This window comes from Anas platyrhynchos, chromosome 1 (assembly GCF_047663525.1).
Source record: "Anas platyrhynchos isolate ZD024472 breed Pekin duck chromosome 1, IASCAAS_PekinDuck_T2T, whole genome shotgun sequence".
NCBI classification, from domain to species: Eukaryota; Metazoa; Chordata; class Aves; order Anseriformes; family Anatidae; genus Anas; species Anas platyrhynchos.
In genome coordinates, this window is record NC_092587.1 from 150,506,623 (window position 1) to 150,621,059 (window position 114,437).

General features: G+C 38.9%; 2 protein-coding genes across 3 annotated transcripts; one reads left to right on the top strand and one right to left on the bottom strand.

Annotated features, from left to right (window-relative positions):
• Positions 1 to 6,076: 6,076 nt before the first annotated feature.
• On the top strand, positions 6,077 to 13,307 carry METTL21C (methyltransferase 21C, AARS1 lysine). The gene is made up of 5 exons (XM_005014875.6): positions 6,077 to 6,210; positions 9,729 to 9,865; positions 10,760 to 10,902; positions 12,393 to 12,510; positions 12,771 to 13,307. Exons 2-5 carry the CDS (start codon positions 9,739 to 9,741, stop codon positions 13,163 to 13,165), a joined length of 783 nt encoding a protein of 260 aa, XP_005014932.1. The 5' UTR covers positions 6,077 to 6,210; positions 9,729 to 9,738; the 3' UTR covers positions 13,166 to 13,307.
• Positions 13,308 to 13,522: 215 nt separating this feature from the next.
• Positions 13,523 to 61,067, bottom strand: TPP2 (tripeptidyl peptidase 2). 2 transcript variants are annotated; one of them, XM_038173427.2, is made up of 30 exons: positions 60,846 to 61,067; positions 55,841 to 55,969; positions 55,262 to 55,357; positions 54,819 to 54,923; positions 54,038 to 54,162; positions 53,187 to 53,350; positions 52,044 to 52,198; positions 51,585 to 51,661; positions 50,928 to 51,055; positions 48,934 to 49,033; positions 48,079 to 48,227; positions 47,819 to 47,934; positions 46,072 to 46,240; positions 44,083 to 44,240; positions 43,612 to 43,688; positions 40,829 to 40,935; positions 39,977 to 40,131; positions 38,822 to 38,938; positions 37,488 to 37,588; positions 35,955 to 36,051; positions 35,554 to 35,691; positions 33,803 to 34,047; positions 33,530 to 33,608; positions 31,649 to 31,687; positions 26,128 to 26,276; positions 25,912 to 26,008; positions 24,854 to 24,984; positions 23,354 to 23,561; positions 15,074 to 15,193; positions 14,227 to 14,457 (listed from the first exon to the last, which is right to left on the bottom strand). In XM_038173427.2, exons 1-30 carry the CDS (start codon positions 61,005 to 61,007, stop codon positions 14,368 to 14,370), a joined length of 3,783 nt encoding a protein of 1,260 aa, XP_038029355.1. In that variant the 5' UTR covers positions 61,008 to 61,067; the 3' UTR covers positions 14,227 to 14,367. The 2 variants fall into 2 exon arrangements, with proteins under 2 accessions (XP_038029356.1, XP_038029355.1); XM_038173428.2 differs by lacking the exon at positions 31,649 to 31,687 and having other exon boundaries at positions 13,523 to 14,457; positions 60,846 to 61,066.
• Positions 61,068 to 114,437: the final 53,370 nt, after the last annotated feature.

Consider the following 114,437-nt stretch of genomic DNA (forward strand, 5'->3'; position numbering starts at 1 on the left):
GGAGTGGCTGAAATGTTCGATCCTGGGCATGGGCTGAAGGAGACACATCATTATAGACAAGTCCAGCAACACAAAGCTCAGTTCATTTGTCTGCTTTTAAAGTCCTTGTAGTTGGCAATTGTTGCAGGGAAAAACTCAGCTGAGATGGTGCAACTGCTACTCAGTCTTCAGAAGAGATTAACTACAGAATAGGTGGCAATTAAAACCGACACAAAACTATCACTCTTCCAATCAAACTTCATAACTTGTGTGTGGATTACTGCGGGGGAAGGAACTTCTTGGCTGCGCCAGGGCACAAAGGCAGGCAGCTCACATGCAGGGGCGAGCTCTGGGGCAGGGGCAGCGCAAGGATGGGACACAGGAGCACGTTGGTTTGCAGCACTGGGTGGCACCTCCTGGCATCGCTGTTGCTGTAGCCCTGGATAAGCCCATGGTCTATTCATAGAATCATTAAGGTTGGAAAAGATCTCCGAGACCATCTGGTCCAACCACCCCCCTACCACCAATGTCACCACTAAGCCATGTCCCTAAACACCACGTCCAACCTTTCCTTGAACACCCCCAGGGATGGTGACTCCACCACCTCCCTGGGCAACACGTTTCAATGCCTGACTGCTCTTTCTGAGAAGAAGTTTCTTCTAATTTCTAACCTAAACCTCCCCGGCACAACTTGAGGCCATTCCCTTGAGTCCTATTATCTGTGAGGAGAGGCTGGCCCCCAGCTCCCCACACCTTCCTTTCAGGTACCTACAGAGAGCAGTAAGGTCTCCCCTGAGCCTCCTTTTCTCTGGACCAAACACCCCCAGCTCCCTCAGCCGCTCCTCACAGGACTTGTGCTCCAGGCCCTTCGCCAGCTTTGTAGCCCTTCTCTGGACACCTCTTGATGTCCTTCTTGTAGTGAGAGGCCCAAAACTGAACACAGTACTTGAGGTGCAGTCTCACCAAAGCTGAGTACAGGGGGACGATCACCTTACTGGCCCTGCTGGCTATGCTATTCCTGATACAAGCCAGGATGCTGCTGGCCTTCTTGGCCACCTGGGCACACTGCCAGCTCGTGTTCAGATGAGCATCGACCAACACCTCTGCACAGATTTCGAGCCATGCTGTAGCCAGGTAACAGCTGCTAACAACGCGTGTGGCACCTGGCAGCTCCTTACACAACATGGCCATCCCTCCTCACGCCTCTCTCTGCACTGAAACGCTGCCATCATGCTCCACAAACAGCTTTTAAAAATGTCTGTTTTCCCCCCAGGTAGGCTCAAATACTAAGAGATCCTGATCTATTTTGGTTTTAAGTGGAATAGAGTCATGGAGTGTTTTGGGCTAGAAGGCTCCTTTTGGCGCTGCTGGTGGGGAGCAGTTTTAGACTTGCAGCAATAGTCATCCCAAAATATCTTTTCTGAATAACCTTGCAGAAGCTGCCAGGCAAATATTTCATAGCTTTAAGTATTACTGGTACTTTCCAGATAACGTAATTTGGCTTTCTCCAGGTCATTCCTATCACGTTATGCACATGCAGCATTACTGCAGGAGCAGCAGACAACAAAAGGTTTGCCAAGCCCCAAAGCTGTGCTGCTGGGACGTCTCGCCTCGCACCTCCTCTGCACACACCGATGTGATGGGACAAGCTGAGGAAATGTGCCCAGATTCAAGGGTCCCTCTGATTAAAAAAAAAAAAAAAATCAACATGAAAAACCATGCTCAAACTCTCCCTTCCCTTCAAACAGCCAGACTTTGCTTTATGTCCACAAAAGGCAACAAAGCCCAAATTGTGCTTCTGTAGACTGACACCTATTTTCTGAAGACTGCTTTGGAAGTCCTGAAGAAATCACAAGAGCCCTGGTGCCAGGAGCTCCCCCTTTAGCGAGGTAGGAAGGGCTTAGCTTTGAATTCTGATTGTTTTAGGAAGAAAGCTGATGGCTAAATATCCACATTTTCATCCTTTTAGACTTTTATAGCGCAAAGTCAACACCTTATTTCTCCTTAGGAGACAATCAGCATGGGTTTTCCCATGAAGCAGGTGCAGCCAGTACTGAATGCAGAGCCCATTTACAGCTATGGACAGTGGTTACAAAGATGCGATGACAGACGTGGGATCTTAATGGGTTTGAAAAAAAAAAGTATTAACAGTCACTCAGGATTACATCCTGCAGTTCTTGGACAAGGCTGCTGAGCTTTAAAACATATTGCATACTGCAGTGCACAGATGTTGATCAAGTCCAAGTGAAGCTGAAGGCTTCAAGCTACCTCTTTTTTTACCAAAATTCATTACATAAATGGAAAAAACAAACAAACAAACCACAAAACATCATACCAAATACACAAAAACTGTCTTACAGCTATGCCCAAGGAAATGAAGTCTTCTAATTTGTCATGGTTCAAGGCAAAAATCCCACTGACTTCAATGACAGAAATTTACCTTATGGTCACATTCTGACATTTTCACTTCAGTTTCAGTATCATCACCAGGTTGGAGGACTAACTCGGGTATAGCCCTGCTTTGACTTGCATCTGATTTTTGATTTGCATGCACAATAGTTAATGAATCAGACTTTCTATTGACCTTTAAATCTGTACAGTTGAGCTCATCCTAGCTAGGTTTATTAAAAAACATTGCATTCAGGTGGCTGCCAAGTCAACAGGGACTCTTCTGATTCTTTTTAATAAGGTCAAGTTACTCCTACTAATGGTCTGCGGAGAGCGTAATTTCTAAGTACTTAACTCCTGCTGCAAAACTAATTATTTAATCACAATTTTGCTTGAGCTACTCATTAGTTCTTTTCCTGAAACTACTTTAAATCGATTTTTGTCTTTCTTCTAAGGAAGCACCACACTTTTCACAAGTGGAAGGGAAGCAAGGAGACTCTTCAGCTGGGTCCTGTTATTCAGCCATTCAATCATGTTTTACCACAACTAAACTCTCCCTGACTTCAGAAGCTTTACCTGAAGAACAAGGACTTGCCAAATTTAACCCCCAATTAATTTAATTTTAATGTTACAACATTAAGTCAGTTCCTCCTCTGTGTATATAGTAACCAGCCCCAAAGAGATCGCATAAAGGCAGCCCTGCTGTAAAACTTCCCATTCGGTAAATTAAGACCATCACAATCCTTGCTCTATAAAAAGCTCCATGGAATTAGTTCAGGATCTCTTTCCTTGCCATAGGGAAAAAAATAGCAGATGGTACCGAATCCTCTTCTGAGCAACCAGCTGAGAAATAGCAGAGGGGGCTGGGGAGGTAAGAGAAAACCCTACAGCAGTGCTAAGAGCTCCTTGGTGAAGGGTTAAAATTCTTCCCAAGCTTTGAGGGAGTTCAGACCTGAACTGACAGTTCAGCTTCAACAACTCCATCCCCAGGGAGTGGGGATCTTCAGACAGGCGGGGCCAACAAGCAACGAGGAAGGAGGGCACCATGGCAGACCTGTGCTGAGAGCAGAGCACCCAGACACTGAGGGGCAGGGAAAGGACTGAGATCAACAAGGAGAAGCAAACTGAAATGATCACCTGCAGGCAAACAGCTCTGGGTTTTGAAAAGCTGAAAAGTGACTCTGCTGAGAGGAGCAGAAACAAGTGGCTGATTTTACACCAAACCTCGCTAACCAACCCCCGAGCGCAACTGCACTGTACCTGCATGACCTGTAGCAGTTCACTTAATGGGCCTGTGCCACAACAGGAGAGACTTACAGAAGCTGGATGAAAACCTCCAGGATGAGGAAATTAGAGGAAAATCAAACTTTGGTACTTCTGGTACCACAGCACAATGATCCCCTGAGTGGGAGCGCAATTTTAAGTAATCGTCTGGCAAGGCTTGGCCTAGCTCGCTGCTTGAAGCCTCTCGTTGTATTTTATGTGGAAATAAGATTAACCCTGATGAAATTAGTGTGCAGCATTAAATCAGATACAGAAGAAGAAAAGACAACAACTTCCTGTCCTGTTGTTTTGGACAGCATTCCATATTTTATATTCACACAGACAATAGGAGAGATTTTTAAAACTATAGATATGAGCAGGTATTTTCTCTGGGTCATAGATCCATCAGCCTGTGTTTGGTCATCCTATGAAGCAAACAAACAAACCGCAAATATACCTCATATGCAAACAGTTTCAGCACTTTTATTACGCAGTATGTAGACCGTATCATCATTTATGACCACTACCATGGGAAAAACTAGCTGAACCACAGAGGAGCAAGTTCCCAAAGCAGTTTATTCTTGAGTGCTTTATTTAGATATACAGCACATCATGTGAGGCAAAAGGTGGCGGGGTTTGTAACAGTTTATACCCAGGTGAAGCATTCAGGCAAACATCTGAGATCACACTCTTCAGACCTCTGCTGTGCTCAAGAATCAAAACATGGAGAGCTTCTGGAGACCCCACATCCACCCCTCTCTCCATGGAGGAAGCCATCCACCTCAGATAGGTGAGTAAAAGGCAGCCTGTGCCAAGCTTAGAAGATGTCTTTCCTTCAAAAATAATGAAAAGGCTGCATTTGGTTTGAGGACCCCTTCCTGCACTGCTCTGCTCTGCTGGCTGCTGTGGGTCGGGAAGGCCACTGCTACCTCTGGGTGCTGGTGACTTCGGGCTGGGGCTTCGTCCCTCGGCCGCAGGGGTGGGAGCAGCAGCCCACCAGAGATGCTAACCTGGAACCAACACCACCTTCCAGTCGGCTGCCCTTCAGCAAACAGCACCGGCCCTGTCAGCACCACGTCACAGACATTTAGCTAGCTGCTGACAGCAGCTAAGAAGCCCCTGCCATTTGGAGAATGCAAACATGCCATCCACATCCAGAAAAGCTCAGCAGATGCCTACAGCAACAAAGGTGAGGAGAATCTGCCCTAGAGCTGGGGGCCCTTTGTTATTCAGTCATTCAGGTGGCCTCCAAGGCCCTCCAGCAAATCCTCAAAGTGAGGGAGACCCTGAATTCCTACAGGGGCATAAGAATATTTTTTTTTCCATCCTTATAAAATCCCAGCAGTCCCTTTACCTTTTTGATTACTGATACACTTTGGAACGGTATTTTTATATAGCGGTCTCCAGTGCCACTAAGATCTCTTTTCTCAGTGACACCGAGTTTGAGCCTGTCCCTATGCATTATGTTGTACTTGTAGCACCACAGAAGGGGTATTGGTCACTCTGACAGCGATGTACCTGTGTTTTTCCTTCCAGTTCCTAGCTCAGGACTACTTGTTTCCATGGCTTGTCAAGTCAGAGGGCTGCATGAGATGCTCAATGAACAGACACAGCAGTTAGATAGACTCAATACCTTACAGAGTTACAGTCTAATACAGTTAATGCTCAGTCTCAGGGATCAAAAAAAAAAAAAAAAAAAAAAACAACGTTTCAAATATTAGATTTCAGAGAAAAAGAACGAGGGAGCATTGGAGTGAGCATCGAAGTGTTTCACACGCTTGGTGTGACTGCTGGAGACATCCAGTGGCTGAGGTGGGAAACGCACAGCCCCATGGAGGGAAAGGCTCATCCTGGGTCATTCCCGAGGAGAACTTTACCCAAATTTACCAGCTGTTCACACGAAGATGCAAATCCTTGCACACTGAGCTCAATTTGCTTTGCCACCCACCTCTCTTATTGCTGCTGCCCACCCTCAGTCGTTCATCCAGGGGCTGTCTTCCAACCTTGCGAGTTCCACTGCTCCTCTCAAACTTTTTTACTCCAATTCCATTTCTTCCTAATAAATCTATTCCAAGAAGAGGGGAGGGCAGAAGCGCAGCGGAGTGGTAAATGCACATAACCCTCCCATTCTTGAAGCATATAAAGGAATACACATTTGGCTTACGCAGACCACACGGGAACACAGAGCCCTTGGCAGGAGCAGCCTTACGGCCCCGTGAACTTTTCTCCGCGCTTGGGCTACCGCCAAGCAGCCACTGCTACTACTGCGCTACTTTGCCCACGTTCAGCAGCTCACTTGGGTCAGGACTGCAGATCGTAACACCAACAAGAGCAGCAGGCTGAGGTTTCGTTCCTGAGGCTGGAAAACTTCGGAGAGCAAAGTCCAGGAGCATTCACATTTCATGCTGCAACTGGAAAAGAGTTTAGCGTGAGGCAGTAGGTGTCTGGTAATGTTGCTGTAAATAGCCCACCATCTCCCCCCGCCTGCACAGGGCAATCCCTTCCAGGTGCATGCCCCTATAAAAACCTCTGGAGCGGGCATCCTCCCACAAGAAACTTCGTCGCTCTCCATCGTAGCAGGTAACTGTGCCACTGGCCCACTAACCCTGTCTGCGGCATGTTTTTTTTTTTTTCTGCTGACTAACATGGGGAACAGGGCTCACCGTATTCCTCGACTGCAGAGAGCCAGGCCAGCCAATGCGCTCAGGCACACCCCACTCCTGTAGTTTCAGCAAGACTGACACTCAGTGCTGCTTTTCAGTATTTTGATGCATTTGCCTTGCGGGCTCACGTATGGTACACGTTTATAGCGCTGATATTTATTTCCTAGCATTTACATATATATACACATACATAGCATTTATATATATATATATATACATTCATACATATATATACATGTATATATATACACACACACACACACTATATATGTTACATACACATGTGTGTGTGAGACACCATATACATCTGTTATATATATGTGTGTGACACTATATCTATATATGTTATATGTGTGTATATAGACATATATATTATTCAGTGCACGAGAACATGAGGATATTGCATGAAGGAAACCCAAAGAAACACTGATGTTTGTGCACGGCATGCTAAGCCCTTACTCACAGGGAACGCAGTGCAACTGCATTTCCCATTTGAGCAGATGGAAGTGGTTTTTGCCAAATAATTCAGACTAAAACGGACAACGCTGTATAACTTTGTGAAAGAAATAAATGTTTCAGCAAAGCGGTGTTCACAGCTGAAGTGACACAGTATTACTCAGTAACCTATCTTTTCTTCCCTTTTTTTTCCTCCATGTAGTCAGATTTAAAACTCTTTCCAAGCAATGAAGGTTAAGAGGCAGAAAGTTTATGCTTACAGGGGGTAAGCTATAACTGTAAGGTTTACATTCATTGTTCAATTCACCCTTAAGTATTTTATTACCTTGTTAATTTCATGTAACATTGATAAATAGACATAATTTTTTCAATTGTTCTCTTCCTCACGTTCTGAAGAAACCAAATGTGATTTTATAAGCCAATTTGTTCATGACAAAGTCCATTAATGAAGTCAATACTAGTTTAAATACTTCGGAAACTACAAAGCTTAGATGATTTCCCTTCAGAATCACTTTGCAAAGAAATTAGCTGTGAACAGAGAGCACCAACAGTTTCTAAGGGAATAGATTTTGCTTGGCATATTATTATTAACTTTTTTTTTTTTTTTTTTTTTTTTTTTTTTTTTGTAAGATGTATCATTTTCAATGAAATATGGATCAGAATTGTAAGAATAGTAAGAAATGTCAGTTCTAGTCACACAGCAGCAACTTGACCATCTTACGCAAAGGGCATGTAATAATGCAGACATCACCTATGTGCAATGAGCTTACTCAACACTGACTTCGTCTTCAGGTAGTTTGTCATTTGAAATAATAACACAAAGCTGTTCATCACTAAGCCCAAGACACTAACATACTTGAGTCCAGACTACACATAGTTTGTAACTAAAAAGGAAACAACAATTTTTTACTTCAGTTCATGAAATGTATCACTAATAGTTATGTCAGCGAGCTATATAATAGAATAACTTTCTATTTGCAAAAGCTACACCTATGTAAAGATGTAAATGCTGTAACATCTAGAAGTTCAGCCAAAAACCAAAGCCCATTGTGATAAGTGATGTATAAATGCAGAGTGAATAATCCTTTTCCCCCAGAACTGTCCTCTAGGAACTCAGGCTCCTTATGGACTTAAGGACCATTCCAGGCTCACCACAGTGTTAGCGTGAAATGTTCAGAAGACTGTCTTCAAGCTAGTTTTTCTCCCAGCCACGGCAGTCACCAGTTACTACAGATCCTTCTATTTTCATTTCATACTTTGCCAATTACATAAGCATTAATATATTTTCCCATAAATTTCCTATAACATTAATAACATGATCAGATTTTATTCTAGCTCCATATATATATATGAAAAGTCATTACTGAGAACAGGCAGTATACTTTTGAAAAGTAAGGCTGCATAGAAACCACTGCTGTTTTCTAAGGAGGCACATTATCAAAAGTGGGAGGAAAAAAAACAAACACATTGATGCATGCACTCAAATGCCAGGGAATGCTGTAGCTGCAGCATTATCTTCAGTCTCCTATCTGCCTATCTCCAACATATCTTGAATTATATAAAAAAAGATGTGCAGCCAGAACTTGTTGCTAGCTAGATGGAAGCCCTCTGAGGGGAGAAAAAACAATAAACACACCAAAAAACATATCTGTAGAAGTCAAATTGCTTTAAAGCATTCTGTTTTTTAAACAGTACAGATTCACTGCCATGACTTTTGAGCAAATGCATTGCTACAGGACTCAGAACATAAATCCTGTCCTTGTGAATAAACAGAGTAGCAATAAGGAATATATCAGGTAACAGAAAAAATGCAATGGTGTCAGTATCATGTGTGCAAATAAAGCACCCACACAAGTCAGCAGTCACTCTGCCCCTTAAAAAACTACCTGCAGGCACTGCTGAGCCTCTGAGACCTTGCCAAACCTCTCCCCCTTCTGGACAAGATATCCAGAGAAGCCTCCTGTGATGTGATGCAACCCAAATTACACAACCCTGTCTGCAGGACATGTGGTGGAGAAATCATGCAAGCGTGCCTTCTTGAGAATGGGCAGAGGCCAGTTGTGGATAAGAACTGAGCACCCTCCAACCATCACAATACATGGGAAGGGTGAATTTGTACAGCTTCTGGCCATAGGAAATCAAGATCCAGTTTCATTTATGTATGCGTGTGTATACCACTGATTAAAACTCACAGTAAGCAAAAATTTTCTTTGGCAGTTTTGTTTCTCCCCAGGCAGATTTAGATCCACCCCCATTCCCACTCTCTAGCTGGTATCAAGCAGCTCCTTAACGATGCTGGGTGCTGCCCACGTGCACTGGAGATGCAGAGCCACATGACACACGTGCTGTTCTCCAAAGCAGCTCACTGTGCCGATCTTCTCACTGCAATTATTTCCTGACTGCAGTTCACTGCATCTCAATTAGCTGTTCACTGCAATTCAATTAGCTGTTCTGCAGGAGAAGGCAGAGGTGAAGGCAATGAGGAGGCAAAACCAAGAGCACTGGCTGCAGCAAATCAACCAGTTTTATCACAGGAATACCGAGTCCTGAGGCATAGGAAATGACACTGATAAAAAGTTGTGGACACTGAAAGGCAGTTCACCTTTTCCAGCTGTTGCTTCAGCCTTTCTGAACACCAAGGAGCTCAGTGTGCAAGGAGCTCACTATTCAGACTGATTAGTGGTACCAATTTAGCGATATTATGATAAATTGCTGTTGTTTGTATGATAAAATGAAAACTCAGAGTTCGTTACCAGAAAGTTTACAGCATTCTCCTCCGGAACGGGGATGCCACCTCTCACCATTGTTTCCTGCCCCCTCATCGTGCCATAAAAACAAAACAGAAACAAAACAAAACAAACAAACAAAAAAACCCACAAACAAACAAACAAAAAAAAACACACCTAAACTTCTCACTTTCTTCTCCCTCATATATTATATGGAGTGCCCTCAAGCTTTTCCCTCCCCTCTCTATTTCAGCTCTTGTGCCATGATCTCTGCGCAGCAGCTACCGTTCCCAAACAAAATACAAAGAGTAATGGAGGAAGAAGCCTGTGAAGAGCAGTATGACTCTGAAAACTGCACTTGCAGCTCCACATCAACAGAATCCAACTCAGGTTTAATCCACTTTAAATACTGCTACTGCATCTCACAGTTTCATTTTCCTTAGTCTTGAAATAGTAAATGTTACCGTCACTTTTCATTTTGAAGTCTATTTTTCCACTTCCCCCCATTATCACATTAAATCTAGAAAGAAGTAATCTTTCTCATAATTAAGAGATATATTTTAAAAGGTCTCTGGATTTTATTTAGGTATCTGAGGATTATTTCTCAATTAACATCAGAGAGATGATTATAACGTGCATTAATTGGGTTGGCACTATTGAAGCTGTGGTATTGCAAAATTTCAACACTGGCTAAATTGCTTGAACATCTACCATGGATACCAGGCTGCCATTAATTAAAATCCATGCAAACCAAAGCAAACTTTTTCTCTGCAGCCGAAATTATCATCTAAGCACATCCTGCTAATAGGCTTCCAACAGCAGCACAGTCATTGAGAATGGAGCGTCCTTGTTTTTGATGAGAGCAGGTGGAGTAGTTAAGCTGAGCTCTCCTAAAAATCCACTTTAAAAGCCTCCATGCTCTAATGAGACACGCTAGCACAACTGCACTAGTGACATTTACTGAACAGTATCATATATTTCAATACATACTTAAAAAGTGTATCTCACAACCCTCCTTTTGTGGACATGTGATTAAAAAACGATACCACTAAAAAATGCTGCAATTTCTTCAATGTAAGGTGTAAAATCGAACTTGGAGATGTTTTATTTGTAAAAAGAAGCTTAGCATCCCAAATCTCTCAGTCATCCTCTTCCTCTAGCAGGCATATCTAGTTAACTGAGTGTATTAGTATAAAAAGACAGAAAGATGCAAAAATTTGGTGTTTGTATCTGCTGCATATAAACACATGCATATAAAATACAAATTTCATCTCTCTCACACAGATTCACCAGTAATTCTTAAAATACTGCAGAACTGGGTTCCTAGAGTTTCCCCCTACTTTGACAAAGAGCACTATACTTATGTAGGCCGCCAGATCGTCATCCAGGAATCCATAGAGCACTTTGGAGCAGTGGTATGGCCCGGGGTAAGTATTCGACACAGCATCCAGAAGGTTGACACGACAGAAAAGTCAGTCATGACAATGGCATACAAATCTTAAGGAAGTTTCTTTAGATGACAGTAGAGGCTTCCTTGTGCAGAACCAAGCTGTCTTCAGCAGAAAGCTCTGCGTTATGGCTAATTTAATATAGTTTGGACCAAAACAACTGTAGCATGTAAATGAAGAAATGGTAAATTGTTTAAAATGTGCACCTTTAAGTGGAAAGGAGAAAAAAAAAGAAAAACACCAACACACACACATCTATTTGTTAACTGAATGCAGATATTGAAAAAAGCATTTGCAAAGAGATGGATAGAAGTGTTCAATATTCTTCCATGTTTCCAGTCACTGCTGGGATGCAAACAATCACCATTATTGGAAGGAAAATAAAGAAAATTGTGAGAGATTAAATAGAGGAGTTTAAAACAAAACAGAACAGCCTGGAATAACTCCTTTGCAGTATAGAAAACCATGCTTGCAAAGAGGTGTGCTCCAGTCTTTGCTCTCCCTGCTCGGAAAAACAGAATTTTATGCAGACTCAGAAACGCGTCTTTAATTGGAACAGAGGGTCAACTGATGGAGACATGAAAATTAGGATTTCAGAATCTTCCAGATCAACATTTATTGAAAAAGCTCACAAAAAACGGTAGAGAATTTCAAAATAAAAAAGAAGCGTATGGTTAAGTGGAACAGTAGCTTATTTTGGTTATGTCAGAGCATCAATTCACAAATTAATCAGGTGTCAGAATGCAGATGGTAAAACTTTCCAAGAAAACCAAGAGTGGCATAAAGTGGCCTGGTGATTCATTAGTTGTCAGCATTCCCAGAGCAGGTAGTCAGCGTTGTTTTATGAAAAGCACAGTAGTTGAAACAGTAACATCACTCCAAAGAAGAGAAGCAAAAGGGCAAGTTAGTTTCTTTCGCATCTGTTTATATTATTTGTGATTAGCAAACAAATTGGCAGTTTATTTTTTTTTGACACCTGTTCAGCAATACTTCTGTTCTCCTATGCAGCAGTAAATTGTCTTTGAAATTTACAGTATCATCAAGACAAGCATTGAGTGGATAATTTTTTTAAAAAACAATTCCTTTGCAAAAAAAGTTCCAAAAATCTCTGGTGAAGCCCAAATCTATTTTGTGATAGTAAAGTGTAAGAGTATTATATAAACCATAACATGACTTTGTGCATATTGTTAAATTTCATTTGCTGCTCTGTGTACAGTTCACACCTGAACTCTACTTGTCTTGAACTGTGAGAAGAATCACAAAGTCTACAGATGTGTGCAGCAAATCACAAAACCCGGAACTAAAAAGGAACTGTTTAATTGGATTGATATAAAAAACAGGACACAACGCTTCTTTCCATATTATCTTTATGTTACAGCCTTCAGTGTTTTCCACTGTATAAAAAACAGCATAAAAAAATCAAAGTAAATGTTGTGCAGCTTAACTGATATGTGATACTGATATTTTAGGCACTGGCTTTATCTCAATATCTGGAATCAAATCAAGAACGATTCAACCTCAAAGACAAGCAAGTTCTGGAAATTGGCGCTGGAACAGGCTTAGTTTCCATTGTGGCCTGCATCTTAGGTTAGTAAATTCCTATTTCCTTTGGATTTCTTATGAAATATAACATAGATCTGCTCCTGTCGGTTTAAAGCAATGAAGCAACACTTGAAATTAGGCCTGTTTGACACTGTTTTTTTACAAATGAAAGTTATTGTCAAATACTGTTTTGTAAATAAAGTAACTACCCTAGTTAATGCTGAGGGAAGTAATACAGATAAAGTTATGTATCTGTATGCTCAACTATATACCTATGAATTAAAACAAATTAATATTTTCTTTAGGAGCTTATGTCACAGCAACTGATTTGCCTGAAGTTCTTGAAAATCTCTCATTTAATATTTCAAGTAATATACAAAATATGAATATCCACAAACCCGAAGTGCGAAAACTGGTATGGGGAGAAAGCCTCAGTGAAGACTTCCCTTCATCATCTTACCATTATGATTTCCTACTGGCAAGTGATGTTGTATACCACCATACAGCTTTGGATCCCCTGCTAGAAACAATGGTGTATTTTTGTCAGCCAGGGACAGTATTGCTATGGGCAAATAAATTCAGATTCAGTACAGACTATGAATTTTTGGAAAAACTTAGCAGTATATTTGATACAACCATCCTAGCAGAATTTCCAGAATCAAATGTCAAGCTGATTAAAGCCACAGTAAGAGAGAATTGAAGAAAAAACAGTTAGTGATTTTGATTTATTGTCAGCACCTTGCAGTTTGGATTGTGATACAGAATTATGGTGTACTCTGCATTTATGTCTGTAAAGCTCTAGTTGTATCTGAGTTTTGCATTATGAGTTACAAAAAAATGGCCAAGAGAATGATACAGTCATTTGTCTTAGGTTCACACACAATTTTGTTCAAACAGACCAATTTCACTCCATTGAAAGAACAGCATTATTAGTAGTAAGTTAGTAGGAAGGCATTAGCAGAAAGCATTGATCTTCTTGGCTGCACTGAACTTCTGCAGTTTGTATGGTGAATTTCTGTTTCAGCAAGTTTCATTTATCGGAGAAACCAATACAACGTTTAGCTTCATTATTTGTTTTTATTAATTATAAAATAATCTTTTAAAGTATCAGAGTGCACATGGTGTTTTTTGATCTTCAGTCTTGCACATTTATTCTGTTGTCTTACACTTTTAACATTATTAAACATATATGTATAGCTTTACAATACCTGATTAAGATTTAACTGTCTGGCACTTTTATACATGTATCAGCCTGTCCTGATACTCAGCTTCACGTGGATTTTTGAGTTTGCCTGAAATCACTCCAAAATGAAAATTTACAAGAGCACCTATGAATCAGCAATTCTTAGTTACATGTTGTAACAGTTTGAGAGGTTGAATTTTTCTTAAAAAACAAACAAACAAAAAACCCACAAATGTAAACTCTTGCAAACAATACAGGTAATGATGTCCCATTACTTTAGTCTAATAAATAAGTTTTTAGCTACTCTTGAAGTAGCTTTAAGGCCTTCATACAATTGGAAATGAAATTAAGATCAAACGTTAAAATTCGTTTTACTGTAAAAAATACAGAGCTTTTACAGGTTTGCAGTTAAAATTAACAGTTAAGAACCTAACGTGCATGCAGTAAGCTTTTTCAGCCTAATTCCAAATTCCAAATCCTTCGTGTTGGCAGTTCTGGCACATCCATTGCCAGCAATGGGATGCACAAAAAGGAAACTCCCTGGTGACTGGAGTTAGGTTAACAGGTATTAAGCTGTACCCAGGTGCCTTTACTGATAAATACACACAATTTAATAATCAGCATTCAGCAATGAAAACATGCGTTCCAATAGAAAGTCAAACTTATCTTTTCATATCCTGCCCATATAGAATCGCTTTAGGTTTACATTTGTCACTTTTCTAGAATACACAATAATCAGGTGGATACATGACAGGAAGCCAGTTTTCAGTGAAAGTTGCACAATGAGTCCATCCAAGTAACTTCATTAGCTAAACAAAAATAAACATGAAGAAAAAGTGAGATGGATTTATTTAAACCCTTCCAACAAAAACTCTCATTCACATCAACATCTTATTTTTGAAGTCTACAATCAGAAAGGTAAGATTGGAAACCTGGATATCTTTGAATTACTTAATGCTGAAGGGGAAAAGGAAAACCATTCCACATGATCTACAGTCTCAATTTAATGCACAAATATTTTGTAGGACAAAATTTTTAGGAGTTATTGTAATTCCTATTACTTCCTCACCTATATTCTACTAGCATTATTTGCAATTAAATAGCAGTGGTTAAAAACCAACATAATATGATTTAAATATACATTTTTGTTGTTATCTCAATTTTTTTTTTTTTATGTCCTAAAGTAAGTTCCAGAAAGTAAGTCTGCTAAAAGTGATAATTACTCACAAATGAGATATTCTAGAAGGAAAAGAAAAGGCCAAACCACAGAAACCCGAATGAAGCTAAAGTGTTAAAGTTTGGCGAGTTCTACAATTTAAAAGATAAAAGGGATTATACCTCTCTTATTAAGGGAGTATACCTCTCTTACTTTTAAATGTTTACTCATTATTAAGATGGCCCATTATTTTACTAGATAGACCTTACCTGAATGCAGTTTTTCAAGTTGTCTTTCGTTGGCTTTTCTTCTGCAAGTTTTGTTGCGAACTTGAGACCTCTGCCATACATTTTGTTTACCAATGCATGCTTATAGGCAAAAGTTAAAACCTACAATGTGAAAACAAACACAATTTAGATATTTTAATATTTGAATCCTACAAAGACTTCGCAAAAAATAGCAGATTTTGCTCAGGCAGCAGAAGTGACTTAAAGTAAAACATATGCACAAAATAGTTTGCATTTTTCTTTGCAGGAAAACAGATTATTCACAGTAGTAGTTATAAACAAAAACTTCCTAGAGACTATTCTGACTTCCTGAGCATGTCCAACTTTAGAATATCGTATACAATACAGACTTCAAATTTTTTATTCACCACATTTCTAGCTTCTTTGGACTTTCATTTGCTAGAGGAAACTGTCAGTATAAAATAATTAAAAAAATAAATTATCAAGAACCAGTCAGGTTTATCTTTGACCCACAGAAACAAAGACCCAATTGAGAGTTTTGATTCTTAGAAAATGAACTTACTTCAGAAACAAGTATGAACATATATACTGAATGATATACGTATGTATATATGTATGAGTATATATGTGTGTATATATGTATGTATACACACATATATACATACACACACACACACAGAGGTATACACATAGTTATAAACAAGCAATGAAGACAGGTAAGCATGAAAACAAGCCTCAGATTTTGGCCAACTCCTCAAAATTGATACTGTATTAAGAAGAGATTATAAGAAAGCTTCTTCTTGATAGCGCAAACTCCAAAGGGAGAGTTTACAATACCTGTCAATGGTATAACCAGCACATACAAATGAATGTGTCTACTTCAAAGTTATGTAAAATCAGGTTCTGAACACTCAAACAGGGTGTTCAGGGTGTTGCCAGCCAGTTCATACTACTTCAACAGTTACAACACTAAGAATTTGTGCTGAATTAAGCAGAGTTTCATGTATTTCCTTTGGAACACTCATAGTAAGTAGGATTTATTATTTTTTTTCCCTCAAATAGTGACAGCACTGAAGTTGGAGAATGTGGGATTGTTAGCGTTGTTAGCAAAGTTCTTATGAAATCTGGTATTAAAGTTTACTATTCATTTCCCCTCTCTTAGTATAACAGTTTTCCCTTTCCTCTCTGACTCCTCCAATGAAGTCACATTTTTCCAACAATGTATACTTAAAACATAGAATTGAGAAGCTAATAGAAACACTTAAAGGATATTAAAAAATAAGTATTTTGTATTACAATACAAAAATGTACATACTTTCCAGCAATAAGGACTCTGACATCCCTACCCTGTAAGGACTGAAGACCCTTCCTAATTTTAGCTACCAGAACACTTACACTGAATGTTAATTGCACACACAATCTTTGTGGAATCTACACTTAAAAGCTTAAAAGACTGAACTAGAAGAAATAACATGCTTAATTATCATGAAAGAAAAGGTGTGATTTTCAAGCTCTGAATTATATGCCAAGCACTTTTAACGTAACACAAGTTGCTCGTTCTTCTATCTTCAAGTACTTATTTTGTTCTGTTAAAGTATTCACTTAAGCTGCAACAGCTTTTGAATACAATACTTACTAGTTAAAGCACAGACAAATATGCAACAATGAGCTTACAGCACCATTCACATACAGATTTTCCAAATATCACTATTGGAAAAGTATTTTGCATGCTGATTCTCAATCCAATTATTTTGGATATTTTCCTAAAGCAAAACACATTAGCAAACGCTTCTGAGTAACTGCTCAGTGGGTTCATTAGCAGACTCAATTGGTCTAAACAACAAAAAAACTCCCTTCTGGAAAGATGATAGAACCACAAAACAAAAACAGAAACAAATAAATAAACCAAAATCAAGTGAAAGATGCATTGGAGCTCTCAGCAATTATAACATATTAGAGGCTAACCAAAAATAATGTCACTGCTCTATTAAGAAAGCTCTTACCTGACCCTGTAAGTTTTGAATGGCTACTGAACATCAGTGATAAAGGCAGGAGGAAAGCCACTTGACAGCATTTCTTTCGTAACAGGGCTTCCTAGAGTTTTTGTGGCAAGAAAACAAAGCATTTTACGAAACACCCTTGCTCTGGCCAAATAAAAGTTCGGGTATTTCTACATGAAAAACAAAAAAACTTCTGCTGGACCAAAAGTTTAAAACAATGCTCCAAGCCCTTTTGATAAAAGATGATAATTTCTGTCTTAGTGCTTGACAAAAAAAAAAAAAAAAAAAAAGTCAGCTGTAAGCAAGTTAAGCAAAACTATTAAAAGTTTGTTAGCACTTCAGAAGTTAAGAATAACGTAATAAATGCTTTAAAATCAGTATAGATTTACAAGCAAGAAAATATAGGTAAGAAATAATACTTCATAACTTGTGCATATATTGGTTAATGTAAACCTTATAATTAAAATATCACAAGCTTTATAGTATCGCAGTAATGGAGGTTATTATTCCTTGATATGTGTAAGCAAAATGTAAACTGGAGTGCTATTAAGATATAACATACAGCTGCTATCAGAACGTGTAACATCAGCAAATAAATTTATTATATACAAAAGCAGTTGCTATATGAATGAGTGGGAATGAACTCTCAGTATTTCATACTATTTCATAATTTCAATAAATATAAAGGCCAGCTTTCCTAGAACAAGTGACACGGGCCAGAAATTGGCCAAGAACTATAGACAAAGGGTAATAAAAAAAAAAAACACAACAATGTGCACTTCGAGAATAATGGGTTTGGGGGAATCACTGTTAAATACTACGTTCCCCAAGCTAATGGTCTGTAATAAGCATACTAAATGCCTGACCTGCAAACGTAGTTGGATACAGAGCTCCTCATTAGTTGCCTAAATTGCTGATGGTTACATAGAGAGATGTATATTTTTAGATGATAAAGTTCTGAAATGATCTCAAGACATCTGAAAGGCTGAAGCATTTTAAAGCCTGAAAATGCTCTTTAGAAACCAGTATGTTTTAAATTCATCAATACTAAACTCCTTAATAAAACCATTTCCAATACATAGGAAAAGGAAAACAGACCTATATAATCAGTTACTTCATTATTTGAACTGTTCATTAAAACATACCTACACTTACAAATAATGACCATGCTAGGTTCCACAATATAACCTATAGATAACACACCCCAACCACTTGTAAGAATGACGAAGTTGTCATGCTTATTACTAGCGATTGATTTTTTTCAGGTTCATACACATCTATGGCAATAAACTAAAGTTTCTTGGCTACCTTTGCTGACTCTCTGCTCTATCAAAAGGCTCATTACAAATAAAAGCAATATTCATAACAAAATCAACTCATTTTCTAGAGAGGGAAGGGAGTTCATGGAATCGACTATACAGCAACGAGCTTTTGACAGTGACTGAATACGATCAGTTGGAAGAGACAGCTGCACCTGACAGTAATATGAAAAACATTCCAGGCTAAAGATGTTTAAAAGGCAGGATGGAAAGGTCTGGGTATTTTATTTGTTTACTTATTTTTAAACATGACTTTTTCCTTGTCCCCAAACAGCTAATTTAAAGGTTAACAGGCATTAAATTCTATAGATGAGTCAGTTCCAGTAACAAGCAGGCAAATCCTACTAGTCTTCTGTAACAGTTTTGTTTAAAACTGGGGATTTGGGCCAACAAATTTTGAAATTATGTTCTAAGAAAAATTGCAGAATTTATATTCCAATGCTAAGAACACCTAAAGCACTATCGCTAATGTGTTACCATAATCAAATACTGGCTGAATAGAACTGCTTCAAGTTGGGTGTGTTTGAAATGCTTTTGTGCACAGAATACTTAAGTATTTTCTTTCATGTGTCACTTAAAATTAAGCTTCAGAAACAAGTCATCTAACTAGAATAGCTGAAAGTGTGAACAATATACTTACTATCAAGAGAGCACCAACTTCCCTGCATACTTGCTATAATGATGACAAGCATGACGCTTCAATGGAAAAGAGGAAATTAAAGTAACTTAAGAATGCTCTGTGGTAACACACATGCTTCAACAGCAGGAGAGAGGTGAAACCAGTAATAGCACTTGATTTACTAGATGGTGAGCAGAAACATCTGTGTGTGATGATATTCTCAGCTCACCTTTAGAAACAACACAGAAAAGATTTTCTTTCAGTTTTCAGAAATTCACTTCGCTTTGCAATTATTTTCATCTGGATGAACTTTGGCTTAAGTGAAGCTTTGAAGTAGAAGCACCATGTTTTTCTCAATGCAATATTTCTATCTAAAGCCATACAAACACCCGAATCATTGCTGCAGTAACTCTAGTGCTTCTTTTCCATTTGTTCGCACCCAGTTGTTCTGCCTTCTGAGCATCAATGACCCAAAGCCATGTTCATGTACAGTAAAGAGCTCCACATTTTCAGTTCCAACCTCATACATTAGAATAACTTGGCTGCCTTTTAAGGACTCCTTCATTTGAAGGACATTTATATGAGGCCTATAGCTGATCCTAACTCATTACTTCAAACTTTATCTGTCCTTCTTCCAAACTTCTGTTCCTCAAAAGGCAAGGCAGTCATCCAATGCTAGGCAATATAGCCAAGCCACAACACTTCATTTTATCACTCCTGCCTAAGTCTGCCCAGAGTATCGTTACAGAAAAACTATTAGTCATTTTCTTGGTTACTATTAAGATGAGTTTTGTCAAGCACGGGTCAGCTGGACTGGAGATCTTAATCAACAGAGTGGATGCTTTTGCCCTTACTCGAGCAACAATACCCGGTTATGTATTCTAACAATCTTTGCATCTGTTTTGAGCCCTCAATATTACTTTACAAAATTAAGTCCTCAACACTATTCTTAAACTCCCCTCCTCAAAGGATGCAAGCTACATGAACAGTAAGGTTCCTCTTGAATTTTCAAAACTTAAAATTTTCCTCTACCAATCTTCAAAATAAACTTATGCACTAAGCAGCTTAATTTGTTTTTAAAATAGCAAAATACTCCAGAAGTAAAGCAGAATACAGCATGCAACACTGAGCTGGAAGCTTACAGGACTGCTTCTTCTATGTAGATAAAAAGTTACAAAGGAGGAAGACCAAATGCCACTGAAGATATTTAAAGCATTCTATTGGCCTGTCTATAGGACAGAAGACACTTATATTTGTTCAAGCAGAAGGCTGAGAAAGTTTTAAGTACAACCCCACTTTTGAAACTTGTCAGTCATGATAAAAATAAATGAACACTGACAAGCCAGCTTGAACATCAGATGCAGTTTGGCAGAAGTGGGTAGAATGGAGGAACTATGAAGTGTTGAATTCGTTTTGTATTGCTATTCGTATTGCTATTCTCAGAGTTTAGAATGAAATATAAGAAGAATATAATTGCGCTTTTCCCCCTGTGCTTTTTTGCATCAGGCCGTACCATAATAAATTCTGTAGTCTTGGAGATTAATAGTGATCCTTAACAAAGCATAATTGGATACTCATCATGTGTGGTCATTTCAAAAAACATTAACGTAAGTAACACTCCTTCACTGGCTGGAAACCACAGTGCTAACAGCTGAAACATCTGGTTTGAACTGTGTAACTGCTAACTACAGCTAGATCTCAAGAAAACTACCAGATGAATATGACACCTGTTAGAAATGGAAATGAAAGAATATGATCAGCAGCAAGCATAAAAATTCTGTAATAAAATAAAGAAAAAACCCAAACTTTTCTTTACAAAAATAGCTCCCCTGACTCCAGCCTTGGTCCTTTTATCCTGATCTGTTAGTAGCGAAAATTATTACAGCGCACTATTATTTCCTTTTAAACCAAGGTTCTCAATCCCACTAAGACCAAAGTAGTTTCACACTATTTTCACTCCTCGTATCTTTCAGTTTCCAGAAAGAGAAAATATAAAAGTAAAAACGTGAAGAATTAAGTCTCAGTTCCAATAATCACGTGAACAGTTTACTAAGGAGCAGCATATATTTCTTTCCCTTAAGACTTCTGCTTATTTTATTTGTAGCTACTGCTCGGGTTAGAATCACTGAACATTACCATTGGAGAGATGAGAGGACATATCCATCATGTGGTCTTTTGAAAGACTGATAGCAAAACTATCACTGCATAATTACCGACCAACACTCAGGCTTACAGATCACAGAAAGCATGAAGAAAAGCACCGCAGAAACTAACAAGCTATGCAAATGTATTGGGTTTTCATAGCAAGGGCTTGATAGCAGGGGGCTGCAGGGCTGGTCAACCTAGAACAGGTTGCCCCAGATCACATCTGATCAAGTTTTGAATACCTCAAAGGACAGACTTCAACACCCACATGGGAAACTCATGCTAGCACTGGATCACCTTCACAGTAGAAAGCTTTTTCTTATGCTTGAGTAGAAACTCACGTGTCTTTTTTTCTGCCCACTGCCTCCCATCTTGTCACTGAGATCACTGTGAAGAGCCTGGCTGCCCCAGCACCACGTGTCTCTTCACACTGAAAAGATCTACTTAAGGCTCCGCTTCTCTAGGCTGAACAGTCTCAACCTCTCCTCATACAACAGATGCTCCAGTCCCCTAATCATTTTGTGGCCCTCGTAATACTACTCACACTAGTAATCACAACTGGCAATACAGGGCAATTTGTTCAGCAGTGGGAGACCACAGAAGACAAACTGTATGTACATGGGCCAGATGGGTAGGGTAAGTGAGGCTATGTATGGGTCCAACACAGTCAGGCTGCAGAAGAGCATGGGTCGACGTACCTCCTGTGTCACTAGGAGTAGCGTGATAGACTCATTTTCTCCATGTTCAGAAGCCACCAGGTTCAAAATACCCTGAGCACTCTAGAAGATTTCTGCACTAAAAGCATCCCCAATGAGTTTAGATTTCAATTTGACTGGTAATACCAAGAGGGAAGCAAACAAACACACTGCATAACATGACAAAAGTAATTTACATATGAAATGCTACTACAAGATTAAAAAAAAAGTTGGCCATTTAGTTCTAATTTAACCATAGAGAAGAATTCATTTTCAGAGCAAAACCTGAACATGCACTTAGACATGGATCCAAGAGAGGTTCAAATCCCTAACCTGTCCAATTCAAGCCAGAATTACTCACTCCACAACAAAACACTTTTCTTGATCAGCTTCCGACAGGATGACTATACTGACAGTTTTCCACTGAAAATATCCCCATCATGTTTACAACCAAAAGATGAAAGTAGGACAGGCTTCACTACACTGGAAAGCAATATTGCATTTAAAGACAGGCAGCAGGAAAATCATGTCACACAAAACATGATTAAAGCATAAAATCTGCTACCACGGGATACTGTAATTGGTTAAAGATTAGAAGATGAATGCTTAGAAGATGTATGTGTGCAAGAATATATACACTAAAAGAAGTGAGGGTAGATACCATCAACCTTCATGTTCAGGCCTCCAGCTCAAGCACAAGTTCTTAACTAAGAAGAGTCTTTACTATTGAGAAAATTAATTTTTTTCTTTTGTAACTATCTGAAGTGCTTTGGCAATTTAACTGAAATATAAATAAATACATTGGTCAATTCATCTTCCACTAACAGCCATACGTAGAGTTACACACAACTAGTTAAATAATACAGAATAGTTCAACCATTAAACACACAAAATCAACTCAGTAAACTAAGAACTGTACAACCATAATGCCACTATAATGCCTCAAGGGATTTTTCTTCTGGAATAGTTGTCTTGAATGAAGCAGACATAACTCTCAGTATAAGGAACCTTGAAATACCAGGGAATTTTGTGTTAATCAATTTGAGAGTAATCATTTCCAAGGGTTTCTTCTTTTACTTCTTTTACCTCTATAGACATTACTGACAGTAAAGCACAAAACTTCTCTTGTCCATAGTGTGGAGGGCTACAGAACGTAGGACTGAACAGAGTAGGAATGCTGTACACTTGTGTACAGCTGGAACAGCTCAGAGGTACTGCCTGAAAAGTACCGAAAGAAGCAATTCAATAAAACAAGCACCTTTTTCATGGAAATCTGATACTGTTCTATACCCTTCCCTTAACCTCTACATTAATATGCAGATAGCTATCTCTTACTGCGGTTCTGATCTGCTTCACAAAACCTCTGTGGAAAAAGGTCATTAAAGAAGCACAACTTATGGTGACAGCATGAAAAAGTAAAAGAAGAATGTATGAGGCTCTGCTCACAAAGGTGGTGCATAATTCTGGGAGAGATCATCTAAATATACAACATGCAAAAGAAAAAGTCTGCTCTGCTCTCTTACCTTGCTGTCAAAAAGATCAGTCCATTTTGTTGTTTCCCAGAACGTCTCTGTCAAGGCTTCTGAGCAGCTCTCGTGATCTTCATCTTTGCCTTCAGCATCACTGGATGCAGCCCCATCTTGGGCCTGCAGATGAAGAAGCTGGTCAGCCAGTGCACTTCCTTTCCGACAAAGTGCATCCACTAAAGTACTTTTCTGTTTTTCCATTTCACTAGAAAAAAAACAGCAATAAAAAAAAGTATTAAGGACTTTTCACAGATACATCATTACGAACGGAATCAGTACTGACTTTAGCTGTAATCAGCAGTTAGCATACACAAAATGAAAATAAGCACATAGACCATTTAAAAAATAAAGCTATTTACTAAAATAAAAATAATTTAAGAAAAGAGAGATACTCTGCCTTACACAAGCTCAATTGTTCTCCCAACCCAACATCTTTGGTGTTTTAAGGCAAGGGTAACTTGGGATTTGAAAACTGAGTAAGCCAGAATCTAGAAATACAGCTTTACAGTTCTTGGCATTATAAACGGAGTCAAATCCAGCACTAACATAAGCAGATACAATTCTGCTGACTTCAAAGGAATTGCATGCATTTAAAGCACCACTGCATTTGGTGTTCAATTTCAGAAGTTAGATTCAACCACATGATCTAATGGGTCAACCTCCCGAGAAATGTTTAGAATGAAATGTATTATGGCATAACTTTGTTTTTATATCAGCAGCTCTAGGATTATATGCAAATATTCAGGAAAGTTAGAACAGACAGGCTCATTTTACAACTGAAATCTGTATTTTATCTAAAATAACAAACAAATGTGCACCTCCTCTTTTAAGGGATTTATCTTCAAATCTGTTGCTTTTGTATTTGTGACTAAAACAACACCTCAACATGCACTACAAAATCCACCAGTTATTCTCCACACTACAGTGTCACGTTCCAATTACTGTCTTCCTAAGGATGTATACTGGTAATTCAGAGGAACATATGTGAAACTAAACTAAAAATTCTCAAAAATATTCATAAGCACAAGTGTGGTCACCATGCCTTTCACAAATTAAATCTTTGGCAAGTGGTTATTTCTAAAACTGCTGTCAATTTTGCCCTCTAATCCATAGCCGAAAGATCACCAGGTATTATGAAAAGGCAGGTAGCATTCCAAACACCCAGCTTCATAGCAAGTTCCTAGTGTTCCCTCTGATTTGAGATTTAGCTTTATACAAACTCAACACCCCATTTTTTGGTCTTTACATCCTGAAAGCACCTTTGTTTATTTAACATTTCAAAGCAGAAATTTGCAGGCTTCAGTGTTCCTGCACTCCTGAAATATAATAAAGAATGAAAACTTCTTGCAAGCAAGCTTTAAACTACCTGTGCCTTTAAAAAACAACCCATAAGTCATTTAGTAATATTACAGTCATTCCAATTCTTACTTAATGGCAGAGACAAGGTACACAGATTAGAAAAATAGGATGCAAGAAAATTATTTACTGGGTAGGTACTTTTTTATAGTAGTTGCATCAGGTCTGGGATCAGTCTTCATGGCAAAATAAACTGCTAACGCCGTCTGATCAATATGAGAGATGACAGTATTTGCAGCTTCAACAATTTCATCAAGTCTTTTCATACGTTCCTAAATGAAGAATAAAAAGGTATTTAGCAATATGAAATCGCACTACTTGATTGTTGATTTTATTACCAGTAGGATAATTGCAAAGGCACACAGAACAGCATGAAGTGATTCAATATGAACTTTCACTCATTTTTTCCAACTTTTCATGCAGAAATTCCTGACAAGAAGTCTGCATTATCAAGATTTCACACATATGTACCGCATTTGTTACTGAAAATAGATTGTAAAATACACAGTACATATATGCAAAATGCAGATTTTACAGGAAGAAAAACCCCTTCCAGTACAAATTAATCTTCTTAATAAATAATGGCAGCAGTTGTTCGTTTCAGAAAGAAATGCAAAATCAGAATCAAATAAACAGAAATAAATCTGACTAAAAACTAGTGACAGATGAAGCCATTTATCTTCAAGATGAACAAAAAAAACATATGTAGACTTCTGTTTAATAGTTCGTGGTTCTCATTTTTGGCAACAATGACATATGATGAACTTAACTGTGTTATTTCAGAGGGTTACTGTCCCCAGTTGTCTGGGCAATTCTACAGGAAATTACCAATTCAGTGAAGGAGCACAATGGGAAGTGTGCTTGTCTCAGGTACCACTGTTCAGAACAATACTCTCGTAGCCTGAAGCAGTAAAGAAGCTGCTTTCTCATGTTTATGTTTTTCATATGTTTAACTGAATAAGGAGCAAATGATAAGCAAACATACTTTACGAAGGCTTTCATTCTACTGCGGGGTTAAGGAATTCACATTAGGGAGGTGGCTTATTATATTATTGCCAGTCTAATTAGAAATTTCTGCTTTATTATACTAAGTACAGCTACAGCAGTCACTTCAAGACCAAATGCGTGGGAAGAAAGATTCAGTTATTTAGGCAAAACAGATGCAGTGAGACAAACAAAGTTTTGAAATGTTAAACAACCTTTTCAGAATCCAGCTGATGAAGTCTTGCAACATATAGTGGAAGATGATTAGGGAAGGCTTCTTTCAACTCATTGTACATGTCAGGGGTATCCAGCCTAGAAGAGAGAAGGACAGAGCATGAAAGTACAGATTCTGGAGTTTTTATCCTAGCATTAAGCGTGTAGTTTTTTTGTATAGCTGCTTCATGCTTGTGTAGTAATGACAGCAGACGTACTTGGTCATCCATTGTATTTTTAGATCTCGTAAAGCTTCAGCAAATTCTTCTTTTACATCTTTTTCTTTTTCCTGTTCTCTTTCTTTTTCTTTGCCATTTTTACTCTTTGATGGTGATGGTATCAGATGATAATGAACTGTAAGGACATCCTGGAGGTGGGAAAAGAGGCACATACTGAGAAGGATACAGTACACTTTCTGATGCGATAGAAAAGCTAAATCATAGCAAGCAACTACTCTGAGCTATACATATAATAAGTAAGGATTCCAAGAGCAAAGGTATATGTCACTAAGAATTCAGAAACTTCTTTAACTTTAAAAAAAAATAAAATAAAGATGTAAGTATCAGAACAGCACACTTGGTATAAGACAAATAAAGCTTAAGACTGAACAGATTTGATATTTTTGTACTCAGATAATTTAACATATTATTAGTTAGAGAACTGGAAGTTTAATTTCTTGTTTTTAAGAACACAAAGAGTTTGGTTAAAAGGCAAAGGAGTCAAGAGATTCTACCATACAAATGGGGTAATTAACAAACAAATGAAGGTGACTGAATTCTAAAAATACCGCAGTAACATAAACATGAATGACACCATTGGATACATTAATTTATTCCTTTTGAGAGAGTATTTCTTCCCCATTGTGCCTACTGAATAGCTGGTGCATCCACAGTTAACTTTCCCAGTTTGATGCTACAGACTTTCTTCCCAGTTTCACCTGTAGCTGTGCTCACATTAGAACAGAAAACAGCAAGATTTTATTTTTGAAAACTGTATATGCTAGCAATGAAACATCACTACCATTTGAGTACATGCTACACTAGTCAGCAATTACCACATGAAAAGCAGCTACAGCCATTAAAATGAAAATCCTAACAGACCTTAGCCAATGCTCTGAAGCTCACTTCCTGAGATAACTTATACATACGTTTCCAAATAAGCCAGCATTAGACTTCAGTCATTGCTTCTATGACATTACAGCTGGTGGGGGGATTTTTTTTTTCTTTTACAAACTCTGAGGGCACATGTCCAGATAGTCTACATACAGAATATGTAACAGAGAACATTAAGTTTAAATCCTCCAAATACCATTAGCCTGTTGAATATTATGCAAACTATTGTGTTGCCTGCTCAATTCTTGTGGCAATTTAGGTATTCAAACCAATTATTCCAAAACAGGCTTTATGTGAATACATTTCCCATAAATGAAGTCAGTGTTGCATAACGAAATAGAATCTTGTGCACAATTTATTTTAATCACTTAATGAATAGAAAGGTGACTATTACAAACTGTTATGCATAACTTTGGAATAATGGACTTAAGCACTACACTTCGGAAGCTATGAAAGAATACCGAGGCAGAACAATTTTACCTGAATAACAGTCCAAACAGATCAGCAGCTTGCTAGGGTTTACTGAAAACTATACTGGTAAGACTAAGCGGCAGTATTCCCCCCAAGACAATCCTTCCAGTTACTTAAAATGTAATTACAGCACAACACTAATATTTACAGAATTTTTTAAACCTAGTTTAGATCACTAGTACACATTAAAGTGTAGTTTTCACAGGAACTACCCTGCACACGTGCACTTCCAAGTATGATGTGTATGACCAGGCATCTAACAAAGATCTCAACAGTATCTAGGCCAGAGCGTGATAAAACATATCACAAAGGCAAAAGAATGCAGCAGAGGGTACAGAAGTCAGGACCCAGTGGTACAGGGGCTAGCTAATCTAATTAGAAAGGTAAAAACTATGTACTCCATTAAAGCAAACCAAACATTTTTAACATGCCTACAAAGTTAGATCAGTCAGAAAAGCTGAATCAGTAATTTTCAATGTCTTTTTTAACATAGATCCTATGCTGAGACTAACATTTTCGTAAGAAAGAAACTTGCCTTCCTAGAAATCTTCTAGTATTTCAGGATTTCCTTCCTTAAAGTTCTCTTTGAAGGTACTTGGCAACATGTTCGGGGTTATGTATCTAAACAGCCTGTCCATTCTCATGCCTTGCCTATATGATAACTGTGCAGCCCCTGAGTTACCTGAACATCCCAGACACTGCCCTTGCCTTTACAGAAAGGCTTGTCAGAGCTTAAGGAGAAAGGCAACTCTTCACAAGAGCTAAGGACAGAATGGCATTGAGCAACCATATTATACACTGGAAAGATTACTTGAAGGCAACTTTAAAACTCACAAGGAAGCTACCCTTTGTTTATCCTTAAAAAAAAAAAAAAAGCAACATTAGAAACTTTGGAAGCATGCATGATACTGCATACTTTGGGCAGAGTGCTCTGTGTACAATTTGGTATGTTTTATATACCTACTTTAAGACACAAACAGTGTGCATAACACCAGTTATTTTTAAGGCAGTATTCTCGTTTAACTGAAAATTGATGAAGTTCCTTAAAGTCACCAGCCAGGTTGACACAAAATTTGATCAGATACATTCACTTCATTGTATTTTTGAAGGCCTCCTGGTTAGACAGGAATAACCTCTAATGCTGAAATAAGTCATCCAACATATTTCTTCTTACGTTTGACTTCAGATATTTATTAGGCTTCTACTGCCATTTATCTATAACAGCATAGGAAAGGATGGCAAAGTAGGGAGAAATATGTACAAGCTGTCCTTTAACCAGCAGGGCAAGGGAGGACATTGTACCTGTACTCCTGAGACCCCACCTGGAGTGCTGGGGGCCACAGAGCTGGATGCAGAACAAGAAGGACATGGAAGTATTAGAACAACTCCAGAGGAGGGCCGTTAAGATGATCAAGAGGCTGGAGCACCTCTCCTATGAAGACAGACTAAGGGAGCTGGGGTTGTTCAAGTTGCAGATCACAGACTCCCTGGAGAAGTTGTGCATGCCCCATCCCTGGAGGTGTTCAAGGCCAGGCTGGATGGGGCTTCAGGCAACCTGGTCTGATGGGAGGTGTCCCTGCCCACAACAGGAGAGATGGAACTGGATGGGCTTCTGACCCAAATTATTTTGTGATCCGATGATATTGTTCAAAAGATGCATTATGTAAAGTAACAAAAAAATTGCTTCCTGCAGACCAGAAAAAGTCAATCATCTGTTTCCACTCTGACCACATTCAGGACAAAAACTGGAGAAAAGGAAGAGTCAGATTTTAACTGCATGGCAGAAGTTTGGTTGTGAAAGAAGTATGGTACACAACCACTGCTTTTTCCCCATATGGCTGTTTAGCATGTGCTGCTCCATTAGAAAACAAGCACTAATAGGGGTAAATCAGCTTCCCACGCCAAGACAGTGGGGACCAGTTCAAAGAAAAACATCTGTGAATTCTGAACTTTACACTTATCTAAAGTTCAGTTGTCAGAAAGGATTTTTTTTTTTTTAAATAAAAAAAGTTCTGCACTTTGTGAAGACAGAAAGATTCTTTGCATACTTTTACCCATACCTCTGGGATTCTACTGTTGTATTCAGACAAAATCGAGTCCTCAAAGCAGAATATCAGGGACTAGGTGTACCATTCTGCAATTCGTGTCCAGTAAGACAAAAACTCTTGCTTATTACGTGAAAAGAACCCATTGATGTTTTTGTCTAGTATGAAAGAAATACCTTCCTTGGAAAATCAGGGTAGTATTTTCTGGCATAACCTCAGGCTGCTTTCACGCAAAACAGAAGCGCTTTACAACTGCAAGAAATGCCCACCTTGGGTTTCTGGTAGTATCATGCACATAGGGGCAAGCTAACACCCCTCCATACCCCAAAAATCAAAACCATTTCTGCAGAATACTCATTGGTCATTGGAGCAGGACTATGCATAAAATAAAAATGAGATTTGTAAATAAACACTCCTTATCTTACAAGAGGGCCTGGACATATCTCTGAAAAATAAAATAAAAATCTACATGTACCTTTTTGACTTGCCAGGCCACATAAGAAATACAGAAGCAAGTTTTTGAGCATGCAAAAAAATCTGTGTTGCATGTACACAGACACGACAGGGTAAACATTCAAAACTTGTCAACTCGGAAGCCCAAAGACTTGTATTCTTAAATAAAAACCCTATTAATTAATGGAGCTCTCATGGATCAATGCACTGAAACACAGCGTGTTTTTATGTATTCACTGCCAGTATGCTGATGCCTCTTGCAAATAATAGGTGGAAGTATCCAGAAAAAGAACAGTTTTCATTTTGGCTTGGGTGGGTACACTACTCAGATCTGAACATGTTTACTCTAGAAGCAAAAAAGAAAACAATAAAACAGAACATGTAGCCTCCTGGATCTGTTTAATGTGTTTTGTTAAAGAAATTAAATTATGATTAGAGATTAACCACCTTTTTACGGATCCACTTAGTGAAGTTTTTATATCCTATTCACTGGAAACCAGGCGTTCACATGGGTTTTTAAATTGCCTTTCCAAAACTCATCTTCATAATTTTCAGATGCATATTAAAATAAAATTGTAGCAGTGTACATCAATGTATGTTAAAATCCTTCTTGTAAAGCCTAATCACGTTCCCTCACAGTTGTTATACTAATACCAGATTAGGTAAACAGGCTCAGTTTTCCAGCTCAGCATTAACAAGAAAAAATACAACAAAAAACATGTTACTGCAATCAATTGTGGCATTTGATTTGATTTGAACTCACACCTTATTTCTAACAAGAATCCTGAACTCCACAAGACAGTACCATGAAAACAAAAGAATACAAATAGCTTCACAACTTCAGAAGAACAAAAGAAAAAAAAAAACAAACAAATACTTAACCACTAGTTCTATAAAGGTGACTGTTAAAATAGATATTTATAGAAAAAAAAAGACAAGCAGTCTTTTGTCTGCTGGGAGTACATTGTACTACCTAATGTAAAAGTATGAGAAAGCACAAAACTAAACACTGTTGTGTTAATCACTCACTCCTCCCTCCACCTCCCTGAAATACATCTTACTCACATTTTCTTCCTGAATTCCACTACCTGCTACATCAGTGTACAAACCAACTTAAAACAAGTTACATTCCAATACATCTAAATCTTGAACTGAGAGATTTTTCAGTCAACTTCATCCCTCCTAAGAAAGATTGCTTATTGGAATATTTTTTTCTATGACTGTACCAAAGCCATTGTAAACAGCTGTTTTGGTATACAGCTAGGTATTCAGTTCTATGTAAAGTGTTAGGTTTGTATTGAGTTCCCGACCTGCAGACATAATACAGCAGGCAGAAACACTTGCCACTTGACTACAAATACTGAAGATTCCTGAGTATCTTACAAAAAGAATCATTTCAGACCACTAGTCATCACATGCATTTTTATGGCACTTATTGCAGAAGTATTCAGATGCTCACATGCCTCTCATTTAGCCTTGTATTACAGTAGTGTTTTGCCATTCTACCAGTAGATGTATTTAAGATGCTGAAGCAAATAACCCAGAACTAAGGAGGTAGATGAGGGAGAGAAATTAAAAATCAATACTGGTAGACATATTCTTTAAGTCATATGAAAAAAGACTTAAGTATATCTTTTTCAAAAACTAACATTCAGTACCTTTTTAAATTTTCCTTGTCGCTTTGCTGCAGACTGCCCCTGGGAGTTAGAATAACATACTGTAAGAAAACATGCACACACCACACAGGATGGAGACACCTTCTCTGTACATTTATAGTTACACTTTCAACCTACATATTTTTAAACTGTTAAGTCACATCTATGACCAAACATGCTCTTAAAGCATGCTTTCTTTTTAAAATTAACAATGCATTGTTTTGCATAGTCTGTTATTCCTGTAAGACAAGCAAGTGTTGTTAACCACTTAGCTTAAATTAATGAAGTTACAGAAATTCACTTCAAAAATACAAATTTCAGATTTTGACTGCAGTGGCATTGTTCTGTATTTCTTAATAAATATACAGAAATTACGTGTATTTTCCCTCAAATTGCACCCTACTTGCTGAAATAAGAGAGAACATGGCTACCTATTCCTCTCTTTTTGTATGCCTTTAATAAATCTGTAGTGTGCCAGCAGTGAAAAGAATCTGATGTTACCTGGTATCATCCTTTTTCCAAAGAAGTATGACCATAACAGTAAAGCCTCAGAGTATGATGCACAACAGGCCTCAGCTAGAATTTCTCTCAATGTAAGCTCTTTCATATTCTCCATGAAGAAATTAAATTTGATAGGCAATACCTACTACCTCCTACTTCCCATCCCAGAAATCACTGTATAAAAACACTTCATCTAGTTTTAAAATAAGATAGAAAAGAATTACAACCAACAGTTCAAGGAAGCACAGAATTCAAGTTAGGTAAACTATACTACACTCCTGTAATGGATTTAACATGGTTTTTATTAGAAGTATACTTGCAACTTTGCAGGAATCGCAAGAAATCTAAAGCTAATTTTAAAGTACTTCACTATATTTTTAACCCCTCATTCATTCATACTTAGCAGACATAATCTAACTTGCAGTTATACCTAAGATTAGTACATGCAATTTTCCCCAGAAGTTCTACCTGCAACCAAATCAGACTGAATAACTAAACTTGTCTACTCAACAAGATCTAACAGCATGTGCCCACCTCCACGTAGTGAAATATGGACATAGATGGATTACTTCTAAATACCAGCTAATCACCAGCATTGATTCAAGCTTATTCTCAGCTTTGCCAAGTATTTAAAAATATTTTAAGAGCTAGGGGAATCTTCTAGATACCTTAGCACCAGATACACACACGAGTGACCTGGTTATTATAATCATTGCCGCACTACAGATTCATTCAAGTTAGCAAACAGTTTTTTACAGGATGCTGCACTATAAGCAAAAAAAAAAACTACTGCTTTTTCCCACTGTGACATAAAAAGATTTTATGTCATTATGTTGGAGCACAGTCATATTAGTGGTTGACAACATCAGTGTCCAGCAGTTAAGAAAATCTGCTTAAGCATTTGAGTCAGCAAAATGCCTCCTCCTTTGTAAAAGTAACATGTAGGTGTTAAGGAAGCACTTATATTTTTGCTGAAAACTGTATGCATGCAAGGAAGAGTATAGCTGTTCATTAGAGAACCAACATGCACAAAATACATGTACATTTTTCATTCAAAAATGATACTGATTAGGCAACTGAACAAAACCACTCTTAAAGACTGCCACACCAACAAAAAAGTTGCTTCTAGAAATATAGGGATTCAGAGTCAAGGAGTGAGAATTCAAAAATTAGAAGGTGCAATTAACTTGAATTGTAAGATGAAAACAAAACTAAGAAGTTATTCTGACTTTATAATGAAACAACTGCTTCTAAAATGTGTTATGTCACTAAAACTGTTGCTCTTTCAAGTACTAAAACCATAAAACACAGTGCTTCCTTGGCATGCCATTTACCCACTTCAGAAGTTTCAGAAAGAGACCATCATCCATTTAAAATACTCACAGCTTTCTTTCCAAGTTCTGTTTTAGACAATGTCAGAGCTCCTGCAAGATAACATCCTGGTCCTGCTCCTTTTGGTATTCTGTTCAAAGAAAGAAAACTGTTAAAAACTACGTCCATTAACGTGCCATTGAGGCTACAATAAAGAATCCAAACAGTGAAAGAGCAAGACAAGAGGAATACCAAGTCCAGACAGGCAGACACAGCATGATTTTAATTAGGTGTAAAGGCAATTGGTTAGATGTAGACAAGAAAACAGGACCTCGGTTAACTTACTTGTCATCAGGCAGAGACGTAACAAAGAATGGCTGACTGTGTTTTGGTGGTAATGTCAAACTGTTGGATTTCTTCTTCCCTAAGAGAGCAAGGCTATGGTTTTCATAAATATCTAAGCTCAAGGTACTAGACAATCTGTGAGAAACAATAAATGGAAGGTCCTTGATGCGATCTAGTTCACTGTTCTGTTCATGACGAATTTGTAACCGAATAGTGTAATCTCCTTTTTCCAGTTTCACAGAATACTGAAAGAAAGAAGTTATTGTAAAATGTCAAAATTAAATATTTCACTCACCATGCATACACAGAAACCCAGAAATAAAACTGCCATGTTTTTCTTGATCCACATAGCTCAAACCATTTAAAACATGCTAAATAGCTTAGTTTTGGAACCTCCTGAGAATAGAGTACTATCAAGACAAGAGCAGCTGAAGCATTTTGGATTAACTAAAAAAATAAAAAGTTTTCAGACCACAAAATAGGATTATATCATTCATTCCTACTATAATACTATAATAACTGCTCAAATAGAAATCAGACAACTTGCTAAACTTTCAAGCTTTCAACTCAAAACCTCTTGCAGGTTTGCCTTGATACATTTTCAAGTTACTATGCAACTTCAGGTGTTGCGTGGTTGAGATCACAGTATATTTCCTACTATCTCTAATACTATGGGGCTTTGAGCAATCTGACACAGTAGGAGGTGTCCCTGCTCATGGCAGAGGGGCTGGAACTAATTGATCTTTAAGTTCCCTATCAACCCAAACCATTCTATATGATTCTATACCACTTTCACACTGAGGGATCCAACATTCCTATGATGGTCTAAGGCTGCAGTTTAAAGAGCCAGCAGGCTCTTTGACCTGATTCTACAAAGCTTTTCATACATGCAGTTAAGAATAAGTAGATAACATCATCTCTATTTACGAAACAAACAAAAACTCCACAGATTCTTAGTTATGAAAATGTTTTTTAATTTCTACTAATTTAAAAAGTCGCCTTATGGATTTTTTTAGTGCTAGCATGCTAAGCTTCCTTTAGGATGTTTCTGCTGCTGATGCTATAATACAAAAGGCATCTCTGAGAAAGAAAGTTGTTCAGGACTAGCCTGCTCCCAGAATCACCTTCTTCTAGGTGAGGATCAAGCTTCCTGTTGATATTATTTCCTGGATTAGTAAATTTTTAATTACTTTAGAATTGTTCTGTTATGCAGAACACTAGAGAGGCATGGTGTGGTAGTCCACTAGGTACAGGTAACGGACTTTTTTTTTTTTAATTTTACAGCACTTTAAAAATACAGGGTAAGGGATATAAGCTCAAATAAAGCAATTCCTGAACTTTGTAAGATTCAGAAGTCATGTTTTAAAATCAATCTATCGTAGACTTCCAGTATGACTACTCCTTCCTTTGAAAATGCCTTTGAAAGACAGCAACACAATCAACTGAGCTTCAGCACTTAGAAGGCTGTTTAGAAGACAAACTGAGGAATAGGGAAGAAAAATCATAATGTTCTATTTCATGGTAACATCTGTCAAATGTTATTTTTTTCATACAAATTGAAAGGTACATTTCAATTTCATACACCATTGAAAGGTACAATGACATTACTTGTCATAATGTCTTCTTGTGAAGAGATACGAACTAAATATCAGAAACTGTTAGGAGCTAACAGCTTGAAAAGTAGAAAAAAAAAAATGAAGCTTTCACACTGTGCAGAAAACAAAAGGTAAAATAAATATATAACTCTGTACCTGGTGTGGATAGGCATCTCCTGAACCCATCTGTCTTTTGTTCTGGTCAAAAATAATCCACAATTGACTGTCAAATTCAGATTCATACAGCAATTCACAAAGAAGTGGACAGCTTGGAGTTACTTCTCCACTCTTTGGCTATGAAAAGAAAGTTCAAAATACTTCATCCACTATTGAATAACACAAGTATAATTATTACACATATTCAAGAAGAGAGCTGACCTGAAGTCATTTCAAGACACGCTAGATTCTAAAGACAACCGAGTTAAAGTTACTAATGTAGGGACTCTAGAGCTTAAATCTCGACTTCATTTCTGACAGAAAGGTGAAGTTAAAACTTGCTTTTGGAAAGCACGTTATGTGTTCATTAACAACTTGAAAAAAACAAGCATAAACTTTACCTGATGGAAGTTATAGGTCAAAATCATCTCATACAGTTGACGATTATTTGGTAAAATATCTCTGGATCCTAAAGGTTTTATTTTTGCACTCACTGGTCTGCAGTTTAAATAAAAAAACAGAAGGCATTATTAAGCAATGTGTATCTGTTGTCAAAATCTGTATTGCTTAAGCAGAAATAGATTCTGAAGCACATCTAATAGTACATAGCACAGCATATGTGATAACAGTATTTTAAGAAATGCTAACTACCTAAGCATTATAAGTTTTCCAGTTAAAATGAATGTCAATTAAAAAGATGACTTAGAAACATTATGGACACCGCCAAAAAACAAATGAACAGAACTCAGCAAGCACATCTAAGTCCAAAATTAAAAGCCTTAAGAAACAAATAGGAAAAGAGAGACTTCAGGATTAAGACAAAAAAACAGGTTGCTATACAACTCCCGTATGTGTGTTGCAATCAGCACATTTATTCACAGATTGAAAGATCAGTGTCATAGTAATTAGAAGACACAGTAAGTTGTTGATAATTGTTTGCTACAAGAAATTTTTGTCCAAAGAGAATTTATACAAGAAATCCTAGTAATACCACAAAGGAAAAACATAAATGCATATTGCCTACATAGAAACTCAGAAACAGTTGGGACAAGCTATTGTTCAAAGAAGCACAAACACCTCAGATAATGATCACTGAAGAACACCAGCTAAAAATAAGAAAACCACTGGTTTGGAAATAAAGGAACTGGAGAATTAAGGTGGCCTATATAAGACTACATTTCATACATACTATTCTGACAACCTTTAATGACATTAATGAAATTTCTCTAGGATACTTTCAGCTCTTTGTGTGCAACCCTGCTTCCAATCACTTGAAATTTAGAAACCTAATAAGAAGCCATTCAGCATCCTCTATCCCCTTACTTTAATCCATACTCAAAAGTATAGCATTTCTTTCTCCTTCTGAAACTACCAACTTTAGTTAATGCTGTTGTTAGTAATTTTCCAATTGTTAGTAATTTAAAAAAAAAAAACAAACACCTTTTCCTCAAAATCAGCATGTGTCAAACTGCCACAACTGATAACAGACGAAACACAAAATACAGAGCCTAGCCTACAAAAAAAACTTCCAATCAAACAAAAAAGAGAGAAAACAATCTTCCCAGGTCAAACTTAGGCAGGATCTGAAATACCTGCTTAAAAAAAAAAAAAAAAAAAGACACCAAATAACTCAGTAGAATTTGTTTTTTTAGATCTTAATATGCCTTTTACCTCTGTCTCTCGTTTAGAAGCACCAGAAAGTTTTTGTAATTTCTTTTAAATTTGGCTCAAGAAAAATAACTTATATGGAAGAAGTTACCATAATTGTCCATTTTTTTTCACAGCTAAAAGGAACCGAAAAAAGAAAGTGCTGAAATATTTAATAAAATTTCCAAACTATGTAAGAATATTCTTGTTACTCTAGCTGTCACTTTTAATTTGTGACTATTTTAGCCACATTCTAACAGCTTTGCCACTTTTCCCAGAAACTGTACCTGAGAGTTTGAACCCAGCTTTTCAGATTTATGCATGGAGCAATATCTTCATACTTCAACATGGACTGAACATCAAATCGTACGATGCCTTCTGAAGCATGCTAAAGAAAGAATACATAACAGTTATGCTTTCATGCATCTGTAACATCAGATGTGGACCATTCAATATATCCTTTGAAAACACAATACAAGATCTATTTATCAACACTAGAAGTAATAGTGTGTGAGTTTGAAAGTGTCACAACCCTATCTCTATTTTACAAAAACAGATTCACTAGAACATAAAAAAACAACATATCAGTAGGAAAAAAAAAATATAACAGACTTTTGGTTCAAGACTATCTATTAGCCACTTTTCAGCTGGTCTGATACTGCTGGCATAGGAGGAGCTTGAACTTGCTTTAGTAAAAAGGCTGTCATGTACGACACCCACACCACCTCTTCTTCGTCCTGCTCTAATTCAAGATCTGGTACCTTAGTGCAATGCAACCTTTCCCCACCACCCCCAAAGTTACTCAGCTCTTAGAGCATGAATGCATTCAACCTCACCTGTGGTACAGGTCTAATTTGCTCTGACCCTTAGATTAAAAAAAAAAAAAGTAGCAAGGAGAAATAGGCATGGTGCTGCTTCTTGCAGGTCGTACAGCTCAGCCCTCAGAGTGCCCCTCTCTTAAGGGAGAGAAAGTCAAGCCAAAACACACTGCACAAGACAGCAAACAACACAGCAGTGAGACAAAGTACTTTAAGTAACATGATACTGATGTTTCTCACAATTTTTCAGTTCTTTGGTATCACAGAACCATGGAGTCATGATACTGCCCATCCACTGTACCTTTAACTGCCCTGAACAATGAATCTCAAACCAACTGGCACATCTTGATACAACACCAAACAGAGTGGAAAATAACTTTTAATGACATTTTATTCTGAAAATATTATTCAGAGTATTGTGCTTTAGCAATGGCGGTCTAGACAATCAAATACAAGAACTGTGATCCCAGCAAAGTTTCTTCACACAAACATACATATGCAATAGTTGCAGTAAGAACATTTTAGTATGTCCTTTCTACTGGTGCTTTTTTTTTTCCCCTCTCTAATCTTCTCTCCAGTGATTCATAACGAAAAAGCTTAAAAGACTCATAACTAATGGTACTGGGCATTTGTGGGGGCCTAAGCTCCTATTTATCTAATTTTAAGAGAAAACATGCATCTCATGTATAACCATGCTTTTAGTCTACTTAAATAGAGGCAAGAACGAGGAAAAACTTTTTTTTTTTTTTAAATTCTGTCAGAGACTTCAGAATAATTTTAAATAAACGCTCTGGAAAACTTACCATGTTTAGCTGCGGAGTAGCACAAAGTACACCATGAAAAGAAATTGTGTAATTAATGCTAACATCGCTAAGGCTTGCCCACCACCGAGCAACACAAAATTCAATGGTTTTTCCAGCCTGTGTAACAAAAATGCAAGGTTAGACACAAAGTCTCTTCTTTTACTCACCCCAGCCTCCCTCTGCCCAAAACAAAAAAAAAAATGGAATATGACTCAAAGATGACCCTATCATGCCCAATTTACACCAATTATATTGGTTTGTATGGTAGCAAACCAGACATTACACTTGATCCAGAAAATACAAGACAGTTCTAACAAAAGAGTATGTCCAATTGCTCCCATTAAAATGAAATGTACCAGGGGTATATGCTACAAAGGAAGGTATACAGCTTTTATATGTAACATCTTCCTTTCCTACTCTTCAAATTAGGCAGACAAGTTAGTTTATAGGGGATGTCAATGCATATCAGAAAAAGAGATAGTGCTCTCTATCTCAAGAAAACGTGAAGTTAGGGATGTTTTTTGTTGGCACTGTTTTTCTGGTTGTTTTAAACACAATAAATTAATTCACAATCAGTCAGTGGGATGAACGAAGCTTAGTGCCTTCCTCTTGACTTTTTCACGGTACAGGACTGAACAGAAATTACAACCTCTCTTAGGGTTTAGAGCTACACCTCTCAGTTAAGCAGTGAAAGGGGGGAAAAACTTAAGCACTGGACTTGATCATTCACATAACTGAACAGCCCATTTTTGTTTTAGACTCTTGAACTAGCATTATCCAAGGTAAGTCTACTGTATCTAAGCAATAAATGCTACCCAGTATTACTTGACCTCAACATCAAGGAGATTATCACCATAATCATAAGAGTTCAGCATATGCTGAACTCTTTCTTCAACAAGTTACAGCCCCTGTTTGAAAGGGAAAAACTAGTCTGTATAAACAAGCAGTAAAACTGAAGAGAGAATGAATGGCAACACGGGATAATTAAAAAACGTCAGGGAGTTGTTAGAGACCTTTTCAAAATGAAGAAACAGATACATTCACTACTATAAGAAATGTAAGACTTGGTCTTTTTTCTTAATCATCAGCATCAACCAAACAACAACAGCAAAAGCTACAACACTCTCTTCCTCCCACCCCACCAACGTAACTTACTAAGACAGGAAATGCTTCAGTCACTGATCCTTTTTCAGGTAAGGATGAAAATTTATAGAACTCATGACTTCTATATGCTTTTTGTTTCACTAGCTGAACAGCATGAAGCACAAACTTTGCAGTCACATCAGATGAACACGAACATACTGTCACTTCTAGATGAAAAAGAAAGGTTTTGCTTCAACATCCATGAATTTTAGATGGGAAATGGAGATTCAACACAAAATTCACAAGATATTTTCACAAGATACTCATGGTTTTAGAAGTTATGCGGTACCAAAGTATGTACTGCATAACATACAAAATATTCATACGTGAATTATGCTTATCTACCTACCAGTTATTTACTAAGAACCCTAAGGAAAACTAAGTTCAGAGAGATCAGTTAAAAGAAACATTACTCAACTAGATGTTATGAACTAAGCAGATAGTACAAGTTATAAAACTGTATAGCACAGATGGCTGCTGAATTTCAAATTAAGTTTTATCAGTAAACTTCAGTCCAAATGAAAGATTCTTTTTTCTCCTTGCAGAATTATGAGCTCCTTATCCATCACCTTACATTAAGCTATCTTTCAATGCTATGGCCATAAACACTAAAAACCAGGCACACAGATTGTATTTGCTCATTTCTAAAAGATGAAGATTATATTCCACCATAACAGAAAACATGAGATAACCCTCCCCAAAAAATCACTGCTGTAAGAGCTTAGAATCAAATACAGATTTCACATACTCATGGATCAAATGCTTAAGTTCTTTCTTAGGCAGAAATTGGAATGATTGTAGATCAACTCTGTCAACTGTAACAGATGTCATCTCTTATTTAATCAATATGCTCGTTTTCCTTACCAGCCCATGTAGCTCCCTGGGGAACATCAATGAAATGCCTTCGGATTTGACCAGGTTTAAAATGAACGTCTGTATATGCAAGGTCATAGCTTGATGATTCATCTACTCTGTACATCAAAAAGAAAACAGTAGTAATTAAACAAGCTGTGAAGCATTTTTTTTCTAAAAAAAAGTAATTTCAAATAAAAAAACTCTCCAAACAAGACTATAATTGAGTGTGAGGAATGTTTTAACAATTCCAATTCGTGTCCATAAATTTGTGTCCATAAAGAATAATTCTGTTTGAATCCTGTCTGCCTCTGGGCCCTGCACTGGCAATTTAGTTCTTGAACCACAGATGCAGTGTGTCCCAGTCTCCCCCTCATTCTAGTCAATTTATCACGTCTTCAGAAAACACTCCTTAAATTTGTGAACCTGTTTGCTTTTGTTATTCCGGACTTCTATTTCTAACAGTTACAGCCTTTTTTCCTGTCTTCTTCGAGATTAACTTAACACTGCTATAGATGTGTCTGTGAATGGCTGGGGAAGAATGTTTTAATTACTCGTGAAGCATCAAATAAGAAAGCTGTTTGTGTTTGATGTCTGGGAGTTTCAGAACAACTGATAACAACTAGTGCCTGTTATGAGATACTATGTGGATCCTTGGTATCTGGCCAGGGGGGGCCAAGAGATTAAGAGGAAGAAAAAAGAAGCTGAAGGACGGTTGGGAGACAAGACCTGTGGAGAGTGTACAGAGAGTGTTCCATAAACTTGGAATAGTGCCGAGTAAGTACAAAGGGTGAGAGGAAGACTACGAGCCTTCAGCATGAAAGACCCCTAGAGACCCCCAGAGGAGACTGATGCGCATGCTCCAGTAGGAGGAACTGGACCCCGGAAGCTAATTATAATAATCTATTTTTTTTAGAAGTAGTAATGAATATGTATTAGTCTAGGTGCATAAAAATCAGCTGCTTGATGTAACTGGTGCGCGTCCTGGTGGAGCAGAGACTCCCGGTGCACCCAGCGCTGTTTGCTTACCTCTATTCCTTTATATTCTTTTAATAAATCCTATTTTTTTATTTAATCCTAATTTGAATCCTGAGCCATTTATAACATTGAGGATATTCAGTCCTCAGCTCCCCCCCAGAAAAAAAAAGAAAAAAAAAGCTGAGTTTAAGCAAAACAGATTTAGAAAGGCGAAAAAATTGAGCCTGTGGTCAATGTTAGGTGACGCTCCTTTTGAGGCTATCACTGATACTCATAGAAGCATAGAATATCTTGAGTTGGAAGGGACCAAAAGGATCACCAAGTCCTGTTCCTGGCTCCACACAAGACCACCCAAAAAAATCACACCATGTCTCTGAGAGCATTGTCCAAATGCTTCTTCAACTCTGACTCACTCAGTGCTGTGACCACTGCCCTTGGCAGCCTGTCCCAGTGCCCGATCACCCTCTGGGTGCAGAACCTTTCCCTAGCACCCAGCCTGACCCTCCCCTGTCCCAGCCCCATGCCATTCCCTTGGGTCCCTGTCACTGTCTCCAGAGAGCAGAGCTCAGCGCCTGCCCCTCCACTCCCCTCATAAGGGAGCTGCAGGCCACCATGAGGCCTACCCTTAGCCTCCTCTTCTCTGGGCTGAACAAACCAAGGGACTTCAAACTGCTTCTCATACCTCTTCCCCTCTAGACCCTTCACCATCTTTATAGCCCTCCTTAGGATGCTAATGGTTTCATGTCTTTCTTATTTTGTGGCACCCAAAACTGCACACAGTACTTAGGGGCAAGGCCACACCAGCACAGCGCAGGGTATATTACTACACTCTACAGAACAGTATCACTCATCTTAATAACTTAAGAAATGGAATACTGCCCACTCACAGCTTCACAGAGACATGTTAGCAAGTTAGTGAGGTCCCAAAGTGTTTTTAAATTTCTCCTCAGACATTATTCACGATATTTGTTTTTCTAGCTTCTATTTGTTCAGTGTCCAAAATGTAGTAATTGCCCCCATTCTTTCTGTTAAGCGTACAAGAACTGTACTAGTACAGGATCTAACAGCACAACGCACCTGAACAATTTAAAACATCTGTTCCACCACATTATGTAGATACTTTCTCCCCGGTCTCCCCAGCCAGAAACACAGCTGTACTTAAGCATAAAAAACAAAAGTTTTCAATGAAATTGAATTTCATGGTTGAGTGACTTTCCACTGAAGGGAGCAAAGGCATGTGAGTAGTAGTATTTCTGTGAATGAGTTAGAGAAAAGTTTTTATTTCTTCCTCTGAGCAGATTGTTCACTGAATAAGTTCAATAATCTCTCCTTCCTTATCACAATCGTTGACGTGTTTAAAACAGTTAGGGCCATAACACAATACTAACTCTAAATTTTGTGTATTAAGGTTATGGTGGAAGTTCATCTCAATTTCCACCTGCCAAATAACGTCCACTGCCTTTACAGACTCTAGTCCATCAGCTAGAAGTGAAAAAACAAGCTCCGACTGATGAATGCCAAAGAATATACTTTTGAAAAAGTCAGAAATTATTCTGATTGATCAGAAAACTCCTGCTATTGTGATCAAGAACATGCTGCCTTCTGGTTGCCAAGACCAAAACAAAAAGCAAACACTACTGGTGTCCAAGCCTGTTGCAAGAAACTTTCCAGAGCTCTGCTCCCTTCCCTATCAGTGTTAGTAGTAAATTCAAGAACTCCTAGAGGAAGAAGGTGAAATAAATGACAGAAGTAAACTGGTACACAAAACTAAACTTAAAAAAAAAAAAAAAGAGAAAGTAAAACTTAGATTTACTGACCTTGTTGGTATGACAACTGTTATTGGAACTCTGAACAGAGGACCTGCATTAGGCGTTGCTGTATCATATCCACACACCTGACAAAATAAGATACAGCCACTTAAAATCTTTGGTCAAAATGAAATTACAGGAGACAATATTGAACCACTTGACTTAGTTGCAGGGTGTTTTGAATTGTCAGAGATTAAACTATACATAGAGAACAAATTAGTAATTTATTTCCATGTATACACTTTTATTTTTTAAACAGAGATACTTAAAATCTTCTTCAGATCTGCCGTGCGAAGTTGTATAAAGTAACTGCTGCTGAACCCTGAATTCAGCCTGTATAATATGGAGTGTGGCAGCATTTCTGTTTCATGAAGCATAAAGCTTTTATTTCCTTAAAATTACTTCTAAAAAAAAGTTGATAGAGGCAATGTGAAAATGGAAGAGCATACAGTCTTAAATAGAATACCAGTATTTTAATACCTCCGTATAATGTACTCCTTCTCTCAGTCCACGTGGATCCACACGAATATTAATGTGTCGACACTGGTTCATAAGCTCTAAATGAGTAGGGCACTGGACCCATGGTGCATTTGAAGTTAAAGCTAAATGAAGCTGGAGAGATATTCTTTCAGTGTTTTCTGCCAAGAAACAAATTAAAAACAATTCATTAACAAGTTATGTACTCATACTCTACTGTAACAATATTTGCCATTAAAATGTACCCATCTCAAACAAATTCCTTAGTCCCCTGAAGTCAGATTCTCCAAAAAAGAACATTGATTATCATCTCTTACCAAAACAGTCAAACCTCAGCCAGTAAGCAATACTTCAGTTTCCTATAACATAGCCTGGAAGCAGGTATAAGTACTCTTACATAGATGCAAAGTCTTGCCTAATGTACAGAAATAAAATAAAAACCAACTACATCAACTACACACATTCTAAAGGTTACACTAATTATCAAATTACATTACAGAGCAACCTAAGTGAGGGTTTATGCTTATTAAAAGAATTACTGCCATAATATAGACTGACTTTGCAAACAGTCTATTTAGCTGATTTTGTGCATCAGCTTCTGTGTCGAAACAACCATGGGTTAAAGCATAGCTTCTATAAAAACACGTGGCCCTGGAGTTTAGGTGTTTTATTGAATAGAATCACCTTTATCCTGCTCTAAAAATTAATGATGTTTAAAATCTAGAAAGCTTTTTATTTGTTTTAATTGACCTTAGCTTAACATTCAGATATTTAACTTCACATTTAACTTCATTGCATCTTTGTGAGGTACAGAAAAGAGTTCTCTATTATCAGATGTGCCTTCCACAGAGGTACCTCAGAAGCGGTAAGAGCTCAAAGAGAACTTCAACAGACAAACTGAGTAGATGAGTCTTCCTTAATGTCCTACTAAACCCTCTCAAACTTATTCTCCTTGAAGACACCAGACAGCACAGAAATGGCCAAAAGGACAAGTACAAGGGAAACAATATCATGCTGCAAGCCAGTCACCCATTACAAATACATGTATCTAACTACGTTTTCAGATTTGCTTCCTACAGAAGAGCATGATGTGTATATTTACACATTATAGTATGTAACTATTTTATTTCTCAGTGTCATATTGTCAATTTAAAAAAAATATTGATTGCAATGCAATGGATCAAACAACTATGGTACTCTGAGTCAGTAACCTGTCTTATTCACATTATCTCTTCTCCTAAATAAATTCACCACACTGTCACATGCCAACCTTCTTCTGAATCACTGGTTTTTAGGAGAAGAACTAACTTCAGTAACAAGCTCTCACATAGTTCATTTTTTGAATAAGATACAACTCCATTTCTCATGGAGGTGAGTCCCAGGTGTTATTTAGTAAAATAGAGCATGGTAAACCAGTTTATGGAAAAAAGATGTCAAACCTATTTTGACTGGCACAAGTTCCTTATCCTATCAATAAATAACTAAAATGTGTATCAATTCCTGTATTATTTTGAGGTATGTGTATGCTGATCCACTAATAGCTAGTGAATGAAATGCAAAGCTAGAATTTGTGGTCTTTAAATATCCAGAGATTACTTAAGTTCTTCTGTAAATTCTTTGTCAAGAGTTATCTGCAAAAATATCTCCCAAGTTCTACAATTTCAGGAAACATTAATAATATTTGATGATTTTTCTGTATTTTTCCAGTGTCCCACAATTTCACTTCAAACTTTTTTTAGAGCAGAGATACCTTTTTTCAGTGAGAGGAAGCTTGAAGCAACAGATCTCATCAGAAACACAAGAGTGTTACAATTAAATATCTAAGATTAAATGGGAAAGTTGTTCACTTGCTTGCTTTTATCTACCAACAAATTTAGAATTGCATTTTTTCCTTCTATAGTACAAGACTTCTACCACTCCTCACTGTCATGGCTTTTTTTGTTTAAAGATTACATTCCATTTTTTCCTCATACAAAACAAGCTCTTTCTTACCTGTATTCTCAGGAAAGACAGGTTCTATGCCAACCCCATGATCAGAAGGTGCAGCTATCTGGGCAGGGTCTCTGAGGTAGATTCCACGATTGCTTCCAACAGTAACAGTAAAGCCTATGTTACTTGTGAATGATGAATTCTGAATGAGGTAGTCATAGGCTTTATCAACCTGTTAGAACACATTCTAAATTAATGCATTTCAACTTGATTGCATATTATCTGCTACATGCAGCATTCATCAACTGTAGCAACAAGCAGTGAAATAACTAACACACTGCCTATTAGGCTCATACTAATTCTACATTACATGATATTCAATACTAAAATGAGACAAAACTTTCAGCATGCAGCTGCCATATGGAACACTGAAATAGTCGAGAACATTTAAAGGAACAATACGACAAATTCCCTTTGCAATAAATTCATCAGAAGATGCACAGCAAAGGTTTCCAGAGATGACTCTGAAGACATAGGTCCAGTTCTACAATACCACTTCATTGCTCATACATGGAGCAAAAACTAGTCAAGCATTTAAACCTTTTATACAGTACTGTAAGTTAAACACTTGAACATACAAACAAGATGGGATGCCCATGTAAGTTTTATATAAGGATGTGAAATAAGCATTTGACTGTTTATTCTCTTAAACTCAGATAACAAGGTCATCTTTTTGTTTTGAAAAGAGACCCTTCTATATCTTGCTTTCTATTCTACTGACTCCAAAAATCTTACACTCTTATACTTCAGCAAGCTACCTTCATGAGATTAGGGGACTCTCCTCTGAAACAAGCAGATGCAGTATAGCCTCAGTCTCCCAGGTCACAGTTTTAACCACATTTTAACACATGCTTTTACCACAGATTAGTAAATCGTAAGACGCAACTGCTGCATTTCATTTTTCTTTGGCAAGGTTTTTATTTGATATGGCCACCAATATGCTGCCTTGTGTACAAATCTCAGCATTACAGATATATTTAGAAGGCATCAGCTACTGGGTTCTAGCATCAGAAGAACATGAGTTTAGGGTTAAGCTCTTAATATCTGGCATCATTAAGCATGAAAGAAAAATCTCAGTACCTCTGTCTGGCTAGGATAGAAGTGACTGCAGGCAAACATAGCAGCAGCTCTTTAAGAGCCTCAGCTTATGCACAGGGACAGTGTCATTCACAATGCCTTTATCATAAAAAGGTTTACGCTGCAGATTTCCGAGCTACTTAAAAGACCACAGGATACAATGAACGCCCAGATTTTTCTGCAGGCCCACTCACAGCAAGGTCATTGCAAAACTGCAGCTGTACCGCTTTGTGAACCAGTGTGGGTATCTATTTGCATTGCCCAGAACTTACAGTTCCAGCTTTTGCATACAAAAAACAAGTTCAGCTCTCTCACAACAGCATAAAAACATTTTCAGACATTAAGACAGAATTTAGGCATCCACATCTGTATGTGGGTGACAAAAACCCACAACCTACTTTTATGTCCACACACCCTTTTTGTCAGTCTAGGAATGTGTCTAGTTAACACATATTCTAAAGAAACCAACTGCATGCTGAAGTGAGAGGAATATTTGATTCCTCTTCCCCTCCCACTACATTCCCTTCTTCACTCTGAATCAAATCTGCTAATCAAGTAGCATGGGAGCAAGCTGTCTGAGCTCATCTAGAAAACTTTGTTTTTTTGTCACTTTTCCACTGGCCGTTATGCTGGTCTTCATCTCCCCCCCTCCTTTTTTTTGGCTGGCAAGTACCTGAATAATACCATGTCCTTGTGCAAATACTTCTATGTTTTCAGCTTTCACTGCAGTATTTTCTAAGGCTCTTCTGACAGAATGAACAGTGTAATGAATATCATTAGCTTTGAGTCCTGAAATTAAAAATAAGGCTATTACTGGAAAAGAATTAAAAACTTGCAAGCAAGATTCTTTTTCTCTAAAAAAAAAAAAAAATAATAAAAAATGCTATAATCTCTTTACATTATGCAGCTATATATAAAATTATAGCCTATTACCTGACAGTACTAATGCAATGCCTCCACATGCATTAGGAGAAGACATGGATGTGCCGTTCATGAGTTGTGTTCCTCGCAGAGTCCAGTTTGGAACAGAAGCAATAGCACCTCCAGGGGCACTGATACTTACACCAAGGGCTCCATCAGTGCTGGGGTAAAAACAGAATTGTTGAAAAACATTTTTTCTGCATACTTTATTTTCAAGTTTTACGTGCACTTAAGATAATTTTAGCTTTAGGTAACATTTAGTTTAGGTAACATCTAGTATATTAGTTCACTAAAACATTAACCCATTAAAACCAAGACAAAGCATGACATAAATTGCAACTTAAAATGTCAGCTTAATCATCAAGCTATGCTTGTTTTCTCAGTCAAAATTTTCTGAAACTGCCCCCACAGGAGCAGGCCCCGGGCCGGAGCTGCAGCCCATGGAGAGGAGCCCACGCAGGAACAGGGAGTCTGGCGGGAGCTGCCACCCACCCATGGGGGACCTGTGCTGGAGCAGTTTGCTCCTGGGGGATGGACCCCGTGGTACGGAGCCGTGTGGGAGCAGTGCTTGGAGAGCTGCTGCCTGTGGGCAGCCCCCACAGGATCAGTTTGGGAAGGACGGCATCTAGTGGGAGGGACCCCATGTGGAGCAGGGGCAGAGAGTGACATGATGGAGTGGCGCAGATGAACCATTAGGGACTAACTGCAGCCCCCTACATGTTAAGACTTTCCAAGAACAGCAGGTTACCTAAGCTCTTCCTGTGGGAAAGACATATTGTCATTCTGGTATTAATGACCAATTTTTAGACTTTGAATAACCTAATCTGAACCCCAAAGTAATTAATTTCTTCTTTTAGCATAACCTACCTAGGCCCTCTGGATGACCAAGTATATTGATTTGCTGGTAGTTTTTCTCTCAAAGAATATTCAGCAACCATCATATCAGGTGACACATAGGCACCAACACCTATTAAAAAAAAGCATTTTAGATGTATGCTGAAGCTGTAATAAAAAAACAAAATGCTTTAAGTTTATCACCAAACACTTTTTTAATGTTTAAAATGGACAAACACACATTTTTGCATCTCACTAAGTCCAAATATATTTTTTTTCTTTTTTTTTTTTTTTACAAAGCAAGTGTAAAGGCCACGCTGATAACCATACTGTGCAATAAGAAAATCTTACATAATACAGATAATGTCAAAGTTTCATTTTTACTCAACTAAAACAGTATATATTCACCTTCTGCAGTTATTTCACAACAGATCACTAACATGCCCACCCCCTTTTTGGGGTGGAGAGGAAGAATAATTTTGGCTGTTCATACTGTTACAAACTACAAGGCTGCCTCAAAGCAATCTGTATGAAATCATTCACACATGTTCACACAGCTCAGAGCCACTCCACCTCAAACAGATGGCCACATCCACACAGCTCAACTACCATAGCAATGAGACAGTAACTATATTCCTGTTTATCAGTCCAAAGAGCCTAACATATGTCAATGAATAAGTTGAAAGCCCGCTAAATTTTATTCTTAAAACACAACGTCAAGCAAGCACATTACATCCTTTCAGGGTGACTGTTCTAAATCGTACACTCTGTTCTTGTTACGACTGAAGCGCTATCACCACTGTAGGAAACCACCACACCAGGCTAACTGAACCACATTTGACATGGTCCACATCCATGCTGCATGAACTAAGCCATCCAGCCAACTGTATTTTGTTTTTCCCCTCAAACAAACCCATCTTGTTCACTCCAGATGGAGGACAAGAAGCAAGCTGTAGATCAAGAAATCCAGTCTCTGGAGTTACACAACAAAGAAGCTGGATTGAAAGAGCTGACGTGCCGTAAGAGCAAAGCCAATGCAGTTCCCAGCTGTCCAAGCTCACTGGCAGAGCAAGTCAGCAAATCAGATTTTAGGAAGCAATAAGTGTTAATTCTACTAGATGTCCTGAAATAGTCTCTCTCAAACCTTCAAGTCTACCTGCTGTACTGCCTGCATGAGATATTTAACAAGTACCTTGAGTACTGCAGTAATGCTGCGCCAGAGCACTTATATAAAATTACAACCAGGAAAGTTACCCCTGAGAGTTACATGGTTTGGTTGTCTTATACCTCAGTCTTCTACTGAAATACCAAGAACACATACTAGCCCACCTGAAAAGCCAAGTCTTTAAAAGCCAAGCCAGTAATAGCCTGTCACAGAAGTGGCACTGCAACTGAAAGAATTATTATCCGGAAAGGATTTGTCTAGGTCATTTCACGGGGTTATCTGATAACCAAAATAAAAAGATACTTCACTCCAAATAAAAGGAGAGCGTACCAGGATATCTGATCAAGGCAGACACACCATCTAAAACTGCATTTCTGACAATTCAGAATGTATTACAAGACTTTTCAGGAGACAAATGACAATCAAACTTGCTAATATTTTTACTAGTTACATTTACAAACAACTAAAGGTGCGAGCGATGTGATTAGACAGTTACAGTTAAAAAGAAACATTCTGTGGTCTTCAGATAGATCAGACCACAAAGATTTATTTTCCAAATTTTATACAAAGACATATCAAATCTACATCATCTGCCTCCACCACCTGTTTTCTGCATAGCTAAGTTCTTGAAGTATAAGAAGATAATCTAAATTTCTATATCTAACCATACTGTAAATACCTCCCTTAAGATTAATCTTGAAGGCCAGTAGTATTTTAACATTTTGTTAGATTTAGTATAGCAATCAATTTGTGATCCCAAACATGTAACAGAAGTACACAGCTTGACCGGACAGAAGCTGAATCCTTTTTTTTTTTTTTTTGGAAGGTGAGATGGGTTGGGGAGGAGGTCGTGGTGACGTACCTATTACACTAGACGTAGTGCCACCAGGACATCCGACTGTAGAAAGGCAAGGACCATTATTTCCTGCACTTGAAACATAGATTACGTTGTGTTTCCACACTGCTTCATTAATTACTTCACAAATTCTCCTAAAGTAAGAGAAAAGTCTTTAATCAACAATATGGGTTTTTTCCCCCCTACATAGGAAAACTGCCACGATTCCTAAGCAGAATTTCTGCAGGACCAGTCAGAGGAATATTTTTCTCTGCTTCCCGTATCAGGCAGAGCTGTTTCCAGTACTGAAATTACCCACAAAAAACATATTCTATTTTAAAAGGGAGTAACAATCATGTAGCAACATTAAGTTTAAAATATGAAAACCTAAAGTGTGAAATACGAAACCCAAACAAACAAAAAGCAACACACCAAACAAAAAAACCAACACAGATTGTGTGGTGTTCCCACTAAAAGAATTCTTTACTATTCCAAAATACTCCTTGTATTACAAATTCATAGCACTTTCAATATGTTTAGTTAATTTTTGAAGATATTTAGAAGAGTAAACCAATTGGGCCTGCACAATTCATTCTTACTGACAGAACATTTACACAAAACCAAACCTTTGAATTCCACTTACATATTGTTAACGCTTTTTATACTAACCACTGCAGCACTTACCCAGAATTTGGCCAATGTGTTGCCTCTCCATAGCTATAGTTAACAAGATCGCATTTGTATTTTATTGCTTCTATCATCTAATAAAGTAAAAAGAAAAATGAAAATACATACTAATCTAGAATAAGTCAGTTATGGAAAACCAAAGAACATTTCCTTAAACTGATCTACAGAAAAGGAATTATTTCTTTTAACTCTACAAAACATAGTGACTGAAGTAAATTACATTATAAAGTCATTTTCCATATAACCAAAAAGAACAAAACCCCCAGTCCTTGAACAACCTTCTATACTAAAACTCTAGTCTCAAGATATGTCCGAAAACTTTTTTTTTTTTAAAGCTTGCAATAAAATAGGACAACAAAAAACAACCTATAAACAACTGAAGCAGAAGGTGTTCCACAGTATTCTACAGTTAAGTTAAACTGCTGAGATTAATAATTTATCCAGTTAAATACCCACAGCTCTTATTAGACCAGTGCCAGTTTCCATTGTACTTAGTCTTGTATCACCAATCTTGATTGCAAGAATCTGAGCCCCAGGAGCGACACCATTTCTTTCTGGTTCTTCTGGAAAGTATCCAGCTGCGATACTAGCCACGTGTGTTCCATGCGCTCCTGAGCAAATGAGAAGCCATAGCACTCTATGTTTATTGAACTTTATTTATACCAATTTAATACACTGTTGCTCAATTCATTTTCATTTACTGAACTATAATACAAATTATATTTAAATAGAGTTGCATTATACTAAGAGACAAGAGGCCAGTAAAGAACAGCAATTTGCAAAACAAGAACAGCTTTTGAGGGAGACAGGATAAGAGAAGGAAATATTAACTAATTAACTCCACTAAGAGAAGTTATCTGACAGGCCCAACTTTTCCTACTCAAAAGTTACAAAAATTATGCCTAAAATACCCAGATAGTAGGGATTTAAAAAAGAATTAAAACCATATGTAACTATAAAAAGGAATTTCACAACGTTATTACTTATTTAGAAACCAGAACTGTTTCTGTAGTTCTACTGAGATAAGACAGTTTCATAAGAAATCAGAATGTTTTTAAAATCAAATACATTCATACTATCTTAACCACTCAGGATATTTCCAAAACAAAATAGGATTGTACACAGAATGTACAAACATGTGATGAGAGCAGTTGGAGCTACAGTTAGTGACATCTGCCATCACATAGAAGTTCAGATAAATCAAAATAAAAACTAAGGCGCACATCACAGATGTTTTAATTAAGATTCTTAAATTATAAAAGCACAAAGGACAGCAACGAAATTCAGCAACCACCCTATATTTCAGAACAAAACAAAAAACAAACTTATTTGAAATACGGTTCACTACTTTAATTGTACGCCAGTAAGATACATGAACATCTTAGCGTAACTAACTATAAATACACTATGTATACAAACATATGGATAAAAAGACTATTTCAGAAACAAAAATGCAAGCAAGTTTAGTAACATGATGTCCTTATGGGTTTACCACAGGAAATCTGAATACTGATTTTTAATTCCTTAGTAGTGAGTGCTATATTAATAAACTGCCTTAAGTCATTGCAACGAAGTTTTCTTAACATTATTTTCAGTTACCTCCACTTGTCACAATGGAAAGAAGGTTTCCATCATCATATATATTCACGGAGTAATTCAACATTTCAGATGTTCCAAAAGATCCATATTCCTGAGCCTCTTTGTAGGTTCTCAGTACCGTACAGCTGGTTAAGTCACCACTCTCAGTTGTATCTATGCAGGCTCTGTTGACAACAACAACAAAAAAGGTAATTTTCCATCTGCTATATACTTCCAGGTATTCTGTCTTCATACAGGAGCAAAACAAATACTTGAACAGGCCTGGTCCTGTGTTTATGGTATCTTACCTAGAATCATAGAATTATCCTGAGTTGGAAGGGACCCATAAGGATCAGTGTAAACCCAGCCTTTCACTGATTTTCAAATGCTACTAAATTCAAAATAAATCTCTTTGTGAAGCCAGCATATGGATTTTTTTTTCTTTGAGGAAATTTTAGTAAAGCTAGCTGTTCAGTACCAGTACACAAATATTTTAAGTCTTAGCTACTGGTTTGTATGATACACTAATCGTCAAGAAAAATGACATAATACATTCTGAAGCTTGTGCAGGGAAATTTATGCCTTTTTAAATTATTAATTTCCTACTGCCAATGGATGCTGAAAGCAATTTTATTCTTTGCCTCAGAGGAAAATCCCACAAGTTTAAACACAGAATTGTATTGATTTTAGTAAGACTTAATTCTATCTCATCTTCATTTAAGATCAAAACTTTATCATGGTATAGTAGGGTTACTTTAAAGCAAATTTTAAGCCCTCTACAAAGAGAGGGATATAAAAATTAACACACTCCTTAATGTAACCTGTTAGTTTACATGTGAAACAAGACATTTTAGACAAGCTGAGATATTTACCTCCAGGTCTCACCATCATTCCATACTAAACAATCATATACTGGGCCAGGATCACTATATTTTTTCTCAAAAGAATTTAACAGTTCCACTTGATTTTGAAGTTCCTCCTTTATTAGCTTATTTACCTAACAAGACAATAAAAACACAGATAAGAATATTTCTAAAATCTTTCTAAAATCATTACTGTGCATAAATCAGAAAGGAATATGGCTTATCACTGTAACACTATGTATTTGTTCCACTACTTCAACAAAAATGCAGGACTATCACAGAAGTCACAAACATCTAGAAGCTCAATGGTCTCCAACAATGCACTATTTATTCTTGGCATGGCATGTATAATTATTTCCAACTATCATATTTAATGCCATTATTTTTTTCTACAGATTGTTAAATGATACGGAACTGCCTGAAAGAACGTCTGATACTTCAACGAAAAAGTATTTAGATTACAAAAGAAAGGGTGTTTAGAAGATTCCAACTTTAAGAACAACTTTTTTTTTTTGAGGCTACCATCTAGAATTAAAAATAAAACTTAATAAAATATGGTACTATGTATTTGAACTAATACTCTTTTCATATTTGACAACAAATTTAGCAAGTCAACAACATTAAGCAAATCAAACCACCCATCCATTTATTTTAAAATCAGTCAGAAGATGTACTTGTAAATGATCATAAGCGTCTTTCTTTCACCCATGTAATAAAAATATTCGAATCCTCTCAACCGGGCACAAGTTTGTAAATTTGTAGTTTATGATTTATTTAGAAGCATACTAACCTGGGAGGGAGAACTATGAGCAGCATCAAATTCTTCTTGTTTCCTGCAGGCCTCTGCTAGAGCCAGCCTGTGAAGAGGATCCCAGAGCTTTTCCTTGCGTTCCTTCTGTAATATAAAACTCTGTTCCTCAATACATACGTCAAAGTATGAAGACCACAAAGCCATTTGCAAGTTCTGATTTGAGACACGTCTAAAAGGTTCAGTATAATATTGGAAGTAAACAATTGCTATACAGGAAAGACAGGTATCAGTAATTTCCAGACTTTTTGCCTCAATGGACCTATTTAAGGAGGACCACTTGACCACCTGATGTGACAAACTTCACAGCAATCAGCTTAAGAACACCTCTCAACCTCTGGTACATGTTCTAGTTTTTCAGAAAAATTTCCACATAAGAACAGTGAAGTATGACTATACACCAAAAGCAGAATGTGTTTTCTTACCTGAATCCTCTCTTTAAGAGCTTTAGGATAGATGTCATAACCGTTTTTTATGCCAATGTGATATTTGCCTGAAGGATTTACCCAGTTTGCTGGAATCTACAAAAAAAAAAAATGCAGAAACAGGTTAACTAATGGCATTACAAACAAACAAACAAACAAAATACAAGCAAACAACAACCAAACCACTACTGTGTAAGGGAGCTTAGCAGAACAGACTATACTTTATGTATATCATAAATCATTATCAATTAATGTGGCACTGCAGTCAAAACATCTTTATCAGCTGCCCACTGTACTTTCAAAACACAGCCCCCCATTTTAGGTAGAGATATAGGGCACTAATAGTACTATCAACGAGGAGAAACACTGTCATCAAGAGTTACTAAGAGTTTGACAGGGACAAACATCTGAGTGTTTAACTTCTCATCTTGGTGTAGCTTAGGCCCTCAGGAGACCAGAACCATTATCCTTGATAACAACAGGAAAAGAGACCAACAGATTCACTCTTACAATCAATTCCACGTAAAATTCAGAGAAAAGCTGGTAGATGCCTCTCTGTACCACCACACAAATTCTCACCTTTAAGGATCTTCCGGAAAGACCAATAATTTCCCCGTCTTTAGGTTCTACAATGGTAGATGTAGTTACATCACCACTGCCTGTTGTATCAATTATATCAACTATCTTGGGCTTCCCATCAGTTGTAATCTGAAAACGAAAGCACAGAAAAATTGAAAGATCAGTTAATTAGCCTCTAGCATACAAATAATTTCTTTTTTGTTTCATTTTTTGTTAATAAGAATATCAAGTAACTTTATTAACCACCTAATTAATCTTTAACAGAAGGACCTAAAAACAGCTTGAAAGCAGTGAGATCTCGAGCTAAGAGTAACACGCCTATCTTCCTGGCTTATAAATTTTCCCTTGATTTGCAAAACTGCTATTTGCAAAAAACACCATTTATGTTCCAGTGATTAGCAACATTGCTTTCATCCTACTGCTCCAGCCAAGTTTTACAGTAATGACAGCACAAACCTAGCAAGATGAAAGGTACTGAACTACATGCAGTTACAAGCTGGAGTCTTAACTGAGCATAAATCTAGCATGAACTCAGACTATAATCATCTTATTTTTCTGTTACAAGGACTCTGTCTCATATTTTATTAAATGGGAAGTGCTAAGGGCTAAAGCTATATATACACCTAATACTGTGTAAGGTATAGTTTTACCTGAGTGAAGAGAAAGGAGAACTGACTTGCTAGGCAGAATTTAGGAACACAGCTTCAAAGCCTGCTCGAATTAAATGAAAACTAGCCCCAATGGACGTTATGGCAGGTCCAGTTTTCCTACTAGGAAGGAGTCCAAGTCTACCCAACCACAGGGAGACACGATGATGTGTTTTTAAGGGGAAAGAATCAAATGGATCAGATAGGAGCAATACAAGGAGCTTCAGAAGTGAAGGAAAATATCACATAGCATTGAAGAACGACACACCATTTGACTTCTAATGACTTCTGAGAAAGAATATAGTTAGCAGGGCAAACAGTTTTTTACAAGATACACAGCAAAATAAAGCAACCACTGACATACCTATAGCCCCCGTCCGCCTAGAGGAACCTACTACACAGTTACTAAGAATATGGCTAAGACCCTTACACATTCAGCAAAAATATTCAATGCTATCTTCTTGTAATAACATGCTTCACCTATTAGATCAATTTACTCAGCAAATAAACTGTTCCACATGCAGAAAAGTAACTGCTTGAAGGATAACTGGAATTGGCCATAAGTACCTAGTTTTACAGGTCTGCATTAAAGATTGATAAATAAAACAAACATCTCCTATATAATAACTGTACCAAAAGCAGGGGGAAAAAAGCTTCCTGTTCAGGACTGTGGCACCGCTTGCTGTTTTCCACTGCTTAAATATTTGGTACTTTTGCTTTCATGCTCTATGAATATTCTTGATCCTATACATAACGCAAATGGCAGGTAGTTTTGCACAAATCATGTTCTGGAATTGTGGATTCCAGCCACCAGAAACGAACAACACGATCAAAGAATTTCATAAATCACTCCTGCTGTCAAAAAGACAATTATCAGGCTTTTATCACACCTCAACAAATACGGACAAGTACTCCAAAGTCTCAAACTCCCGTGGTTTAAATCAACACAAAGCAGCAAACAATGGTCCCTCCAACACCCCCCCCCCCCCAAATAAAAAACAGGTTTAATAGCTGTCGAAAACAACTGCAACAAGTACAAACAGGGCATTGATTCCTATTTCCCAGAAGGTAACAAACAGAACAGCTCTCATTGCAGAAACCACCACTGCTAGTCTGTTTGTAGAAATTCACATTGAGTTACAAAAACCACTAAAACCACGTTAACCTTCTAAAACATCTGCTGAACAGGCATTACGCAGCAGGGAAAACACACTTGGGCAATTCAGTGCATAGGCTTTCACACAAAGTAAAATTTTCTTGTGTTTGTAATTAATGCCTTCAGATGCCTGCCTCCACTCACAGGGAAGTCAAGAGCTGCTCCACTAATAAAGCAACAGATTACCCAAATCAGACACTTTAGTTAGAGGCGTGTTGAAAAATAAGCTGTTCAGTGATCAAAGCACAAGAAAACAAGTACGAAAACATAATCCGAGGTGACGTGTGTGAAGCAGACAAGTTATACCGCAACAGGTGGCCCGAACACCAATTTATGCCGTAGTGAGCTTGGGTAGTTTTGAAGGTTGTTTCGCAACCACTCCAGAAACGCTATGTGCAATTTCTACGCTACGCAGCTCTTTTGTCTTCCCGCTGAATAGCAGATCCAAACACACACGTGTGCTTGCGCCATTACAATCAACAAATCGGAGTCTTTCAGTCAGCCACAGAGAAGTGAGCATTTCAGTTGCAAAGGTCCAAGGTTCAACTCCTAGTGGCAGCGATCCAGACAGTCAGTCATTCACCGCAAGCAACTGATATGGGTTCTTCTGCGGACATGAGCTGCTGCTTGGCGTACTGCCCACCAATAGCAATGCTACAGTGAAACTCAGATTTCAACTGTTTTTTCAGGTCCTGTATTTCCGAGGGTAGAAATTAAATCAATGTGAACTTGGTCAATTTCCTTGTCTGATCAGAGAATCCTGAAGTACTGAATGTATTACAGACAGGAGGTATGTTTCAATACATCTCGCAATAAAATTCAAAAAATGTAAAATTTCTATGCAATGAAATTTGAAAAAAAATGTATCCATAAAAAGCACAATTGTACTTTTACTATCATGGTTTTGCCACAATCATTTGAAAAAAAAATCTACTTGGTAATTACAGAATGATTTTGTTGTTTATACATTTTTATTGAAGTTTCAAAAATGTGGTTTCATGTTAACTCTGACTCTAGAACACATGAAGAAGTTGAACACTTCAAAAATAAAGCATATGTATAATCCTGGCAGCTGATGCATATAAGAAAAGTACAGGAATACCACTCCCTGTGATGATGCTGCATGAAAAAGGCAAAGCCAGATGCATTTGAGCATACTTTTATCCAACCATACAACTTATCTATCGTGAAATACAGCAAGAAGCAACAGCAGCAACAGGGAAATGACGGGGTGGGGATGAACAAAGACAACACATATACAACCACAACTCTCCATTAAACTTCCGCGCCCACACAGAATTTCATCAGGTACTGTGCCTTAATGAGGAATCAAGAGCCAGGATTTGGCAGATAATGCTAGGAAACAGATTCTGCTGAGAGGGGAAGAAAACAGTATGTAAGAAGCCGACAAACTGAACTGTGAGTTGCTGGCAACACGCAGAGCGCAAAGCAATGGAAGTCTAGGTGAGAAAGTTCACTCGAGGACACCGGCTACTAGACATTCAGAAAGGAAAGGAAAATAAGTACAAATTGGATTAACGTCTTACGTAGCAAAGCAAGAAAAACAACAAAAAATACAGCTGATGCAAGTAGGTTTGTTAAGCCCAGTAACTAACATCTGTATAGCAGCAAATGTCCAGGGAAGAATGTAAACATAAAGGTGCTTCTCTGTCATACCCTAAATCGTTCTGTCTCTTGGCAACTGACTGCATGCTTCGCATTTATGTTACTGGTGTTGACAAACCAAAGTATGAAATAGCAAGCAAAGGAAACCTACCTAAGAATGAGACACTGCAGAGCAGCAAAACATGACCTTTGTTTTTGTTTTGACTAAGAACCCCGCTACACTCAAAACAGGACAGCTCACTTTGGCCTTTAATTATTATTGACAGTAACTTCCACTAAAAGATGCAATGCCTATTAACCGTGCTGCATATAGTGCCCTCTTTTTGCTTTAACCAACTGACTCAATTCTCCAAGTTCTAACCCCGTGCCACACTGAGAACCAGCAGTAAGTCAGACAGCAAGAAAAAGCAGCAGCAGAGAAGAGGGCAGGAGGGAAAAGTCATCCCAAGGCTGGAAAACACATGCCACCACATGGCTGCTCCTACTGTGCAGCACGCTGTCTCACCCCAGGATACCGCCTTATTCTGGGGAGGCAGAACGTAAATTGCCTGGTTCACTGAAGAGTGAGGACATCCTCCTTCTGAAGCAGCATTTATGAAGCTATGTTTCAGAGCGTGCACTGCCTGCATCTCCCTTGCAATTCCCCACACCCTGTGCAATAAGCTGCCACATTGTGTAGATCAGCAATGTGCATCCAGCTAACACCCCCTGAAATTCACTTTCATCCACTGGAAGTTGTATTTATTTTTCCAAAGTTCTCTACAAATCTTTTGCTTCACTCCCTAATATTTTATCTTCCAGATAAAGAAACCAGGTAACCTCAGACTTTAAGGAATTATTATGAACCCTCATGATCTCAGCCTTGACCATACCTATTTTCTTTAATCCATGCCAAAGTAAAGCATCCCCTTATTGCCCACGAACTCATGCTTTTTTGGTTCACCACTCCTAGTTTTGACCTCTGAGGCATTTTGCTTTCACGTTTAACTTCACAACTACGCACATCCCATTTACATACACTTCTACAAACCTGCCTTTATCAATGACATGGACAGACCTGGGAGTAGCTCGTTTGCTTTTTGTTTAGCTTTTGGCTAGCTTCAGTCCAGCTTCACTGAACTCAGCCACAGCAGCTGCCCAGTCTCACCCCAGACGCCCTCCTCACTAACCCTGTTACTCCTCAGAAGAGCATCAGTTAGGAATGCTGCACTAAACCCACGCCAGGGCCAGGTCCCTGCCCCAGGGCACTTGAGACAAAACCCGTGCCAAACAAAGGGCAAAGCCCGGCGCCGCTGGGCTCACACAAAGGCCCCGACACCCAGGCGGGTCGCGTGGGGGCCATTTCTCGAGGCTTCCCCCGCCACCTCTGCTTGGAAACACGCTGGCAAGAACCCACGAGCAGCGGTGACATAAAAACCCACGGAGAAGCTCCACGATAAAGAAGCGTTAATAAACAAACGATAAAGAAATACCCCCCCCCCCCCCCCCCCCCCCAGCAGCCCACCCCGGCCCGAGGGCGGCCCTGCCCTGCCCTGCCCTGCCCGGCGCTGACTCAGGGCGCTCTACCGGCCGTTACCTGCATGCCCGGCGCCCCCGGGTCCACGCCGGTGTCGAGCACGGCCAGCAGCACCCCCCGGCCGTCGAAGTCGGGGAAGCGGGCGAGAAAGGCGGCGGCGCCGGTCTCCTTCTTGGGCAGGAGGCCGTGGAAGGGGAACGGCTCCTCGGCGGCGGCCGCCATCACGCGAGGGCAGGCCCAGGCCGGGCCGCGCTGAGGCGGGGAGGCGGAGCCGAGCCCTGCGCATGCGCCCCGCTGAGGGGACGCGGGGATAGCGCGGCCCGGGGCTGCGCCTGCTGCCGCCTGGTTGTTAATAAAGGGGATGTGGAGATGCTTTGTGTGCTTCGTTTATTTATTTATTTATTCATTCCTTCCTTCCTTCCCAATCTCTTCATACCCGCCCCCCTTGACTACCCGAAGCGCCAAATAAAATTTTTGGTGGGGTTGCCAAGGGAAAACGCCCGCTTCCAAGAGGGTCTTTAAAGCTGCGCTTCAAGCCTGCCTGATTGTTAATAAACCTGTAAACAAACAAAATCAGCTGCAGGGTGACAGAAACCAAACCTATGCCAAACGCACGGAAAATCCGTTCCGCTCGCAGAGCCTGGCCCCAGCCTGCTTACCCGCTTCAACAGGCCGCAAGGGCAGGATAATTTGGTGTCTGCCTTCCCCAGGCGGGTTTCTGCTCAGGGGAGAGGAGAAAAAAGGATTTATCTGGGTGTCGTGCTCCCCATGAAGCAAAAGGGGACTGGTGCTTTTCTGAGTTCTGGTTTGGTTTGGTTTTCCCAGCAAACAGTGGTATACATTATGCTTTTTCCTTATTTTCTGGGCTGCCATTGGCAATGTCTTCCAGCTCATCATGGTCTTCCAGCCTTAGAAATCTACAGAATTTTATTCACGTAAAATACCAAGATAAACCCGAAAAGCACTGCCTTTAAAAGTGCATACTATATATATACATATGTTTATATATATATAAGAGTCAAAGCTGTACTGTATGTACTTACTGTGGAGCTCCATCTGCTTCCCTGTTTGGCTTTCAATCAAAAGTCAAAATTTTGAATTCTGATGTCTAGATATCATATGATTGACTGTTTCTTAGAATACTGCTGGTGTGTGATAGCCATATTCAGATTTTTTAGGATTATATAAAACACTGACTGATCTTACTTTGGGAGACAATTATTCTGACAATATCATTATTCACTTGGGTAACATCTAATTTATTGCCTGTTTGGGTTTAGTTTTCCTTCTATGCGTCATTGCTAATACAAATCAATGGGAAATTCTTGCATTTCTGGCAGCACATTCAGATCATCAGAAGTCAAATATTTCCAATTCTAATACATTTTGAGACATCCAAGTACATCAAATTCTCAAAATATTTCATATCACATGCAATACACAAGCTGTATGTTGCAATTCAGAGACATTTATTACTAACTCTGAAAATTTCTGCACAGTTCTATTGCCTTCACCTCAGAGTTATATCACAAACAAATCATCTAATTATCGGGCACATTAACTGTACACATAGCTGTAACTCAGTGGTGTGCACTGCCAAGTAGCAAGGCAGGTTCTACAGGAAAAATCAGAATATGAGGAAGGTGTGCCAAACAGCTTTTAACAGATTGAAACAGTACCAAGAGAGAAGAAAGAAAAAACAGATTTAATTTACAGTCTTTAAAACTCATAACCATGTTTTAATACAAATGCTATGTGTTGTGATACTGGGTTAAGGTTAAGGCTGTGCATCCTACTGAGCCTTTGCAGATCTGAAAAAAAAAAAAAAAGAGATTTTTTCTTGAATGGTACATTTAATTCTGAGCTTCTCATGTTTCTAATGTTTGGTTTGGTTCTATGGCTTTTTACAATAAGTCTGCAGCACATTTGTTTTATAAGAGTAATACTCTCAACATTGACTAATCTTACTGTCTCTAATATTCTGAATTAAATAAATAGAGCTTTGTTTTGCAATGAGTAATACTCTTGCTGTTCTGCAAAAGTAAAGGCAAAAGTAAAGCTGCCATATTGAAAACTCAAGAGTTTTTCTCAAAGCTTCTTGAAACAATATGGTTTGGTCATTAGAATAATGATTTAGCTTCTCTTGGGATCTAAGTTTATACAGCAGTTCATCTGGGTTCGCTGCATTAAATAGATTCATATCCCCATATTAGGAACCATTTCAGCTGTTTATATGTGAATCTGGGGAGTGAGCCAAAGCAAAAGAGTAAGCAACATCTGCCACGTCCCAGGACCCGGATTTTGAAAAGTTGCACATGATTTGCAGATGTCTTTGAAAGCCATGGCTGCTCGTTTTCCCTAATTATTCTTCTACTGTGAAATGAGTTTTAGGCCTCCTCACAACATCTAAACAGCTACAGGTAGCTTGATTTCTGTAGGCAAGTGGTACTCCATCCAGCTTCATCTCTGAGGGTGGCAAACTTCATGAGCATTTTCCATCCAGTGTGGCTTCCAGGTCACTGGATGGGAAGCATGTGTGACAGCATGCTCTCTGGACACTACTGGGTAAAGAGTCTATCATGTGCTTTAGCAAAAACATGCTACCACTGCCAAAGATGTTGTTTACAGGTTTCCAGCTGTGATGGGACAGTCTGATTTGGACAGCAGCATGAAACCCACTCCTACCAGAGTAGGTGGGCTTCTGTGTCTGCTTTTGAGAATCAGTAAAGCTGCTTCAGTCTCGACAGCACTGTGCAGTTCTCTACCTTGCTCGCGCTAGGCCTGCTAGGGCACAGAAATGAGACAATCCCCTTTGATTTCGTGAGCAGCCCTGACATGCTTCAGACAAGGATGTTGAGGATACTTGCTGTGTCTTCTGCCTGAAGATTCATCCAGAAGTTGGATGCTTGCGTTCTGATCTCTCTTCTGTCTGAGCTTGCAGACTAAAAGCTCTGGATGCTGCAGGGTTTTCTCTGAGTCAGCCTTTTCTGTTTTGCATGGAAGCATCCCAAAGTGAACAAGAGGCAACATGACCCAGTATCTTGCTAGTGCAGACGTTGACATGGATGCAGGAGTACTGGGGTTTTCATTCTTTCTCTAATTAACACTGAATTATTCTATGCAAAGTATCAATTGGAGCTGAGCACAAGAACTCTTAAAATTCACTTGCAAGCAACTACCTTGATCTGTGGGTTACAGATTTCACCCACTCATATCATCTTTCAACCTTGCCTCAGTTGCAACATGTTGGAAGGACGAATGAGCCTACTAGTTAGACCAGGGGCAAAGGCTGTTAATCAAAACACATTAGGAAAGGGAGGGACTTCAATATTTCAAGTGAGTTCATTAATTACTGAGGTGTTCAGTAAAGGTCCCTCCTCATTTCCACTTCATGTTGGAGAGTTAGCTTTGGTATTTAATTCTGAGGTTACAATGGGGATAGATGGTCCTTGTGAGAGGTGAAAATCAAGGTGTACCTAACTCCTGTCATTTCCTTTTGGCCATCTTCCCTTTACACTGGCTCTCATGAGTCCTATGTAAGTGCAAATCAACATGGGTCTTCCAGAAGGAAGAGGTTTCCATCTGTTCTTGGCCTTTCTGTGGCCATTTGCTCTCATTCTGCTTCCTCAGTCTCTTGTGGCTGTGGGGCTTTGCAGTGGACTATATCAGGGAATGAACCTGGCTGAAAACTATCCCACAAAAGCAGTCAGGAGCTGCAGGGACAGGTTCCTGTGACACTTCTGGCATGGTTGTGCTGGTGCAGAGCTTTCTGATAGCAAATCTTTCCTTCCTGGAAAATGTATCCTCAGCTTTGTCTTCATGAAGTTATTTACCTAATTGAGTCAGTTTGCCAAGTTTGTTCCTTGATAAGAATAAAATAAGAATATCATTGTATACATCTTGAATGATGAGGTCATTAGTCACAACAGCTGGCTGTTTCTCTCCCACATAATCATACTTCAGATATGCCTGCTAGAGTTATCAGAAGCTAAAATTAATGAATTCTTATTGTTCTTCGCCACAGACTCTTGAGGCCCAGCTAATGGTTTTAGGCTATGCTCTCATTCACAAAGTTGTTAAAAGTTGTCTATAATTATATTCATATGGAGAACTGTTCATATACTGCTTTAAACACTTTCTCAATAATGTGATTTAAAATAACTGATTAATGCTGAAAAACTAAGATAGTTTTTACCAAGGCACTGGCCTCAGCAAAAATCTGCAACTGATGTTCCGTACTGATTCAACCTCAAACATCTGATGGTCTTCTAAGGTGCCTTTTGGTACAAAATTACAGGTATGGTTGTTTTTTGTTTGATTTTAAACATTTATTTGAGAACACCTTTTATTTTCATTGTAACTAATGAGTTTTTCTTTGTTGTTTGTTTGTTTGTTTTCACAGAATCACAGAATTTCTAGGTTGGCAGAGACCTCAAGATCACCGAGTCCAACCTCTGACCTAACACTAACAGTCCTCCACTTATCCATATCCCTAAGCTCTACATCTAAACGTCTTTTAAAGACCTCCAGGGATGGTGACTCCACCACTTCCCTGGGCAGCCTGTTCCAATGTCTAACAACCCTTTCGGTAAAGAAGTTCTTCCTAACATCCAACCTAAAACTCCCCTGGTGCATCTTTAGCCCATTCTCCCTCATTGTGTCACCACGCACGTGGGAGAACAGACCAACCCCCACCTCACTACAGCCTCCTTTAAGGTACCTGTACAGAGCAATAAGGTCGCCCCTGAGCCTCCTTTTCTCCAGGCTGAACAAGCCCAGCTCCCTCAGCCGCTCCTCGTAGGACTTATTCTCCAGACCCCTCACCAACTTCGTTGCCCTTCTCTGGACTCGCTCAAGCACCTCGATGTCCTTCTTGTAGCGAGGGGCCCAAAACTGAACACAGTACTCGAGGTGTGGCCTCACCAGAGCCAACCCCTTACCAACAAAATGAAATTTTTGAAAATAACCAACAAAATGAATTTTTGTTTTCTTTTGTTTTAGAAAAAGAAGGAAAGAAGAGAATTGCACCTTGTGACAACAAACCCCTGCAACGGAAGAAGACTCAGAAGAGGTGTGCAAGGCTCAGGGACAGATTTAAGGAATGATCACCAATTATTGTAAAGAAAGCTGAACTCACCTTAGTATGGAGGGTGTTGAGAGTGATTTTGTTTTAGATATCCAGCTATACCAGTGGGTTTTTGGGTTGTGTAAACAGCCTTCCCTGAGATAATTAGTAGAGGAAAACAGCATGGGTGGAGAAGGGTGTAGTCAAGTCAGACAAACCTATAAAGTGTAAAAGCTGAATAACCAACAAAATGAATTTTGAAGACAGCAACTGGCTTGATCTGGTTTCAACCCACATATTCATCCTCTGTGATAGGGACGCCCAGTGTTGTAATAATGACCATATAGAGACCATATAATGGTAATTACATTCGTGTTGTGTTTCAACAATATATTGCAATTGCTATAATGTGCTTGTGATTTCAGTACATTGCTGTGTCACTCTGAAATATTCCAAATCCAAAGTAACATCAAATATCTACAAATAAGGAAATTTGGTATTAAACATGAAGCTCTCCTAATGGGGAGTATCTCAAAGAATTTCTCAGAGCATATTAGGCTCTGGCACCCCTCCAAGCCACAAGAGGCTTGAGGGTCCTCAGCCAAACACAGCTGGCAGTTGACACTTATAGCAAGCATTCCTTCCAAGTAATTATCCAAATCATTGGAGGTTGTGTTCCAATCTCAAAGTGACTTTCTTGAAATTTATCTTCCCTAAGAAAATTAGACATGCATTTTTTGTCTCGCATGTGAAGAAGACCTTCCAAGGAATTAGAGAGAATTACTTATGGCTGAGGTTTGAAATGGTGTAACACGGAATAATGAGGATCTGGCAAATGTGGTCTCCATGATCAGTTTTCTAGCTGGAGAGCATTCAAAGCCAAATTATTATGTTCTGTGTAAGAACATGAATGAAACTGAGAGAACCATGCCTTCATCAGTGTAGGAAAGATGCAAGAAGAACTGTAGGGTCTTTAACTTCTTTGCAGAACTGAGCAAAGAAATTGTTGGATATAAATATGTACTTGCTTTTCCTAGAGGTGAGCATACAGATTGATTTTTCAGGTATCTCTGAACCTTGAAACAGAATTAAGCCTTTTTCCCACACTTGGTCTTGCATACTATGTAGAGATTTGTAACTGAAATATAAAGATTAGTAGAGTGGTTTGTGATGGAAATTTATATATGTAAAAGCACCAGAAGCAACAATACCAACCAAACATTGAAGAACGTTATGTTTATAACTAAGGACATGACTAATATCAGTCAAAAGGGTAAACGCCAAAGAATGGGTTGTTTACATCAGGACCAGATGGCCTGAGCTCTGATGAGGCTACAGCATGATGACTTTTCAGCAGACGACTCGAACTCATAACAGGAGGATGGCAGCAAGGTTACAGCAAGGCCATAGCCACAAGGGTACCCAAATGAGAAAACCACACCATGGGTAGTGACCTTCCCTAAGGTTTTTGGTAAAGTAAGCAAGATTCTCAGGCGAAACTTGATGCCATGGTAACTACCTCCTAAAGAGCATAAAATGATGTCCAACACCTATTGTCAGCAAGAGGAATCCAAGAGGTATAGTTAGGAGTTGATGTCCCTTGTCCCCTGTGTCATGTCTAAATGGAATTGGCCAGACCAGTAAGACACACACATTTTGCTGCAAGTGGATGTGTGGGTGTAGGAGAGTAAAATCTCTGAGATAATGAACATAATGACCCAAATTGGTTTTGTGTGACATAAGTCATCTTCATCCCTGCAGTTTCACATTGATTTCTGCTATATTAAATTTCTGCAATCACAGGAATATTATATTAACAGGGTGATTGCCCAAGCAGCCAGCATTGCAGCAGCACATACTCTGTTAAATGAGAGTCATTTGTGTGTTTTTATGCTTTTAATTATTTGGATTTTGTAAGACACCAAAGCTTTGTTTCCTTTCAAATTTATGAAGGTAAATACTCTTGTGCAAGTTACAATTTTACAAAATTAAGTATAGCAATTCAAGCCTATTTATGCTGAAATGTAAAGCATACATCCTTACAAGCTGTTTTCAAAGCTTTCCCATAAATGCTTAAATTCTAAAACCCCATCTTGGAAAGGCTGAAAAATATATCATGTGTCTGCATACGTATATGAAACATTTTCATATATCTTATGATGGAACTTAAGAGATTCTGATTTATAAATGCTTTATTTATTTAGATGTAAATACATGAGACATCTGAAACTATTTTCTTAGACAGAAACCGTGCAGTAAGCCAACGAAGAGTATATAGAAAATTTCTTGTAACTACTTTTACAACATTATTGACAGTGCTTTTTATTATAGATGATCCTTAACTAAAGTGTAGATATTCTGAACTCTAAAGTTCTAGCTTTTGTCTCCATAAGGGACAAATCTGAGCACCAATTATTTATTTGGCTTACGTGAATAGGAAATGGGGAGCAGCTATTGGATTCCAGTAGTCAGGACTGAGGAATTTGCTTAAAGTAAAGTTGGTCTTGAAAGAAATAAAAAGAGAACTGCATCAAGGTAAGAAAAGTTACAGTGAATTTCCTTTAATACAAAGGTGTCTTGTGAGAAGTCTCCCAAATAGCAGCAGCTCTTACCGTGAGGATAGTGCTGTCCATTCCCCCATTTAAATCCTTTTTTTTTTTTTTTTGTTTTGCCACATGCAGTGGCAGAAATACTCAGTGGGAGTTTACCTCCATTTACAAATGGAGGCAACTACAAACCTCCTACAAACTAGTCACAGCAGGTAGCAACTTTTAACATCTTGTAAGTAATTTCCATTTTTTTTTTTTTTTTTTAAATGAATGCCTGAACAGAATTAGTAGCCCTCAGCAGGGATTTCACTGGCTCTCTTCAAGGACATGAAGAAAGTCATGGCATAAGAGAAAAGGAAGCATAGGAGAAAACTATAAGGTCCTGCACAAGGTAATTGATTCCCCCCCCCCCCCCCCCCCCCCCAGTGGGTGACAAAGAGCAGCATAATCTATGCTGTTCTTGACTTTTATGGTACTGTTCACTTAATCTCCATGTTTTACAGATGCACACGTCAGATACATTTTCTGCTGAGGTCCCCCATGAACTAAAACATGTAAGACCTGACACTGTCTCCAGTAAATAAATGAAAAGATGAGCTTAAATCTTCAAACTATTACTTTTTTGTTTGTTTGTTTGTTTGTTTGTTTTGTTTGTTTGCTTGTTTTTCTTAAGTTTCTCTATAATTCCATTTTTTGTTTATTCCTCTTCCATTTTCTTGGAAAGACAATGATGTCACTAAATAGGAACCTAAAAGAAATTTAGAAATCCACTGGTAGAATGTTGCTAAAAGAACAAAATGCCGAGAATCCCAGGAAAGATTTTGACTACTTCCAGGAAATATCTTTTTTTAAGAGCACAGAGCTCTTTCCAGAAGATAGTAAGAACATGGCTCCTCAGGGTCATTTCCTGGGTTATTTAGCCTATGCCTGAAGAATACATTTCAGAACCTAGGGGTGGCTAGTGTGTCCATCTGATCAGTATCCCAGACAAACATAAGTGATGTTTGTGAATATTCTCTGAACCCTTTACTATTTTCAGTTCAGGTTATTTCCTTGTCTATTAAGTAACCCTGCATGGATATGCCTTCCACATGCTTGTTTAGGCTCCACCTGAAAGTATGGTGGCAGTGGTGGGGTTTCAGCCACATGGCATATGGATTTTTTTTACCTAGCTTAGAAATAAGAATAACTCCAAAGCTACTTGTTTCAGGCTCTGAAAACTCAGAAAAGACATATTCTGCCAGTGATGTAGTGACTGGGATGCACTTTTGTTTTGCAAAATATAAAAACCACCCCTCAGTTATTAGTTCTAACAGAGTAATATCACAAATCATATATTTATTAAAGTTCTCCTCTTGAGGGCAGCAAACATTCAGAACTAAAACTTGTTCATGTTTCTTACTGGTGGGATAAAGAATATCCTGAATTTGAGATACATCAGGTTTAGTTTGGTCATTGGTCCCATGGCTGAGTAGATCTGCTGTGGTTTAAACTGGCAGGCAGTTCAGCCCCACACAGCCACTTGCTCACTCCCCCGCAGTGGGATGAGGAAGAGAATCAGAAAGGTAAATGTGTGACAACTTGAGGATTAACAGGTTAACAGGAAATAAAGGAAAAAAAAAAAAAGTAAAAAAAAAAAAAGTGATACGGAACAGAATTGCTCGCCACCAGTCAACAGATGGCCAGCCAGTCCATGAGCAATACCAGCCCCCCTAGACAACTCCCCCAAGTTTTATGATGCCATCCATTTAGTATGGGACATCCCTCTGACCAGCCTGGGCCAGCTGTCCTGGCTGTGTCCCCTCCCAGCTCCTGGTGCACCCTCAGCCCCCTCTCTGGCAAGGCAGCACAAGAAGCTGAAAAGTTCTTGGCTCTGTGTAAGCACTGCTCTGCAACAACATCAGTGTGTTATCAATACTATTTTCATTGTAAATACAAAACAGCACCTCATGAGCCTACATGAAGAAAATTAACTCTATGCAAGACAGAAACAGCACAAAGGCTCTGCCAGCAGCTTTACAGCTCTTGTGTTAAAGGACAAAACCTGAAAGTTTAAGTGAAAAATACAGCTTATGAAACCAAGGCTTGACCTTATAAACCAACTGCGAACAGAGTAACAGAGAAGAAGAAACATGCCCATTGTTAGTAAGGCCAGGAGAAAAAAAATCTACTTAAAATTGAGCAGTTTTCTTTTTCTATGTATTGTTGCCACTAATGCCAGTTGCATGTGGTAAAGTTTAAAATGAGCTTTTAAAATACGGCTTTGTAATCATAGAATTCAACCAAACATTGTGTGAGAAGCTCAGGGGCCAGCCTTTGGCAGCACTGGTGATTTATGAACATGTTCAAATGTTCAGACATTCACAAATTGCATCTCTGGCTGTATTCGGTCTAGTATGTCTTTATCGTGAACATAGTGCAATGCCTTAAAATGGAGAAAAGGAAAGAACTACAGACAAAATAGTAAAAACTACTGACGTGCTGGGACTGCCTGTGTATTGTTTGTGTCTCCCACATGGCTTCATCCTTTGCTACAGTTTCATGCTGCAAAATAAGTAAATGCAAATGATTGCAGGGATTAATAGGTCTGTTACATGTTTCAGGAAATATTTCTGAAACTCAGTGCAACACCTGCTCTTGCTACTTCTTGTGCTAGTGCCCTGTACTGCACCAGTGATGGGCAGACTCTCTTAAATGTCATACCAAGTTCAGTGCAAGGAATAAGCTTCCTTTCCTCATTTATGTGATAAGTAAAAAAAAAAATAAATAAATCAAGAAATGTTTGAACTAGTACTGTATTTACTACTTCAGACAACTGTGACTTTTTTGTAATCACTAAATGAAGCTAGACAAAGGAGTAAATTAGACAAATCTAAGTGTAACGTTTCATGCTGCCAATGCTACAAATGTACATTGGCATATCTCATTTCACTGTTACATTGATCTTATTAATAGCCACTGTGATTCAGAACTTTTTTCTTTGCTTTTGACCCAGAAAGTAAGCCTGACCCAGAAATGACCTGCTTTCCTTGAACTTATTTCATGTGCTAGAAAACATAATACCCTCAAACCAGAGCTCACAGGAACAATGGAAAGAGTTTGACTGCCTTCTGTTCTTTTTGTGGCTTAATTCCAGTTCCCAGAAAAGCTGAATATTATTCCCTGTGTGGTATAGCTGTTTTACACTGAACTACACACTACAGGAGTACTTGCAGTCCTATAACAAGAACAAGAGTCTAGATGTGTTACCTAAATCCTATATCTGAAATCCCCAAGTAGTTTACATGTACTTCATTTTTGGTGATATTGATCAGTTTGTCATAAGGCAGAGGAAATTTGGGAAAGTCATCCTCATGGAATGTAATGTAGTCCAAAAGAATGAAACTCATGCTGATGTGAACAGTGGTGAATGTTGCATGCCTTTCCTGGAAAGGCTGTCCAGAGGCTTATGGTGGTTTCACACTGATGGCTAGCTCAACTCTACCACAACCACTCTCTCATTCCCCCTCCACAAGGTAACAGGGGGAGAAAATGCGATGAAAAGGGCTCAAGGCTTGAGATAATGACAGGGAGGTTGTTCACCAGTTACCACCATGGGCGAAACAAACTCAGCATAAAGGAGTCTCATGCAATTTATCAGTTACTAATACTGGACTAGAGTAGTGAGAAACTAAAAGTAAACTAAAAACACCTTCCCCCCATCCACCTCTTGTATGTCCTCCCCCAAAGCAGCAGATGGGAACAGGGAATGGGGGCTGAAGTCAACCCCTAATGCTTCATCTCCGCCACTCCTTCGTGGTCCCTCTCTGCCCCTGCTCCATGTGGGATCCCTCCCATTGGATGTCGTCCTTCCGAAACTGAGCCTGTGGGAGCTGCCCATAGGCAGCAGCTCTTCAAGAACTGCTCCCACATGGGTCTGTATTCACAGAAGCTGCCCCTGCAGCCCCCTGCTACCAAAACCTTGCTGTGTAAACCCAGTACAGGCTTATGAAGGAGACCTGACCATGCAGGTTGTTTTCTGTGGTGTGCAGGGTAAACTACATTCAGGTTGGTGAAAGAGCATGAGATTTAACACTGCATCCATCTGCATGGCTGGACTTAGTCCTATCAGTTTCTGCAATGGTGACTCTTACTAGTAGGCATTTCAACTTCTTTCATGCATGTCTGTAAGGCTCTGCTGTTGGATCATGTGGAAACCCTCCTGCCTTTGTTGTGCTTTGAAAAAATCCACTGGAGTTGTAGCCACATAACTCCTTCCTGTCCAACCTGTGGAAAGGTTTCCTCTCTTTTCCCAGTCGAATTTGTACTCCACCAGAAGAGCAACTTGTTCTGACAAAAGAGAGGAAAGGTTTTTGTCCATATGCTCTTATGTGCCTGGATCAATAAAACATTGTACATATTTGCCTGGATCAATAAAACATTGTACATATTTGCTTGTTGTCATATAACGCAAGCCTTAGGGTGGTGCTTCTTCTTTCAAAGTTTTTAAACCCCAAATTTTTAATATTTCTGTATATCTGACCATTTTACCTGTCCTATCTGAGTGGGTTCATAAATGGTATCACCCATTGCTCCCATGCAAAATCAGGTTCACTTTGCCTGTATGACATCTTTAAATGCCTTCTGAATTGCTTCTTCTATCCTTTACAATTGTAGCATTTTTGCCCTAACATAATTCAGAATTGTAAAGTAGGTATTTGTACTCAGATATATGTGCATCTTTCTTAGATGAGTATTTCAAATCGTATTAAGATGAATACCATTTAAATAGAAAATAACGTCTGCTAATACACAAAATGTCTTTTAGAATAGCTATGCAAAATATATAGAAATAATTAACTTTGTGGCCACTAGATGTGACTGTTGCTCTGTGTAAACACAGCTGAAGCATCATTCATTGCTATGTCCTTTGAAAACATATTGTGGGATAACTCTGTATCTTCTACCATTGTCCTTAATTCTATAAATTGAATCTTCACTATTTATTTTAAAAATTACACCTTAGAAATTTCAGAGCAAGAATTTCATCATTCTGAAGTCTAACAATTAGACATTTTATTAGAATGAATACATTTTCTCTATAAAATATAAATTGATAGGAGAAATAAATAAGTAGATCTTTGCACTGAAGTTCTACTAGATATTCTTTGATTCAACACTCAAATATTTTACAGTTCAGATAACACTGGGATATTAGAAAGTATGTCTTTTTGATTACTATTTTTTTTCCTTCCTTCAATATAACCATTAGGTCTAATTTATAAATAGGTCTAATTCAGTAAATATAGAGATTTTTGTTTTCCCAATATCACATCAGTGGGATGCCTAATACTTATTTGTCCTGTTCAGTTAACTAGATCCCCTGGGATCAGAGTCTGCTACCTATCCTTGCCCATGAATTTATGAGGAATACAAGGATGATCAGGAAAGCAGAACCACAAAGTGAAGGCATAAGTCATTGTGAGGTGAAAAAAAGTCCAGAATTGTACTCCAAGACTTTCAAACCCTTAAAAACAAAGGAGTTATTGCCTGTGAGCATGAAGAGACCTTGAGGAATGGGCATAGCATACTGATTTTTAAGTCTGTGCAGAAAATCCATAGGTTTTAAACTGTTTTTGGCTGACAGAAAAGATGAAATTCCAGACAAGATTAAATTTATACCTATTGTCCCTCACCCTCCCACCATACACTGCTCTGGGGAGTCAGGCTCCCATCTCCTTTATGACATCCCCATTGGCACTGAAGTGGCCGTGAGGTGCCCCAGCCTCTCCTCAGGGGTGACAGCTCCAGATTTGGCCAACAGTGAAGTTGCCGTGGTTTATCAACGTCCTTCCTGTACTGAAGGCCCCAAATTGACCACAGTATCTAGATGTGTTCTAGTGAGTGCTGAGCAGAAGGGGATAATAATCCCCTGATCTCCTGGCTCTGCCCCTGCATCCTGTTGGTCATCTCTGCTACCAGTGGATGCTGGTGGCTCATGTTCAAGCAATTAGTTGAAATAGGAAACACAGCACAGAAATATTTTTTCAGCTCTTTAAATGGGAGGAAGTCATAAGTGAGTCCTGCACAGATCTGTGTTGGGTCGCATGCATGTGCCTTGAGAAGGAGGTCACTGAGATGAATGGCAAGATAAGGGTTTCAGATGATACAGGAAAATGAGGGCAAGGGAAGACTGTGAAGAAATATGTACATGTGTGGTAAACCCCTTGCTTTGTTAGGTTTATATATATATATATTTTTATATATCTATATATATCTCTCTCTATATATATGTACCCAAAGATGCCATGTTGGATTATTGTAGATACCTTGATGAAAACATCAAATCAATGCATGATAGGGCTCAAAAACCAAGTAAAATATCAACAATTTCTAGCGGAAGAAGCAGAGAATAAGATAGAACACCATTATGCCCCGTTCCATGGTTCATCTACATACAGTTCTGCTTCATCTGCTTCATGTTTCATCTGCTTCATCTCAAATACGGAAGAATGCAAAAAATGTTCAGACAGAAGAAATGAGAAACTGGAACTGGAACAAGTTCAGAGAAGAGCTACAAGCCTGAGGAAGTTCATAGAATTCTTTGTAAAATGGGACTCTGGCAGTCTCTGAAAGAGAAATGAGGGGGTTAAGGCAGAAGTCTATAAACATGTGTGTGCTGAAGGTGAATAGGATTCAGTTCTTCTCTTCCAGTAAAAAACCTGGCACACAGTATAATTAAGCTGCAGGATCTTTTTTTTTTTTTTTTTTTGATGGGATTTTGTAACCACTAACAATTTATGGGTTCAGAGAGACCTTGTAGTTCTGACAAGTGACTGTTATTACGTGCTTATTTAATATATACTATTGATATGTACTAAACATACCAAGTCTATAGGTCACAAAAAGTTGGAGAGTATGTGGAGGAAGCATCCTACATGTTTGTCCTGGTCTTAGGTACTTCCTTGGCCATCCCCTTCTGGTTCATGCCAAGGCTGAAGGGACCTCCAGTCTGAGACAATGTGGCCACTCTTATTTCATAATTTTAACCAATATGGATAATATGAAGATAATGAAGAGGGAGCTGTGTAGATATAGCCTACTTCAGTAAAATTTGAAGTCTTTTACTTACCTGAATACTGAAGACCCCATAAAGTGTCATTAGAAGAAAACAAAATCATAACGAAATTTTAAAATAAAAATTTGTTTTAAAAGTATAATATTAACATCATAAGGACAAGTAACTACTAATCTAGTAAAAAAAATCTTAATAATTTTCAAAGAACTACATGCAGATCACTTAGCTGCCTTAGAATTAAGATTTGTGTAGTCATATGGTTGAAGGAAGATTGTGATGGAGTATTAGAGATGTCACAGACTACATATGGTGAAGAAGGTGGCTTCTGAGACCCCTTCCAAGGCTCCTTACAGGAAAATAAGTAATTCTGGTTCTCCACCAAAAATGCTGTTTGCTCTTTCAGTTGGAAGTGACTGCTTGATCCAATTTTCCTTTCTTCTTCCTTCCAGTGTTTCATTCTTCTGGTGTTTTAACTGAAGCCAATTTTTTTTTTTTTTTTTAATATATCGCCTTTGAACATTTAATTTGTCCTTTAAACAAGGCAATATAATACCTGTTCACATCAATGTTTATTTGCTCGTAATTTTTTGCAGTATTTAGCAATATTTACCTCTGTATGCACTCTGGCGTATGAGAACTTACATTGTCTACTGTCCTAAGGGAGTCACTTCTTTATACACATTAGTCAGATTTTTAAAATACAGTGTTATTACATTTCTTTATCTCATAATCTTCTTGTATTTCAGTTTGCCTAGCTAGAATGCAAACCAAATATTAAATCTATGTTATTTTACCAGTGAAGAACTGTCAACACCAGAACCAGTTTTTCTCAGGAGAAATACCCATGTTGTCTCCAACTTTTGCATAATGCTAAGCGGTTGTTTTTTGTTCCTGTTAAATATTACACTAATATTTAATATGAAATGGAGTGAAATCAAATGGCAAAGCCATTATTAGCATGCCGGAAATATGAATCATTATGGTAGTTTTGTCATAAATAAATATATATAGAGGTCAACTTGTTAATAGTTCTTCAGGTAAAGCTTGCCACAGCTTTAGCTACTGTTATGCTGGTATTCTTAGAAGACACCTAAAACCCAAACCCTCACTTTCATAGGGTTTAATAGCATCCTGGCAGGCATTACATTGGAACAGCCATACCCAAAAGAGGCAGGAGTCTCTTCTTTCAACATCATGTAGGCTCCAGTGTCCACTGCCATTCAGAAATGTGGGCAAAAAGAAAAGGTAGTGTTGTTTTCCCATTGATAACATCAATAATTCCTCTCTCCATTTTATGGGTTCACTTACAACTGCTTTTTCAAGGGTCACACCGAGGATCTCCCAACCTTGTGCGCAGTGAGTTCTGCTCTGTCACCAGGTCAAGACTTTTTGCCTTCTCTGCCAGCAGGAAAATAAATATAATCCCAGCACTTCCTATAGCATTTCTCAGTCCTGCAGACCGAGCCCTTTGAAGCCCTACTAGACCTGAAGTGATTCACAACCCAGGGCAACTTTCCATCAGTGTTAACAGTGTTAAAAGGCTTGAATGAATTATTTAAGCACTGCTGGACGTTTAAAATATCCAGGGCTCATCACCTGGAGCAGTGAAACCTGGGCTGTCAGTTGGAGAGGCTCAGAAAGAAATGCAAGGCACCAGCCGGCCGTGTGACAGAGGCTGAGGACTGTCACCTTCTGGCAGAAACGCGCTCAGATCTCCGCCTGCTGCCTCATGGCTCGAAGCTGACGCACAGGCACGTGGCAGCCTTCCAGCTCGCACCATGCAGGCATGACACTCCTTCGTCAAGTGTAGTCCGCCAGCAACCTGTGTGGGCACACTGCTTGCCTGCTCTCTGAGAAAAGACGTAAAACGAATTAGCAGCTATAAGAGCACATTTCTTAACCCTGAGACTTCATGTACAGTTCCTTTTCATTCAGTCTTATATATATAAAATTCAATTTCTTGTCTTTTAATATTAGGCATGAAAATGTTGGCGGTGCTCATCACCTGCAGGAGCCTAGGTAACTTTACATACTGTTAAAATCAGTGGCAATCGTCCTGATGTTAACAGTATTCAGTCTTGCCCATCACCTTTCCCTTGTCTCATTGTTTACATAAAACAAAATTGTGTCTAACGACTTTAATGTGCTTCCAGGGATGTTTCTTTGCTTGTTTGATTAACCCTATTATCCCTTCTCCCTTGAATTTACCCCAAATTACTGAGAGCAATAGCAGAGTATAAAAAAGAACAGAAAATTACAACAGGCTATGAACAAAAGCATATTTCTACGTACTTATACTGGGTACCTAAAGTTAGGCACTTTATTTTCATTAAGCATAAAAGGTCTTATTTTAAATATTGCTAGCTATTTCACGGATCATGAAATCTTTGTGCTCACAGGAAGGCACATTTACACAGGCAGGAGGTGAATAATCCATCTCATGAGGATCTCCATGGTTCTCTGAAGAGTAAGGTAGTGTAAAATGGTTTACCTGTGCCTCCATGACTCCAAGAAACTACAGAAACCAACAGTTTTTCAGTATTAAATGTTGCAGGTCACCAGGCATTCAAGACCATACCAGGCTGGAGGGATTTCAAAGAAACCAAATCTATTCAAAAGAGTGAACTTCCCAAACATTTATGGAGAAGCAGACTGCTGTAACAAAGTGCTTTTTGCTGGGCCTCAAGTTCTGCTCCTTCAAACTTACATGCACTTAGAAGTCTGGATTCTTTCCCTCAGTGAACTGCAGCCCATTGCTGAGTTTTGTAGGTCAGCAGGGTGATGGGGAGTTACAAACAAAACAAGACAAACAAACACCGAAAGTGTCATGGAGTTCTTGCCACTTCTAGTCCTGTGTTCTCAGGTAGCTGAGAGACGAGGTCCTCAGCACAGCTACGCAGGAGCCCCAGGAGAAGTGAAGTTCCCTTTGGATGGGAGTATATGGGGTGCTCTGTATATACCATCAGAATCAACACAAATATTGTTATTCAAAAAGAAGCCCGACTTCTTTAACCACTACAGGAACAGGGACTGGAACAGAGCACCAAAGAGGAATGGCTGATCCTTCCCAGCTAGGAGCTGGTAGCTGCCAAAGAGCTGCAGAGGTTTCTGTTTAAGAATGTGTAGTAACGGAGAATTATACCTATGAGCTAACACAGTGACTAATGATTGAGCCTGTCTAGGATGGCCAGATCCTTATGTTGCTACACATGTCTCAGGTAAGTTTGCAGAACACCTCCGAAGCCCTTTTCTTCCCCCCAGCACTTCTTTCCTCTAAGCCAGCCTAGCACCACTACCTGCTCAGTGCTACTGGATTCTTAAGTTCTTCCTTAATTCATTTGAATCATAGTTAATAATACCTTGGTACTTACACAGCACTTGAATATTCAAAGCGCTTTACAAATATTCTCTAATTAACTTTGAAGTGTTCCCTGGCAGCATCACAGAGAGTAGAGATGGAAAATGCTTAGAGATAGAAAAATGCTCTACCCATGCCTGTTTTCAAAATACTCAAAGATGGGGCCATCAGTTGCTTTCTTTGGAGACTTTTGCCAATAAATAAATAATTAAATAAAAATCTATTAACACCTTCCCTTATTCTACTTCCTACCCCCATCTTCCGAAATCTCTCAGGATTTCTCAAAATGTCAACTAATTAGATATTGGTATGCGTCTATACCAGACTGTAATTCATCTTCTTCCTTCTGGCCGATGGAATGTCATCTGCACTGCAATTTGACTAACTGGTAGTATTCTGCCTGACTATACAGCATTGAAGAAAAGTATCAGGAGAAAGAGGACAGCGAGCAAAACAAAGATGAGGTATCTGTATAAAAACTGCTTAGGGGAGTTGTGGGAACATCTCAAGTCCATTAAGTGAAATTATGTCTTCCAGGTGATAACCAGAATCAATAAAGATTTTTATTTCAAAGGCAAAAAGGGAAAGTTAAAAGCATCCTTTTCAGAGAAATGGGTTTTAGGGTGTGTTCCTCATACAGATAGGGTTAGGCACTGACAAAGCAATCCTAATGCACTGATGCACTTCGCCTTTAGCGATCTCAATAAATTTAGTATCTCTCTGCAATTAGCTTTTTAAATGAATGCACTGAATTTTTGGTTAAATTGCCCTGGATTGCAGTTGGGCGAGATCCATTTTAAAATTGCTAGGCTAGAAGACACTCATTTCTCTGCATTCAAAACTTAGTTTTCACAGGATGGGGTGAATGTTTTTAACATCCACCATTGTTAAGAGGCCTTGCTCCCTTTTCTGTCTGTCTTGCTTCCTTCTCTGTCGTGCATGGTCCTCCTGCTGAGCTTTTGGAAATAAATTCAGTGTCCTAATCCAGCACAAAGCCAACCATTTTTATTTTATCTATCTATTTATTTAATTATTTTCTGTTGGGAAGGGAGCAGGACAGGGAAGTGACTCCTCTCCTTTCTGGTGGTGACAAGTCATTAACTCAGAGCAACTGCCACAGCATAATATAACAGATGAACCCTTAAAGCCAAATGTGATACGGTTGTATCTGAGAAGGTGTCCAGTGGCAGGTGCTGATCTAGTTATTACTGGCCCCTGATGACAGCTCCTGACCCCTAATATGCAGGAGAAGGAGATTTTCTCTCATACAGGTGGCAATTCCTATGGTTGCCTCAAAAGCTTCCAGATAGGGGTGAGCTTCATGCTAGTGCTCATTAAAAAACTTGCTTAAAATTGTCAAATGAAGTATAACCCTGAGCTCATATGAGATGACAATTAAGTCTATGCTGTGTTTAAGCATGGTTCCACATCCTTTTTGATGTGAGTGTGTCTTGTGTCTGTACTAACCCAGTGCTGCTTGAAAGCTCAGGGTTTTGAGGAGCTTTGGGGCATATGAAAGGAGAAAGCCTGGGCCTCTGCTGTGGACAGCAGGGACCAAACAAAGAGAAGAGAGCAAAGCAGCAGTCTGCTTTGCCAGCACAGAGTATCTCCTTGCCAGACCTCTTTAAGTTTACAAGGAATCAAAAAGACCAGCTCTTTATTGCTTTAACCCTTTCCATGGGTATCTACAGACAATTAGTTAAACATGCTTTTTTATACTTTTTTTTTTTTTTTTTTTGGTCACATGGCTCCTGGAGAAAGATTTGAATGCCCATATCATGAAATTTATCCCAGACCCCACTCTACATGTAAATTTACTTAATAAAGGGTAAAAATGGAACAGCTTTAAGAGATTAAACTCGTACATGCTATTAAGGGGTTAATCTAGGAGTTGTTATTAGTGCAAAGACAAATGAATAAAACAAACATATTAGCTGCAGTTTTCAATATCTGCTAAGAGAGGAATGATCTTACCTACCCAAGCACAGCTGGACAGCCAGCTTACCTCTGCTCATATGCTGGTTAAAGAGCTGATAGACCACACAGCACAATGGCCTAGGTAGCTAACACCATGATTTAGTGGCTCAGGAGACATTCCCTGATCTTCTTTATCTCCAAAATGACTTCAAGTAATGCTGACATCTGCAAATGCTTTAGATTTTAATGGTGTTTCTCTCAAGACTTAAGCAGGATGAGTTTTTATTTATTTTTTTCTTCTTGTGAGAGAAAAAGAGTATCAGTCTTTTGATGCAGCTTGCACTTTTCAAAATAAACCCAACATGGGTGCTGAACTCATTTCAGATCCCTACTCTTCAGCAGGTGTGGACCATTCATCCTGGACTACAGGGAACGTAGCATACACTGCCTCCGAACTGCAATTAGGAGAATTCATTCTTTACACAGTGTGCTTCTGCTGAAGCCAGTAGCAAAATAAATGACTAAATGAATAAATCCTCTTTACATCAGTGGAGACCAAATTATCTAACAAATTAACAACAAATAACCCTGCTAAATTAAATCTTGTTTTCTTCAAATAGCCACAAGGAGTTAGAATATACAGCAGCAAGCTAATTGCATAGAAACAAAGACATCTTAGGCAAATACCAGCTACAACAAACAGAGTATTGTTTAACATTCTGATACTCAGATAAGAGTTTATGAATATTATGCAGACTTTATGTAAGCATTCCCTTTTCCCTGTAAAGGAAATGTCAGGCAAGATTCAGGCAAAAACAATGCTTCTAGTCAAAATTACCGTACCATTAAAATAGGATTTTATAATGAAAGATGATTATATCTTTATAAATACCTGCTTTCTTATAGAAAGTTACAACCTACCTCTCCCAACATTACAATGTCTGTATCTTTTTGCTCTCTTCCCTTGTGTACACATACATACATGTATATGTGTGCATTCCTGCTCCGACATACGTACAGACACTCTCACACACCACTTCCACACATCCTCTTGGGCTTTTACAACTAATGGAGCACTCCAGCATCTGTAGGCTGAGATGAAATATTCAACACCTTCCAAAGGTTATGCAAGCCTTTTTTATATGTAATTAAACTACTGTGGTTTATACGGATTTAAAAATTCATAAACACTTCAGTCCTTTTTGCTAAAGCTTCTGCTAGTACAATGAGGTACTCCAAGTAAATCTTCTGTACAAAGTTTCTCATGGTGCCAGGGAGGGTGTTTTTTCTTTCCTCTGTAATAACTAACATGAAGAGGCTGACATGAAAATTATGAATCTTCTGTATGGCTATTTTTTGTTGTTATTACTATGGAAGCAACAGTCTCTGAAACAAATTGTCTGTAAGTTGTAATACAATTGATTTGCTGTATCCTTTGTCTCCTCCTTTGTTTTTCCCCAGGATGCTTGATGCTTATTTGCAAGAGGCACCACTACAGTAGCTGCATATATGCTGACTGGCTCCCAGCTGTTGACAATCTGAGTGCATTACAACTGAGTTCTGCCAGCCTTTTTCTCAGTGGGAACATTAATTTAAGTCCCTTTCAAGAACCACCAATTTTCACATTGTTTATCATGTAGAAGTCTTTAGTAGACTTCTCTTATTTTTTTCAGGTCTTGTGGGAAGCAGCCAGTGGATTCAATGGCTGGTCAGCATAACAGACACCTGGACAGGTAGGCAGAGCAATCACATAAATTCCGTTTGTCCTCAGAAAGCCAACCTAGAAGAGAGAAGGGATATAAAACATCACGTCTCAGGACAAGCTACAGCTATTAACTGAGAGAGCATGGGAATAAGTGTCCCATTGTAGATGGGCCATTCTGTACTCATACAAATGTTCTCTTTGTTCCAGTCACTGCTGCAAATAGGATATGGGTTAACTGATTTTATGGACTGATCAGAAAGGACAGGTACATTTCTATATCTTATGCAGCATGAAGATTTAAAAGAAAAAAGAAAAGGAGAGAGAAAAAAAAAAAGCAAGGTTCAGCCCTGTGCTGGCCAGCTGCTCGGCTAGCACTTGCCATTTTCAAGGTGATGGCTGCTCCTCTGGATTGATAAAGAATCACCACCTTTATTTTTAAGCCTCACCTGAGAAATCACCACCTTTACTTTTAAGCCAGTACTCAAATGGGACCTATTTCTGCCCAGCCACTGCTTTCCCTGGAGCCTGTGATACTTAGGACCTCGACCAGTCTGTCAGATTTGATTGAAATTGGATGGCAGGTTCAAAAATTATTACACAGTGAACAAACGGAGAGATGAACACACAGGTGGATAGGCAAGGCGAGACAAAAATACCTCTCCTCTTGAATCTACACTAATCAAAGTTTAATTAAAGTTTCTCATGAAAGTCACCTGGATGAGAATCCTGATTTATGCTTCCATGATTTAATCATATCATCATCTGACTTTCTGCCTGAGAAATATAAGTATTATTCTAAGAGTACAGAAGCCCAACCAAATTTCTTACCTAGGAATTAGAAGTCCTCAGGTGCTGGATTTCCAAGCTTGGAATAATATTTTTGCAATAAGTATACCATGAATTTTATCTCCTCTCCTCTTTTGCTTTGCCTACCATTACAAAGCTATATGAATGAAAACACTCTATGTTTTTATAGATAGTGTTATTCAATGACTGCAGAAAAAAATGAATTATTCAGAATGAGGTTCTGAATTCGGTTACTGGAAACTGCTTCACTCTCTTCTTTTTTTATCCTTTTAGTTTTCACTTTTAAAGATATCTTTTAAAAATCAGGTTAGCGCTCATTTAAAAACATTACTGGATTTCTTTGCAAGCAAGATAAGCACACAGTGTGGGAGCAGTCAGGGGGGTGACAAGGATGTTGTTCTGCACAGGGGGCTGGGGGCAAGGAGGGAGAAAGCTAGTGCTGGTGTAAGGCTCCTGCTGGAGCTCAAGGGGAAAAACCTGACTTTGTAACTTAATAAGATATATATTATGACAAATACATGTATTATGACTTCATAAGATGACTGCTTTAACAAGACAGAATAAGAAGAGGAATATTGATAACAAGTAAATCTTATGCTCCTTCAGAGACATCCCACATGCAGCCTGGGTGCATTTTTCCATGTTGTGCTGTGCTGGGCAAAGCAGATCCTGTCCATTGAGAGAAGCTCTCCCTTGTTGGTAATTTGAGGTGTTGTACGATGTCCTTACAAGAAAATAACTCTGCTCCTTGGGGATGCTCACACCAGAACATTGTTGTAAGCAGGGAGTGGGAGCTGCCGGCAGGCTTCCCAGTTAACAGTGAGCTGGCTGAGGTTCTCCTGCGGTCAGGGGATGTGGGAAGCACAACACAGGTCTGCAGATTATATTAACAACACATGGGCTTCTCAAGCCCTAAATACCAGCCCCAGCAGAGCAGATTAGGCCTGTCCCTGGTCACTGACTCCCCCAATACAATGTCTTCCACAAGGCTCCCAGTATAGATGCATGTCTTTGAAACATTCCCTCTACATCTTCCATTTAAAAATAAGCTGGTACATATAAAATGTGTATGAATCATTTAAAAATGTCACCAGAGAGTTACATTAAAGGGTAATGTAACACTCTATAGCAACTAGAAATAAATCCCTTAGCACGGAAAACTGCTGTAATGTAGAACAGCAATTACAAGCAAACAAAAGGAAACAACAAGATTCTTGAATCTTCTGGCTATATCTCAAAGTCTAATTAGTATGTTCTCCAGCTACGTCAAAGAAGTACATTAATGAACCTCTGAATCATCTGTACTCCTGTGTGACTGATACCATGACTCAGTATTACCAGCTACAAGGGTCAGGTGGTTTGGTGGTAGAGACACTAAATTGCCACCTATCTCCACCTTCTGCCATGAACTTGCATGGGCAGACTGTCAACTCTACACCTCAGTTCTTCATTGAAAGGCAATGCTTGTCAAGACCCTGACATTTATGTTACAGAGTGGATCACTCATTGCAAAGAGCCTTGAGCCTAGCAGGGTCTTCTAGGTAGTTCTGAAGAGCTTGAGAAAGGACAGAAAGTGTTCACAGCTGGGAAACACAGAATGACCTAACTTTTCAAAAGTTTCCCAGTGGAGAAATTTTGGAAATGGCCAAGTTGTAGCAGATGGGAAAGGAGGAGGATGGTTCTAGGGAAGCAGCAATTAAGGGTTCATAGGGGAAAAAGGGATGAAAGAAAGGAAGAAATAGTGAGCAGAGCTAAGTTTAATTGAACAGAGAAAAGACTGAGGTGATTTGTGGAAATAAAATGGAGTTACTATCAGATTATGTGGAGAGAAATTAATGAGAAAAGTGAACGCAGAAATCCTGGTAGGGAAACTAGAAATGCCAGATGAAAGAACGGAGGATGGACCTTCCTAAGATGGTTAATTAAAACAGAAATTCTCTCATAGGATACTTTACAAAACTGATATTCATAGAGGCCATTGTACTCTGAATGGTCCTGAAGACAGATACATTTTTGCTACTTTTTTTTTTTTTTTTTTTTTTTTCTTGCAGAAGAACATCAATAATGTACATCTTAATTACATTCAACTACAGGACCTGTGTGTTAGAATGGTGCTGCTGCTTTGGTGATGAATAGAGAGGTCTGCCCATTTGTCATCTTGCAAAGTACAGTACTGGGAAAAGCTTAGCTTGCCAGTGTAAAGCTGTAAGGGCCAGTCTGTAAGAGAAGACTGGAAAATATGTACTAAAAAAATAATACATTATACTGAATAGCAGTAGGTCCCCAATATGAATACTGTGCTGAATTCTGGCCTTATTGTTATAGCTCAGATATAGTGTTAGATGTAACTGAAGTACAAACAGTCCAGAAAGGAACAACAGAACTGAAGAAAGATGAGGCTTGCACAACAAAAACATTGCAAAGTCAGAGTGATTAACCTGAAAATTAAATAATAATAATAATATATATATATATATATATATATATAATATTTCAGGAAAAAAGTTATTATAGTTTAAAGAATTTAGAGACTTCAAAGAAGTTTATCTGTTTTTCTAACATTCTTTCCAATCCACCATACAAAGAAAAACTGAAGCCATCTTCATAGCACGTGCTTTTAAGTAGCAACAGAATTTCTGAACAGGTTTTGTTGTACATTGGCACATATACCACTTACTGTGCTCTACTGCTAACATACTTCTTGCAGTACAGGGATGGTAAGATTGTCTCCCTCAGAAGCTGTCTGTCAAAATCCTGTTTACTCTACCTTGTCATAAAATTCAAGTATAACAAACTTTTCTGTCAGTCTTAGGTTTTTAGTACAGCTGGATCTGACACCAGTTCCCTATATAACAAATTTTGACTGTCAGTTTAGATATTATAAAATTTCCTTGTTTTGAAACAAAATTTGGGTAGAAATGTTGGCTTTTCATTTCTTTTAATTTTAAAATATAAGGTTGAAGCTTCTTCAACCACAAGTGCTATAACTGGAGAGCAGTAACTGATTGCTTGTTGACTTCTGAAACAACCTTGCATGGCAGGAATAAAAATTGCTGAGTGCCTTTCTTGTTCTTTTTCTTGCTTGGCTCTAGACAAAGACACGTTGTTCCTCAGAGAAAATAGACAGTACCTTCTCCAAGGAACTGATCTGTAAGCATGGAAAAAGCATTCAGATACATTAGCATAGCATCAAAATTTGAAATACTTAGAAGCTACTATATTTTTCTTCAGGGAAGAGTTACTTTTATTTAAAGGTGAAACACCAAGTGTAGACTGTTTGGGCTATGTCTGTCATGTCTTGTAGCTTACCATATACAAGCTTGATGTCATGGAGTTTACTATACCCACAAGTTGTCCCTATGCCCTTTTGGAGTCTGGTGTTGTAGCTCAGGGCCCACGCACTTCTGCGTAGCACTCCCTTCATCAGCTCCAATATACATGGTGCAGCTTTTGCATTTCTGGGTGCTAGTGATCCTAATCAGAGGGGCTATTGCTGGTGGGGGCTCCTTCCCTGCAGCACAGAAATTTTGATGCTAGACAGCTCACATCCCCACGGCACACAAAGACTGCCTCATGATGCCTGGAGAACATCAGGGGAGTGCACTGTATCCCTGTCCTCCACAAGGAGGACCTCACAGTCACTGACTAAATACAATGACAGGTGTTACCAGGCAAGCCAAATCTGCCTGAGCCACCACAGATACAGGGACTGGATTCAGTTACTCCTACTTAATGCCACTTGTGATGCCCTGGAGCATCTGAAACTTCTCTACAATAGAGTCAGATGTGGTATAGGAACTGCTGAGGATCAGGGTAGTGGCTATAGAGCAAGCAGGACACTGCCAGGCATCAGAAATGGTGCTAGATGCAGGTGTGTGGGCAACTGAATTAAGTTCCAGATGGCAATGAGACTAATTCTGACAAATGATAGAAGGTGTCAAATGTGTCAGAAACACGGCTCAGAGCAGCCTGGAGGACACAGGATGACCCAACCATGGACAGTCATCACACAATATTCCCAGTCTTCCTCCTCCTGCTGTGTACTAATGCCTTGGCAGCCCCCATTACATCCAGATCTCTGCCAGAGGTAGAGATCCCTGTGACCCCACGACCCAGATTCCATATATGCCTCAGCCCCTGCAAGGTTCAGGCCCTAGGAGGCAACCAGGCTGGCACTCTCTTTAAGTAGAGAACACTCCATGAACCATGAGTTTTGGTGCTTCGTATGCAGTCAGAGGGACCTCATGGCAGAATGGCGCTACAAGGCAGGGCACCTACTTGAGAGGTTGGACTCTGATCTTGAGGTCTCTTCCAACCTAGAAATTCTGTGATTCTGTGATTACTTACTGACTATCAAAGGTCACTCCCCTTCCAGGATGTCTTCAGAACCCTCCCTCATCTTCTCCCTCACAGCTAAGTGAAACCTTTCCAGGTACAGTCATGTCAGAGCTATCTGTAAGTGTTCAGAGCCTGTGACAAATTCCAGTTCCTCTTAGGCACAAGCAGTGTACCTGCATCTAGGGAACTTTTGTGTGTAAAGAGATGGTTGGAGAGGGAACTACTTATTACTGCTAGCTTTCAGACAGTGTTTTTGACAGTTTCCTGATTCCTACACCATGCCGTCTTCTCATCTTTTTTTGCTGTGTTTCAGAAAGGGATCTCTAGGCCATCACATCACCCAAAGGCAGTATGGAAACACTGCAGAAAATGGAGCCAGTTTTACTAGCTGTGCCATTTCTACCCCTGAGATGTCCCACACGATCAGGAGGAGCAGAAGAAACAATATGAGACATAAATCCTAAGCTTCTTTTCTTTTCTGTCAGGCCAAGACCTTTGACACCAGCTTTGGATGAGGGTGCCATAAACCCAGTTGAGTAAACAATGGAAGTCTCTATCCAAAGCTATCTATGTAAAGGAAACTTCCAATGTTGAGGAGATCTTAGGGAATCTGTTTTATGTCAGTCCTGTTAGTCTCTTTGCCAGGGATCTGGCTACCTAGTATTTAATTTTACTTTATATCATTCCTCGAATAAAACTGTCTTATAGTCGTGTTTCTTTTCCTTTCACTCCCAGACTGCAAGAATTGCCTATCAGACACAAATGAGGTGTTGTCCTCTATCAGAATGCTGTTACTCTTATTGTACACTTCTGTTCTTATTTTTCTGTGCTCATTCATATCTGTTTTCTGTTTTTTTTTTGATTGTTTTTGTTGAAATTGCTCAAACTCTTCTTTCCACAAGTCAGAGCTCAGAGCACTTCAAGCATTTATCTTCATGTGAGATTTCACCAGAATAATATGAGGTGTTATCTCTGAATAATTTTTCACTTTAAGTAATCCATCACATGAAGTCAGACAAGGCAAGCACTATGAGTTTTGTGTGGCAGGAAGAAAGTTCTGCAGTGGACATAGAACAAGCTACAAAGATCATATAGCAAGACTTCTTGTTCTTTTTTTCATTTATAACCTTGAAGGTTAACATTAGATTGACCACTAACTCCATATTGAACCAGTAACACCTGTCAGTGAAGAGAGTGGTGATTTTTGTGAATGGAAAGGAAGACACAGATAAATAAAACCTTTCATATATTTATTCAATTCCTGTCAGTAGTATTCTAGGTACCAAAAGGCCAGAATTTTGTGTCAGTGAGACATGGTAGTATATATATGGCAGTGCAAAGGATTTCCATGGGAAAATTACTGATGATCTCACACTATTTCACGTGGAGTGAAAGTCCACTGGAACTGACACATGCTAGAATTAATGAGTCTCTTCTGTTCTGCATGACCCTTGTCTAGGAACTCAAAGTACAATTAGGACAAAAAGTGCAGTTCACAGACAGGTGGCATAATTATTCACTATTCAAGTGAGCAAGACAAAATTTTTTGTTGTAAAGATTGTTACATTCTCTGCAGCTCTTGTGGTGCAGCAGCTCTCATTAATATTTGCTTTGTCATTCAAGTTTAAGACAAATATTTTAATTGAATTACTCTCAATAGAGTTTAAACATAAAGCAAGAAAGTTCAAAAAACATCTACTGAAACAAATGTTTTGATTTTAAAAATAAATCTTACTTGTAGAAATAAAAGCTATGTAAGAAATACAATTTGAAACAACACTCTCTGCACATGAGAACATCTTGTACAAGTACTGCAATTACCAATATCCTTCAGACCGAAAAGAATGAATTCCTCTGCTCTCCTTAGCAATCCAACCTGAAGATACTGGTGCCTCTATCCACTGGGCATTGTTGTTGGATTAGGAAGGCTGAAGACTTGAAGGATATGTTTTGGATAGGAAGGAGTTATAGGGGACAGTATAGGACAAGACACGGTGAATGACTTGCTTAATTGGAGGCTTTTCTTTGCATCCTTCCATAGTCAAGGAAGAGGGTCCTGCCAGGCCAGCTGAGAGCAGGAATCTCCCAGTGTATATTCTGCATTGTCCTCACCTCTGTCACTTTAAGCTAAAGCTACCTGAAATCCTCCAAAAGAGAGAGAGAGAAAAAAAAAAAAAAAAGAGCAAAGGAGAAACAAAATAGGAAAATGGCCAGAGAAGAACAGAGACAGAGTGTGAGAGCAGAAGGACACTCCCATGCGAAGAAGAACCACAGTTATGCAGCAATTTAGCATGGATTCTCTTGACAGGAGAGACCAGACTTAATCTTTCGTATTGCTAGGGGTAAGGATTCCACTGAGGATCTCAGAAATCACATCAGTTGTAATTTGGAGCAGAAATGAATGAATGTTGCAAACTGTACAAATGTAAAAAGGAAGTGTTTAGTGAGAGCAACTAGAGAAAGAGAAGGATGCTGTAATCCTGGGGAAAAAAAAGAAAAAAAAAAAAAAACAAAAAAACACATAAGGTTTTCCTGGTGTAGATATAAAGAAAGAGATGATTTTACAAGGATGTTAGAAAAGTAAATTTGCCCAAGAGAAGTATAAGAATGTCAGAGAAGTACACAGCTGGAAATCTGAATTACTGAAAGTACATCTGAAATGTCAATGACAATAACATAAAAGAAGGATAGGAAGAAAGAAAATTCAATTTTAGTAGTCTAAAGCCAAGGAAGTACAGACCTAAACATTGATCCCATCTCTGCTTCCAGGGAGTCATGGAACAAGGCACACAGTGTGCATAATTTAGGCTTTTAACTTGCACTTTAAATTTAGGCAGATAATACCTCTTTCTGAAGGCTTTCAAAAGCACAATCTTCACTCCATTAGCTATACAGGCGACTCATCCAATTTACAGAGACCAATGATCTAGGAACAGAAAATTGAGGCACAAGTCTGTTTTCTAAGCTAGCTAGCATGGATCCAACCCCAAAAGATATTTAGGCAGAGCAGCAGACACAGGTTTAGGAAGCTAAAATTGTGGTTACACAAGCTAAAAGAGTGTTTACAGAGAATATGGAGTAAAAGAGGCCACTTGGGAAGTGGGATTCCAGAAAAGTAGGAAAAATACAAATATACAATGACAATATGTTGACTGAGGAATGGAAAGACAAGGGCAGGCAGATACAGGACATGGAAAGGAGTAGTGAGCCAGAGAGAAGCTGAAGGAAAAGAGTCAGTGACAAGAGCAGAGGAGATGCTACTGTACTTCAGTGACTCTGAAAGGTGATGATTCCTTCAAGTCAGTATTTGATTTGGGCTTGGACTACAGTACAGTTTAGGAGAGGATCTCAAATTTTGCCATGCCTCAGCTATGTTAATAAAACAAGAAACAGTTTTAACTTGGTGTTTCAATAGTATTAAAGACAGTTTCAAGTCACATAAACTAAGATTTGGTTATAAATTTCATTTGTCCACTTTTTGGGTATTTGCATTTGGATTTGATTCCCTGTCTTTACTGCATTCGATGAAACAGATGCATCTTAGTATCTGGAGACATTTTGGCTTTTGCAGAGTTTGGCTTCAAACTTAATGCTTATTAAAGAAGGCAATGTATAGGATTTATGTGAATTGCTGCTTTTTTTTTTCTTTTTTTTTTCTTTTTTGCCAATTTAAGCTATTGCATAGAGAAATTAGATGAGATTGCATATACATTTATCAATACTATGAAGATAGATAGAAGCTGATCCCATAGCTCTGAGATTAAAACTTTTATGCAGCTCCATAGACAAAGCTATCCCTCTAAAAGCATTAAAGGCAACTAAAAAATTGTAAAATTGTTTTCCAAACAACTGTAAAATATAGTGCTACAACAAGAACAACAAAAATCTGTTAGATGTCTAATGCACTAAAAATGATTATCATGAATGTGCAGTTTGGCTAAAATCTATTTAGAAACCCAGCTGAACATGTTTTCAAGGTGGAGTCATTCACTCTTCACCACTGTTATGGTGAACTGCAAAGTAGCAGTGCATAATCACCTCCTGGTCTGATATAAAAATGGGATTTTTTATTTTAAATAGCAGTTCTCACATTGCCTTCTCAGCAGCAGAATATTTCAGGCAGTACTGCCTACCATGGTGTTCCACACTGTGATCTGAAATATTAAAATTCAAAGTGAAAGAAAGGAGATCGATTCATATATCTCAGCTATAAAGCGTATGTTTTGTTATTGATGATCTGACTCTAAAATCTTGACGTCCGTAGGAATACTGGCATACAAAATTACATGTAGCTTTGAAACTGTGCTTTACCAGTGGAAATATTTTAGTTTCAATCTGGAGAAAACGCGTGAGATGAACAGGTCTTTTGAAAATTTTCCTGCCTATTCTATTTGTATTGGCTTTAAAATCAGTCGGAAGTAGCTATATGACACATCAATTTTTAATCAAAAATATTTTAGCAATATATATTTGTTTGGGAAGCTACAACAAAATAAAAAAATGAATTATACTGTTCTTTCACTGTACAGCTTAAAAGAGAATACTTAATAACACCATGCAGCACAAATTGTGCTTACATAGTGATTTTCACAGAGTGTCTTAAGGAAAATTGCACATAAATAATGCAAAACCACAAATTTAGTTCATCGGTGGAAACCAAGGAGAATAAATAAAATTTACATCTAGATTTATGTCAGAAATTGAATTAATAATGCAAACCACAGTGGGCAATATGCTCCAGATGTGAGAAATAGTACCCCAGCACAATCTCTAGCTTTTAATAAATGTCAGCATACTGTTAAAACAGCTAAAAAGAAGTAGCACAGTTATAACCACAGTGACATTCTCTTACATATGTGAACAAAAGGCAGTGGGTTGTGCTAGGTTAAAATAAAATAAAAATTAAAAGTAACATAGTGCTTTTTGTAACAGACCTACTGCCTGAAAAAATGTAGGGATGAAAGACAATACACTAAACCAAGGTAATCTGTGTAGATTAATGTGTGTTAAATCTCCTAACTGGCTAAAAATTGACTAATGATAGTAATGCAGAAATGAGTAAAGCATCAGTTGGTGCTTATATATCACATGATTATGCACAACTGAGTTTTATTCTCAGAAAACCTGTAAAACAATGATTTCCCCAATTGACCGATATCCATGGTTTTCTAGTTAATTAATATTCTGGCATCATATATGTTTAATGTTACTGCTGACTGGTAACGGAGCAGTCATAGAATCATAAAATCATGGAATCACAGAATCATGGAATGGCTTGGGATGGAAGGAAACTTAAAGATCACCTAGTTCCAATCCCCCTGTCATGGGGGCAACCTGCTCTTTTTCTAGAGCAGGTTGCCCAAAGCCCTATCCAACCTGGCCTGAACACCTCTGGGGATGGGGCATCCACAGCTTCTGAAGCAACCTGTTGCTATCCTTCTTCATGGTGGGCTCAGTTAAATCATATTGCCTTGCATTTGTCATGAGCCAGGGCACATCTGTAGACTGTCACTGTGGCTCAGCCATCACAAAGTTCCTGTGGGAATGTGATCAGGTAAGGCCGAGCCTGGAGGCTGAAACTTCTGCATTCATTGCTGATCTGAGGTGACATCCATATCAGTTTTCCAATTAATGTCACAAAGCAGTCTGGATTTCAGCCGTTGCATCTGTAGCCTTCTTTTGCCTAGTCAGAGAAATCAGGGGTATTAAAGCTGAGGAAACTAATCATTAAACTAATCCATTGCTCTTTAAATCCCAAACGTTGCTATTTAGAAGCAAAGCAAAGCAAAACAAAACAAAACAAACTAACAAAAAACATCACAAACCACAAAACTGTAGAAACAGAATGAAAGAAAAGAGAAAGAAAGAGAAAAGAGAAAGAAAAGAGAAAGAAAAAGAGAATAAAATATTTTCATTTGAGGCTGAATGAAACTGGAAAGCTGAAGGGGCAGGGATTATGTAGTGTTTTATCATATGTTTGATGGGCAATGCTCTTGCCTCCTTATTGTCTGATAGGTGTCATTAGGTTTTTCAGCTAGGGTAGGATGGATTCATATGGAAACCGGACAATTCTTTTTACCACACTGTAGCTCTGATATAATTGATATTTCTTGAGAAGAGTGGCTTGCAACAAAATAATGGACTATTGGTGTTTAAAGGAGAAATAATTGAAGTTCCACTGCATGTGAAATTATTGCTTGTCACAGTTAAACAGAATTTCAGAAATAAAATGGCAATTAGTTTACTAAAAGAGTAAAGGACTTATATGGTAACTCATTAAAAGTTACATTAAAATGTCAGTAAATCAGAGAAGGGAAGTGAAAGACCTTGTATCTTTATCAGAAGAAAAACAGAAATAATCAATTAATTTTGTGTGCAGTAATACTTACACCAGCATACATTAACAAATGTATGTGATATGCTCCCATCTTGGGATATGCAACTTGTTTTAGATAAAACCAGTGTGCTTTGTTGTGTCAATGGGTGGTAATCCACAGGTCCTGTGTGGTTCCTTAGGGAATACAGAATATGAATTCATCAATCTCCCCAGGACTGACACTTCAGCAGAGGATGAAATATACATTAATTAATTAACAGTAATGTCTGTGGTTTTTAAGTGGGAAAACACTTGAAAGCTTTCCATGGCTATGACCTCAAGCTGCAATGAATCAAACAAAAATAAGTCAATGGAATTGGCTACATTTTCTTTATCTTTCTTTCTTTCTTTCTTTCTTTCTTTCTTTCTTTCTTTCTTTCTGGGTGAAACTAGAAAGAACTGCAGGTTTTGCTCTTGACTTATTGTATTACTTTGGCAATTCACCTACAGCTATTTACATAAACATAGTATTAAACAATATTTCTGACTAATAACAGCCAATTAACTGCACGGTTAACCATTCAAAGTCATTCTTTTACCATGGTAATGTATTAAATGATTAGGAAACTGGTCACAAAGAACAGACAGACTGTTTAAGCATAGCACTGATAATTAGCATCTGGGGAGAAACCAGAATCTAAGATTCCTGCTTCTTGTACAGCATATTTCCTGATTTACTTATGGGGCTGTAAAGCATAGATGAGCCCACCTGGTACTGAGTTCAGCTCTGGACCCCCAGCATAAGAACGACATGGAAATATTAGAACAAGTCTAGAGGATGGCCACGAAGATGATCAAAGGGCTGGAGCACCTCTCCTAGACAGAAAGAGAGCCTTCTTGTTCAGCCTGGGGAAGAGAACACTCTGGGGAGACCTTATAGAGGCCTTCCAGTATCCAAAGGGGGACTGCAGGAAAGCTAGGAAGGGACCCTTTGTCAGGGACTGTAGTGATAAGAAAAGGGGGAATGGCTTTAAACTAAAAGAGGGGATATTTAGATTACATATAAGGAAGAAATTCTTCACTGTGAGGGTGGTGAGGCCCTGGAAGAGGCTGTCCAGAGAAGCTGTGGATGCCCCATCCCTGGAGATGTTCAAATTTCTTCAGATCTCTAATACTCAGTGCCTTTCAGTACCTTGGCAATCTTTGGAAAGTGCCAACTATGTGAAATTAAATACTGGAAAAAATACTATTCTTAAAAAAAATGTATCCTTATATCTGATACTTATATGGTTGGTTCACCCGTAACTGGGAATTAAAAAAAAATCAATAGCTTTCTGTTGCATGGATTTTCTTCCAGCCTTCCTCTTTTTCCTCACACATTTTACAAATGTTATGCTAGCAAGATTTATAAATTCATTAACACTTGGATTAATTGTACCTTCATTATAAATAACAAGAGAAGCTTCTGGAAAAGTCTGTCTAATAGTGCCTTAGTAGAGCTTTGCAGTTTCAGTTATGAAAGCATGGAAGTTCTATGAACTTAAACACTTAATTAAATATTATCAATAATCTTAATGCTGAAACTGAAACCTGGGTCAATATCATCTACATTCCTCTCCAGATTGGTCCCTTAATCCTCAGTTCCAAAACCAAACCAAACCAAAACCAAAAAAAAAAAAATAATGATGGCAGGTTTAAATTAACTTACATCAGTGTTACAAGCCTCCATTATTTTGTAGAATGCTTTGAAAATCTATGAAATTTAATGGTAGATTAATAATAACACCCCTTATTATAATAATTATTAACTGTTTACAGTTGCAATCAGGTTGCTGAATGCCCTACTCATTGCAAAGAGGCCGGAAAGAGTTCAATTTGTTGCATAATCAACTATCTGCTCTTCAGTACACAAGCTAAATATAGTAGAAGATGTCAGTTACTAAATATGTAAGACTTGACGATACAGCTCCTCTCTAACCTCAATTCTTCCAAACAAGTGCTACCAAATTCTGTAGAATTATCTTTATTTACATACCAATATGGAAAGAAATAGGCTGTAGCCTGTGGGGTTTAGATGAAAACTCTTTGAATGCACAACAAGAATGGCCAGTACAATGAGGTTATGGGCACACAGCTGCCAGTGCCTCTGCTTCCAGCATTCCCTGGCACTGGCTGGATGGCCCTCCTGCCTGCCCTAGATGTCTGTTTTGTAATAGGATGAATTAGTAACTCTGAGTTTCTTGTGGACATGGTGCTACTGGAATCTCTGGGGACACCTGAGCAACTGACAAAACTTGGTCAAAGTCATCCTCCATAAGCTTGGAAAAGCTTTGAAGAAGAGTCATGGTGATAGCCTGGAACTATTTACAGCAGCAGGAGGTACAAAATAGGATGAGAAGAGAAAGACAGGCTGTGACTTCTAGCTGCACAATAAATAGCTTAGTGTTTCCAAAATCAAAGGTGGGAGAAGCAGAAAGAGAACACTCCATCTGTCTTGAAGAAATTGGAAGAGATGACAGGAAAGAAGGACTTTCTGTTATTTATCAGACTGTTACTTCTTGAAGAATGCAAGTGAAGGGTTTTTCCAGCAAGGACAAAAGCCAATAGCTTCAAAAGAATCCATGTATGACAAGTTGTTATGACAACTCTAGTGGTTGGCAACCCTGCCCAGAGCAGGGGGGTTGAAACTAGATTATCTTTAAGGTCCTTTTCAACCCAGGCCATTCTATGATTCTATGATTCTATGATTCTATGTTGAGATGGGGACATATGATATTCCTTCAGAGAAGTGAGGGTTTTCATTATGGATCAGTCTTCCAGAAAGATATAAGAATAAAATATTCTTGAACTGACTTAGAGGAAAATCATAACTTCAATTTTTAAATTTTAAAGAGGATTTTAAATTAAAAAATTGACAATGTTATGATTAAAGATGGCTTACAAATCCTTCTTCCTCTGAATTGTTATGACCTGGGATGAAAACATAACTTTCAGACTCAGTACAGAGAGATGGGAGATGTGATTGGGCTATTAAACTTCTGTTTATCTGATTGCATAGGTTTGAATTTGCCTATTTTGAAGTTGGTTTCAAGACAGCATCCTCGGGGCCCTTGGAATGATTATAAAAAGAAGACATCTGCAAAAGAAAGAGAAGAAGATTTGGAGAATTGCTAATGTTCTTTCTACTTCATCTAATAGTGAGGAGGGTAACAGACAATAGCTCCAATTGGGTGGGATTTGTTTCACCTACCTTCAGACATTTAAAAGCTAGGTATGTGCAGAAGGATCACTCAAGCAGTGATAAAGGGTCTCATACCACATTCCCTTGTGGATTTAGCTTAAGACATATATGTTATCTGCATGCCACAAAAGGCCTGAAACATGGACTAAGGTGCTCTTAGACCATCCGACACTAACACTAAAAAAGAGCTGTTACTGGAGTTAAAACTTATCTGCAAAGACAGCAATTAACTGCAGTAATGGTGATGTAACGGACAATTATCAGGCTCAAATAAGGAAAACTATTACGAAGGGTGCAGTGTTCATGCTAATCATGTTTTAAGATTTTTATACAGTGATATCTCCAATAGGAGATGAGTATAAAAATCGTAGGCATAGCTGACAATCCCTCCTACAGCTCAATTTGCCTGACACATTCCATTAGAAGGCTCTGTTTTCAGTTATTTAAAATGTTGCCAAAGATTAACCAAAGTTCTGGGCTAGATTTTTCCCAGGCTCAGAATTTGTAATTTCTTTCAAGATTTCAGGTAAAAATGAGACTGGAGACAAGCTCTTCATCTTTCTGCTACGAAAAGTGTTTTTGTGAAGAGCACTAATGCTCCCACACTTTAAAGAAGAACCTTGAAGTTTACTGGCAGGGTGTGTTTTCTCTCTCATAAGGATCTCCATAAATTTAAACAACCTGGAAAATGACCAATCATGCCCAGCTGGCAGTAGAGGCAATAAAGTTTGATCATTACAGTGGCTGAAGATCTTATCTATATGAAGCACCAGTTACATGTAGATGGAAATGCAGGGTTGTCTGCACCCCCAAAATGAGCACGGTGGATTAACCATTGATTGAGATGGCAAAACCTTTTGGACTCATGATAACCATTTGAATTGAGATGATAACCATTTGGATTGAGATGCCAAAACAAGCAATGTGATGCTTTTACAAAAAGTAATCCCTGGGTAGCACTCCAAACTCTTTCCAGTAGCCTCTCACAATAACACTTGTAAAATAAACCCTGGTGTCTGCATGCCATGGGCTGCAAAAGAGTAATGACTTTGAAATATCAGAACCTAGTTGTCTCAGACTGGGCACTAAAATTGGTGGGCACTTATTTCACTTTTCTCTCTAAATTCTGTATCTAAACAGTAAAGAGCAGATTGCTTTCCAGCTCCTGGAGACAGGTCTCTATCCAGTCCATGCCTGGACTGGACATAGGCTCAATAACCTTTTCCAGTTTCTCTTCTCCTCTTCTGGGGGATGGCTGCCCATGGTCAAGGCCAGCTCTGATACAGCCCAGCTCTGTAGTCTGGGAAAAAATGTTTGGGAAGAAACAGAGTCGGAGAATGTGGTCCTCCCCTTACCACCTTCACTTGGGCTCTGCTTTGAAAACCAGGCTAAAGCTGAGCTTTAAACTCAGTTTCTGGTAGTCACCTGAGCTACACAACAGGAAAGCTAGTACTCAATCTTGTATTGTGTTGAGCCTGACCTCAATGTGCTGACTTGAGTTGTTCCTCCATCATTGCTATGAACTGCACTGCTGATCTGGACTCTCAGCTGACCCTGGCAACTGTCCCTGGACCTGCTCTGCTCCTCTTGTGTGGGTCCTGTGGGTCTGTACTAGGTGGGTCAAGGTCCTGCCCTGGCTGCTTCCAGGCATCTTATCCTTCTCTGGTATAAATAAGAGCACGTATATTTTAGTGCATAAACTCTCCCACTCACATTGATGTGGTTGGTGGGAGCTGTAATGGAGCTTTAACATAGCCTTTTTTTTTTTTTTTTTTTTTGTTAATAATTACATTCAATATAAGAGAAGGTAGTAATGAACACTCAGAAACCACGATGTTCCAAATATCCAGGAATTATCCAAAGAAACACATTGCGGCTAGCTGGTCTTGCAGTTCTGTGTTGTTGCCCCCAGCAGTGTGCTGTTTGGGGGAGCAAAGAGATCTGAGGCTGTTTACATTCAGGAGCTGAGTCATGAATGTGTGATGAAACTGAGTGCCTTGGGCAGTATCTTCAAGTCCAGGAAGCTACAGCAAGAGGTCACTTATGCCTTATGCACACAGCATGTAACTTTTACAAACAAAGCTAGCCAAAAGAAAAATGAAGTATAGGAGCACAGAAGCAGTTTTGTGAACCAGCACGCACCTCTTTAACTCAAACACAGAGTAGTAGTACTTACACCTTGTTTGCACCCTGTGGGATTGGCACATATCAGGCAATGATAATCATCTTGTTAATGTGGTTATCCTAATGTGGATTTGAAAACCTGTTTCATCATACAGAAGCAAAGTCATATTCTAAAAGTTTCAAGAATTCTGTGGGCTGAATGCACAACTGTACTTGCTGTTCATTGGAGCCACACCAGCCATTTGCCAGGACATACTTGTAGGAGGTTGTGTTGTTAGTACTGGCCCAAGATCATTGTCTTCAGAGGTGCAAAGGGTAAAAAATAAAATCAAGAGAAACAATTAAAAAAAAAAAAGAAGAGAGTTTAACTAAAAACTATAGTATCCGAGTAAAATGGTCAAGACTACTTTTTTTTAGAAACGTATAAAAAATAATGAAATTCATATATTAAATTTGTTTTAATAGGCCTTGTCTTTTCATTGTGAGACATTTTTCAGAAACTCCAAGTTTTAGTTTTTATGAGTTTTTCACTGGGTGGACCATTCTCACACTGAAAGCAGGCTGTGCCACTCTGCAATAAATTCTTCTGCCACCTGTGTACTCCTGAGCAGTGAATTGCACTTGAGGGTGACTGAACTTTGGCAGTCTGATAACCTCTGTATAATGTAAAAAAAGAGACAAGTAGGAATTTTGTGGAGCTACTTATAAGCTTATCTCCCCTGGAAGGTTTCACATTCCAAGTCAGTCAGTAGAAGTCAACCCAAACCTGCCAGTGACACTATTCTTGTAGAAAAGTGTGCGCTAGTGCATCTGGAAGCAAAGAGAAAGCAATGACAAAGTCCAATCTGTGGTAGCAAAAAGAAATCCAAACAACAGAGGGAGCCGATAGCGGTTGTGTTTTTACTTGTGTTTTTACTTCTGTTTATTTTTCTAAATCATTCTAAACTAGACAATCATGGGTAGTCTCTCATTCTCTCTCCTCCACTGCTTTTGATTTTACTTTCATTACCCGCAGAATAGCCAATGATTGCAGCAGCCTGGGAGATTGTGCTAAATATCAAATCAGATTCCTGTAGGCTTACAGGAAGACAAAGGGTAATCTTGAACATGCCTCAGAACCTGACAGTCTGAAAAAATATGTCAACCCACATTTCCCTGAGCACAGTATTTAGGAACCATGATAACTTGGTGTCCTGTCCTGTTGCTTTGTCTCTTTCCTCCCATTAGCCCACACCTGCCCCTTCTGCTCTCTAATGTTATTCTTGCTGTTGCACTTTGAACTGTGGTACTCCACACTTCTTCCATCTCTACCAGGTCCTCTCTTTCTCTCTCACTGGCCTGCTCTAACAAGCTTGTTACATTTTTTTTTTTCCATCTCTATGTTCCTTAGACACTGCCCTTCTCATCTGACCTCTGTTCCCATTTTTTTTTTCCAGTCCTTCAACTTCCCTCCCTTCATCCAGTACCCCTAGCTTTTATGCTGAGAATAAAAGTTGCCTCCCGTTTCTGTTACCTTCTCCCTCAGCCCCAGTTCGATTCCATTTCCACCTACCTATTGGTACCTCATCACTATTTGCCCGCATGGTACATTTTCTCTAATCACAACCATATTTTCTTCTCTATCATTTTCTCTACCTAAAACTCTTCTTTTGCACTCAGACATTCCAAAGTTGGGGTAAAAATAATATCTCTAATGTTCTTTTTTTCCCTTCCATATCTCTCACCTTATTTAAACTGAAATAATAGTTCAATATTTTGAGTACAGCTGATCCCTACAACAATTGCATGGAGGATGGGCAAAGAGTTGATCCATTTGCAGAAAGGAGAGTTTGCTTCTTCAGCATCCAAATACCAGATGGAAAAACTTCTCATATATGAGATCCATGGGCCATCTTTTAGGTGACACTAATTCCTGCTGCTGTATTTGAAATCTAAACAAGCCCAAGAATCTAAAAGAAAACTTCACTACAAGTTTACAATGAGTAAATGTAAAAGTCTGTAGCACCCGTCTATTTTCGTCATTGGACAGAAATGTAAGAAAGAAAGAAGATATAATATATATATAAGCATTAAATATATCTAAATAACTTATAGGTAAAAGTAGTTATATAATTACAGATACAAAAATGAAAATATTTCAGTTATAACAATGCAATAATTTCAAGAGAAAAGACATATATATATATTTTTCTTTTTCTCATGCCCAATTTACACTGAAGTAACTCAGCCCTCTTTATGCTCTGCACAATGCCTAGCCCAACAGAATTCTGCTCTGCATGGACAATAAAATAAGCCATAAAAATGATTTTGCACCCGTAACACCACAAAACAAAACAAAAAACCACACAGCAGTAATTTATACCACTGCTGATTTCCTCCTGTTTTACATCACTGCTGAATGTGGAAAAGACGATAATGAAACAGGAACTCTGATCCTGAAAAAAACAGCACTGCTACTCTTCATTCAAAATCTTAATGAGGGAGAGAAAGGGAACAGCCTCAATTGAGTAAGACAGTTTTCATCACATGCAGCTTCACCAAACAGGTTTTTGACATAGTCATATTTTGTGTTCCCCAAAATAGCACTTCAGCATGCTTCAGTTTCTGATTTTTTTTTTTTAACTCCTTTGAATTTAATTAGGCTATTCATCAGCATGGTAAATGCAAGGAACCTTTTAAAAAGGGAACAGTGATTGATTTTTAAAGTGCTATAATCACTCCATCTAACTCTAAAAAAAAATAAAAAAAAATCCAAGGAAATATTTCAAAAGATACTAATATTCACTTTATAAAATAATAATAATAATAATAATAATAAAATAAAATAACTAAAAAACCCAACCTCTGTCCTTCTTTTAATGTTTATCTAGGAAGCCACCATAATGTCTTTGAGGCTGAACTCCTACCCAGCAAAGCCCCAGTATAAAGCTCCTGCTAACATCTTTGTTGTCAGGATAACTCATATGAGTTGTCCTGACACAGGTCAGACCTTTTCCTGGGAGGAAATTTTGGAGTAAAAGAAAATTTGATTCTGCCCACAGAATCTGGGTCTGAGTCCGAATGGCCTCGCATGCAAAGCAGAGCTGTATGGCCATACCAGCACATCTCTCCACTAGGGTAAAATACAGTTTTGTGCATGCAAGTAGAGGTGTCTCAAGTACATGAGCACGTCATTGAAGTGAGTGACATTGAAAAAGCTTAGAAAATGGGAATCCCAGATCTGCTTTGTCTGCCAGCAGCCCCAAAAGAATCAGGTCAAATTCAATTCCTCTTTTCCATTTTCCTGGCTCTAGGACCAACTGATTTATATGAGAATAGTACTGTATAGACTGCAGCACTTGTAGTTTTGACTGACGGTTAGCCTGAGGGTTGGAACTCACCCCTGAGAGATGTTTCTGGCAAATGTCTCCAGCCTTCAGTGGTGTCCCACATGTGCACCTGCTGCAGAACCTGAGGTTATTCCCTCAACAACATCAAAAAAATGTTTCTTTTCAGGCAATTCAACTTACAACAGACACTCAGATTAGCGGCATGGGCTGTGAAACTTGTCCCTCAAACCCCAGCCTTGTGCCCCTTGCCCAGATAAGGCCCATGTGGTTAACAAGGGGTTGCTGCCATTCTCTGACTGATTTTCTGCCTTCCTAGGGCATTTGTTAAATAGGTTTTCTGCCCAGTGTCTTTGGCCATGAAAAGACAACTTTTGGGTGATGTTTCAGTTTGAGCAATAGCCCACAGAATTTAATCCAGTACAAAAATATCCATTTTGTAGATTTTTTCATTGATAGCTTACTGAGTTTCTCCTGTGTATGCTGTAGTCTCTTGCTGGGCATTTTTCAAGCAAGACATTTCTTGGGCAGTCCTTTAAATAGATAACAAGTACACAATTCCTGTCCAAAGTAGTAACGTGACCTGTGACTGCTGCTTGCACTTGCTCTCTTCACTCCTCTTATCCTTTTTTTTTTTTTTCCTGAAGAGCTGACCAAGTCTTGCATGTCCAAAAGCCAGACCTTCTACACTGTTCCTCATGCACAAACACTCTTGCTCTTTCCCCCATTTGCTTAACAGGTACACAGAGCAACAGCTTGATTATCAGCACTGCCTAATTCAGACGTCTGACTGACCACAAAGTGTGTTGCAGCCACCACAAATTTGGCTTCTGAGAGCTCTCACAAAGGCAATGAATATTTCTCTGCTATGCAAAACACTGGAGGTCTGACCAATTCTAGAATGAGAGCTGTTTGTGCCTTTTGTGAGGGTGCTCCTCTGCAACCAGTAGGTGCTGCCAAGTAATGAAAGAGAAGAAAAGTTCAGGCTGGATATCAGGAAGAGGTTCTTCACCCAGAGGTGGATTGCACACTGCAACAGGCTCCCCAGGGATGTAGTCATGGCACCAAACCTGTCGGAGTTTAAGAAGCATTTGAACTCTTAGTCATATGGTCTGAATTTTTGGGTAGACGTGTGGAGCCAGGAGTTGAACTTGATGATCCTTGTGGATCCCTTCCAACTCAGGATATTCTATGAGAAAGCAGGACACCTTCAGACTCTCATTTCTCTATAGAAAGTGCTTTGAAACACTTCCTCATCTCTTCTCTGTACCAGACCAAGTAGTTTCCTTGACTTTCTCATTTTTTTTTTTCTGTCTGTCTGCCTCACTTTTTCTTCAGCTCAGTGTACTGTGTTTATGTGACAAGGTTTTGGTAGTAGGGGGCTGCAGGGGTGGCCTCTGTGAGCAGAGCCCAGCCGCTGCCCCATGTCACTTCAGAGCCAGCTTCAGAAGGGACCCGCTGCTGGCCATAGCCAAGCCAGTGAGTGACGCTGGTTGGGCCTCTGGGAAGACAGAATTAAGAAAGGAAAAAACAAACAAACAATCAAAAACCTGCTGTGCAACAGCAGTGGGAGAGTGAAGAGTGAGAAAATGTGAAACAGCCCTGCAGACATCAAAGAAGAGACAAAGCGTTAGGGACTGACTGTAGGCCCCATTCCCCATTCCCCTGCATGCTCAGAGGGAGGAGGTAGAAGAGGGTGGATGGGTGGTAGGTGTTTTTAGTTTGCTCTCAGTGTTTCACTGCTCTACTCTGTTATCAATAGGCAATAAATTGCATTACACTCCCTTATGCTGAGTCTGTTTTGCTTGTGACGGTAACCGGAGAGCGATCTCCCTGTCTTTATCTCAACTCACGAGCCTTTTATCATTGTATTTTCTCCTCTTGTTGTGTTGAGGAGGGGCAGTGAGAGAGCAGTGTCGTGGAGCTGACCTGCCCATTGGCATTAAGCCATCACATCCTCTTCCATCTTGGCTCCAGCAATGCACAGGCAGACTTGATCATATTCCAGCCACAGGTGACAACCCCCTAAACACTGCTGTGTTGTGGTGCACCCTTGTGAACTACTGTGCATCTAGAAAAAAATCATGTATTCTGCCCAGCTTGTGGAGAATCACAAAATTCATGTGAGAGTGTAATTGCCATTCCCATCATCATACTGTTCGGTACAAAGCACATTAAATTGACCACAGGAAAAATATTTCAATTATCCCACTAATGGCACAGAGAAATCCAGTCATGAGTCACACCAGTAAATTTTAGGGAAGACAAACCGATTCATACTGTGCGCACACAGACCTCTTCTCTTAATACAATGCTCTATAATCCCAAAGTGCCTGACTCCACACTGCATGCATGTATGTAGGGAAGGCTCAGCTCAGAAGTGCAGCAAGGCTTAGGGATGCTCTCCGCAGCTCCTTGAGCCACAGACTAGATCCCAGCAAGAAGCCTACACCACAGAGGACAAGCAGAGCACAGGGCAAATCCTCTCCTGCTACACCAGGCAAGGGGACGGTGGTATCACAGCCAGCATGGTGTTTCGCAAGAGCACCACTGCACTCACTGCTGGCCTTGCAAGAGGCAGCAGGCTTCAGGCAGAGAAAATGTTGGTTTCAGGACAAAACAAAGTGCAAATGGGCATGTAACTGTGGCATTTACTGAGCTTTGTGCTTGTCTGTTACACCTCTGCAGAAAGACTGCACTTGCATTTTAGGAGACAGTTTCAGTTCTTTTCAATGGAGAGCACCAAGGAGCAAGTGAACCCTCTGCACTCTCCTCCATTTTATCTAACTGATTTAAATAATTCATGTAATAGCTACAAAAATACAAGAAAGTAAAAGCATTTTAAAATTTGCTTCCATTTGTGTACTTCAAGCTTCAGTGAAATAGCTTAAAAAATACAGGTCCCCTCAAGCTGAAACTACTTGATTTTTATTTATTTATTTATTTTCCAAGGCTCTCACACTTGGTCTGCCCTAAGTGATTCTTTTCTTCCTGAGTTTTGTTGTCACAAACAGCAAACCCATCTGCCTCCAAGCCTCATCAGCTTGAGCAAACGAGTGCTACTTACAGGATTCAGAACACCACACGTCATCAAAATATTACAATGCATCTCAAATCTGGAGACAACACCATAGAAATATGTCCCAAGAATGGCAGAGGTGATGAAAGGTTGATGAATAGAACATGAGATGGAGTGCCCTCCTTTTATTTTTATATTTATTTACTTTCTGGGAAAGTTGATAGCTTGCCTTCTTCCCAAAGAATAAGTTATTTTCATTTATTACAGTTCAATCCCCCTGCTATGCATACCTTGCCCCTGATGGCTACAGGATGTGTAAGTGCTTAAAATGGATGCAAAATTAATTCCTGCTTTTATTCAGATTACAGGAAGTTCTAGCTAAAGCTTTTGTAAATGATTGATGCAGGTACCTTGATTAGTTTGCTGAAATCATTGGGTTCTATTCTTATGTAGTAAAAGTCATTTTTACAGGTTATATTTATTTTTCACATCTGTAAACTACTTCCATACTTGAAATAAATGAGCCTTCATAAATAACCTTAGTATACTTCCAACACAAGAGATAAAAGGGATAATTGGATGTAAGTCTACCCAATTTAATATTTTAATTGTCTGTGCATTTTAGGAGCCTAACAAAGCAAGCCTTCTGAAGCAAGGGCCATACTTTCCTATAAAGACAATTAAGATAATGACTTTGATGGTTTCCAGAGTGAGGGAGAGATCTTGTCTCTCAAAGTCGAATGCCCTGGATCCTGAGGGATGAGGAGCAGGAAGAGACTCATATCATCTAAGATTCTTTGATAATGAAACATTCCTGGTTCTAATTTTAACTAGGTAATTATTCCTATTTGAAAGATTTTTTAAAGGAGCAAGTTAGCCAGGTCTGGATTTCCTTATGCTTTTGCACATACTTTGCGATTGTTGACTTTAGACACTGGAGAATCGAGAGAAGGTGCTCTTTTATCATAATGCTACATATTGCAGAAAAGCACTGCATGTCAAAGACTCATCTGCGACATCCTACATTGCACTTCTTGACATCCACTTATACCAGCCTTGGTGTATTCTGTCCCATGACCTGGGATAATGAAGATTGTGACTTGTATGCCAGGAACTGACGTGTTGAGACATGGCATTATCTGCCTTGGGAAATGTGAAATGAAGGCATTGTCTGAAAAAATGTAATTAAGGAAAAGGTTTTTAAGCCCTTAACAGCAGAGCATGAACACTACCAACATTGCTGTTCTTTTCTAGAAGTAATTGGAATAACTAATGCCAAATTGAAGTGTTTTTATTCTTATTTCTTTGGTTGGGGGAAGCGTTCTGGAGAATACACTCTTCCAAGAAAAATGGAGTGAACTGAAGCAATTAAATCAAGGCTATATAGTGCTCTTAAAAACACAGCTTTGTGTTCACATAATGTATTATTATATTTTCACATTACCTGTACCCCATTAAAATGAACTATTTCTTGAAAATTAGTATTCAGATAATTCATATCCTCACAAAGAAGTAATGTCACAGGAAACAAAAGCAAAAGTTTTGCTGGATGATCAGGACTCTGGGGTGAATTTCCTCTTGTATTACCTGCAAATTAAATCAGCCTCCACTGGTGCTGAAATCATGGGTCTTTTTTCATAGAAAAAAGAAAAAGCCAAAAAAAAAACCACAAAACACAAAAACACTAAAAAAAAAACATAAAACAGTTTTGAAGCTCACAAATACAAACAAAAATATAACACTAGTTATATATTCTTATCACTATTGCTAATACTGTTATTATCTGTAATGCAATGGCACATATGAGTAGCCCTAGTATGGATTTGGGATCCATTGCACTGGGCACCCTGCAGTCAGATGGTGTACACAGAATCTGTTATATAGAAGCAAAAAAGATGGCCCTCTGTGCTTAGAAGAGCTTACATCCTAACATGACATAACAAATCAATGAACCTCATTTGTACCAAATTGGAGGGAACATGGAAAGAAAGGGTAAAATACAGAGAACAGCAGCATCCACTTATATAACTGAGCAGGCATGCTCATTACCTTTGCCTCCAAAGGACTTCTGAGAGAGACCAAAGTAGTTGCATGTAAGACCTCAAGGTTCCTCGTGCGTGATGATGTGAGAACTGTGCTTACACTGAGCATTCTCAAAAATAAGCTTCTGGCACAGATACTGCACTTCACATGAGAGATCAACGTGTGGCAAAACTCTAAAAAGAAGCGTGTGTGGAGATTGAGGAATACAGGGTGACAAATGAAGTAAAACAAGAAAATGCTTGTGAGATCAGGGGCCTTAGTTTTTCATCCTCGACAGAATCTTTTAAATTGAGTTCAGTGGAATTTCAAACCCATCCTTTCCCATTTACCTATGAGAAGAAGCTCTGTAGAGATGATGAGGTTAGTCATGCAAGCGAGGTGAACACTGTTTGGCCTCATCGGCCCATCAAGGCAAGGATGTGGAAATTCCATTTTCATGCTATGACAGAGTATAAATAATAATAAGTGCGGCTGTACCTTCGTCATGCTCTAAAGCCCCTGTATCGGCAGCTAAGTCAGTGTGAGAAGGCCTTGTTGTAAACGAGAATTAGACTTTGAGTGTCTACATTCTTCTCCAGTACTGTCCTCAGAAAGATGAAGTGCACACACACCTCTACCAGGTTGTCTTTAGGCCCTGCACTTCTAGGAGTCTATAGAAATAGCCTCCTGAAGTGGCAGAAATAAGCAGAGTTAAGCTGCTGTAATACTTCATTGTCCTGGTTTCAGCTGAGATAGAGTTAATTTTCTTCATAGTGTCTGGTATATTGCTATGTTTTGGATTTAGGAAAAAAATAATGATGATAACACACCAGTGGTTTAGTTGCAAAGCAGTACTTATGTGGAGCCAAGGACTCTTCTGCTTCTCATGCTGCCCTGCCAGCGAGGAGGCTGGGGGTGCACCAGGAACTGGGAGCAGACACGGCCAGGACAGCTGGCCCTGGTTATTATTGTGGTTATTATTTTCCCTTCCTTTTCTGACCTATTAAACTCTCTTTATCACAACCCATGAGTTTTTTTTTTGTTTGTTTGTTTTATTTTTATTTTTATTTTTTTTTGTTTGTTTGTTTGTTTGTTTGTTTTTTCTTTCTTTTTTTTTTTTTTTTTTTTTCTTTTTCCCCAATTTTCTCCCCCATCTCACTAAGGGAGAGTGAGCAAACAGCTGTGTGGTGCTGAGATGCCTGCCAGGTTAAGCCACAACAAACAATTAGCAGTGCATTGCTAAAATGCAGGTTTCTCATATTGGTTCTGCATTTCATCACTCCTTTAGGTTTTAAATGTATAGTTTTTGTTTTATGAAGGCATTGAAATACAACAGGCAAGCAAATCATAACATCCCACTGCTTGCAGTGCTGAATACTGATGACAGTACAACTGAAATAAGAACACTGTGCTCAGGAAGAACTGCAGCTTTAATTTTGGTCTGTCTTCATCTTGCATGTGTTGGATATCCTGTAATTGTCAAAGCAATCCAATGACAAATTCCAGTAACGTGGAGTTGCTTTTTCAGCTCTTGCAAAGTGATAGTCACCAGGATTTGGATAAAATTGCTGAAAATTATGGCATAAATATTTTGCACACAATCACAGGCTCCAAAACAGTCACTGATGTACAAAAATTGGTTACAAAAGGTGCTATACTTTGTTACCTGCTATCACATACAAAGGACGCCTGTTGTCCAATACAGTAAATGTTGAATAAATTGGCCTCACTGCAGGAAGTGGTTACCTACATTAACAACAGTCACAAAAGACATTCCAGACTCCTTCTGAAATATTTCCATCTGTTCAATTTGCATTTTGGGGGGTCATACAAAGAAATGTAACCAAGAATACTGAATTCATTCAGAATCTCTTCCTCTCACAGATGGGGTCTTTTACATGAAGAAGAATTGCAAATTTAGGGCTAAGTTTTGAATGCTTTCACGCTATACAGTTATATCACTGTGTAATTATATTGTTAGCAGAAATCAAGCAATAGCATTCAAAACCACATCTGGGCTAGGCTGGGGACCGGAGCCTGCATTTAAGCACTAGGCAAAGATTCAGTTCAGGTTTGGCTTTGCTAATGCAGAAATTCTCAGAGCTGACCTTGCAAGACCATGGCCTGCACCCGGACCACAGCACCTCAGAGCTTAGGAGTCCGTGACTGCTCGCTGATGCTATCTTTAGAGCTCTTATACCCATATGAGCTCCACATATCCATCCCAGTGCTTCTTGTCTTCTCATACTGCTCAAATCCTGTAACTTAATGCCTTGAACTTTCTGGCATTTAGACAAGTGTCCAAGTGAAATGGTCACTTAATTACCTGATTGGCAGTTTCACTCATTAATTGTTGGTGTTGGTCTGTTACAAAAGCCATGCTGGTTTTGGCAGTTCCAGATCTATACGTCACTTCATATAAGCCTGTAGAGATGAACAGCAGATCCTGTGGGCACTTCCATTACAATGTACTGGGTTTATCCAAAGGGGCCAGTGAGAACAAAGAGTCACATCTATCTTTCATCTTGGCACGTGCACATATATTTCATGCTAGACCCTGCAGCTGCATAAAAAGTTTCAGAGGACAAGCAGGAATGGATTGAAGGAGACTGACTGAAAATGTTCTCTCTGCAGTTCTCACAAAAAGTTACAGAATACGTATAAGATATTTTTAAAAGTCTTTTTACGACTTCCATTCTTTTCCTGGTGGTTCACTTTTCAGCTGACAGAATGATTTATTAACTGTCTTTAAAATGTTCCATTTCACTGAACAAAATGATAAATATCAAAACCTGAAGCCTGACCCAACATTCATATCTAACTAGCTCAAACATTTATGGGCTTAGTTTATTTTTCAAAGAATAAACAAAAGATAAGTGAATGAATACGCAATGCAAGAATGCATTAGAAATGAGTTACTATTAGCCACAGTGGCTAGCAGACCCAACTCACTACGTTAATTCCACTAGACATAGAAGATAATCACACTTGAGAGTTGTGAATCACTTGTCCCCCTCCTTCTCTGGAAAAAGTGCCTCTATGAAGTAGAAAATGTAGAAAGAATGTATAAGAAAACTAAAACAAAAAAATAAACTGCATCTTTCTGGTTTGCTTTTTCCTCACAGACATCTACCTTCCTAAAGGCTTGTGACAATTTGTGTGGTCAGTTCTGTTAAATTCATGGAGTAGAAAAAAAATGGTGCTTCTGCAAGGAACAATAACAGAGAAGATGCTTTTATTCCCAAATGCATACACATGCACACATGGAGTGTACAGACAAAAACTGTGAAGCAATCAAAAGTACTTCATTCATTAGAAAATGTGATTTCCTACTGTTCATGAATGCTATTAGTTTCACATAAGTATGTTTTCACTTAAGCCATTTATAACTTGTTCATTGTATTTTGTTTAAGCTCCAGTTTTCTTAAGTGGATTTTTTTCCCAATTCAAATACTGTTTAAATACAGAAGGATGTGTAACTATGAAGATATTCATGGCTTTGATGCAACTTGTTTTACATTGTGCTGATGCGTGTTGATCTGACTGTCAGAGAAGTTAAGAATGGAAGGACTCAAGCAGAGCCCAGATGCAGAGGTACTTGGCAATTCTCTACACATATCAGTGTTAGTCAGTTCAAGCTCCATGTCCTGCAAGAGAAATCCCCATGATCATGTGAAGATTTCTGCAACCATCACCTCATTTTATCAACATCAGTTTTTATTCATTACATGGAAAGAGGTGAAAGGCTGAAGACATCCAAAACCTCCCCCAAATGACCCAAAAGTTCTGCAGCTTGTTGTTTCTTAAAATACATTCTGAACTAGTAGAAAAGGAACAAGTGGCTCATGAATTTCACTTTTAGGGACACTTTTCCCCAAGTAAACGCTAGACATTACCTAAAAGATGACCTCTCAGCATGAGGAAAGCCAGAATACCTTAAGTTCTTAAAAACATGGCTACTCTTTATATTTCCTGGTGTTCATAAGGTGTCCAGAACAACACAAACCAGAAACAAACTCAGTTTTCGGAAGAAAACTCCAGACAAAAGATTTTTGGGTAGAGACAGAGGGTTCAGGAGTGAATCTCCAAAGGAAAAGCAAGGAGCTAGAAGCACTCAGGGTGGATTCCTCCACTGGCAAACACATTTCCTCAGATAAAAGATAATCCTTGTAGGACACCAGAGAGAAGGCAGGTTTAAAATGAAGGAATTACTCACTTTTTGTATATATATCTGTGTTCAATGTATTTTAAAGGTGCTTTTGCACAGAAATATTCCTCTTTGATTTTTAATACGTAAAAGTTGATACTACAAAATATTGTGATTTCTAGAAAAGAGAACAAGAGGAAATTTTTTTTTTTTTGCAGCTCAGAGAAGAGTGAAGATATTTATTTTAAGTTGCTCTTATAAAGGACCCCACTGTCTTAGAATCTGCTGAGGGATAGAGAAGCCCCTGCACAAAAGTGAGGAATGGACAAAGAGGAAGAGAATGGCAGTCTCCTGCAAGACAAGAAGAGAGTGCAGGCAGAAAAAGTGGATTTCCTGACCTATCTTTCCTTTTGTAAAATACCAGATTAGTAAACTGTAAGTGTAGATTGTCTCCCTGGCACTAGCTGAAGGCCAAAGATAGCACACTGACTGTCTCTGGGATCTACTGGGAGATGGGTAACCTTTGGGGTCAGGCTTGTCAGATTTACTGATATCACAGCAGATTGTCTCCATGGCTAAAACGAAGACTGCTGTGGTATCTTTTCTCTGCTTATCCAAGTGACCATGAAGAAAAATGAATTTAAATTCTCTGAAGCAGAAAGGCACAAAACTCATGTGAGTGGAAAACTGTAGGGCTGAATACTGTTATGATTTGTCATAAGAATAAATTTATTTAATTATATGGCCCTAATCTCCATCAAAATTTAGCTTTCTATAAAATAATAAGAAACTAAATTTATGAGTGTATTGGATTTACATAACAAGGTTTGGTAGTGGGGGGCTGCAGAGGTGGCCTCTGTGAGAATCCAGAAGCTGCCCCATGTTAGGTAAGAGCCAGTTTCATCTGGCTCCAAATGGGACCCACCACTGGACAGAGCCAAGCCAATAAGTGATGTTTGCTCCTCTGTGAGAGCAGATTTACAAAAAAGAAAAGCAAAAACAAAAACCAAAACCTACTGCACAACAGCAGCTGGGAGATACAGGAGTAAGAAAACTTAAGAGAAGCAGCCCTGCAGCCCCCAAGGTCAGTGCAGGAGGGCAGGAGGTGCTCTCGGCACACAGCAGCAGTTCCCCTGCAGTCTGTGGAGAGGCCCCCGGTGGAGCAGGCTGTCCCCCTGCAGCCCATGGGTCCCACATGGAGCAGATCTCCACGCTGCATCCTGTGGAGGAGCCCCCGGTGGAGCAGGTGGATGTGGCCTGGAGGAGGCTGCGGCCCATGGAGAGCCCCCGCAGGAGCAGGCCCCGAGATGGAGCTGCAGCTCGTGGACAGGAGCCCACGCAGGAGCAGGGGGTCTGGGGGGAGCTGCCACCCACCCATGGGGGACCCGTGCTGGAGCAGTTTTCTCCTGGGGGATGAATGGACCCCGTGGTACGGAGCTGTGTGGGAGCAGTGCTTGGAGAGCTGCTGCCTGTGGGCAGCCCCCACAGGATCAGTTCGGGAAGGCTGGCATCCCATGGGAGGGACCCCACATGGAGCAGGGGCAGAGAGGGACCATGAATGGCGGAGATGAGCCATTAGGGACTGACCACAGCCCCCATTCCCTGTTCCCCTGTGCAGCTCAGGGGAAGGACATAGAAAAGGGTGGATGGGGGAAGGTGTTTTTATTTATTTATTTTAATTTCTCACTGCTCTAGCTTGTTAGTAATAGGTAATAAATTTCATTAATCTCCTTGTGTTGAGTCTATTTTGCCCATGACAATAACTGTAGGGTGAGCTCCCTTGTCGTTATCTCACCCCTTGAGCCCTTTTCATCATATTTTCTCCCCCTTTCCTTTTGAGGAAGGGGAGTGAGAGAGAGGTTGTGGTGGAGCTCAGCTGTCAGGCTGAGTAAAACCACTGCAATGAGAATGGCTGTAGCATCAGGAGGTTCAGTGAAAACTGTGCATAGGTGCTTCTGTGAAGGGCAAAACAAAAAGAATAAAGAATAATATTGCTGTAGGGAGTGGAAACTTTCAAAGGGAAACCCTTTATTTTAAAGATGAAGCTCAACAAGCTCAGAACACTGAAGTCAAAGGAGCTGTGTTGCTGTGCAATCCCATGTGTCATGTGTCCCAAGTCCAGTTTAGGCACAACCAACTCTAGTGTTTAAATCATAGAATCATAGAATCATAGAATCATAGAATATCCTGAGTTGGAAGGGACCCTTAAGGATCATCAAGTCCAACTCTTGACACCGCACAGGTCTACCCAAGTTCAGACCATGTGACTAAGTGCACAGTCCAATCTCTTCTTAAATTCAGTCAGGCTCGGTGCAGTGACCACTTCCCTGGGGAGCCTGTTCCAGTGTGCAACCACTCTCTCTGTGAAGAACCCCTTCCTGATGTCCAGCCTAAACTTCCCCTGCCTCAGCTTAACTCCGTTCCCGCGGGTCCTGTCACTGGTGTTAATGGAGAAAAGGTCTCCTGCCTCTCGACACCCCCTTACGAGGAAGTTGTAGACTGCGATGAGGTCTCCCCTTAGCCTCCTCTTCTCCAGGCTGAACAGGCCCAGTGCCCTCAGCCGTTCCTCGGACGTCTTCCCCTCCAGGCCTTTCACCATCTTCGTAGCCCTCCTCTGGACACTCTCCAACAGTTTCATGTCCTTTTTATACTGTGGTGCCC

Coding starts and splice junctions, on each gene's coding strand:
- METTL21C (XM_005014875.6), top strand. CDS start 9,739: ATGATCTCTGCGCAGCAGCTACCGTTCCCAAACAAAATACAAAGAGTA. Junction 9,866..10,759: donor ATCAACAGAATCCAACTCAG/GTTTAATCCACT, acceptor TCTCTCACACAG/ATTCACCAGTAATTCTTAAA. Junction 10,903..12,392: donor GAGCAGTGGTATGGCCCGGG/GTAAGTATTCGA, acceptor CTGATATTTTAG/GCACTGGCTTTATCTCAATA.
- TPP2 (XM_038173427.2), bottom strand. CDS start 61,007: ATGGCGGCCGCCGCCGAGGAGCCGTTCCCCTTCCACGGCCTCCTGCCC. Junction 44,241..46,071: donor TGTCTTTCCTGAGAATACAG/GTAAGAAAGAGC, acceptor GTTTCTTGGCAG/AAAACACTGAAAGAATATCT. Junction 37,589..38,821: donor CTACTCCGCAGCTAAACATG/GTAAGTTTTCCA, acceptor TTCTTTCTTTAG/CATGCTTCAGAAGGCATCGT.